At 49.2% G+C, this 141,838-nt stretch overlaps 3 protein-coding genes across 19 annotated transcripts; all 3 read right to left on the bottom strand.

Moving 5' to 3' along the window:
* Nucleotides 1-58,336: 58,336 nt before the first annotated feature.
* On the bottom strand, nucleotides 58,337-125,405 carry PLEC (plectin). Of its 17 annotated transcripts, none has more exons than XM_060197679.1 (33): nucleotides 125,276-125,405; nucleotides 124,593-124,800; nucleotides 83,546-83,607; nucleotides 83,036-83,125; nucleotides 82,689-82,724; nucleotides 82,101-82,178; nucleotides 81,915-82,007; nucleotides 80,987-81,153; nucleotides 80,360-80,475; nucleotides 80,181-80,287; nucleotides 79,978-80,097; nucleotides 79,801-79,896; nucleotides 79,588-79,715; nucleotides 79,227-79,320; nucleotides 78,659-78,813; nucleotides 78,245-78,572; nucleotides 78,087-78,164; nucleotides 77,840-78,001; nucleotides 77,618-77,722; nucleotides 77,418-77,513; nucleotides 77,178-77,303; nucleotides 76,003-76,310; nucleotides 75,795-75,921; nucleotides 75,511-75,694; nucleotides 75,257-75,418; nucleotides 74,996-75,170; nucleotides 71,020-71,158; nucleotides 70,577-70,933; nucleotides 70,404-70,487; nucleotides 70,181-70,285; nucleotides 69,966-70,064; nucleotides 65,766-69,146; nucleotides 58,337-65,673 (listed from the first exon to the last, which is right to left on the bottom strand). In XM_060197679.1, exons 2-33 carry the CDS (start codon nucleotides 124,792-124,794, stop codon nucleotides 59,446-59,448), a joined length of 13,788 nt encoding a protein of 4,595 aa, XP_060053662.1. In that variant the 5' UTR covers nucleotides 124,795-124,800; nucleotides 125,276-125,405; the 3' UTR covers nucleotides 58,337-59,445. The 17 variants fall into 17 exon arrangements, with proteins under 17 accessions (XP_060053662.1, XP_060053657.1, XP_060053670.1 ...); XM_060197674.1 differs by having other exon boundaries at nucleotides 125,175-125,310; XM_060197687.1 differs by lacking the exon at nucleotides 82,689-82,724 and having other exon boundaries at nucleotides 125,175-125,310.
* An 864-nt stretch (nucleotides 125,406-126,269) lies between these two features.
* On the bottom strand, nucleotides 126,270-138,665 carry PARP10 (poly(ADP-ribose) polymerase family member 10). The gene is made up of 9 exons (XM_016185159.2): nucleotides 138,369-138,665; nucleotides 138,025-138,279; nucleotides 137,265-137,504; nucleotides 136,669-137,165; nucleotides 136,346-136,567; nucleotides 135,340-135,409; nucleotides 134,330-135,138; nucleotides 126,926-127,100; nucleotides 126,270-126,848 (listed from the first exon to the last, which is right to left on the bottom strand). Exons 1-9 carry the CDS (start codon nucleotides 138,544-138,546, stop codon nucleotides 126,529-126,531), a joined length of 2,766 nt encoding a protein of 921 aa, XP_016040645.1. The 5' UTR covers nucleotides 138,547-138,665; the 3' UTR covers nucleotides 126,270-126,528.
* Nucleotides 129,387-134,323, bottom strand: LOC132540394 (large ribosomal subunit protein uL22-like). The gene has a single exon (XM_060197776.1). The coding sequence runs from the start codon at nucleotides 131,633-131,635 to the stop codon at nucleotides 131,111-131,113; it is 525 nt and encodes a 174-aa protein (XP_060053759.1). The 5' UTR covers nucleotides 131,636-134,323; the 3' UTR covers nucleotides 129,387-131,110.
* Nucleotides 138,666-141,838: the final 3,173 nt, after the last annotated feature.

Raw genomic sequence — 141,838 nt, 5'->3', positions numbered from 1 at the left:
TTATTATGGTTGTGTTGAGGATTGAACCTGGGGCCCCAGAGCTTCAGGTAGGAAAGTCTATTGTAGAAACCCCTGATCTAGCTCCCAGGGCCCCAGGGTTCTTTGAGCACCCCCAGGCTGCTGGTGGCCCTGTTATCCTAAGGCTGCCCCACAAGCCACCACAGGAAGTGATCATTCCCAGATCCTGGCTCCTCCATGGCCTGGCCCTGGGGATGGGCAAAGGGCTGGTTTTGGCCTATCCTGCCTCAGGGATACCTAGCACCCCTCAATCTAGGGGGCCAGGTGGGAGTGATGTCTGAGGTTTTCATAGGCCCTGTGCCCTGCCTGTGCTCAGCAAGTGGGAGGGGGCTGCCAGCTGATTTGATTCTGGGGCTTTCTGGCTGCAGTACCAACCACAGAGAACTTGGGGCCTCTGACACCCACATGCTTGGCATTTGGGGTCCATTTGGTCCATGATCAGAGATAGAGGAGCAGGGTAAGCTGGATGGTTGATCTGCCCCCCAGTCCTGGAATCTGCATGCCTAGACATGTGGGGAACCTCCAGTGCCCTTCCTGCTGCTACCCTAAGCTAGCTCCTCTCATCTCAGATTAGACCGTCTGAGGTACTTTGAACAAGGGCATGCCATGTGAGTCTTCCACATGCCACTTTCCCTGCACCCCAGTGCCAGAAGCACCTCCCCCTCCCCCGTGTGTCTCCTCTTCCATCTCTTGTCCTTAACCCAGGTGGCATCCAGGGTAACCACTCTTGTGTCATCCAGGAGTAATGGGGACCCTAGGCTATGCTTCCATGAAGACAGACCAGAGGACACTCCATGCAAGGCAGCAAGCAGAGCCCCAGAGGAGTCTGTGACCAAGCTCCAGAGAAGCCCAGCACTCTGGACAAGCCCCAAGGCAAACAGTCCTGAATAATAGCCAGAGCTGGGGTTGGTAGGGAGTGGGGAGGGATTGGGGGGGTGCAAGCAGTTAAGCAGTTCCAGAGGTAAGGACAGTGTCTTGAGAGCTCACAAGAGCAAGGGACACATCAGAGTGGCGAAGGTCAGTGCAGAGGAAAACACACACACACCAAGGTACTGGGTGGGAGGTGCCAGAGAATGGGAGAATTTGAAAAACCCCTAGAGGAGAGGACACCCTTGTAGGGGGTGGGGTGGAGCCAGGCTTTTCAGCAGCTCACAGCTGGGACAATAGACTGTTGTTTCCAGAACTGAAGGGAAAGAATTTTGACCTCAGACTTTCACCTCCAGCCACTCAGATATCATTCAAATGTGTTCATAAGAATAACAAATCCTCCCAGTGTCAAGTCCTCAGGTGGCAGGAAGAAGAACTTGAGAGAAGACATAGTGGTGACTGAAGCAGCCACAGACTGCTCTGGAGAGAAGCTGTGGGAGTGGGGTGCAAGAGAAAGCATGAGGCAGCCAGACGAAGACAAAAATGTTATATTCCCCCTTTACAGTAATTTTTTTTTTTGTCTCCAGGGTTATTGCTGGCTCCTGGAGGTTTTTTTTTTTTTTTTTTTTTTTGCCCTTGTTGTTTTAACAAGGTGGTTATTATTGTCATTATTTACCATTATTGTCATTATTTAACAAGGTGGTTATTTTGCCCTTGTTGTTTTAACAAGTGGTTACTATTGTCATTGTTATTGTTGTTGGATAGGACAGAGAGAAATGGAGAGAGGAGGGGAGACAAAGAGGGGGAGAGAAAGACAGACACCTGCAGACCTGCTTCACTGCCTGTGAAGCGACTCTCCTGCAGGTGGGGAGCCGGGGGCTTGAACCAGGATCCTTAAGCCAGTCCTTGCACTTTGCGCCATGTGCGCTTAACCTGCTGCGCTACCGCCCGACCCTCCCTTTACAGTATTTTAAAACTTTATTTATTTTATTTGATAGAACAGAGAGAAACTGAGAGAGAAGGAGAGAGAGACAGAGAAAGAAAAATGCCTGCAGCCCTACTTCACTGCTTGTGAAGATTTCCCCCTGCAGGTAGGGACCAGGGGCTTGAACATAGTAGCACGTGCACTTAGCCAGGAGCACTACTGCCTGGCCCCTATATTCCCTCTGCTCATTTACCTGTGAGTTGATTTAGCCAATGAGAGAGAGCAGAAAAGCACTTAAGCATATGTTCTGAGGATTGATTCTGGGGCCTCAGGCAATACAAGTCTTATACTCTACCCTTTGAGCTATCTTCCTGTCCTTTTTTGTTTTTAATATTTATTTATTTTGCCTCCAGTGTTATTGCTGGGGCTTGGTGCCTGCACTATGAATCCACTGCTCCGCGAGGCTATTTTTTCCCCTTTTTGTTGCCCTTGTTGTTAATCGTTGTTATTGTTATTATTGTTGTTGTTATTGCTGTCATTGCGATTGGACAGGACAAAGAGAAATCAAGAGAGGAGGGGAACACAGAGAGAAGGAGGGAAAGATAGACACCTGCAGACCTGCTTCACCATTTGTAAAGTGATTCCTCTGCAGGTGGGGACCTGGGGGCTTGAACCGGGATCCTTACACTGGTCCTTGTGCTTCGTGCCATATGCACCTAACCCACTGTGCTATTTATTGCCCACCCCCCTAGTTTTACTTTTCTTTTTTCTTTCCTTTTCTTTCTTTCCTTCCTTTTTTTTATTAATTTTTTTTTCTTTTTCTTTTTCTCTTTCTTTCTTTTTTTTTTTTTTTTCCTACAGGGTTATTGCTAGGGCTCGGTGCCAGGCCTACAAATCCACTGCTCCTGGAAGGCATTTTTCCCATTTTGTTGCCCTTGTTGTGGTTGTTATTGTTATTGTTGTTATAGCTGTTGTTGTTGAATAAGACAAAGAGAAATTGAGAGAGGAGGAAACAGAGAGGAGGAGAGAAATATAGACACCTGCAGACCTGCTTCACCACTTGTGAAGTGAACCCCCAGCAGGTAGGGAGCCGGGGGTTCGAACCGGGATCATTAAGCTGGTCCTTGCGCTTCGTAACTTTTCTTTTTTTTAAGACAGAAGATGATAAACAGAGAGGGAGAGAGACAAAGAGAGGAGAGCTATTGTAGCACCACTCCACTGCTCTTGAAGCCTCCCTGTGCAAGAGCTGCCATGTGATGGCCAGAAACCTGAACCTCGGTCCTCATGCATGGTAAAGTGCACACTGTCTCTCAGCTTCCAAGAACAAAAATTTGTATATTTCTTTTATCTGTTTATGGATTTACTTATACCATGTGCTTATCTAGTGAGAGAATGAGAGAGACCAGAGCACCATTCCAGTATATTTGGTTCCAGGATCTCAGGCATAGCAAGTCTTCTGTCACCTCCCTGTTTATTATTATTATTATTACTATTTACCAGAGCACTAATAAGCTCTGGCTTATGGTGGTGTGGGGGTTGAACCTGGGACCTTGGAGCTTCAGGCATGAGAGTCTTTTTGTATAACCATTATGCTATTTACCCCCACCACCCTCCCTGTTGTTTTAAAGTCAGCAAAAGATAGTTTTATTTATCCAGTAGAAAGCAAAAAGAGGGAGAGAGAGAGACAGAAAGAGAGAGAGAGAGAGAGAGAGAGAGAAAGGAAAGTAGAGGGACCAGGCGGTGGCGCCCCTGGTTAAGAGCACACATTACAGTGCACAAGGTCCCAGATTCAAGCTCCTGGTGGGAAGCTGCAGGTGGGAAGCTTCATGAGTGGTGAAGCAGGGCTGCAGGTGTCTGTCTCTCTCTATCTTCCCACTCCCTTTCAATTTCTAGCTGCCTCTATCCAGTAAGTAAATAAACATGATTTAAAATTTTAAAGAAAAAAGGAAAGTAGAATTTATGCAATAAGATGACAGAAATCAATCCAAATTTAAAAACAGATACTTAATGTGAAAGGGTGAAACTTGTTGTATAAAGAGATTCTTACAGAGTTAGAAAAGAGAAAAATGGGACCAGGCAGTGGTGCATGTAGTAGGCCCAGGTTGAAGCCTCACTCCCCACCTGCAGTGGGGGGAGGGAAGGACCTTCACAAACAGTGAAGCAGTATCACAGGTGTCTCTCCTCTCTCCCTCTTCCCCTTCCTTCTCAATTTCATTCTCTCTATACAAAAAAGAAAGAAAGAAGAAATGGCTACTGGGAGTGATGGATTTGTTGTGCAGGCAGAGCCCCAGCTATAATTCTTGTGGTAGAAGAGAGAGAGAAAGATAGAAAGAAAGAAAGAAAGGAAGAAAGAAAGAAAGGAAGGAAGGAAGAAAGAGAGGGAAGGAGGGAGGAAGGAAAGAGAGAAAAATCATGCAGCTTTGTCTGCAGGGGATAGTCTTGAAGCAAACAGCTTATGGGGCTCTGGAAACAGTACAGCTTCATCTCATAGGAAAAGGGGAGAGAGATGAGCCAGGGTAAGAGCTGGGGTCCTAACTGCCCTTCCTCCTGTTGTTGTTGTTGTTGTTGTTGTTGTTGTTGTTCTTCTTCTTCTTCTTCTTCTTCTTCTCTTATTCTCCTCCTCCTCCTCCTTCTTCTTTTAAAAATATTTTCATTTATTTATTACTGGCTAGAGAGACAGGGAGAAATTGAAAGGAGAGAGGGAGAAAGACACCTGAAGCCCTGCTTCACCATTCGTGAAGCTTTCCCCATGTACTGGGGACCAGGAGTTTGAACCTGGGTAGAAGACATATTCTTTTTTTTATTATTATTTATTTTTTGTTTATAAAAAGGAAACATTGACTAAGCCATAGGATAAGAGGGGTACAACTTCACATAATTCCCACCACCAGAACTCTGTATCCCATCCCCTCCCCTGATAGCTTTCCTATTCTTTAACCCTCTGGGAGTATGGACATAAGGTCATTGTGGGATGCAGAAGGTTGAAGGTCTCGCTTCTGAAGACATATTCTGTCTCCTAAATCATGGTAACCATTTCTCTGTGGCCTACAGGGACTTGACTGACCTTAGCTCCCAACACCAGAGTGACACTTACTAGAGAGGCCCCTTCTGAATGTGTTCAGGGAATCCTCCTTAACTCTTTACAGAGATACTGACCCACTCTCCAGTCCCAAACCATAGGACTCCTAGAAGAAAATGTAAGTGGTTAGTTTCTTGCTGTTGTTACTGGATTGCTGAATCTGATCCCCAAAGCCAAAGTGGCAAAACAAGTGGGACTGCTTCAACCTGCACAGCAAAGGAAGCTACTGTCACAATGAAAAGACATTTGCAGTGCATATGTTTGGTAAGAGGTCAGCATCTGAAATAAAGAAGGAAGTCACACAGCTTCATTGAAAGGGGCCAGAGAGAGAGCTTAGCAGGGAGGGCTTCTGGCTTGCCATACTTGGAGACCAAGCCCCATTGCCATATGTGAGTGCCATGGCTCTGGGGGAAGTGCCAATGCTGTGGTATTTCTCCCTCTTTCTGTCTCTATCTAAATGAAAATGTTGGCTTTCAGGGGCCAGGCAGTTGAGTGCACACATTAGCATGTTCAAAGATCAGGATTCAAGCCCCTACTTTCTACCTGCAAAAGGGAAGCTTCACGAGTGGTGAACATGTCTGCAGGTGTCTTTCTCTCTCACTCTCTGTCTCCCGCCCCCCAACCACAGCTCAATTTCTCTCTGTGCTATCAAATAAAATAGAGTTGGAGGAAGGAAAAAAAATGGCCGTGGGGCAGAGGAGAGGGAGGGAGAAGAAAAGAGAAAGTCAGCTTGGGAGCAATAAAAGCATACATTTGTGAGTTCCTAGTACTGTAAAACAACAATAGCAACAGCTTAACGACAAAAAAAAAATCAAGCTATCCAAAGAAAAATAATTTTTTTGTCATTTCTGGGGATTTACCACTCTGGGCCAACTTTTTCTGGTAGAGACAGGCAGAGCTAGATAGAGAGAAGGGAAAGGAGGGGGCCAGGCAGTGGCTCACCTGGTTAAGTACACATATTACAGTGTACAAAGACCCAGGTTCAAGCCACTGGTCTTCACCTGCAGGGGGAAAGCTTCACTAGTGGTGACACAGGGCTACAGGTGTCTCTCTGTTTCTCATTCTCTATCTTCTCCTCCCCTCTCAATTTCTCTGTCTCTATCTAATAATAGACAAACAGACAAATAAATAAATGTTAGAGAGAAAGAGAGAGAGAGAAGGGGAAAGAGACCATATCACCAATGCTTCCTTCAGTGCAGTGGAAATCAGCCTCAAACCTGGGCTGTGTACATGGCAAAGCAGTGTACTATCCAACTGAGCTATTTTGCTGGGCCATGATCCAATTTTTTTTTAAATGTAATTTTCTTTTTTTTTTTTGGTATTTATTTATTTATTTCCTTTTGTTGCCCTTGTTTATTTATTTATTTATTTATTTATTTTTTATTTAAGAAAGGATTAATTAACAAAACCATAGGGTAGGAGGGGTACAACTCCACACAATTCCCACCGCCCAATCTCCATATCCCACCCCCTCCCCCAATAGCTTTCCCATTCTCTATCCCTCTGGGAGCATGGACCCAGGGTCATTGAGGGTTGCAGAAGGTAGAAGGTCTGGCTTCTGTAATTGCTTCCTCGCTGAACATGGGCGTTGACTGGTCGGTCCATACTCCCAGTCTGCCTCTCTCTTTCCCTAGTAGGATGGGTCTCTGGGGAAGCTGAGCTCCAGGACACATTGGTGGTGTCTTCAATCCAGGGAAGTCTGGCCGGCATCCTGATGATACCTGGAACCTGGTGACTGAAAAGAGAGTTAACATACAAAGCCAAACAAATTGTTGAGCAATCATGGACCCAAAGCTTGGAAAAGTGGAGAGGAAGTATTAGGGAGGTACTCACTGCAAACTCTAGTTCTTACTTTGGTGCCATACTCCAAACTCAGTCAATTTCTGCTTTGCGTTTCTACTTCTTCTTTTTTTTTTTTTACATGCATAACATTCCCCAGATTCCCATTTAACAATACAACCCCCACTATTTCATTCATCATTTTTCATGGACCTGTATTCACCCCAACCACCCACCCACCCCAGAGTCTTTTGCTTTGGTGTAATACTCCAATTCCATTTCAGGTTCGACTTGTGTTTTCTTTTCTAATCTTGTTTTTCAGCTTCGGCCTGAGAGTGAGATCATCCCGTATTCATCCTTCTGTTTCTAACTTATTTCACTCAACATGATTTTTTCAAGGTCCATCCAAGATCGGCTGAAAACAGTGAAGTCACCATTTTTTACAGCTGAGTAGTATTCCATTGTGTATATATACCACAACTTGCTCTGAATGACTCTGAAAATGTCCAATAGTTCTAGGTTATCTATCTCTTCATTTAGCTCCCTTATGTCTTTACTGATTTTCTTCCTGGATGATCTGTCAAGTTGAGATAGTGGGGTGTTGAAGTCCCCTACTATGATTGTGTTACTGTTAATATATTGCTGTAGCTCTTTCAGTAGAAGTTTGATGTATTTAGATGGCTTCTCATTGGGTGCATAGATATTAATAATTGTTAAGTCCTCTTGATTGACTGATCCTCTGAGCATTAAGTAGTGTCCATTCCTATCTTTTTTAATCTTATGTATTTTAAAGTCTATCATGTCAGATATGAGAATAGCTGTTCCTGCCCTTTTTTGTGGGCCATTGGCTTGAATGATAGTTTTCCATCCTTTCACTTTAAGTCTGTGTTTGTCTTGTTACGTTAGGTGAGTTTCCTGTAGACAACATATTGTTGGGTTGTGTTTTCTGATCCATCTTCCTACTCTGTGTCTTTTAATAGGTGAATTCAGGCCATTCACATTTATTGATATCAAAGATTGAAGATATTTTAACGCCATTCTTGTAGAGTTTTAGAGTGTTTTGATATATGTTCTATTTGTGGTGGTCTGGTTGTTTATAGGAAACCTTTCAGAACTTCTTTCAAGGCAGGCTTGGTGATGGTTGATTCCTTCAACTGTTGCTTGTCTGAGAAGGTTTTGATGCTTCCATCTAGTCTGAATGACAATTTAGCAGGATATAGTATTCTTGGCTGAAAGCCTTTCTCATTGAGCACTCGATAGATATCTTGCCATTCTCTTCTGGCCTGTAGTGTTTGTATGGAGAAGTCTGCTGCTAATCTTATGGGTTTTCCTTTGTAGGTGACTCTTTGTTTTTCTCTTGCAGCCTTGAGGATCCTTTCTTTATCCTTATTCCTTTCCAATCTAAGTATGACATGTCTTGGTGTCTTTAGGTCTGGGTTAATTCTGTTTGGGACCCTCTGGGCTTCTTGAATCTTTATGTCTTTGGTGTTGTCTAGACTAGAGAAATTTTCAGCTAGTATGGCCTGGAGAATGCTTTATTCCTCCCCTTCTCTTTCTTCCTCTGGTAAGCCAATAATGCGTATATTGTTTCTTTTGAAGTCATCCCATAGGACTCTGTTGTTGTTTTCAGCATCTCTTAATCTCTTTTTGAGATCTCTTACTTCTTTTTTAGTTGTCTCTAATTCATCCTCAATCTTGCTAATTCTGTCTTCAGCCTCATAGATTCTATTCTCTCTGCCCTCTACTGCTTTCTGGAGTTCATCTATTTTGTTGCCCTGCTCTGATACTGTTTTAGCTTGTTCAGCTAGTTGCCTTCTTAGCTCAGCGATTTCAGCTTTCAGCTCTCTAATAACCATGAGATTATTAGAATTTTCTTCCATATTCTCATTTGTTGTTCCTGCATTTCTGATTACAATTTTTTCAAATTCTTTACTCACTCCTGTTATTATTTCCTTGGCTAATGTTTGGATGTTGAACTCGTTGTTTTGTGCTTCACCCTCTGGAGGACTTTTAGCTGGACTCTTGTCCTGGTTCGAGTCTCCAATATTTTTTCTTGTTGTTTTAACCATTTTATATAAGTTAACAGTTTTTTCAATCCCTGAGTTGGAGTTCAGTGGTGTAAAAGCCTTTTTTTTTTTCCCCCTGTAGGCTATGGGAGCCTGAGGGCTTTTAAACTATCAATAGGCTTCTTTGTTTAATCACTGACCCCTGACCAAGAGATAAAGCAGGGTGTGGCAGAGATAATCCAGTGGTTATGCAAAGAGACTTTCACAGCCCCTCAGCTATGCCACAGAGGTATAGGTCTTCTCCTGAGTTTCCCGGTTAGATCTCTGTGCCCTGGTGTCCCTCCCTGTTGCTGCTCCAGATTCTGAGGGTAGTAGCAATGGAGACTCAGAGTTGCACTTGGTGAGTCTCTGGGGAGTCCTTTCCTCCCTTCAGCTGTCCCCTTGTTGGTGGAGCAGACTGGAGGTGGTGTCTCCACTGACAAACTGTTGAACTGTGAGCAGTCACTTAATCTCTCCTTAGGCCCCTCTCTCCTCTCTGTCACCAGCCACGCGTGTTTGTACTCACGGGTGATTTAGTGGGTTCCTGTGGTCATTCTAGTCCTGTCTTGTTTCGGTCCGGGTGGTCTCCTTTGGTATTCCTAGTTGATCCGGGAGAGGATAGGAGAGGAGAGAAAGCGATCTGCTGCTCGTAGCTCCGCCTCCGGAAGTCCGCCCTTGTTTTTTTTATTGTTGTAGTTATTACTATTGTTGTTACTGATGTCATTGTTGTTAGGTAGGACAGGGAGAGATGGAGAGAGGAGGGGAAGACAGAGAAGGGGAGAGAAAGATAGACACCTGCAGACCTACTTCACCACCTGTGAAGTGACTCCCCTGCAGGTGGGGAGTCGGGGGCTTGAACCAGGATTCTTATGCCGGTCCTTGCGCTTTGCACCACCTGCACTTAACCAGATGCGCTACTGCCCGACTCCCCATGATCCATTTTTTTAAATAGGCAGAGAACTGGATAAACACTGCTCCAAAGAAGGCAGAGAGATGATCTATAGGCACATGAAAAGATGTGTCTATAAAAAGACCAATATCACTAACCACAAGGGAAATGCAAATCAGAAACCCCAGTGACGGGCCAGGGAAATAGCACAGTGGTTATGCAAAAGACTTATAGTGACCCTGGAAGTAGGCAGTGGACTCTCAGGCATGAGGTTCATAGGTCAACCCTAGGTATAACATGTGCCAGAGTGGTGCTCTGATTCCCTTTCTCTCTCCTTATTTCACAAGTGAGTAAATCTTTAATAAAATAAAATAAAATAAAATAAAACAAAGACTTTCATGCCTAAGGCTTTGAGGCCCCATGTTCAGTCCCCAGCACTATCATAACTCAGAATTGAGCAGTGCTTTGGTTAAAACACACACACACACACACACACACACACACACACACACACACACAAACAATATCCACAGTGTGTTATAACCTCACATCTGCCAGAAAGGTCCACATCAAAACAAACAAACAAACAAAAACAAGAAACAGCTGGGGTTGAGAATGCAGAGAAGAGTCTATGGCCATACCACCCTGAATACAACTGATCTCATACAATCTTGGAAACTAAGCAGGGTTGGGTCTGGTTAGTACTTGGATGGGAGAATGCAGAGAAGAGAAAAGGACCCTCATGTACTGTTGATGGGAATGTATGGCCCAGGAGGTGGTGCAGTGAATAAAGCATTGTACTCTCAAGCATGAGGTCCTGAGTTCTATCCCTGTACCAGAATGTTGCTTAGCCTCTCAATCTCTATCTCATAAATCTTAAAAATAAGTAAGTTGGAAATGTATGGTGTGCCCTCCAAAAACTTTAAAATAGAGCTACTTGGGGCCTGGGCAGTGGTGCCTGGTCATGCTACCATCTCAAGGATCCCAGGTCAAGCCCCTGATCCCTACCTGCAGGGAAGAAGCTTTATGAGTGGTGAAACAGTGCTTCAGGTATCTTTATCTGCCCCTCTCTATCTCCCCATTCCCTCTCAATCTCTGTCTCTATCAAATAAATAAATAAAATATAAAAAATAAAAATAGAACTACTATATTAGCAACAATTGCATTTCCAGGTATTTATTTGAAGAAAAATAGAACATTCAAAAACGGATCTGCTCCCTGTGATTTAGTCTGCAGGATTAAACCCTCTTCTTTGTAGCTTTCATCAGGCTCTGGCTGAGTACCTGACACGTACAGCCTTGTGTGATTGCAATCTGTTCAGCTTGAGTGCCAGCACTACACCCTGGATCTTTTCCAGGCAGACTATGAAGACGCGATGTACTTGCTGCAGAAATCCACCTCTCCCTTCCAGAGCTGAATCCATAGTCTTTCTTCCCACCTAGGACCTGTAGTCTCTTCTCCAGCTGTTATATGATTTCAGAGGACTGGCCAGGTTCCCCCTTAATCCTTCAGGGGGTTACAGATGAGCCATAGCTATGCCAGGCAACCCTGGACATCACAGCTGATTCAAGGCTGAGACAGAGCCCACTCTGTCACTCAGGCTTCCCACTCAGGGCTGAGGAGCCGTCTCTTCCAATTTTCTATGCTCTACAATCAAGGACTGGCTTCCTTCCTCTCCACTCCTGCCTGCAAAATAGCCCACTCCCATCTGAACACCTCTCTTTCTCAAAGCTAGCTCTCATCAAAAAACTCAGCCCTTTAACCAACCGTGTGACTTGTTTTCAGTATCTCTTTCTCTCTCTGGTTCGGGGAAATTCTGCCCCACGCTCTGGGCGCCAGATTTCGGTATCTCTTTCTCTCTCTGGTTCGGGGAAATTCTGCCCCACGCTCTGGGCGCCAGATTTCGGTATCTCTTTCTCTCTCTGGTTCGGGGAAATTCTGCCCCACGCTCTGGGCGCCAGATTTCGGTATCTCTTTCTCTCTCTGGTTGGGGGGGTCTCCAGGGGAAAGGTAACGGGCTGGTTCTTTCTCGCTCACGACAAGGGTGACACAAAGTAAAAGACACCAGGGGACTCTTAGCATACCTAGAATCCTAGAATCCGTAGAATCCTAGAATCCTAGAGTCCGTTTATTTGCAAAGTGGACATGAAGCATAGGGGTTAAACCCGTAGGGTTAGACAGAAAGAAGATGGATATCAAAAGGCCATATAGTTTAGAATTTCTCTTGTCTGGGGTCTGAGGTGTGTGATGAAGTGTGTGATAAGGTGTGTTCTTCTGCGATCAGAAAGTGACTTTGAAAAAGTGAATCTGCAGCCATGTGGCCTGCAGTTAATGGAAGGAAGTACTGGGGTTTCTGTGGGCCTGAGAGTCAAGAAGGAAAGAACCAAGTCTGAGTTTCCCCCCTTATGCTCACCTCGGTTGAGAGAGACTTACCAAGAGGTTATCTTCTCAGACCTTCATCCAGGGACGGGGGTGGTTCTCCCTAAGCTCTATCAGGCTCACACATGGTCCCAACAACTTGTCATTTTTAGTATATAGCAAGGTTGAGTAACCATCAGCATCATCTAATCTCTTAGTAGCTTTCTCACCCTGCAAAGAAACCGAATACATTTTAACCACCTCTCTCAGGCTTTGGGGGCCATTAATCTGCTCTCTGCTCCTATGGATTTACTGGGACATTTCAGATTAGTGGGATCATAAAATATGTGTGTGGTATTTTTTTTTTTTTAACAGAGCACTGCTCAGTTCTGGTTTGGTGGTGGTGGGGTTGAGCATGAGAGTCTCTTTGTATAGCCACTATGCTATCTAACCCCACCCATATGTGCTCTTTTGTGTCTGGTTTCTTTCAGCTACCAAAATGTCTTCAAGTTCATCCTTATGGCCACATGTATTGCATTTCATTCCTTTCCATTCTTCTTTTGTTTTGTTTTGTTTTTGCTGATGGGGGTATACCACTCTGGGATGACTCTTTCAGGTAGGGAGAGACTAAGGGTGGAGAAGATGTCTATACAAAAAGATTTTCATGCCTGGGGCTCCAAAGTTCCAGGTTCAATCCCTAGAAACTTCATAAACCAAAGCTGAGCAGTGCTTTCTTAAAATAATAACATAAAATTTAAAAAATAATACAGGAGAGTGACAGAGCTAGAAAGAAAGACATATAGCTCCAAAGTTGTGCAGACCATGCTAAAACCTAGATTGTGCACTTGGCAAAGCAAGCACTCTATCCAGGTGAGCTATTTTGTCCACCTTCACTCCATTTATTTTATTTTTTTAAATTTCTTTGTTGGGGAACTAATGTTTTATATTTGACAGTAAATACAATAGTTTGTACATGAATAACATTTTTCAGTTTTCCATATAACAATACAACCCCTACTAGGTCCTCTGAAGGACTTATATTCTCCCCCCAAACCCACCCCAGAGTCTTTTAGTTTGGTGCAATACACCAATTCCAGTTCAGGTTCTACTTGTGTTTTCTCTTCTGATCTTGTTTTTTAACTTCTGCCTGAGAGTGAGATCATCCTATCTTCATCCTTCTGTTTCTGACTTACTTCACTTAACATGAATTTTTCAAGGTCCATCCAAGATCAGCTGAAAATGGTGAAGTCACCGTTTTTTATAGCTGAGTAGTATTCCATTGTGTATATAGACCACAACTTGCTCAGCCACTCATCTGTTGTTGGACACCTGGGTTGCTTCCAGGTTCTGGCTATTACAAATTGTGCTGCCAAGAACTTATGTGTACACAGATCTTTTGGATGGGTGTGTTGGGTTCCTTAGGATATATCCCCAGGAGAGGAATTGCAGGGTCATAGGGTAGGTCCATTTCTAGCCTTCTGAGAGTTCTCCAGACTGTTCTCCACAGAGGTTGGACCAATTTACATTCCCACCAGCAGTGCAGGAGGGTTCCTTTGACCCCACAACCTCTCCAGCATTTGTTGCTGCTACCTTTTCTGATGTATGACATTCTCACAGGAGTGAAGTGATATCTCATTGTTGTCTTGATTTGCATTTCTCTGACAATCAGAGACTTGGAGCATTTTTTCAAGTGTTTCTCGGCCTTTTGGATCTCTTCTGTGGTGAATATTCTGTCCATGTACTCCACCCATTTTTGGATGTGGTTATTTGTTTTCTTGTTGTTGAGATTTGCAAGTTCTTTATATATTCTGGTTATTAGCCTTTTGTTTGATGTATGGCATGTAAAGATCTTCTCCCATTCTGTGAGGGGTCTCTTGGTTTGGGTAGTGGTTTCTTTTGCTGTGCAGAAGCCTTTTAATTTGATGTAGTTCCATAGGTTTATGCTTGCCTTAGTCTTCTTTGTAATTGGATTCATTTCATTGAAGATGTCTTTAAATTTTATGCGGAAAAGAGTTCAGCCAATATTTTCCTCTAAGTATTTGATAGTTTGTGGTCTAACATCCAAGTCCTTGATCCACTTGGAATTTACTTTTGTATTTGGTGAAATACAGTGGTTCAGTTTCAGTCTTCTGCATGTTTCAACTCATTGTTTCCAACACCATTTGTTGAAGAGACTCTGCTTTCCCCATGTAATAGTCTGGGCACCTTTGTCAAAGATTAGATGTCCATAGGTGTGGGGACTTACTTCTGCGCTCTCAATTCTATTCCACTGGTCAGTGTGTCTATTCATGTTCCAGTACCAAGCAGTTTTGATGACAAGGGCCCAATTTGATCTCAAATACAATTTGAGATCTGGGAGTGTGATGCTTCCAGTTCTATTCTTTCTTGTAAAGATTGTTTTGGCAATTCTAAGTCTTTTTTGGTTCCAGATAAACATTTGTAGCATTTGTTCTATTCTCCTAAAAATGTGCTTGTGATCTTGATGGGGATAGCATTAAATTTGTATATGGCACTGGAATTGGCGTATCACACTAAAGTAAAAGACTCTGGGGTGGGGGTGGGTGGGTGGGGAGAATACAGGTCCAAGAAGGATGACAGAGGACCCAGTGGGGGTTGTATTGTTATATGGGAAACTGGGTAATGTTATGCATGTACAAACTATTGTATTTACTATTGAATGTAAAACATTAATTCCCCAATAAAGAAAAAAATTTGTATGTGGCTCTGGGTAGTATATTCATTTTGATGATGTTAATTCTTCCAACTCATGAACATGGAATATCTTTCCGCTTCTTTGTGTCTTTTTCAATTTCCTTGAGTAGTGACTCATAATTTTCAGTACACAAGTCTTTCACTTCTTTGGTTAGGTTTATTCCTAGATATTTTATTGTTTTTGTTGCTATAGTAAAAGGAATTGATTTCTGGATTTCAACCTCTTCTAACTTAGTGTTTCCATAGAGGAATGCCACTGACTTTTGAATGTTAATTTTATAGTCTGACACCTTACTGTATTGCCTGATGATATCCAAAAGATAATTGCTGAATTCGTTAGGTTTTTCTATGTATGTTATCATGTTATCTGCAAATAGGGAGAGTTTGACTTCTCTTCCAATCTGTATCCCTTTAATTCCTTGCTCCTGCCTGATTGCTATGGCAAGAACTTCCAACACTATGTTGAATAGTAATGGTGATAGTGGGCAGCCCTATCTAGTACCTGATCTGAGTGGAAATGCTTCCAGTTTTTCAGCATTGAGTATGATGTTGGCTGTAGGTTTGCTATATATAGACTCCACTATCTTCAGGAATTTTCCATCTATTCCCATTTTTTGTAGTGTTTTGATCATAAAGGGATGTTGTATTTTGTCAAAGGCCTTCTCTGCATCTATTGATATGACCATGTGATTTTTGGTCTTGCTTTTGTTGATGTGGTGAATCACATTGATTGATTTATGTATATTAAACCAACCTTGCATGCCTGGGATAAACCCTACTTGGTCATGATGAACAATCTTTTTGATATACTGCTGTATCTGGTTGGCTAAAATTTTGTTCAATATTTTCGCATCTGTGTTCATCAGAGATATTGGTCTGTAGTTTTCTTTTTTGGTTGTGTCCCTGTCTGCTTTTGGTATCAGGGTGATGTTGGCTTCATAGAAGCTGGCAGGAAGTATTTCAGTGTCTTCATCTTCTGGAAGACTTTTAAAAGTAGAGGTATTAGTTCTTCTTTGAAGGTTTTGTAGAATTCATTTGTAAAACCATCTAGTCCAGGACTTTTATTCTTGGGAAGGTTTTTGATAACTGTTTCAATTTCATTAGCTGTGATGGGCCTGTTCATATTATCTAGTTCCTCTTTACTTAATTTTGGGAGTTCATAGGTATCTAAGAAATCGTCCACTTCTTCCAGGTTCTCTAGCTTGGTGGGATATAGTTGTTCATAGAAGTCTCGCATGATATGTTGAATTTCTGTGGTGTCTGTTGCGATATCTCCTCTTTCATTTATGATCTGATTTATTTGGGTCATCTCCCTTTTTTGTTTTGTGAGTCTGGCTAAAGGTTTGTCGATTTTATTTACTCTTTCGAAGAACCAACATTTGCTTATTTTGATCTTTTGTATGGTTTTCTTATTTTCAATGTTATTGATTTCTGCCCTAACTTTAGTGATTTCTTTCCTTCTGGTTGCTTTAGGGTTCCTTTGTTGTTCTTCTTCTAGGTCTTTAAGATGTGCAATCAGGCTGTTTATTTGTGCTTTTTCTTGTTTCCTAATGTGTGCTTGTATGCTATGAACTTCCCTCTCAGTACTGCCTTAGCTGTGTCCCAAATATTTTGATAGCTTGTGTCTTCATTTTCATTGAACTCTCAAAACATTTTGGTTTCTTCCTTTATTTCCTCTTTGACCCAGTAGTTGTTAAGTAGTGTACTGTTGAGCTTCCACATTTTGGGACTTTACTAACCTTTTGTTGATTGTTAAGTGTTAGTTTAATTCCAGTGTGGTCTGAGAAGACGCTAGGGATGATTTCAAAGCTCTTGAATTAGCTGATGCTGTCTTTGTGGCCTAACATATGGTCTGTCCTTGAGAATGACCCATGTGGACTTGAGTAAAATGTGTATTCCAGTTTCTTGGGATGAATGACTCTGAAAATGTCCAATAGTTCTAGTTTATCTATCTCCTCATTTTGCTCCCTTATGTCTTTATTGATTTTCTGCCTGGAAGATCTGTCAAGCTGAGAGTTTGGAGTGTTGAAGTCCCCTACTATGACTGTGTTGCTGTTAATATATTGATGTAGCTCTTTCAGTAGATGTTTGATTTATTTAAATGGTTTCTCATTGGGTGCATAGATGTTAATAATTGTTACGTCCTTTTGATTGATCCACTGAGCATAAGTAGTGTCCATCCCTATCTTTTAAAATTTTATTTATTTTAAAGTCTGTCATGTCAGATATGAGAATAGCTGTTCCTGCTCCTTTTTGTAGGCCAGTGGCTTGTATGATAGTTTTCCATCCTTTCACTTTAAGTCTGTGTTTGTCTTGTTGAGTTAGGTGGGTTTCTTGTAGACAGCATACTGTTGGGATGTGTTTTCTGATCCATCTTCCTACTCTGTGCCTTTTAATAGGTGAATTCAGGTGGGTCAGGTGGTAGTGCAGCGGGTTAAGCACAGGTGGCATGAAGTGCAAGGACCGACATAAGGATCCTGGTTTGAGCCCCCGGCTCCCCACCTACAGGGGAGTTGCTTCACAGGTGGTGAAGCAGGTCTGTAGGTGTCTGTCTTTCTCTCCCCCTCTCTATCTCCCCCTCCTCTCTCCATTTCTTTCTATCCTGTACAACAATGATGACAACAATAACTACAATGACAATAAGGGCAACAAAAGGGAAAATAAATAAATATTTTTTGAAAAGAGAGAATAAAAAATATGTGAATTCAGGCCATTGACATTTATTGATATCAAAGATTGAAGATATTTTAATGCTATTCTTGTAGAGTTTTAGAGTGTTCTGATAGATGGCCTATTTATGGTGGTCTAACTGTTTATGGGAGACCTTTCAGAACTTCTTTCAGGGCAGGCTTGGTGATAGTTGATTCTTTCAACTGTTGTTCGTCTGAGAAGGTTTTGATGCCTCCATCTAGTCTGAATGACAGTCTAGCAGGATATAGTAATCTTGGTTGAAAGCCTTTCTCATTAAGCACTCAATAGATATCTTGCCATTTCTCTTCTGGCCTCTAGTGTTTGTGTGTAGAAGTCTGCTGCTAATCTTACGAGTTTTCCTCTGTAGGTGACTCTTTGTTTTTCTCTTGAAGCCTTCAGGATCCTTTCTTTATCCTCGTTCCTTTCCATTTTAAATATGATGTGATTTGGTGTCTTTAAGTCTGGGTTAATTCTGTTTGGGACCCTTTGGGCTTCTTGAACCTTTATGTCTTTTATGTTGTCTAGAGTAGGGAAGTTCTCATCAATTATGTCCTGAAGAATGCTTTCTTCCCCTCCCTCTCTTTCTTCCTCTGGTAAGCCAATAATGCGTATATTGTTTCTTTTGAAGTCATCCCATAGGTCTCTGTTGTTGTTTTCAGTATCTCTTAATCTCTTTTTGAGATCTCTTACTTCTTTTTTAGTTGTCTCTAATTCATCCTCAGTCTTGCTAATTCTGTCTTCCGCCTCTTTTATTCTATTCTCTCTCCCCTCTACTATTTTCTGGAGTTCATCTATTTTGTTACCCTGTTCTGATACCGTTTTGGCTTGTTCAGCCAGTTGTGTTCTTAACTCAGCTATTTCAGCTTTTAGCTCTCTAATAACCTTCCAGGGTCTCATTTGTTATTTCTGCATTTCTGATGACAATTCTTTCAAACTCTTTACTCACTCCTGTGATTATTTTCTTAACTAGTGTTTGGATGTTGACCTCATTATTTTGTGCTTCACCCTTTGGGGGGCTTTAGCTGGACTCTTGTCCTGATTCATTTCTCCAATATTTCTTCTTGTTGATTTAACCCTCTCTCAGTACTTTTCAAATTATTGATCACTCTTGCCTGGATTGTGTCTAAGTAAGTTAATTAAAGTGTTCACAGTTGTGAAAATTGACAGTTGTTTTAATAGTAATTTAATCCCTGAGTTGGATCTCAGTGGCTTAAAAGCCTCTTTTGTTTTTTTCTTCCCTGTAGGCTATGGGAGCCTGAGGACTTTTAAACTATAAGTAGGCTTCTTAGCTTAATCACTGACTCCTGACCAAGAGATAAAGCAGGGTGGGGCAGAGATAATCCAGTGATTATGCAAAGAGACTTTCACAGCCCTACCTCTAGGCCACTGAGGTATAGATCGGCTCCTGAGTGTCCTCATTAGTTCTCTGTCCCCTGCTGTCAGCACAGGGCCTCCCTACCGCTGCTCCAGATTCTGAGGGCAGTAGCAATGGAGACTCACAGTTGCATTTGGTGAGTCTCAGGGTTGTCCTCTCCTCCCTTCAGTCGTCTTTTTGCTGGTGAAACAGACTGGAGGTGGTGTCTCAACTGATAAACTGCCGGACTATTACCAGCCACTTAATCTCTCCCTACACTCCTCATTGTCCACGAGCCACATGTGTTTGCAGTCACAGCCACATGTGTTTGCATGTGATTTGGTGGGCTCCTGAAGTCAATCTAGTCCTGTCTTGTTGCGGTCCCAGGTGGTCTCCCTTGGCATTCCTAGTTGACCGAGGATAGGAGAGGAGAGAAACACAGCTGCTCCACTCCATTTATTTTTATGGATGAATCATGTTCTACTGTATGTATACCACACACTGCCCCCACCATTACCATTGTTGGGCTTTTGGTCTGATTTTCTTTTCTACAACTTTTGTTTCTTTTATTAGTGATATAATATTGATTTATAAAATTAAGAGATAACAGAGGTATAATTCCACACTGTTCCCACCACCAGAGTTCTGTGTCTCCATTCTCTCCACTGGAAACTGCAGTAGTTCTCCCAAGGTCATAGATATAGGTTCTCTAATATATATGTATATATTTGCCCTTTTTTTTTTAATGGTCCTGCTCCTTTTTCCTCTTCTTTCTCTGGGTCTTGATGGAATTGTAGTTCAGAGTCCTCTGGTCATCTTCCCTTAACATTTCTCCCCCTGAGGGGGTATGGACCAGTATTTCTAGAGCTTTTTATTATATGATTATATTACTCTATTTTTTTCACTTTTTATTATGAATCAGTTGCCATGAACTTTAGTGTATAGGTGGTATTGAATGTATGTTTTCTCTTTTTAATATTTTATTGTAATTAGAGAGATATAGAGAGAAAGATACAGAAAGAGTCCAGAGAATGGCTGAGCTCTGCTTCTGGTGGTGCTGGGGATTGAACCTAGGAGCTTGAAACCTCAGGCATTAGTATTTTTTGCATAGTCATTATACTGTCTCTCAGGTCTTGAAGGTATATTTTCAGTTTTATTTAAATTCCCATTGTGGCCCAGGAGGTGGCACTATGTTTGAAGTGCTGGACTCTCTCAAATATGAGATTCTGAGTTCAATCCCCAGCCCTGTATGTGCCAAAGTGATGTTCTGGTTCTCTCTCCCCCTCTGTCATAATAAATAAAGATATTTTAAAAACAAAATAAATACCCACCTGCAGGGGAGTTGCTTCACAAGCAGTGAAGCAGGTCTGCAGGTGTCTATCTTTCTCCCTCTCTATCTTCCCCTCTTCTCTCCATTTCTCTCTATCCTATCCAACAACAATGACATCAATAACAACAACAACAACAATAAAACAACAAGGGCAACAAAATGGAATAAATAAATAAATAATGAATAAAATAAAATAAATAGCCTGCTTCTCAATATCTTAGAATTGCTGTAACATTTTTAAAAATTTATTTCTTTATTGGGGAATTAATGTTTTACATTCAACAGTAAATACAATGGTTTGTACATGCATAACACTCCCCAGTTTCCCATTGAACAATACAACCTCCACTATGTCATTTATCATACTTCATGGACCTGTATTCTCCCCACCCACCTACCCCAGAGTCTTTTACTTTGGTGCAATACGCCAATTCCATTTCAGGTTCTACATGTGTTTTCTTTTCTGATCTTGTTTTTCAACTTCTGCCTGAGAGTGAGATCATCCCATATTCATCCTTCTGTTTCTTTCTTTTTTTTTTAATCTTTCTTTTTTTTATTTAAGAAAGGATTAATTAACAAAACCATAGGGTAGGAAGGGTACAACTCCACACAATTCCCACCGCCCAATCTCCATATCCCACCCCTCCCCCGATAGCTTTTCCATTCTCTATCCCTCTGGGAGCATGGACCCAGGGTCATTGTGGGTTGCAGAAGGTAGAAGGTCTGGCTTCTGTAATTGCTTCCCCGCTGAACATGGGCGTTGACTGGTCGGTCCATACTCCCAGTCTGCCTCTCTCTTTCCCTAGTAGGGTGGGTCTCTGGGGAAGCTGAGCTCCAGGACATATTGGTGGGGTCTTCAATCCAGGGAAATCTGGCCGGCATCCTGATGACACCTGGAACCTGGTGACTGAAAAGAGAGTTAACATACAAAGCCAAACAAATTGTTGAGCAATCATGGACCCAAAGGTTGGAAAAGTGGAGAGGAAGTATTAGGGAGGTACTCACTGCAAACTCTAGTGTACTTCTGCTTTCTTACTTTGGTGCCATACTCCAAACTCAGTCAATTTCTGCTTTGCGTTTCTACTTCTTTTTTTTTTTTTTTACATGCATAACATTCCCCAGATTCCCATTTAACAATACAACTCCCACTATTTCATTCATCATTTTTCATGGACCTGTATTCTCCCCACACACCCACCCACCCCAGAGTCTTTTACTTTGGTGTAATACTCCAATTCCATTTCAGGTTCGACTTGTGTTTTCTTTTCTAATCTTGTTTTTCAACTTCGGCCTGAGAGTGAGATCATCCCGTATTCATCCTTCTATTTCTAACTTATTTCACTCAACATGATTTTTTCAAGTTCCATCCAAGATCGGTGAAGTCACCATTTTTTACAGCTGAGTAGTATTCCATTGTGTATATAGACCACAACTTGCTCAACCACTCATCTGTTGTTGGACACCTGGGTTGCTTCCAGGTTTTGGCTATTACAAATTGTGCTGCCAAGAACATATGTGTACACAGATCTTTTTGGATAGATATGTTGGGTTCCTTAGGATATATCCCCAGGAGAGGAATTGCAGGGTCATAGGGTAGGTCCATTTCTAGCCTTCTGAGAGTTCTCCAGACTGTTCTCCACAGAAGTTGGACCAATTTACATTCCCACCAGCAGTGCAGGAGGGTTCCTTTGACCCCACAACCTCTCCAGCATTTGTTGCTGCTACCTTTTCTGATGTATGACATTCTCACAGGAGTGAAGTGATATCTCATTGTTGTCTTGATTTGCATTTCTCTGACAATCAGAGACTTGGAGAATTTTTTCAAGTGTTTCTCGGCCTTTTGGATCTCTTCTGTGGTGAATATTCTGTCCAAGTCCTCCCCCCATTTTTGGATGGGGTTATTTGTTTTCTTGTTGTTGAGATTTGTAAGCTCTTTATATATGTTGGTTATTAAACTCTTATGGCATGTAAAGATCTTCTCCCATTCTGTGAGGGGTCTCTTGGTTTGGGTAGTGGTTTCTTTTGCTGTGAAGAAGCTTTTTAATTTGATGTAGTTCCATAGGTTTATGCTTGCCTTAGTCTTCTTTGTAATTGGATTCATTTCATTGAAAATGTCTTTAAAATTTATGCAGAAAAGAGTTATGCCAATATTTTCCTCTAAGTATCTGATAGTTTCTGGTCTAACATCCAAGTCCTTGATCCACTTGGAATTTACTTTTGTATTTGGTGAAATACAGTGATTCAATTTCATTCTTCTGCATGTTTCAACCCATTGTTTCCAACACCATTTGTTGAAGAGACTCTGCTTTCCCCATGTAATAGTCTGGGCCCCTTTGTCAAAGATTAGATGTCCATGGGTGTGGGGCCTCATTTCTGGGCTCTCAATTCTATTCCACTGGTCAGTGTGTCTATTCATGTTCCAGTACCAAGCAGTTTTGATGACAAGGGCCCTATAATGCAGTTTGAGATCTGGGAGTGTGATGCCTCTGGTTCTGTTCTTTTTTCTCAAGATTGTTTTGGCAATTCTAGGTCTTTTCTGGTTCCAGATAAACATTTGTAGCATTTGTTCTGTTCTCCTAAAAAATGTGCCTGTGATCTTGATGGGGATAGCATTAAATTTGTAGATGGCTCTGGGTAATATATTCATTTTGATGATGTTAATTCTTCCAGCCCATGAACATAGAATATCTTTCCACTTCTTTGTGTCTTTTTCAATTTCTTTGAGTAGTGACTCATAATTTTCAGTATACAAGTCTTTCACTTCCTTGGTTAGATTTACTCCTAGATATTTTATTGTTTTTGTTGCTATAGTAAAAGGAATTGATTTCTGGATTTCAATGTCTTCTAGCTTAGTGTTTGCACAGAGGAATGCCACTGACTTTTGAATGTTAATTTTATAGCCTGACACATTACTGTATTGCCTGATGATTTCCAAAATCTTCTTGCTGGATTCCTTATATTTTTTCATGTATACTATCATGTCATCTGCAAATAAGGAGAGTTTGACTTCTTCTCTTCCAATCTGTATCCCTTTAATTCCTTGCTCCTGCCTGATTGCTATGGCAAGAACCTCCAACAGTATGTTGAATAGTAATGGTGATAGTGGGCAGCCCTGTCTAGTACCTGATCTGAGTAGAAATGCTTCCAGTTTTTCAGCATTGAGTATGATGTTGGCTGTAGGTTTGCTATATATAGACTCCACTATCTTCAGGAATTTTCCATCTATTCCTATTTTTTGTAGTGTTTTGATTATAAAGGGAGGTTGTATTTTGTCAAAGGCCTTCTCTGCATCTATTGATATGACCATGTGGTTTTTGGTCTTGCTTTTGTTGATGTGGTGGATCACATTGATTGATTTACATATATTAAACCAACCTTGCATGCCTGGGATAAACCTCACTTGGTCATGATGAACAATCTTTTTGATATACTGCTGTATCTGGTTGGCTAAAATTTTGTTCAATATTTTCACATCTGTGTTCATCAGATATTGGTCTGTAGTTTTCTTTTTTGGTTGTGTCCCTGTCTGCTTTTGGTATCAGGGTGATGTTGGCTTCATAGAAGCTGGCAGGAAGTATTCCAGTGTCTTCATTTTTGGGGAAGACTTTTAAAAGTAGAGGTATTAGTTCTTCTTTGAAGGTTTTGTAGAATTCATTTGTAAAACCATCTCGTCCAGGACTTTTATTTTTGGGGAGATTTTTGATAACTGTTTCAATTTCATTAGCTGTGGTTGGCCTGTTCATGTTATCCACTTCCTCTTTACTTAGTTTTGGAAGTTGGTAGGTATCTAGGAAATCGTCCATTTCTTCCAGGTTCTCTAGCTTGGTGGGATATAGTTGTTCATAGAAACCTCGCATGATATGCTGAATTTCTGTGGTGTCTGTTGTGATATCTCCTCTTTCATTTACTATCCTATTTATTTGGGTCTTCTCCCTTTTTTGTTTTGTGAGTCTGGCTAAAGGTTTGTCGATTTTGTTTACTCTTTCGAAGAACCAACATTTACTTTCATTGATCTTTTTTCCTATTCTCAATGTTATTTATTTCTGCCCTAACTTTAGTAATTTCTGTCCTTCTGGTTGCTTTAGGGTTCCTTTGTTGTTCTTCTTCTAGGTCTTTAAGATGTGCAATCAGGCTGTTTATTTGTGCTTTTTCTTGTTTCCTAATGTATGCTTGCATGGCTATGAACTTCCCTCTTAGGACTGCTTTAGCTGTGTCCCAAATATTTTGATAGCTTGTGTCTTCATTTTCATTGAACTCTCAAAACATTTTGGTTTCTTCCTTTATTTCCTCTTTGACCCAGAAGTTGTTAAGAAGTGTACTGTTGAGCTTCCACATTTTGGGACTGTTACTAATCTTTTGTTGATTGTTAAGTGTTAGTTTAATTCCAGTGTCGTCTGAGAAGATGCTTGGGATGATTTCAATGCTCTTGAATTGGCTGATGCTGTCTTTGTGGCCTAACATATGGTCTATCCTTGAGAATGACCCATGTGGATATGAGTAAAATGTGTATTCCAGTTTCTTGGGATGAATGACTCTGAAAATGTCCAATAGTTCTAGTTTATCTATCTATTCATTTAGCTCCCTTATGTCTTTACTGATTTTCTGCCTGGAAGATCTGTCAAGTTGAGAGAGTGGGGTGTTGAAGTCCCCTACTATGATTGTGTTACTGTTAATACATTGTTATAGCTCTTTAAGTAGAAGTTTGATGTATTTAGATGGCTTCTCATTGGGTGCATAGATGTTAATAATTGTTAAGTCCTCTTGATTGACCGATCCTCTGAGCATTAAGTAGTGGCCATTCCTATCTTTTTTAATCTTATCTATTTTAAAGTCTATCGTGTCAGATATGAGAATAGCTGTTCCTGCCCTTTTTTGTGGGCCATTGGTTTGTATGATAGTTTTCCATCCTTTCACTTTAAGTCTGTGTTTGTCTTGTTGAGTTAGGTGGGTTTCCTGTAGACAGCATACTGCTGGGATGTGTTTTCTGATCATTCTTCCTACTCTGTGTCTTTTAATAGGTGAATTCAGGCCATTGACATTTATTGATATCAAAGATTGAAGATATTTTAATGCCATTCTTGTAGAGTTTTAGAGTGTTTTGATATATGTCCTATTTGTGGTGGTCTGGTTGTTTATAGGAGACCTTTCAGAACTTCTTTCAGGGCAGTCTTGGTGATGGTTGATTCCTTCAACTGTTGCTTGTCTGAGAAGGTTTTGATGCCTCCATCTAGTCTGAATGACAGTCTAGCAGGATATAGTATTCTTGGCTGAAAGCCTTTCTCATTGAGCACTCGATAGATATCTTGCCATTCTCTTCTGGCCTGTAGTGTTTGTATGGAGAAGTCTGCTGCTCATCTTATGGGTTTTCCTCTGTAGGTGACTCTTTGTTTTTCTCTTGAAGCCTTCAGGATCCTTTCTTTATCCTTATTCCTTTCCATTCTAAGTATGATATGTCTTGGTGTCTTTAGGTCTGGGTTAATTCTGTTTGGGACCCTCTGGGCTTCTTGAATCTTTATGTCTTTGGTGTTGTCTAGACTAGAGAAGTTTTCAGCTATTATGGCCTGTAAAATGCTTTCTTCTTCTCCTTCTCTTTCTTCCTCTGTTAAGCCAATAATGCATATATTGTTTCTTTTGAAGTCATCCCATAGGACTCTGTTGTTGTTTTCAGCATCTCTTAATCTCTTTTTGAGATCTCTTACTTCTTTTTTAGTTGTCTCTAATTCATCCTCAATCTTGCTAATTCTGTCTTCAGCCTCATAGATTCTATTCTCTCTGCCCTCTACTGCTTTCTGGAGTTCATCTATTTTGTTGCCCTGCTCTGATACTGTTTTAGCTTGTTCAGCTAGTTGCCTTCTTAGCTCAGCGATTTCAGCTTTCAGCTCTCTAATAACCATGAGATAATTAGTATTTTCTTCCATATTCTCATTTGTTATTCCTGTATTTCTGATTACAATTTTTTCAAATTCTTTACTCACTCCTGTGATTATTTCCTTAGCTAATGTTTGGATGTCAAACTCATTATTTTGTGCTTCACCCTCTGGAGGACTTTTACCTGGACTCTTGTCCTGGTTCGATTCTCCAATATTTTTTCTTGTTGTTTTAACCATTTTATATATTATGTTATGAGTTCCCTTTATCAGTACTTTTCAAATTATTGATCACTATTGCCTGGATTAACTTGTGTCTAAGTAAGTTAATTAAAGGGTTCACAGTGGTGGAAGTTAACAGTTGTTTCAATCCTTGAGTTGGAGCTCAGTGGTTTAAAAGCCTCTTTTTTTTTCTTCCCTGTAGGCTATGGGAGCCTGAGGGCTTTTAAACTATCAATAGACTTCTTAGCTTAATCACTGACTCCTGACCAAGAGATAAAGCAGGGTGTGGCAGAGATAATCCAGTGGTTATGCAAAGAGACTTTCACAGCCCCTCAGATATGCCACCGAGGTATAGGTCTTCTCCTGAGTTTCCCAGTTAGATCTCTGTCCCCTGGTGCCCCTCCCTGTCGATGCTCCAGATTCTGAGGGTAGTAGCAATGGAGACTCAGAGTTGCACTTGGTGAGTCTCTGGGAAGTCCTCTCCTCCCTTAAGCTGTCCCCTTGTTGGTGGAGCAGACTGGAGGTGGTGTCTCAACTGATAAACTGCTGAACTGTTAGCAGTCACTTAATCTCTCCCTAGGCTCCTCTCTCTTCTCTGTCACCAGTCACACGTGTTTGTACTCACCGGTGATTTAGTGGGTTCATGTGGTCATTCTAGTCCTGTCTTGTTTCGGTCCCGGGTGGTCTCCTTTGGTATTCCTAGTTGATCCAGGAGAGGAGAGGAGAGGAGAGGAGAGGAGAGGAGAGGAGAGGAGAGGAGAGAAAGCAATATGCTGCTTGTAGCTCCGCCTCTGGAGCTCCTCTCCAGAATTGCTGTAACATATACTCTGTCCTATCCAACAACAACAATATCAATGGCAAAAAATAGCAATAATAACAACAACAACAAGGGAAACAAAATGGGAAAAACATGGCCTCCAGGAGCAGTGGATTCGTAGTGTAGACACTGAGCCCCAGTAATAACCCTGGAGGCAAAAAGAAAAGCAACTTTTTGAAGAACTGCCAGACTGAGAGGCCAGGCGGTAGCACAGCAGGTTAGGCGCATATGACTTGAAGCTTAAGAACCTGCTTTAGGAACCCAGTTTGAGCCCCCAGCTCACCACCTACAGGGGTCACTTCACAAACAGTGAAGCAGATCTGCAGGTGCCTATCTTTCTCTCCCCCTCTCCATCTCCCCTCCTCTCTCACTTTCTCTCTGTCCTATCCAACAACAACAGTAATAACCACAACAATGATAAAACAACAAAGGCAACAAAAAGGGGAAAAAATAGCCTCCAGGAGCAGTAGATTCATGGTGCAAGCACCAAGCCCCAGAAATAACCCTGGAGGAAAACAAACAAACAAAAAAACAACTACCAGACTGTTCCTTAAAGAAGCTGCAGCATTCCCACTCTTGCTGCAGTGTAGGAGGGTTCTAATTCTTTCAGTTCCTCGCCAAAGCTCCTTACATTCTGTTCTTAATTGTGGCTGTTCTAGTGAGTATCAAGTGCCTTCTCACTTCGGTTTTGATTTGCATTTTCCAAGTGACTAATAACCCTGAATGCCTTTTCTTATGCTTATGAGCCATTTGTATATCTAGATCCTCTGGAAAAATATCTGCTCAGAGACTCTGCAGTTATCTTTTTATCATCACATTCTAAGTGTTCTTAATGGGCACACGATGCATAAATCCGTTATCAGAAGAGATTATCTGAACTTTCTTTTTGTAGGTTGATTTTTTCACTTTGTAGATAGTGTCCTTTTATATATATTTAAATTAATTTTACTTTTTGTACAAGAGCATTTATGAAGATTGAGTCTGGGACCTTGTATATGGTGTCCTTTAAAACATAATTTAAACACACCCAAAAAGATAAGTGTACACCTAGGTTCATAGCAGCACATTTTGTAGTAGCCAAAGCCTGGAAACAACCCAGGTGTCCAATAACAGATGAGTGGCTGAGAAAGTTGTGGTCAATATGCACTATGAAATATTACTCAGCTATTAAGGACAACGAGCCCACCTTCTCCGGCCCACCCTGGATGGAGTTAGAAGGAATTATATTAAGTGAGATAAGCCAGAAAGAGAAAGAGCAAGAAGAGTATGGGATGATCCCACTCATAGACAGAAGTTGAGAAAGAAGAACAGAAAGGGAAATGCAAAGCAGAATTTGACTGAGTTTGGAAGATTTTACCAAAGTAAAAAAAAACCTTGAGAGGAGAGGAGGGGAGATTTTCAACTCCACTGTAGGAGGTTAGAGAGAGGGACACAGACCTTGGGTGGCGAGAATGGTGTTAATACACACTCCTATTAACTTATAGTTTTATAAATAACCATCTAATCATTACAAGGGAAAATAGATTGTATGTCTTGAGCTATTCAATGCATAGATTTCAGTGCTGAGTATATATTCCTTCACTCTAAGCACTTAAGTGTTTCAAATTAGTAAACTGAATTTTAACACTGGGTTTAAATTGTTGATACATTTCTAATACTAACTTTTTTAAAAATGTTAAATCACCTATAGTCTTAGACCAAGGAGACCAGAAGCAACCAGTCTTGTCAGTATATAAGATATAGTTATTTCTTTTTTTATTTTTTAATTTTATTATCTTTATTTATTTACTGGATAGAGACAGCCAGAAATTGAGAGGAAGGAGAAGATAGATACAGAGAGACACCTGCAAGTGGGGACTGAGGGCTTGAACCTGAGTCCTTGTGCATTGTAATGTGTTCACTTAACCAGGTGCACCACCACCTGGCCCCCGATATAGTTATTTCTAAATAGCATTAAATGACAAGTCATGGTAAGGTCTTGTATGGTACAGCAAGTCCTAACCATGTGTTTTTTCAAAGTAAATGAAGTTCCCAAATAACTTGGTTATAATAATAATTATATATTGCCTTCTTAAACTCTTAGACATCAGGAAACCTTTTCATTCTCTATAAATACCATATTTCTCCCAGTCCTGAAACCTCTGGGGCTTTGCTCATTTTCCTTCATGCTTCTCTTTGATCCATACCATTTGATACTGCATCTGCTGGTTGTAGCTAAGTCAGTGCAATCAGTGCCACCTTGACATGTTTCACTTCGGACTGTGTCCAGAGATGCCAGGCCTGGGAAGCCAAGTCCCTATCTTTAATATTGCCACCAAGTTGCATAACACCAACCTGACTTCCATGGGCAGATGACCTCACCAATGTGTCCTTTGGAAAAATATCTACCCAGAGACTCTGCGGTTATCTTTTTATTTTTATTTATAAAATGGAAATATTGACAAGACTATAGGATAAGAGGGGTATATTTTCACACAATTCCCACCCCCAGGACTCCATATCCAATCCCCTTCCTTGATAGCTTCCCTATTCTTTATCAGAGATAACATAATGGACCCCTTTGTGGGCCCCTATAGGACCTTGCCTATAAGCAGGTCTTCAGGTGTCTATCTTTTTCTTCCCCTCTCTGTCTTCCCATCCTCTCTCGATTTCTCTGTCCTATCCAACAACGAACAACATCAACAACAACAACAATAAGTGCAACAAGGCTACAACAAAAAGGGCAACAAAGGGGGGAAAATGGCCTCCAGGAACTGGCTTCATGGGCGGGTAACAGATGACCAGAAACACACGGCTGAGCTGAGAATGCAGTTTAATCTTTATTCACGAGCGGGCAAACAGTCCAACACCTAATCACCACACAATGTGCTCCTCCATCTTTTTCCTCCAGCGGCAGCATCAGGAACTCAGGAAGTACAGAGGATAGGGGGCAGGGAGAAGGTAGAAGCACGAAAAGGCAAAGACTAAACCACAATCTCCCGGAGGTGGGGGGAGTGAGACCAAACCAATGTGAAGCATACCAACAATTCCCCCTTTTCTTTTTAACTAATTGACCATAGTATCAGCAGTGTGGGGTGAACAGAAACCTATATCGTACAGGCTTTTTTTTTTTTTTTAAAGAAACTGGCACAAACATGGAGGAACAAGTAAGCAAGCAACAAGAACCAGTGTGCTGCCAAGGGAAGGCCTAAGGGGGGGCGTTTCTTGCCTCTGTGGGCAAGGCTTTATCAGCTAAAGAATATTTTCTTGCCTCTGTGGGCTTCTCTTGCCTCGACGGGCATTTCCTACCTCTGTGGGCATTTCCTACCTCTGTGGGCATTACCTAGCATGGGCAGAAATATGGTCTATAGAGTCCCACGGCAGCTGGCTGCAGTCAGTCTTTGAGAAACCCAGCAGCATAAAGGGAAGCTACGGTAGTGTTGTGTACCAGTAAGTCCGATAGAAGTGCCAGTTCAAAGCAGATGTCCACTGAAGAATTGCCGGGGGGGGGGGTGAATTGTTGCATGAGGGAGGTCAGCCGTTGGAATTCCGCTTTTCTGTAGAGAACTTGACAGCTGCAATTCACTTACTTATGAAACAAAACTTGTAGCAGGTTAGAAGTTTACCACAATAGATAACTTGATGATTATAATTGGTTTAAGTGTCTTTATAAATTTGGAAGGTCTTTTTTGTTTCATTTTAAGGCTCCTAACCAATCTAGGTGCAATAAAATGTGGCAAGTCAAAGAACCACTGCTAGAGCCTCAGGCATGAGAATCATTAGCATAACCATTGTGCAATCCACCATTTCTAATTGACAAGGTATTTGAGAGCTTCACATATCAACAACGTCTTATTTGACCTTTTGTTACACCCATTCAAGATGGAGACACACCCTAGGTGTGCGCAGGTTTTTTAGACCAACTTAGTTAAAATATATTGATTTTTAACTAATTTTTGCCTCAGACTTTAAATGTAAGTTAATTTTACCTTTATGAGAATTATGTTGAAAACATTTTTCATTTAACTTTGTCTGGTAAGAATGTAGCCTTAAAGTTACATTTCTAACCTTGAAGTTAATGTTTACCAAACTTTAAACACACACATAAACATGGTCTTCAATACACAAGGAGAAAAACTTTTGTTACGAAGACATGTCATTTTAAACACGAGTTTAGATCTATACTGTCTTAGCCATTCAGTGGGTGCGCCATCTGGAGGTGGCCTCCCGTGCAGCTCCACTTCTAGGAATTGTAGGTTGCCATCACTGCATGAATCTCTGCATATTCTAGCTCCTCTGCCATCAGAGCTGAGCTGGGGATCTTGGCCAGGGGGCCCAGTCCCGGCAGTCTCCAGGTGGTCCAGGATCTGCCCAGACTTCATAGCAGGAGGGCGGGCGGGCCGGCCATGCAGAAAGCGCAGCCCTGCCCGCCATGTCTGCCGCCCTGCTCCCAGCGGCCGAGCAGTGTGGAGGGAGCCCATGCTGAATGTCCCGCGCCACGCGGCAGTGAGCTGGCTCCTGCAGACGGGCAGCGGGTGGAAACCAGAGGGTGGCCCAGAGCAAAATGTTCCAGAAACTGAGAAAAAGTCTCATGAAGAAAGGGCAGAGGCCTTTGGAAACCTCTTCACAAGTAGAAAAGCAGCCCATAGTGGATAGGTAGCCAAAGTCTTCACTTATCTGGGGGATGGGCAGGTCAGGTCCCACATTGGTGCGCCATATGTTGTTTTCGCCAGGCTGGTTTCATGGGCGGGTAACAGATGACCAGAAACACACGGCTGAGCTGAGAATGCAGTTTAATCTTTATTCACGAGTGGGCAAACAGTGCAGCACCTAATCACCACACAATGTGCTCCTCCATCTTTTTCCTCCAGCGGCAGCATCAGGAACTCAGGAAGTACGTAGGATAGGGGGCAGGGAGAAGGGAGAAGCGCAAAAAGGCAAAGACTAAACCACAATCTCCCGGAGGCGGGGGAGTGAGACCAAACTAATATGAAGCATACCAACAGGTTATGCAAAAAGACTCTCATGCCTGAGGCTCCAAAGTCCCAGATTCAGTCGCCTGCACCACCATAAAGCAGGGCTGAGCAGTGCTCTGGTAAAAAAAAAAAAAAAAAAAAAGTAAAGAAAAAAAAACACCGATTTTTCAAAAAAAATTATTTATTATTAGGTAGAAACAGAAATTGAGAGGTGAGGATAGAGAGGGAAAGAGACAGAGAGACCCCTGCAGACCTGCTTCACCACTCATGAAGCTTCCCCCCTGCAGGTGGGGACCAGGGGCTTGAACCTGGGTCCTTGCACATTGTGATGTGTGCACTTAACCAGGTGCACTAACCACCTGGCCCCAAAACACCATATTTTTGAAAGTCTATGTTGTCTATAGCTAGTATCTACTTGGATCTCTCCTTTTTTATTTTAATTTTTAAAAAATGAGGAAGAGAGAGACCAGGGCACTGCTCAGCTTTGACTTATGGTGATGCTGAGGATTGAACCTGAGACCTCAGAGCCTCAAGCATGAAAGCCTTTTCATAACCATCATGCTGTCTCCCCAGCCCTCTCCTTTTTTATTTTTATTTTATTTATTTATTTTTCCCACTCTCCATCTACAGTGAGGACCCATTAATGAGCAGTGAAGCAGGTCTGCAGGTGTCTGTCTACCTTTCTCTCTCTCTTTCTAGCTCTCCCTCCTCTCTCAATTTCTCTTTCCTATCCAATAAATCAGGATAGGAAATAAAAAAGGAAGGAAAGAAGGAAGGAAGCAAGGAAGGAAGGAAGCAAGGAAGGAAGGAAGGAAGGAAGGAAAGAAAAAATGGCTGCTGGGAGTGGTGGGTTCCTAGCACTAGCCCTGAGCCTCAGTGATAACCCTGGTGGAAAAAAAAAAAAAAAGGAAAAGAAAAAGCACACAGAATAAGATTTATAATCATAACCATTTTAACTAAATGCACATTATTGAGCAACAGATTTCTAGAAATTTTTTATCTTGCGAAATGAAAACCCAGGACCAATTCCAGGCACTGCATATGAAAGACTAGTGCCATGGTGTGTGTGTGTGTGTGTGTGTGTGTGTGTGTGTGTTTAGAAAAAGAAATGAATAAAGAGCTGGGTGGTGGTGCACCTTGGTTAAGCACACATAGTACAATGCAGCAAGGTTCTACCCCTCCAGTCCCCACCTGCAGGGGGAAAACTTTGCAAGTGGTGAAGCAGTGTTGCAGGTGTCTCTCTGTCTCTCTCCCTCTCTGTCACTCTCTTCCCTTTCTATTTCTAACTGCCTCTATCCAAAATAATCATAAATAAATAAATATAATACAAAACTTTTTTAAAAAAAGAAAAATAAATAAGTGACTGACTACATTAAACTTTAAAAATTAAAAGCATTGTGGTTGGGTGGTAGAGCACACATGTTACCATGTGCAAGGACCCCACCTGCAGTATTGCAGGTACCTCTCTTTCTCTTTTATTTTTATTTATTTTTCCCCTATTTCAATGGGGCCTCTTACCTGCACAATTCCATTTCTCCCTATGAAGTCTTTTTTTTTTTATGTAGGGTGAGATAGAGAGGGAGAAAAACAGAGGAGAGACACCACAGCACAACTCCACCATTCATGAAGCTTTCCTTTGTGTGGCACTCCCATGTGGTGGCCAGGAGCTTGTAAGTATTCTACCAGATAAGTTATCTCCATGCCCCCAGATCTCTCCTCTTGAAAATAATATTTTCTTGGTGATTACCCTAGGATTACTGTCTCCCATTATGAATATTTTTGGCAGAGTTAATGGTCCCTCACAGGTATCTGAAGCTCTTCAGGCTTCTTAAATTATCATTTGCACCTTACTTATCCTGTTTCTCAGATTTCAGTCTTTCCTCTACTTGCTAAAACCTAGTATTCAGTGCTCTTAAGAGAACTTTGCATTTTTTTTCTTTTTTTTTAATTTCTTTATTGGGGAATTAATGTTTTACATTCGACAGTAAATACAATAGTTTGTACATGCATAACATTTCTCAGTTTTCCATATAACAATACAACCCCCCCCCAAGTCCTTTATCATCCGTTTTGGACCAGTGTTCTCCCACACACACACAAACCCCAGAGTATTTTACTTTGGTAAAAGTTCAGGTTCTGCTTGTGTTTTCTCTTCTGATCTTGTTTTTCAACTTCTACCTGAGAGTAAGGTTATCCCATATTCATCCTTCTGTTTCTGACTTACTTCACTTAACATGAACTTTTCAAGGTCCATCCAAGATCGGTAAAGTCACCATTTTTTATAGCTGAGTAGTATTCCATTGTGTTGAATTTTCTTTACAGATAGAATATTGTACCAAAATAAAACCCTAGACCCCTTCACTCTATGTGCTCTAACTCTAACTAAAGCCTCTGGGAACTTCTTTTTCTACAATATTTTATTATGAGTATTTTCTCTCGCTCTTTTTTTTTTCTTTCTTTCTTTCTGCCTTCTCTGTCACCAGGCTTATCAGTGAGGTTCAATGTTTGCACTGCTCTAAAATTTCCTCCCTGCAGATAACAGACTGGGGACTTGAATCCAGATCTTCAAGCAAGGTAATGTGTGTGCTCTACCAAGTGAGCCACCACCTGCCTCTACCCCACACACCCTTTATCATGGATGTTTTCCAAATTACAGAAAATTTGGGCCAGTGAGCCATCTCTCTGGGAGGGCACCTGCTTTGCTGGTAAATGGTCAGAGGAATAGTTAAATGGAAAGCAAACACAGGACTTGTTTAATGGTGTCATCTAGATGATTGGCACATACTCCATAAATCTTTTAGCTTTTATATATGCTTTAAAAATTACTAAACAAAAATTCAAATTCCTGGCTCCCACCTGCAGCAATGAATCTTCTTGCAAAGTGGAACAGTGCTGCTGGTATATCTCTCTCTCTCTCTGTTTCTCATCCTTTATCAAAACAAGAAACAAACAAACAAACAAAAAAGACTTAACACTGCTGAGGCTTTACCATTCCAGGTCATTTTTTTTCAGAGAGAAAGAGTATGGGGAGTTTTATACAGAAGCTGTAATACTCCCTTATGGTACACTTGAGACTCAAGCCTGGGTTGTGTCCATGGCAAAGCAGAACTTTGTATTTTTAATGATTGTACTTTTCAGCTCCAGAATGTCTGGTTCCTTGAAATGTTCCACCTGTTTCACATAAATTTTGCCATTTTAATGACCTTTAAGTTCAGTGGCAAGTACTTCATTTTCACTAGTGTGCAACCATTGCAAATATCCATCTCTAGGACTACTTTTTATCATCTCACACTGAAGCCACATTGATTATGTGCCAGCAGAATAACTCTCCTGGATAGTACACTGCTTTGCCATGAGCACAACCCAGGTTCAAGCTTGGCTACCAGTGCACTGGGGGAAGGTTTGGTGCTGTGGTGTCATTTCCTCTCTCTGTCTCTAAAAGTCAACCCGAATCAGTGAAGCCCTGGTAGCAACAACAAAAGAGGTAGATAGATAGATACATAGATAGATAAAAAGAAAAAGAGAAGAAAAGAAACGATATAGATTAAATAATAACTTCCCTTAGCTCTGGTAACCACTAGTCTGCATTCTATCGTGATGTCTTTGGTGACTCTCATATGGACTCCCACAGCATCTATTCACTCGTGTCTGACTTACTTCACAAGTATAATGACTTTCAGGTTCATCAATGTTGAATCATGTATCAGAATTTCATTCTTCTAAAAAAAAATCATAAAAAGTAAAATAAAATTAAAAAAAGAATTTCATTCTTCTTTTATAGCCCACTGCACACATACACCAGTTCCTGTGTGTGTCTGCCTGCTTCTCTGTTGGTGTTTCCCATTTCTTTTGTGTAATTTCATCTTCCTCGTTGAAATTCCCTATTTGGTGATACATGGTCTTCCACTGCCCTTTATATCTTTAAATATGGCTCCTTCAGTATTTTTTGAACATATATACAAATAGATAATCTAAAGTATTTGTCTAGTAAATTTAATGTCTGGGCTTACAGCCTCTATGTACTGCTTTTTCTCCCGTGTTTGAGAATTCTGCAATTGCTTCTTCCTGTGTCTAGTAATTTTTTTTTGTTGAAAGTGAGACATTTGAAATGATGGAGTGTGACAACCTCCTGTGTTGATAGCTACAGCTTGTTGTGGTGGGGTCAGTCTCCTCAGAAGGGTCAGGTAAAGGCTTCTCAGAGAGCCCAGCCTTCCCCAGTGTTATTCTGGGCTGGGGAAATAAGTTTCTGTGGGCCTCCGAAACTTTCACCATGACTTAGGAATGCAGACTATTGTCAGATAAGATCAGTAAAGTCCATGGAAGCTAAATAGAAACTCTTTCCCCATTTCAGTCCCTGGCCCTTTTTCATCATCGAAACATGTAATCACAGCTCCCCTATGTTTATGACCTGGAAGAACGTAGACCAGGAGCAGGTGTTCATTTATCAAATGTTCTCTCTGCCTGAGACACCATCCTTTCACTCTCAGTGTAGAGAGAAAGTATCCCCCTCCTAGTAGAGTGAATCCCCACCCTTGACACCCTAGATCCCGTAACACAGGATAAACACCCAGGGTCTGCTTTATCTTTCTAGAGCACTTATTGTAGGCAATTGCTCCATTCATACACTGTCAAATCAACTTTTTCTGGGTTCACTTGTCTGATGCTATGTTAGTGGCTCACCCAGCTGGAGAAGAACCTGGATGGGTGTGTACCCTTCCCTTGTGTTCTGGCACTGTCATTGCCGATAAGTCACATATGTTGTCAGTACGGCCACAGTAACCTGTATCTTTCACCCACAGTAACCCGTATTTCCACCTTCTTTGCCTATGGCACAGCTTGATTAAACACACAGCTGTTTCCTAGCAACAAGGCAATTGTTCTTTTTAAAATTTATTTATCTATCTATCTGATAGGACAGAAAGATACTGGGAGGTGAAGGGACAAAGGAAGAAGGAGAGAGGGAGACAGAGGGAGAGAGAGAGAGAGACCTGCATACTTGCTTTACTGCTTATGAAGTTTCCCCTTGAAAGTGGGATCTGGGCACTTGAACCCGGGTCATTGCACATGGTAATATGACAAGGCAATTGTTCTGCTAATGCTTCAGAGAGTCAACCCCCACCCTTCCAGCTTTTGATAACTGCTGCCTACATCAATGCTGGGGTGGGGGTTGTAGTAGCACCTGCCACCAGCATTACCCAGCTCCCTGAGGAGCCCTGGTTAAAGGATAATCACAGATAAATTTGGGGTCTCAGGAATGCAAAATCACAAATTTATTTTCACTCATCTTACTTTACAGGTCAAGGCTCTGCAGTCTTTACTCCAAGACCTGGGCTGATGGAATGACCATCATCTGAAATGTTACTGGACTTCCTGGTCAAAAGAAAGAGAATGGTGGTGACTATTACACTGGCAGCTAGATGTGTTGATACAAGGGAGCCAACACAGTAAGGTGACAGACTACAAAACTAATGTATGGGAATCAGTTGCAGTCCTTTATGCAAGCAATGAATCACAGGAAGAAGAAATTTTAATAAATCAGTACTATTTATAATAGCACAAAAAAGAATCAGATGGGCTGGGGAGATAGCATAATGGTTATGAAAAAAGGCTCTCCTGTTTGAGGTTCCAAGATCCCAGGTTCAGTCCCCAGCACCACCATAAGCCAGAGCTGAGCAGTGCTCCGGTAAAAAAAAAAAAAAAAAAAAAAACTCATAAAACCTGTCAAAAAAATTATCCCAACCAAACCAAAAATAGCAAGAATATCTGAACAGATACTGCACTAAAGAAGAGATCCAGATGGCAAACAGGCATGTGAAAAAATGCCCATAGTCACTGATTGTCATGGAAATGCAAGTCCAAACAAGTGAGATATCATTTCACACCTGTAAGAATGACCTACCTCAAAAAGGACAGGGACTGTAAGTGCTGCTGAAGATGTGGAGGAGAATGAACATTTTTACACTGTTGGTAGGAATGTAAGTTGGTCTACCCCCTATGAAAAATATCAATAGTATTCAGATTCCTCAAAACATTAAGAATAGACCTATTATAAGATCCAGCAATTCTTCTCACAGCTATCTATCCAAAGAACACAAAAACTCTTACCCAAAGAGATATGTGACCCATATATTCATTTTATTTTTCTTCTCTTTTCTTTCTCTTTGAGAGAGGGAGAGAGACCATACCACCAAAGAGTAAAGACTTGAACCTACATCACACACATGACAAAGAAGTACACAATCCAACTGAACTATTACACTGACCTACATACACATCTATGTTCATTTAATGCTACATGAACAGTCAAGATGTGGCAACAACTGAAGTGCTCACCAGACGTGTGGATACAGAAGATGTGGTGTTCTTCCCCTGAAACAACAACCATATTGCAAAACAACACTTTTTTTTTTCAATAAAAATCTACGAAAGCCCATACTGAGCTGATTTTGTTTGTGGAGAACATATACTTCTTTTATTTTTATACTTAATTTTTTATTTATAAAAAGGAAACATTGACTAAACCATAGGATAAGAGGGGTACAACTTCACACAATTCCCACCACCAGAACTCTGTATCCCATCTCCTCCCCTGATAGCTTTCCTATTCTTTTTAAAAGTATTTATTTATTCCCTTTTGTTGCCCTTGTTGTTTTATTGTTGTAGTTATTATTGATGTTATTGTTGTTGAATAGGACAGAGAGAAATGGAGAGAGGAGGGGAAGACAGAGAAGGGGAGAGATAGACACCTGCAGACCTGCTTCACCGCTTGTGAAGCGGCTCCCCCTGCAGGTGGGGAGCAGGGGGCTCAAACTGGGATCCTTACACCACCAGTCTTTGTGCTTTGCGCCACTTGCACTTAACCCGCTGTGCTACCGCTGACTCTCAGGTTTCCCATTCTCTAACCCTCTGGGAGTATGGACTCATGGTCATTGTGGGATGCAGAAGGTTGAAGGTCTGGCTTCTGTAATTGTTTCCTGCTGAGCATGGGTGTTGACAGGTCTGTCCATACTCCCAGCCTGTCTTTCTCTTTCCCTAGTGGGGAAGGGCTCTGGGGAAGCAGAGCTCCAGGACACATTTGTGGGGTTGTCTGTCCAGGGAAGTCTGGTTGGCATCATGGTAGCATCTGGAACCTGGTGGTGGTTGAAAAGAGAGTTAACATACAAAGCCAAACAAATTGTTGACCAATCATGAACCTAAAGGCTGGAATAATGCGGATGAAGAGTTGGGAGGGTCTCCGTTTCGTAGATAGCTAGTAGGTGTATTTTAGTTATATTCCAAAGGGCCTGTGGCTATACTAGTGTTTTTTTTTTGTTGTTGTTGTTTTTTTCCTGAGCTTGAAATCAGATACGCCGGTGGATCCTAATTATTGTCTGGGGAGATGATGTCATGGCTGGAAAAGGACCAGAAAGCTGGATCAGGGAAGAGAGTAGCTCCCAAATATGGGAAAGGTGTATAAATATTGTTGATTGCAAACCCCATCGATTAGATATGATCTGGGGCCCATATTCAGCTTAGAAGCCTATGTGACCTCTGCATCCCTGTAGATCGAGAACATATGCTTCTTAGAAATAGATGGACACTGGGTTGCTGGACAGTAGCACACCTGGTTGAACACATGAAATATCATGAACAAGAACCCAGGTTCATGTCCCTGATCCCGACCTGCAGGTAGGATACTTCATGAGTGCTGTAAGTGTCTCTCTTTCTACTTTTCTATCTCATCTTCTCCCTCAATTTCTCTCAGATGTATCAAATTAAAAAACAGTAACTATTAAAAAATAGATTTGAATGGAAGAAGTCTGTGTATAGGTAGTCAATAGCAGTGCTGCCTATACTTTTCCATCTAGTGTCTCTTCTGTAGTATAAGCTATCATTTCCCCATACTATTCAGAAAAAAGAGACTTCTCACACTATCATTGCATATATAGAAGTCACACCTTTGAGCTTCCTAAAAGTGCATATAAATGCTTTGAACCCAGCTTCATTCATCAGTTGATTTTTCCCCCATGTCCAAAAGGTTGGAATGAAAATAAAAACATAATATTTTGAGTACTATGTAATCAGGATCTTTTGTTTTTGCTATTTCATTGCTTGGAAGAATGCCTGTTTAGGAAGAGTCCCACAACTTCCCATCTGTGGATGCTCATTTGGGTCTGTTTGTTTATGTACATGATTGTTTTATTCCACCTTTCATTTCAGATAGAGACAGAGACCATAGACCCAGAGCACCCACACCCACCCCCCAGCACTCTCAAACCGCGGTCACATGCATGGCAAGGCACATACCCTACCCAGTGAGTCCCTGTAAGTGCTCATTTAGAGACTTGAAATCTCTACCCATTTTAGGGCCACTATCTCCTATCTGATGTCCTAGGAGGTGTGGGGGATGCTTCTCCTGTCAATCACCCATCAGGTGAGCACCTGTGTGTTGAGACAGAAGGGTTGTTGGTGAGAACTTCAGCCAAGCAGGTGTTCAATCCTGCCTGCAGTTAGGAAGAACCTCTCAAACCCAACAGAAGTGGAATAGGCTTTATGGGAACTAGCACTCTGCTGCCACCTGCTGGACCACTAGGATCTAATGGCTTTCCTTGTTCAGCGTTCAGAGAGGTTGAGGTCATCTTTATTTGGGGAGGTCTTTCTTCCCTTTTTCTCCATTTCTTTTATTTTTTTTCCTATTTCTTTTTTTTTAATTTTTAAAAATAACTTTTACTTATAAAAAGGAAACAATGGGGCGTTGGGCGGTAGCGCAGCGAGTTAAGCGCATGTGGCGCAAAGCGCACCGACCAGCATAAGGATCCCAGTTCAAGCCCCCCCCCCCACCTGCAGGGGAGTCGCTTCACAGGTGAAGTAGGTCTGCAGGGTCTATCTTTCTCTCCCCCTCTCTGTCTTCCCCTCCTCTCTCCATTTCTTTCTGTCCTATCCAACAACAATGACATCAATAACAACAATAACTACAATAATTTAAAAAAGGGCAACAAAAGGGAAAATAAATAAACATTAAAGAAAAAAAAGGAAACACTGACCAAAACCATAGGATAAGAGGGGTACAGCTCCACACAATTCCCACCACCAGAACTCCATATCCCATCCCCTCCCCTGATAGCTTTCCTATTCTTTATCTCTTTGGAAGCTTGGATCAAGGGACATTATGGGGTGCAGAAGGTGGAAGGTCTGGCTTCTGTAATTGCTTCTCCACTGAACATGGGTATTGACAGGTAGATCTATACTCCCAACCTGTCTCTTTCTTTCCCTAGTGGGGTGGGGCTCTGGGGAAGCTGGGCTCCAGGACACATTTGTGGGGTTGTCTGTCCAGGGAAGTCTGGTTGGCATCATGGTAGCATCTGGAACCTGGTGGTGGTTGAAAAGAGAGTTAACATACAAAGCCAAACAAATTGTTGACCAATCATGGACCTAAAGGCTGGAATAATGCAGATGAAGAGTTGGGAGGGTCTCCGTTTTGTAGATAGCTAGTAGGTGTATTTTAGTTATATTTCAAAGGGCCTGTGGCTATACTAGTGTTTTTTTTTTGTTGTTGTTGTTGTTGTTGTTTTTCCTGAGCTTGAAATCAGATACGCCGGTGGATCCTAATTATTGTCTGGGGAGATGATGTCATGGCTGGAAAAGGACCAGAAAGCTGGATCAGGGAAGAGAGTAGCTCCCAAACATGGGAAAGGTGTATAAATATTGTTGACTGTAAACCCCATCGATTAGATATGATCTGGGGCCCATATTCAGTTAGGAGCCAGTGGAAACTGGTGAAATGGCTTACGCAGTGCACTGCTTTGCCATGTGCACAACGCCAGGTTTGTGGTCTGTTTCACTCTCTCTTGCTCTATGTCAAAACAAACAAACAAATGAATATTTTAGGAGGATAATTGTTTATTTTTACTTTAAGTATTTATTTTTGATAGGCCAGAGAGAAATTGAGAGGTAGAAAGAGAGTGGGAGAGAGAGATGATTGTAGCACTTCTTCACAACTTGTGAAGCTTCCCCTCTGCATGTAGGGACTGGGGGTTTGAAACCCGGTCCTTGTGCATGGTAATTTGTGTGCTCAACCAGGTGCACCACCAACTGGCCCGTTTGCTTATTTTCATGAGAGAGACTAAAGCATCATTTAACCACTCAGCTCTGGCATATGGTGGTGCTAGGGCCTGGGTCATACAAGTGCTGTGCTCCACCAGTGATATATCAACCCAGCTTCAATTTTCCTCTCTTGAAAAAAAAAAAAAAGTGGAGGTTTGCTCTACCTCCACTAGGAAATTCAAGTTCCAGTTTTGCTGTCTACCACTGGGGTAGCAAGAGGTTTAGGTTAAAAGCCTCCATGCCAAGATTTGGGTTAAAGGATTTGGTGAGTCTTTTTTAAATTTTTTGTTTGTTTTGTTTTTTTACTTCCGCCCCCTTGGTGAGTCTTTTGAGGTTCCACCTGCACCAAACAGTGGGAGGCTCAGAGTTAAGAAACTTGCAGCTTTACTCAGAGATTGGGAGTGGTACCCCACCCTACCAGTCACACTTGCAGGCTTTGTTGTTAATACTCGGGAATCCACTTGAAAATTCCTTTCCAGATGGGCTCAGTTGACCTAAGATAATTTGAGACTCGCTTGTCCAAAAGAAGGAAACCTATGAAGTCCACAAGCTATCAATAGTTTGCTTGAGTACATAGCACATGGAGAAATTACAGAACTGCCCAAAGCAATTCCTGAATAAAAGGTATAAATGAAGGGAGTCGGGCGGTAGCGCAGTGGGTTAAGCACACGTGGCACAAAGCACAAGGATCGGCGGAAGGATCCCGGTTGGAGCCCCAGATTCCCACCTGCAGGGGAGTTGTTTCATATACGGTGAAGCAGGTCTGCAGGTGTCTATCTTTCTCTCCCCCTCTTTGTCTTCCCCTCCTCTCTCCATTTCTCTCTGTCTTATCCAACAACGATGACAGTAATAATTACTACAATAATAAAATAACAAGGGCAACAAAAGGGAATAAATAAATATTTTTTAAAAAGTATAAATGAAAACCAAGAGAGATAGCATAGTGGTGGTTTTGTAAAAGACGGTTATGCCTGAGGCTTTGAAGTCCCATATTCAACCTCTGGCACCATGATAAGCCAGAGCTGAGCAGTGTGCTGGTCTCTCTCTGTATCTTTTCCTTTGTATAAACTTCACTATAATAAATAAAATTAAATTTGAAAAGAAAAACAATGCGAGATCTTTGTCTGTTTTATGTATTTTCTTGTACATTATGTGTGTGTCCTCTTAGTTATTATATGTTATAATTACTGAACTCCAGATGACTTAGATGTGTTTAACATGAATTAAATATTCTTAAAGCTTTCACATTTTTTATGAAAATGAACCAAAGCATTTTTTAAATTGTGATTTAGAGTAATTATAGGTAAATGAAAACTACTTTAGGTCTGTTGGCTTATTAAAATAAACCTGTCTTATTCAACAATTTGTTTAGCTTTTTATTTTAACTCTCTTCAGCCACCAGGTTTCAGAGGCCAGCAGGATGCTGACCAGACTTCCCTGGACTGACGACCCCACCAATGTGTCCTGGAGCTCCGCTTCCTCAGAGACCTACCTTACCAGGGAAAGAGAGAGGCAGACTGGGAGTATGGATCAACCAGTCAACGCCCATGTTCAGCGGGGAAGCAATTACAGAAGCCAGACCTTCCACCTTCTGCAACCCACAAAGACCCTGGGTCCATACTCCCAGAGGGAGAGAGAATGGGAAAGCTATCAGGGGAGGGGATGGGATATGGAGACCAGGTGGTGGGAATTGTGTGGAGTTGTACCCCTCCTATCCTATGGTTTTATTAATGTCTTCTTCCTTAAGATAAATAAATAAATAAATAAATAAACCTGTCTTCAGAGTTAACAGATAAAAATACAGTATTAGGTGAGTTGGGTGGTAGCGCAGCGTGTTAAGCACATGTGGCGCAAAGCAAAAGGACTGGTGTAAGGATCCTAATTCTCCTGGCTTCAAAGCTCCTGGCTCCCCATCTCCAGAGGAATCACTTCACAAGTGGTGAAGCAAGTTTGCAGGTATCTATCTTTCTCTCCCCCTCTCTGTCTTCCCCTCCTCTCTCCATTTCTCTCTGTCCTATCCAACAACGACGACATCAGTAACGATGACAAGAATAACTACAACAACAATTAAAAAAACAACGGCAACAAAAGGAAAAAGAGATAAATATATATAAAATACAATATTACATGGATTTATTAATTGGATAAGCTATAACCTTTATTACAAACTTTGCTAACAAGATAAACAGCTTGTAGATACAAGTTGTTTTTTGTTTTGTTTTGTTTTTAAGAATAAGAGGAGTACAATTCTACACAATTCCCACCAGAGTTCTCCATCTCACACCCTCCATTGGAAGCTTTATCCCTCCGGGATCATTACGGAGTGCAGAAGGTGGAAGGCCTGGCTTCTGTAATTGCTTCTCCACTGGACATGGGCATTGGCAGGCTGATCCATACTCCCAGCCTGTTTCTGTCTTTCCCTAGAGGGGGCAAGGCTCTGGAGAGGTGGGGTCATCTATTCAGTGAAGTCAGCCAGAGCTGAGCAGTGCTCTGGTCTCTCTTTCATTAAAAAATAAATAAATAGGGCCTGAGCAGTGGAATACCCTACTACGCACACATGTTAGTATGCACAAGGACCTAAGTTCAAGCCCCTGGTCCCCACTTGCAGGGGTGAAGCTTCATGAACAGTGAATAAGGGCTGCAAGCGTCTTTCTCCCCCCTGGGAGCAGTGGATTCATGGTGCAGGCACCACACCCCAGTGATAACCCTGGTGACAACATAAATAAATAAAATATTTTTTTAATAACAGAAGACATAAGATAAAAATTGGAAGTAAAATTGTAAAAGGCTTGTGAGAAAGGAATCTTGGAGCCAGGACTGAAGGGGAACCCTGGATACTCCTGCTGCTGATGGTGCCTGAGGCCTTGGGGCCACTCCAGGTGCTGCCATCTCACCTCCTGCCCAGGGTAGAGACAGAACTCAGCCTGTGACCCCTCAGTGCAGCAGATGTGGTGTGAGTCTGGGAAGGGAGGGGACAAGTACAGAGCCTGGTCTGAACTCAACAAGCTCCACCTGCGGCTTCCTATACTCTTCTCCTTCCACCTGGCACCTGGCCCTTCGTTTGCTCGGCACCTGTTGTGCCCACACCCAGCCATCACTGGGGCTGTACCTGCTTCTGTGCTTCCTGCATCTGGTCAGGGCCAGGAGCACCTGGTTTAAAAGCAGCTTGTAAGGAAGTCAGTTGTATATTAACAAGTCTGATAGGTACAGGTGCGGGTACAGGAGTTTCATAAATACAGCAGCAGAAACTACTGTATCCCAGGCTGGGGTTATAGCCTAAAGAATTTCCTTTCTAAAAAATCAACTAATTTATTTTATTTTATATTATCTTATTGGGTAGTTAATGGTTTACACTATAAGTATAGTCTTTAACACATAGGCACAGTCTCTCAGCTCCTCTTGATTGGTGTCTAGGAGACACAATATCCTCTCATCCTGTCCCTTTCCCTCCTTCCCCAGAGTTCTTTGCTTAGGTGCAATACCAATACACCACACCCAGTCCAAATTTCACCTTATCCTTTCCCTACTGTTCTTTGTTCTTAAGTTCCACCCATAAGTGAGATCATTTAGTATTGGTCTTTTCTTTCTGGCTCGTCTCACTCAACATGATACTTTGTTTTGATCATGATATTGCAAAGGAGATTACCGCATCATTTTTATCAGTTGCATGGTACTCCATTGTGTGTATGTACCACAACTTCCTTAGCCATTAACCTGTCATTGGACATCTGGTTGCTCCTAAGTTTGGGCTATTACAAACTGCACTGTTATGAACACTGGTGTGCATAGGTCTTTTCAGATAGGTGTTTTAATGTGTTTTCCTTGGGTAAATCATAGGGATTGCTGGGTCAAAAGGCAGGTTTATTTCTAGAGTCCTAATGAATCTCCAGACTGTTTTCCATAGGGGGTGGTCCAATTTACATTCTCACCAGCAACATGAGAGAGACCCTTTCTCCTCACAACCTCTCCAGCAGTCTGTCTTTTCTAATGTGGTATCATTATGATTCTTATTTGCATTTCTCTGATCATCAGTAACTTTGAGCATTTTTTCATATCTGTTGGCCTGTTGGATGCCTTCTTTGGAGAAAAGTCTGCCCATATCTTCTCCCCATTTTCTCAGTGGGCTTGAGTTTGGTGAGTTTATTGTGTATTTTGGTTATCATTCCTCTGTCTGATGTATAACACATAGAGATTTTCTCCCATTCCATTGCGGGGGAGGGTTCTCTTTACTATGGTATTGACTCCTTTTGCCATGCACAAGCTTTTCTGTTTCATGTAGTGCCATGGGTCTGTTTTTGCTTTTATTCTCCTTGAAATTGTATTCAAATTGGTGATTATGTTGCAAAAACTTATATGGGAAAGAGTTCTACCCATGTTTTTTCTAAGTATTTGATAGCTTCTAGTCTAACATCTAAATATTTGGTCTTTTGTAGTTAGCTTTTGTATATGATGGGATTTGCTGGTCCAGTTTCATTCTTTCTTTAAATATTTATTTATTCCCTTTTGTTGCCCTTGTTTGATTGTTGTAGTTATTATTGTGATTGATGTTGTTGTTGGACAGGAGAGAGAAATGGAGAGAGGAGGGAAAGACAGAGAGGGAGAGAGGAAGAGAGACACCTGCAGACCTGCTTCACCGCTTGTGAAGCGACTCCCCTGCAGCTGAGGAACTGGGGGTTTGAACTGGGATCCACCTTACACCGGTCCTTGTGCTTTGCACCACGTGCACTTAACCCGCTGTGTTACCACCTGACTCCCCTCCAGTTTCATTCTTTCGCTTGTGTCAATCCAATTTCCCCAACATCATTTGTTGAGCAGTCCCTCCTTTTTCCATCTGATGTTTTGGGTGCCCTTGTCAAAAATTAGTTGGCTGTAGGTGTGGAGGATGATTTCTAGTTTCTCAATTCTCCTTCTTCTTCTCCTCCTCCTCTTTTTTTTTTTTTTTTTTTTTTTTTTCCTCCAGGGTTATTGCTGGGGCTGCACTACAAATCCACTGCTTCTGAAGGCCATTGTTTCCATTTTGTTGCCCTGGTTGTTATTGTTGATGCTGTTATTGGATAGGACAGTGAGAAATAGAGAGAGGAGGGGAAGACAGAGGGGGGAAGAGAAAGATAGACACCTCAGACCTGCTTCACCACTTGTGAAACGACCTTACACTGGCCCTTGCTCTTCGTGCCATGTGTGCTTAACCAGCTGGGCTACTGCCATGGGCTCTCAATTCTATTCCATTGGTGTATGTGTCTATTTTGGTTCCAGTACCAGGCCATTTTGATGACAGTGGCTCTGTAGTGTGTTTTGAGGTCAGGAAACATAATGCTTCCATTATAGCTCTTTTCCCTCAGGATTGCTTTGGCTATCCTTGGTATTTTCTTTTTCTTTTTTGACTTTTTAAAATATTTTATTTATTTATTAATGAGAAAGATAGGAAGAGAGAGAGAAGGAAGCAGACATCACTCTGGTACATGTGCTGCTGGGGATTGAACTCAGGATCTCATGCTTGAGAGTACAGAGCTTTATCCACTGCGCCACTTCCCAGACCACTCCTTGGTATTTTCTATCTCCAGATAAACTTTTGTATCTTTTGTTCTGCTCTCTTGAAGAAATTTGGTGGGACCTTGACAGGGATTACATGAAATCTGTATATGACTCTGAGTAGAAAAGTCATTTTGATTATGTTAATTCCTGGAAATTATCAAGCAATATAGTAAGGCTATATATAGTAAGGCAGGCTATAAAATCAGGATGCAAAAATCAATGGCAGGGGCTGGGGAAGATATAATGGTTATACAAAAGACTTTCATGCCTAAAGCTCTGAGGTCCAGATTCAATCCTCAGCACCACCATAGCCAGAGTTGAACAATGCTCTGCTTACTCTCTCTCTCTCTCTCTCTCTCTCTCTCTCTCTCTCTCTCTCTTTCTTCCCTTCTTCTCCTTCTCCGACTCTCCTCTCCCCTTGTATCTTTCTCTCATTGCGATAAAATAATAAATAAAATATGGTTTAAATCAGTGGCATTCCTCTATACAAACACCACATCAGAAGAAGAAGAAATCAATTCTATTCACCATATAGCAGCAAAAACAAATATCTGTTGTAGAAATTATCCCCAAACACAAACCTTAAACCAATTTTGGTGAAAAGAGAGTAGTTATATATTTCACTAGTGGACAAAAGAGAACTGAATCCATTCAGAAAGTTTCTCTGCCCGGAACAAAGGAATAGCACAGGTTTAAATAGCATTTTTCAACATGGTTACATCATGCTTACATTTTCATTTCAAAGGAGCAGGACAAGATGCCTTAGTTTTCACAGGAATGCAGTCAAGATCAATGTGTTACTTTGACACAAAGCAACTTGGCTCTGAGAGGAGCATGGAACATGGAACTTATCTCAGGCCGGAATTGCCCCACCCCCCACCATCTTCTTAACAGTTCTTATCTCACAGGATGCCCCCTGATGCTGTTCTGTTCAGGAAGTGGGGGTTCAGGCAGCAGCAGCCACCCCATTTGCCATTAGGCAACAGGGAAATATGAGTGCAGATTATGTTAAAGGAATATGCATCTATTATCTACATCATATCTAGTGATAAACCTAACAAAGGAAGATTTTCCTTCTTAACACCTGAGTAGCATTCCACTATGTGGAATACAATGCTTCCCTCATTCATCTAGCAATGAAAACTTGGGTGGATTTCATGTTATAGTGACAATGCTGACATGAATGGCCAGTTTTGTGGTCATTTTATTAAAACCAACTTTTGGTTTCATTGATTTTTTTCCTCCTGTTTTTTTTTTTTTTTAATCTCTGTTCCTTGGCAAATTTGAAGTTTATCCTCTTTCTAGTTTAGTAAGTTATAAAGTGAATTTTTTATTAGAGACCTTATCTTTTAATGTGTTCATAACAATAAATTGCCCAAATCTCACTTGATTCTGTTTACTTTCCAGGGTCCCAGGACATCCCTGGTCCTAGACTCAGCATAAATGGACACCTTTGTTTTCCTAATTCCAGCTGACTTCTGTACCCAGACCCTTCCAGTGTCTACCCGAAGTTCCTACCTTGTCACCAGATGCACTATGGGTACAGCACTGATAGGAGGGGTGAATGAGGGAGCAGATGGGGGGGGTCTTCCCTGCTATTCAGAGAAGCCAGCAGCTCATAGAATCCAGCTGACACATACGGAAAGCTTACAACTTCCAAGGGCAGCCTCAATGGAGAATAGCAGTGAGTTTAGGTGAATTTCAGTGCTTGGTACAATGACACCTACTCACCTCCACCAAATGGTGGGCAGCTGTGGGAGTCAGCGTAGGTCAAAGGACTCCTGGAAAAGGATGACAGAGGACGTAGTGGGGGTTGTATTGTTATGTGGAAAACTGAGAAATGTTATGCATGTACAAACTATTATATTTACTGTCCACTGTAAAACATTAATCCTCCAATAAATAATTTTTTTAAAAAGGACTCCCTCCCCCAAATAGTGGGTCTCTGTTCTGATCACAAGTATGCAGGCAAAGAGTCACTGGTGCCCCGCCTCATCCAAGAGATCTAAAGAGCTGGTGCCCACTCCTACTCCCTCCTTTTCTATTTCCCCTTCTGGGAGTCAAATAATAAAGATTAAAGATATGCAAAATCAGCTTCACATATTGGGAAAATGAAAAGGCACCCAGGAAAAGGCTCAGAAAAGACCAGAGAAGACCTTCCACTTACACCTCACACTGATCCTTGGCACAGAGATAAGTAAGTCTTAAATAAGTACGTAAATAAATAATAAAATAGCAATCCCTGGGGGGTGAGGGAGGGCTGGTTTCCAGAGATACCTCATAATTAGATGCAAATGTCTTATTTCAAGCAAAACTCAAGTTATGCAAAGAAATGGGGAAAATATGGCAAGTTCAAGGGAAGAACTAGCTTAACAGAAACTCCCTGGAGGTTTATGGGGGGGGGGGTTTGGGGGAAGCCACCATCTAATGTACTAGACAAAAACTTTAAATCTGTATAAATGATGTTCAGAGAACTAAAGGAAGATATAAAGTGTCTCAAGAAAATGATGAGGCCTGGGTCTGCCTGGCATGAATAAAGGACATGCTACTGCGGATGCTAAGGCCTCCCGTAGGCTCCATGGCTATTCCCACAAGGTCGTGCAAGCAGGTGTGTAAAGCTGCCTGGACCCCACCCCCTTGTCAGATCTGCTGCTTTACCTCCCTACAGGCCCTCAACCCAAGACTCTAGGCCCAGCTCCTGGCCAGGGGACTGTCCTGTCCACATACCCCTCGCCAAGCAGTGCCAACAGCAGTCAGAGTAATGCTGCTTGGTCTTCCAGAACATTCTCCAAAGGGGACCAGCTGTTCTGCCAATAAAGTTTGGCAAATGGGGTGCTGGGGAGATGGCATAATGGTTCTGCTAATAGACTTTCATGACTGAGGTGCCAAGATCCCAAGTTCAATCCCCAGCACCACCATAAAACAGAGATACGCTGTGCTCTAACCTTCCTCTGCCCCCACCCCCGCCCTGTGAGTGTGTGTGTGTGTGTGTGTTTCTCTCTCTTGCAAGTAAAAAAAAAAAAAAATATATATATATATATATATATATATATATATGCAGATGGTAAGTTTTCACTTGGGTGCTTCATGGAATCAGAGCAGTAACCAGCAGAGACCCTTGGGTACAGTGAAAGGAAAAACCTGTCCTGCCCCCCCCCCCCCCCCCCCCCCCCGAGGAATGGCAGAGCTCACCCAGAATTCCCTTCGGGGCTGGCCTGGTGTGACAACTGCAGGCTGCCTGGCCACACCCTCCTCAATGGCCCCTTTGTTAAACCCTGCAGATATCCGGCCCTGGCAAGACTCCCATGGGCAGACACACTGCATTCCAGTTCTTTAAAGGTTACATTTTCAGTATGAATATTTAACCAAAGCCATGACCAGTAAGTCTCTTACCCTTTCCCTAGGAAGCACAAGGTGGTAAATGTTCTTGGGGAAAGCTGGCCTGCTGTTTTACATGGTACTGATGTTGATGTTTTAACTCACTTAAAATTGTTTCCCTTTTTTTAAAATTTAATTATTTCAGAAAGGAGACATTTAACAAAACTGTAGGATAGGAGGGGTACAACTCCACACAATTCCCACCACCCGATCTCCATGTCCCATCCCCTCCCCTGATAGCTTTCCTATTCTCTATCCCTCTGGGAGTATGGACCCAGGGTCTTTATGGGTTGCAGAAGGTGGGAGGTCTGGCTTCTGTAATTGCTTCCCTGCTGAACATGGGAGTTGACTGGTCGATCCATACTCCCAGCCTGCCTCTCTCTTTCCCTAGTAGGGCGGGTCTCTGGGGAAGCGGAGCTCCAGGACACATTGGTGGGGTCTTCAGTCCAGGGAAGTCTGGTCGGCATCCTGCTGGCCTCTGGAACCTGGTGGCTGAAAAGAGAGTTAACATACAAAGCCAAACAAATTGTTAAACAACCATGGACCTAAAGACTGGAATAGTGCAGATGAAGTGTTGGGGGGCACTCACTGCAGACTCTTTTGTACTTCTGCTTTCAGGTATATATTTTGCCCTAGTTTATGGACACATGTGAGCATATGCTCTATCTCAGGGGACCTGGTCTATATCTAGGTTTGGGGACTTTATTAGGAAGTGGACCACCTTGAATGGAATTAGAGAATACTATGAAAGGAAAGGTCTCACCCGAGTGATGAAGCTGAAGGGTTGTCATTCCACACCTGAAGTCTCTGGACACAGTCTGAAGTGAAGCATGCTGGGGTGGCACTCATTGTGTTGATTAGGTTGCGATCGGCAGGTGCATATTATTTGATTTGAATTGAGACAAGCATGCAGGCAAGTGGGCCCCACCCTAAGGTTCCAGGACTGGGGGAAATATAGGCTCTATAGTGGAAATGTGAAGTTCCTGCTGTCTTAGGGCTCAAGAAGACAATGGATAGTTACCGTTATCATCACATTACTTGGTAATTGGGTTAACTTTTGAAAAGTCCCCTTGTAAAATTGATTGTATGTCTCTAACTTTTTAAAATACAGACTGAGTCTTTGATATATTGACTCTCTCAAAAGTCTACACCAGGTAGAACAGAAGCAACCGGTGGCACAGCTATATACAAGATGCTGGGTATTATACAGCAAACCCAAACAATGGGACTTTTCAAAGTTAACCCACCTCAACATGCTTCAGCTCAGACTGTGTCCAGAGACTTCAGGTGTGGAATGACAACCCTTCAGCTTCATCACTCGGGTGAGACCTTTCCTTTCATAGTATTCTCTAATTCCATTCAAGGTGGTCTACTTCCTAATAAAGTCCCCTAACCTAGATATCATTCAGGTCCCCTGAGATAGAGTATATGTTCATATGTGTCCATAAACTAGGGCAAAATATATGCCTGAAAGCAGAAGTACAAAAGAGTCTGCAGTGAGTACCCCCCAACACTTCATCTGCACTATTCCAGTCTTTAGGTCCATGGTTGTTTAACAATTCGTTTGGCTTTGTATGTTAACTCTCTTTTCAGCCACCAGGTTCCAGAGGCCAGCAGGATGCCGACCAGACTTCCCTGGACTGAAGACCCCACCAATGTGTCCTGGAGCTCCGCTTCCCCAGAGACCCACCCTACTAGGGAAAGAGAGAGGCAGACTGGGGGTATGGATCGACCAGTCAACTCCCATGTTCAGCAGGGAAGCAATTACAGAAGCCAGACCTTCCACCTTCTGCAACCCACAAAGACCCTGGGTCCATACTCCCAGAGGGACAGAGAATGGGAAAGCTATCAGGGGAGGGGATGGGACATGGAGATCGGTGGTAGGAATTGTGTGGAGTTGTACCCCTCCTATCCTACAGTTTTGTTAAATGTCTCCTTTCTGAAATAAATAAATAAATAAAACTCAAAAAAAAAAAAAAAAAGAAAGAAAGAAAAGTCCCTTTGTTAGGGTTTGCTGTACAATACCCAGCATCTTGTATATAGCTGTGCCACCAGTTGCTTCTGTTCTACCTGGTCTAGGCTTTTGAGAGAGTCAGCATATCAAAGACTCAGCCTATGTATTAAAAAGACTCAGTCTGTATTTTAAAATTTTCAAGACATACTATCAATTTTCCCCCTCATATTAATTAAATAGTGATTTATATGACTACACTTTAATAGACGTGTACATAAACACCATTCTCACTACCAAAAGACTGTGTCCCATCCCACCCCCCCACCCCCCGCTGCCCTGGGAAGCCGAATGTCCCCCCTTTTCTTTTTAATCATTGTTTTAGCAGTGTATAAGCCTCCTCTGTAAGAGGTACTTGCAGTGAGGAGCCTGGGGCACTGAGGAGAGGAGAGAACTTTCACATGACAAGGATGCCATGACCTCCTTATGAGGAAGGGTGAGATTCTCAGGCTGTGACAACATGTTTGTGGGGAAACCGACACCTGAGTGATTAGCTCCCCCCTCCACCCCCAAATTGCATTTCTCTAAGTTATTAAGGGGAGCTGCTTCTTCCAGCAGCCAAGAGTCTATCCATAGCTTGGGGGAATTACATTCTCTCCCTGATTAAGGAAAGGGCAAAAGAACTATAGCAAAAACATTCCCAGTGCACTGCACTGGGAGAGGCCAGTTCTGAGAATCTTGGTTCAGGCACCTTCTTTCTCAAACAAGTTTTGACTTGTGTTTGTGAAACCATCAGACACTCAGGTTTCCCTAACTCCTCTGTAATATCCCCACCTCCACCTGCAGCTCCAGGCAGCCCTGACCTGCTTTTTGAGAGCATGTTTTTCCTTTTGATTCCTTTGACCCAAGAATATTTTAAACAGCTATTTCATTCTCAAATATTTGGGTATTTTCTTTTTAAAAAAAATATTTTATTTATTTATTTATTTATTTATGAGAAAGATGGGAAGAGGAGAGAAAGAACTAGCTCTTCCTTCCCACTCAATTTCTGTCTCTATCCAATAAATGCATAAATAAATATTTTAAAAGCAAACTATAGGTCTGTGGCTTGCAAAGTGGCACAGTGGCTAGAGCACTAGATCTAAGAGTGTGAGGTCCTTTGTTCAATTCACAGCACTGCACATACCAGAATGATGCTCTGGTCCTCTTTCTCACATAGATAAATAAATAAATAGTTCTGAAAACCAAATTCTTAGGGAAACCCACACGTATGCCAGTTTACTCTCTCATTTTCCTTTTCTCTTCTCCTTGGAGATCACTGAGAGGACACGACTACCAGTTGACCAGTTGGCCTCCTTTTCTCCTCCATCCATAGCATACATGTCCCTCTTGCCTTCTCAAAGCTGTCCCAAGGACACACCTTAAAATAAGAATGTGTTGCTAGGAATCGGGCGGTAGCGCAATGGGTTAAGCGCACGTGATGTAAAGCGCAAGGAGCAGCGTAAGATTAAATTGTCCAGTTCTACAAAGAACTAGCTGGGATTGAACAACTAGGTCAATTTGGAAATTACCACTATCTGAGCAATACTGACATCTAATCCCTAAAACATGCATATATTTTCATTTAATTTCTTTCAACAATCTTCATTATTTTTGCACCTCTTTTACTAAATTCCTAAGTTTTTCTCCTTTTTTTTTTTCCCTTTGGTGATACTTGCTGTTTTTTCTCTGGCCTGTACCTGGGGGCTTTGTGTTGGAAAAGTGTTAGGAGAGTTCTGTCACCTGCTAGTACTGAAGGACTGTCCTCGTAAATGTGGCAATGGAGATCTGCTAGGGTCCCATTTGGGGATATGGTGTCCCCACCCCAGTTGCAACCTGCACTGGATAGCTGTCTCTCAGTTGTCTAGGAACTTCTTGTCTTACCCAGAGGAGTCTCACCCATGACTTCCAGGGGAAGGGCCAACTCTGATCCCTGGAAGACAAACCCCAGGAGTACAGATTCTGAGGTTCCCATGGCATTGGGTGATGCTGGACTTCAATGCACTGACACTTAGCTGCTCAACTTCCTTCCCCCCTTTTTTTGTTAACTTGGTTGTTTTACCATTGTTGTGGTTATTATTATCGTTCTTATTGATGTCATTGTTGTTGGATAGGACAGAGAGAAATGGCGAGAGGGGAAGACAGAGAAGGGAGAGAAAGATAGACACCTGCAGACCTGCTTCACCACCTGTGAAGCAACTCCCCTGCAGATGAGGAGCCAGGGGCTCGAACTGGGTCCTTGCGCTTTGTGCCGTGTACGCTTAACCCACTGCACTACCACCCAACCTCCCCCCCGCCCCCGCTGCTCAACTTCCTAACAGCACACCTCCCATAATCCAGGCTCTCTCTCTCCCTCTCTCTCCCCCCACCCCTCTCTTTCATTTTACCAGAGCACTGCCCAGTTCTGGCTAATGGTGCTACTGGGGATTGAATATGGGACTTTAGAGCTTCAGGCATGAAACTCTTTACTATAACCATTATGCTAACTCCCCTACCCCAAAACCCAGCTCTTTTGAATGGCTACCTCAGGCTCTGCTTCTAGGGGGAGCCAGGGGAAAGGCTGGAAAGTGTCCTCTGCAAAAGAGATTTGGAGCCAGAATGCCCACTGGTCTAGTGGTCAAAGCCCTCATCCCTGGTGACAGAAGGACATAATTGGTTAGTCCTGGAGTGTGATATGTAGCAGACATGGGCAGCAGAGAAGCAAAGGGTATTCTTACCAAGGAGTGCCCTTCCAGAAAATGCTCAGTCATGACCCCCTGGACCTGATAATGGGACTGTGTCTGTGTCTGGGGGTAAGGTCTTTTTACAGAGGTAAGCAAAGTAAAAGATCATGTGGTGGATTTTTTTTTTTCCAACTAGGATTATTGCTGGGGCTCAGTGCATACATGTTCCAGGTGGTCATTTTCCCTGATTTTTTTCCCCTTGTATGTGATAGGGCAAAGAGAAACAGGGGTTTTGGAGAGGAGAGAAAGACACCTGTAGCACAGCTCCATTACTCATGAAACTTCCCCCTTGAAGGTGGGGATCCTGAACCTGAACAATTGCACAGGGTGTCCCGAACGGGGTGTGCCACTGCCCAGCCCCCACCCATTGTGACTTATGTCCCTTTAAGAAGAAATTAGAGAAGAAATTAGGGCTGGGTGGTATTGCAACTAGCTGAGCATACATTTTACAGTGCTTAAGGACCCAAGTTCAAGCCCCTAGTCCCCACCTGCAGGGAGAAAGCTTCAGAAGTGATAGAGCAGGAATAGGCGTCTCTCTGCCTCTCTCCCTATCTTCCCCTTCCTCTCAATTTCTGGCTGTCTCTACCCAACAAATAAAAATAATAAATTAAATTAAAAAGGAGGAGGAATCAGAACAGAGAACAGGTGATAGCTCGCTTAGCAGAGCACACACTTCACCATGAAAAAAGGCCCAGGTTCCAACCCGCCTGGCCATCACACAAGGGAGCCCATGCACATGGGGAAGCTTTACAAGTAGTGGAGCAGTGCTGTGGCGTCTCTAATTTTCTCTTAACCTCTATTAAACAAACAAAAAAAGGAGATGTGGAGAGGTGGAGTCATGAAAGCAGAAAGTCCCAGTGATAACCCTAGTTGCAAAAAGGAAGAAAAGAAGGAAAGAAAGAAGGAAGAAAGGAAGAAAAGAAGGGAGGAAGGGAGGAAGAAAGGAAGGATCAAAGAGACACACAATGGGAAGAGCAAACGAGGACAAGAAGTCAGCATCTTCACACCCTAGAGAGACGGCTTGGGGAGCCAGGCCAGGCCTCCAGCTCCCAGGACCGAGAGCAAGAGTGTGTTTAAGTGTGTCTGCAGCATTGGCTGAGGGGTGAGGGGTAAGGTGAGGCAGGAGGCACCATGATGGCTGTCCAAAGAGTCAGACAGCTCCCTGCTCAGGCAGCTACTGCCACACTATGGCCTCAGGAGGATCTCCATGACCCAGTGATGCAAGAGAACAAAGGCCAGCCTGGCTGGGGTGGTGGTGGTGTCATGCGCTAGGCCAGTCAGAAACACCCACATCTACCTGTGGTATAGTGGCACTGAGGGGCAGACAAGAGTCTGGGGCAGGGCCAGCCAGGTAGGGCTGAGATGGGCAAATGTGCAAAGCCCGCCAGAGGACTCAGCAGAGGACACAAGAAGTATGTTTGCGTCAAGAGCAGTGGTACCACCTGGCCGAGGGGGCACAGAGCTAGCCTGATGCAGGCCACAGACATGGGTTTACCTGAGTCCAGGTGTAGCTGAACCAGGAACAAGGCTGACAAGGCAGTTCCCAGTTTTCAGCTGGCCAGCTCTCCATGATCACAGCCTCCCCAGGAAAGGATTCCCTCTCCAGGCAACAACCACCAGTGATGCAGGACACTGGCCCATCAGCCTTGCCTGGCCAGGACTCTATTCCAACCCAGTGCCGGCTCCTACCAGACGTCACCCCGAACTGTGTCTCCTGGCTTAAGTGTCATGCCACAAAGCAGTCTCTGGGATGCAGAACACTGGACAGCTTTGTTGTTTGTTTTTTACAGTTTATTTTATTTGATAGAACAGAGAAATTGAAAGGGAGAAACAGACACCTGCAGTCCTGCTTCACCACTTGTGAAGCTTCCCTCCTACAGGTGGGGACGAGAAGCTTGAACCTGGGTCCTTGTGCATAATATGTGCACTTAATAAGGTGTGCCACCATGTGGCCCCCACTTGACAGTTCTGTACCAATGCAGCTGGCTCTGGCTGGACATGGGCCTGGAGGTGGACCCCCCAACTCACTCTCTTTCAGTGCCTCGGGGGCATTTTGCAGAAAGGATATAGAGGTCCTGGTGTCCAGAGGAAACTGTGCCACCTGGGATACAGTGAGGTATCCAGTGCAATTTATCTGTGCCTGCCACCAGGCCCAAGGGCCCCTAGTTCCAGTGGCCAGCAGGAACACATAGGTGGCCTCCAAGCAGGCTTATAGATCACCTGCTTAACCCATCCCCTTTTAAGTTTGACCTGAAGAATGCTGGGAAAGCTGAACTAAGATGTGCATGGGGAATGCCAGAGGCTACTGCTCTGATCTGCCTCATTGGGTGGCAAGGACCAACTCAGCCAGGGGAGCATACTGCTCCCTCCTACAAGTGGTGGGGCACAAATGGTCACCAATAGCTGGCAGATAAACCCCCTTCAGAGAAAGTGCCCCTCACACAGCCAGCCCAAGGACCAGACAGTGACTGGCCATCATCCAAGGTAATACTGGATAGAGACATCTGGAGCAGCCCTGGGGGGCCTTGGCCCCACCCTACTTTCCCTCTGCCTTTCTTACTTCTGGGGTGTCTGGCAGCTTTGCTGAGGCTATGCCCACCCCCCCCCACCACCACCACCCCAGCCAACACACAATGGTCTGGCCAAGGGCCTGAGGCTGTCACGACCACCCCAACCCCCCACAGCTAACCCTGGGAAAAGAAAGCCAGACAGGACTCTCAGGAAGGTTGGAATCGCTTTTATTGGGGTGAGCGCCACGGGCCCACCCGTGGTCGGGTTAGTGTTCTGCCCTCCAGGAGGCAGCAGACAACATAGCGCCTCCACCCACCACCTGCCGGGTTAGTGGAACATGCAAAGCTCAGACTGAGGGCGGAGGCCACCAGCACAGGAAAGGAGGGAGAAGGAGCAGACTGCCCCTGCACCATCCCCGGGCCAGATAAGGGGCTTGTGGCTGTCAGGGTCCACCCAGAAAGGGTTCCACAGGCTGAGGAGCCATGGAAGCCCTGGGGAGAACAGCCCCTCAGAAACCTGGGCAGCACCCATTGGTGGGGCAGTGGGTGCATGTTGATTTGGGCTGGTGGTGGGCCTTTTCAAATGATCTCCCCCCAGATCCGGGGCCCTCAGCCGTGAGGGGAACACAGAAGGCACTTACTGGGGAACTGAGGCTAATAGACTAAAGCCAGAGCCTGGGGTCTTGGGAGTAAGAAGAGGGAAGTTCTTTGAAGCAAGGCTGGGACAGGGGGCAGTGAGATCAGGACAGGCTGGGGGCTGCAGAGTGGATCCTCATCTCCCCATGGGGCAGGGACTTCTCGGGGCAGGTGGATGAGATGCTGGGCCTATGATCCACCCCTGCCCTCCCCTAGCAGGGCCAGGCCTGGAAACAGACAGAAGGAAAAACTGGTCTGCAGGCCCTGCTGGGGAGGGACTGACTGCCTGCTTTCCTCCGCTCCCCTGAGCAGCTGGGACTGGTGCTGGGTTTCTGGTGGGGCTGGAGGTACCCTCCCTAGGGAGATACAAGGGACAGGGGGGGCCAACCATGGCCCCTCCAAGGCACCTGACTGTGGTGAGTAGCAGGTAGAGGAAGAGGGAGACCTGAGGGGAGAAGTGGCTGGTGGGGCTGGGCCCATCCCCCTTCACCCCGATACAGGCTGTCTGGACAGCAGAGAGATATATGTATACATATATATATATATATATATTAATATAGTAGTCTGGTCTGTTTTTGGTAAAACGTTAGGCACCACTTGGGAAGAAAATGCTTATCAGAGTTAAGAGCAAGACCCCAATGCCTGGCCACATGCAGAGCAAGGAGGGCAGGTTGCAGGCAGGGGCTCAGGCCACTGTAGACTCAGGGCCCCCCAGGGAGGAGGATGAGGACCCTGAGGCATAGCGGCGACCATAGCCAGAGGAGGAGTAAGAGGAGGAAGAGAAGGTCATAGAGAAGCCAGAGCCAGTGGCATCAAAGCTGCCGCGGCGGGAGCCAGCCCGTGAGCCCGTGCGTGAGCCTGTACGTGAGCCAGCAGTGGAACCGGAGCCACTGACGCTGTACGGACTGTAGTAGCCCTTGCTGGACTGGGCAGCTGCTTCCAGCAGCCGCAGCCCTGTGCCCTCCTCCACCATGCTGCGGTCCAGTGCATCCTTGTAGGAGATCTTGAGCTTGGTCTTAGGGCAGGTCAGGTACTTGGAGTAGGCACTGACATCCCGGAGCTTCTGAGCCGTTCGGGCATCCACAGTGCCACGCTGTAGGGCCTCATCCAGGGACACTCGGCCTGGAGTATCAGGCTCGATCAGGCCACCTGTCAGGTACTGCACCTCCAAAAAGCGTTGGCCGGCCTCATAGTAGAGCCAGCCCTTCTTGAGGGCCTGGGCGGCTGACATGCGGGTCTTGGTGCGGGGGTCTTCAAAGCCACAGAAGGCCTTCTGGGCTAGGTTAATGCGATCTACCATGATGCGGTCTACCAGTCCCTTGTTGACAGCGTCCGTCACAGGGAAGCGTTCCCCAGTGCTGGGGTCGATGATGCCGCCTGTGCAGGCCTGTGCCTCCAGTAGCCGCTGCCCTGTGATGTTGTCCACCAAGTTGCGGTGCATGGCCTCCGTGATGGATACCTTCTCCAGTGTCTCTGTGTCCAGGATGCCAGCCACAGGGCCTGTCTCCTCAGTGGGATCAGACCAGGAGCTCAGCTGGGTCCTGGAGACAGCTGGGCTGATAGGGTAGGAAGACGAGGAACCCACAGAGGAGGAGCGCGAGCGGAAGCCGCTGGCATTGCCCGACAGCATGTCAGCAAACTCAGTGATGGACAGCGTGCCGGCACGGTACTGGTCCAGTGCCGAGCGGTCGATGAGGTTCTTGGTGATGGCCTCGTCAATATCATACTGGCGGCCTGAGCGGCGGTCAATGATCATGGATTTGACCACACCGTCCGAGGAGGAGATGGTGATCTCCTCCCACTCACACTCCTGCTCTGACAGCTCCAGGTAGGTCTGGTGGTCGATAAGGCCCTTGCGGTAGGCCTCATACACCGACATCTCCTTGCCTGTCTCAGGGTCCACGATCACCACACGCCGCTTACGCACAGAAGACTTGGAGGACGTCTTACGCTCACGCTTCTTCTCCTTCAGTGGCAGGAGGCACAGGCCTGTCTGCGGGTCGGTGATGCAACGCTCCATCAGCTGCAGGTATGTCAGGTTCTCCTCTGTGTTGGGGTCAAAGAAGCCCTTGGTGTCATCACTAGGGTCAGTCAGGATCTCATTCATCTCTTCATCAAAGAGGCCACGCTTGTAGGCCACGTCTACTGGGAGCCGGTGGCTCTCCTCAGGGTCAATGACACCACCCGTGGCAATCTGGGCCTCCAGTAGGCGGATGCCGTGGTCCTTTAGGATCAGGCCCTTCTTCATGGCCTGGAAGAGGGAGATGAGCTTCCCAGAGTAGGGATCCCGGTAGCCGGTGACGGCACGCTCAGCCGACAGCAGCTTGTCCTTAAACTCAGGGCCCACGATGCCCATGCGCACAGCCTCCTCCACGGTCAGCTTGAGGCCCTTGATGGGGTCAATGACATAGCCTGTGGCTGCCTGTGCCTCCAGGAGCTCGAAGGCTGTGCCGGGCCGGATGATGCCCTTCTTCATGGCCTGGTACACCGATAGCCGCTCCTTGGTGGCATCCACAAAGACGCCAGCGATACAGCTGGTGCCCTCAAGGAACTTCTGCAGGTTCTTGGTCACCTCCTCCACTGAGGTCAGGCCTTCCTTCAGCTGCAGGGCCGTGGCCTCATCCAGTACCTGTGAACGCACCAGCTCCTCCACCGTGATCTGCTTACGCAGCCCGCGGAAGGTGAGCCGGCGGCTGTCAGCGAGCGGCAGGAGCAGCTGGCCGCTCTTCTCATCGCGCCGGCACCGCTTAAGCAGCTGTGTGTAGCTCAGGCGCTCATCAGTTGAAGGGTCCAAGTAGCTGCGCACCTCGCTGGGCTCTGACAGCTGGTCATATGTGTCCTTGTTGAGATAGCCCCGCTGATAGGCCACCTCCAGTGGGAGGTGGAAGCCCAGGCGAGGGTCCACAATGCCACCTGTGGCCAGCTGGGCATCCAGGAGACGCAAGGCCTCCTCAGATGGAATCAGCTCCTTCTTCATGGCCTGGAAGAGGGAGATGGTTTGCTCTGTGTAGGGGTCTCGGTAACCAGTCACAGCCCTCTCAGCTGACAGCAGCCTGTCGTGCAGCTCCGGACCCACCAGGCCTTTGCGTACGGCCTCGTCCACTGTAAGCCGCTCACCCTTGACTGGGTCCAGCAGGAAGCCCGTGGCCGCCTGTGCCTCCAGCAGCACACGGGCCACCTCAGCACTCAGCAACCCCTTCTTCAGGGCCTGGTAGATGGTCAGAGTCTGCTTGGAGCCAGGCAGGTATACACCGGCCACGCAGCCCGTGCCATAGAGGTAGCGCCAGGCAGACTCGGCCTCCAGCACCTCACGGAGGCTCTTGGTGCCCCCACGGAGCAGCTCATAGGTCTCCCGGGAGATGATCCGGGCCTCATACAAGTCCTCAGCTGTCAGACGACGACGCACATAGTCGTAGGAGCTCAGGTTCTGCTGGCGGATGATCTCAGTCTTCTCGATAATCTCGATGATGATGATGATCATGCGCTCCTTGGTCACTCGGCCTGCCTGGAAGTCGGCCATCAGCCGTGCCCGCTGTTCCTTGGGGATCATGTCCGACTGCATCACCTCCCAGAGGGACATAGTGGAGGTACCCTGGCCCCCATCACCGCCACCAGGGATGTCAATCTGTGTCTCCTCAAAGGCCCGCCGTGTCTCCTCCTCTGTGTACACCTGGGTGGTCTCTACCACCTCGGCCTGCTCTGCCCCCCGCAGTGGTAGGAGGCGCAGCCCCGTCTCGGGGTCCTCCACACAGCGCTCCAGCAGCTGCATGTAGGTGAGGTTCTCGTGCGTGTTGGGGTCGAAGAAGCCCTTGGTGTCATCACTGGGGTCGGCCAGCATGCGGTTCATGTCCTCGTCAAAGTAGCCGCGCTTGTAGGCCACGTCTACAGGTACACGGTGGCTGTGCACGGGGTCGATGATGCCCCCTGTGGCAATTTGGGCCTCCAGCAGACGGATGCCGTGGTCCCTGAGTACCAAGCCCTTCTTCATGGCCTGGAAGAGAGAGATGGTATTGCCCGAGTAGGGGTCCTTATAGCCTGTGACAGCCTTCTCGGCCGAAAGCAGCTTCTCATGCATCTCAGGGCCCACAACACCTGCCTTCACGGCTTCGTGGACGTAGAGGCGCTGGTTGCGCACGGGGTCTACCAGGAAGCCAGTGGCTGCCTGGGCCTCCAGCAGGAGGGTGGCTGTGCTGGGTCTGAGCAGGCCACGCCGCATGGCCTCATAGATGGTCACTTTCTCCTTGGAGTCCTCCAAGTAGATGCCAGCCAGACAGCCACTGCCCTGGAGGAGCCTCCGCACTGAGTCCACCTCTGAGAGGTCCTTAACTGTGGTCTTGCCATCCTGGAGCTGCTCAAACTGGACACGGCTGAGGATGCCGGCCTCTAGGAGCTCACTGGCGGGCACAGGTGCTCGGAGGCCACTGAAGGACAGCCGCTCTCGGCGCACACTCTCCACCTCCTCCACAATGGTGATAAGGATCTTAATGATCTTTTCCACTGTCACTTTGCCCGTGCGGAACTGACGCAGCAGCTCCTGCCGCTGCTCTGCTGTGAAGTACTCAGAGCTGATCAGCTCCCACACTGTCACCGTCCTGCCCTGGAAGGTGCCCGTGGGGACCTCCACTGTGGCCTTTTGGAAGGTTTCCCGGGCCTGGAGCTCAGAGTACAGCTCTTCCTGCCTGGCCCGAGCAGCCTTCTCTGAGATGGGCAGCAGGCTCAAGCCAGTCAGCTGGTCAGGCCGACAGCGCTGCTGGAGCTGGCTGTAGGTAACTGGCTCCTGTGTGATGGGGTCACGGTAGGTCTTGGTATCATCCTTGGGTGCCAACAGGGACTTGCTAGTGTCCTTATCCAGGTATCCCCGTGAACAGGCCACATCCACGGACACACGGTGGCTCCTGCTGGGGTCCACAATGCCACCCGTGGACAGCTGAGCATCCAGCAGACGCAGGCCCGGCTCCTTGGGGATGAGGCCCTTCTTCAGTGCCTGGAAGAGGGAGACGCTCTGTCCTGAGTATGGGTCCTTGTAGCCTGTCACAGCCTTCTCGGCTGACAGCAACTTGGCGTGCAGCTCAGGGCCCACCAGGCCAGCACGCACTGCTTCATCCACTGTAACCCGGGTGCTGGTAAGGGGGTCAATGATGTGCCCAGTGCCGGCCTGGGCCTCTAGCAGGGCCACTGCTACCTCCTGAGGCAATAGCTCTCTCTTCAGGGCCTCGTAGATACTTAGCTTCTGCCCAGTCTCTTCTAGCCACACACCAGCAATGACATTGGTGCCCCGTAGGGCCTGGCGCACAGCTTCCACTTCTGAGACCTCCTGCACTGAGCGCTCACCTTGCTGCAGCTGTCGATGGAGCTCAGCGTCAATGACCCCGCTCTCAAGCAGCTGGGTGGCAGGCACTAGGGCGCGCAGGCCTTGGAAGCAGAGCTGGCTCTTCTGCTCGTGCTCCTCCACCACTGTGATGATGATCTTGATAATCTTCTCCACCGTCACCTTGCCAGAGCGGAACTGCCGCAATAGGTCCCGCCGCTGCTCTGCTGTGAAATATTCAGAGTTGATGAGCTCCCAGATGGTCACAGTCTTACCCTGGAACCTGCCGAATGGTGTGGAGACAGTGGCCTTCTTGAATACATCACGAGCCTCTGAGTCTGTGTAGACCAGCTCACGCCCCCGGGCAGCCTGGTCTGTGAGTGGCAGGAGGCGAAGCCCCGTCTCGGGGTCTTCCACACAGCGTTCTAGCAGCTGCATGTAGGTGAGGTTCTCATGTGTGTTGGGGTCAAAGAAGCCCTTGGTGTCATCGCTGGGGTCGGCCAGCACGCGGTTCATGTCCTCATCGAAGTAGCCATGCTTGTATGCCACATCCACGGGCACTCGGTGGCTGTGCACGGGGTCGATGACGCCCCCTGTGGCAATCTGGGCCTCCAGCAGGCGGATGCCATGGTCATGTACAATCAGGTCCTTCTTCATAGCCTGGAAGAGGGAGATCTGCTCCCCAGAGTAGGGGTCCTTGTAGCCAGTGACGGCACGCTCGGCTGACAGCAGCTTCTGGTGCAGTTCAGGGCCCACCAGACCCTCCTTCACGGCCTCATTGACCGTCAGCCTCCGGTTCCGCACGGGGTCCAGGAGGAAGCCTGAGGCTGCCTGGGCCTCCAGCAGGATGATGGCAGTGCCGGGGCTCAAAAGCTGTCTCTGCAGGGCAGTGTAGATGCTCAGCTTCTCATTGCTGGGCTTCAGGAGCAGCCCAGCAATGCTGCTGTGGCCCTGCAGGTAGCGACGCACATCCTCCCGCCTCGCCAGCTCAGCCACTGTGGTGCGGCCCTGCCTCAGTCGCTGCAGCTCCTCAGTGCTCAGAACACCTGCCTCCTGCAGCTGTTGGGCAGGCACCTTGCGCCGCAGGCCCTCAAAGGCATGCTCAGGTTCAGCCTCCATGGTGGGGCCATCAGGGGCATCCTGGCCATTGGGCAGGGCTTTGGTGGCTGCCGCCTGCATGGCTGCAACCTCTTCTGAGTGTGCCAGGGCAGCCCGGTGCTCCTCCTCCAGCTGCTGCAGCCTCTCCCGCAGCCGCTTATTCTCCTCTGCCAGCAGCTGCTCCTGCTGTTGGCGCTGCTGCTCCAACTGCTGGAGCTGCTCCTGCTTGTGCCGCACGCCCTCCTCCGCCTCCCGCTGCCGTCGCCGAGCCTCCTCCATACTGGCCACCAGCTGCTGCTTCTCCTGTTCCATCTGCTGCTGCTGCCGTTGCTGCTCCTCACGCAACTGCTTAGCCTTTGTCACCTCTTCATGAAATAGCCGCTCCAGCTTGGCCTTCTCCTCCTCAATGAAGCGCTCCCGTTGCAACAGGCTGTCCTTCTCGGACAGGAAGCTCTGCTGCAGGGCCTGAGTCTCCTGCAGCAGCTGCTCCTGCTTCTCTGCCTGGGTCTGCAAAAGAAGAGAGGGACAGGGCTGTTAGGGGAGTATCTGGACCCCCACCCAGGCCACCCACCAGCTTGTGGTCTCCCAGGGACCAGTACCTCCTCTGACTTGAGCTGCCATAGCTTAGTCTCCTGCTGTAGCTTGGCCTTCTCCCGCTCCAGCTCTGCAATGGCTTCACGCAGACGGTCTGCATCATGGTCGCTTTGTTGGCGCTGCATCTCCAGTGTCTGCACAAGCGTCACCTTCTCTTGCGTGGCCAGCTCTGTACGGTGCAACTTCTCACCGATCTCCTCTGCCTGCTTCCGGAAGCGCTGGGCATCCTCCTCCGCACGGGCCTGGGCCCGGCTCATCTCGGCCACTCGCAGTTTAAGGCGCTCGGCTTCAGCGCTCATCTCTAGTTGCCGCTGCCGCTCAGCCTCCAGTGTCCGCTGGAAGCCCTGTGTCTCTTGCTCCAGCTGCTGTGCCATCTGCTCCTTGTCCTCCTGGAGCCGTCGGGCCTGCTCTTGTGCCAGCTCCTTCTGCTGCTGCAGCAGCTCTGCCTCAGCCTTAAGCCGTGTGGCCTCCTGCACGGCCTGCATCTTCTCCTTGAGCATCTTCTCAGCCAGGGCACGCTGCTGTGCCAGGTCCTCTTCGGCCAGCTGACGCAGCCGGGCTGCCTCCTGGGCTGCCACACTCAGCCGGGCTGCCTCCTCCGCCACGTGTTTCATCTTCTCTGCCTCCTCCTGCAGGAAGCGCTGCGTATTGTCTTTGTCACGCAGGATGAGCTCCCGGTTCTCCGCCTCAATGCGTGCCTTGAGCTTGCCCAGCTCCTCCATCTGCACACGCACTGAGAACAGCTCCTCCTCCACCTGGCTGCGCTGGCGGGCCGCCTCAGTCACTTCTGCCTTCAGTCGCTGCAGCTCTTCATCCAGGATGCTCTTCTGGTGGTCGGTCTCCTCCAGCTGTAGCCGCAGTGTGGTCAGCTCCTGCTCCACCTGTGCCTTCTGCCGCAGAGTCTGCTCTGCGAACTTCTTGTGCTTCTCCATCTCTGCGTCAGCAGCCTGTTTCTGACGCAGGGCGGCCTGCTCAGCCTGGGCCCGCCGCACTGCCTCCTGCTCTGCTTCCTTTCGCAACTTCTCAGCAGCCGCCTGTGCCTGTGCTCGGGCCTGCGCCTGTTCCTCCGCTGATTTCTTCAGCCTCTCGGCCTCCTCCACCTGCCGCCGTGACTGTGCAGCTTCCTGCTCAGCCTGTTCCCGGGCCTCCTCAGCCTCCTCCGCAGCCTTGCGTGCTGCCTCGGCCTCACTGCGCAGGCGCTCCAGCATGTTCTGCTCCTGCTGCAGTGTTTGCTGCAGCTCCTGCTCTTTCTGCTGCACAGCAAAGGCATGGGCCTTCTCCTCGGCCTGCAGCCGCTTCTGTGCTGCCTCCTGTGCCAGCTGCAGCTGCCTTGAGGACTCTTGTTCCGCCCGCTCACGCAGCCGCCTCGCCTCCTCCACCTTGGCCTTGAGCCGCTCCACCTCCTCCAGGGCGGCCTTGCGCTGCCTCGCTGCCTCTTCCTCAGCCACCAGGCTCTTCTGCACACGCTCCTCAGCTTCTCGGCGCCGCTGTTCCTCCTCGGCCGCAAGCTGCCGCTGCCTCAGAGCCTCCTGCTCGGCTTGTTCTTTGCTGCGCATTGTGTCCTCGGCGCTGCTGCGGATGCGGCTCAGCTCCAGCTCCAGCTCAGCCTTGCCGGCAGCCGCCTTCTCAAAACTGGCCTTGAGAGCCAGGATCTCTTCCTCCACCTGCCGCCTCTGCCGTAGCGTGTCCTCCACCAACCCCTTCTGCCTCTCCAGCTCAGTGTCCGAGGCCTTGCGCAGCAGGGCCAGCCGCTCCTCAATGTCAGCCTTGTGTTGAGCGGCCTGCTCCTCTAGCCGCCTCCGCTGGAAGGCCTCATCTTCTGCCAGTCGGCGTAGCCTCTCATTCTCTGCCTCCTTCTCCTTGAGTGCAATCTCTGCCTCTGTCTTGAGCCGGGTGGCCTCGCTGATGGCTGCCAGCTTCTCAGCCAGCACACGCTCCGCCTCTGCCCGCTGCTTGGAGGCATCCTCCTCAGCCAGCTGCCGCTGCCGCTTGGCCTCCTCTGCCAGGGCACGAAGGCGAGCTGCCTCCTCTGCAAGCTCTCGGAACTTGCCAGCTTCAGCCTCCAACCGCTGCTTGGACTTCTCACTGGTGGAGCGAGACTCCGCCTCTGCCCGAGCTTTGCTGCTCAACAGCACCTCCATCTCCGCACGTACCTTGGCCAGCTCTGCCTCCAGCTCCTGCCGCTTCTGCTTGGCTGCAGCCGCCTCCTGCTGCAGCCTGGCCAGTTCCTCCTCCAGCAGCTGCCTCTGCTGCTCTCCCTGCTCTGTCTCAGCCCTTAAGCGGATCAGCTCCTGTTCAGCCACCAGGCGCTGCTGCGCGGTGCCCTCAGCCAACTGCCGCTGCTTCTCCAGCTCCTGCTCAGCTAGCTCCCGCTGCCGCACCGCCTGCTCTTCTGCTTTGCCGCGCCGCCGGGCCTCACGCTCTGCCTCCTCCTTCTGCTTCTCCGCCTCAGCCTGGGCCAGGCTCTTTTGCTGCGCCACCTCCTCTGCCTGCAGCCGCAGCCTCAGCGCCTCATTGGCCTTGAGCTGCCAGCGCTCTAGCTCCCGCTCGGCCTCCTCCCGGGCACGGTCGGCCTCGGCCTGCTGCTGTGCACGCCGCTCGGCCTCCTCTCGCAGCTGCACCACTGTCACATGCTCCTCCTGCAGGGTGCGCTCCAGCTGCGCTGTCTTCTCCACGAAGGAGGCGCGCTTGGCCTGCAGCTCCACCTCGGCGCTGCGCTGGGCTGTCTCCAAAGCCACCTGCACCTGGCGTGTACGCTCGGCCTCGGCCTGCCGCATGCGGCGCTCGGCCTCCTCTGCCTGCAGCCGCACCTCCTCCAGAGCCTGCAGGGCCCGCTGTTTCTCCCGTGCGGCCTCGGCCTCTGCCTTCACTCGCAGGGCCAGCTCAGCCTCTGCCTGCCTCTTGCGCTGACTCTCATCCTGCACCTGCCTACGCAAGCGCTCCGCCTCCTCCTGTGCCTGCCGCTTCTGAGCCTCAGCCTCCTCGGCCCGTGCCCGCAGTGCCTGCAGCTCTCCCTCAGCCCCGCCGCGCTGGCGCTCAGTGGCCTCCAGCTGCAGGCGCACCACGCGGATCTCCTCCTCGATGCGGAGGCGGCTGCGTTCAGCTGCCTCTGCCTGTCGGGCTTTGGCCTGGATCTCAGCCTCTGAGCTCTGCCGCAGGTGCTGGAGCTCCTGCTGGACACTGAGCTTCTGCTGCTGCGCATCCACAGCTGCCTCCTCGCGCCGCGTCACCTCCTCCTGCATGCGCTGCTGCAGCTCCTGTGCCTCACGCTCTGCCTGTGCCTTGGCCTGGGCGTGCGCCTCGGCCAGCTGACGCTGCTTCTCCAGGGCAGCTTCCACCTCAGCCAGCCGCTCCCGCTCCTCTGCCCGCTGCTGCTCGGCCAGTCTCTGTGGCCACGGCGAAGAGGAAAGAACCAGAAAGAGCTGTGAGCAGCAGTTGGCACCAGGCTCCCATGTGACACTGCACCAGCAGTTTATTGTGGCAACATGGGGCGGGAGTGGAAGGCAGCAGAGGGGTCACAGCCCTGCAAGGGAGACAGCGTGCACCTGCCCCAGCACTCAGGTTCCCCACTGTGTTCGCGAGCGTGGGGGAGGAGGTCCAAGCATCTTCCCCACACACACCGTGCAGACAGGTGACGGAGAAAGACGGATGGGGGAGAGAGCAAAGCAGGTGGGTCGGCAGGCCCTCCACCTAGCATCCTGGCCCAAGCATGACTGGACACCATGGTTCAGCTCTGGACAAGGCCATCACTGACCCAAAACCATGCAGATCCACACCCGCCTGCAGAGGGGCTTGCCAACCACAGGCTGCAAGTGGAGAAAGGAGGCCACAGGGAGGCCAGACGGCGAAGGCCCAGGGGCAAAAGGAACAGGACAAGTGGGCACCCTGCCCAGCACCATAGAACGACACCCAGGTCATGACCAATGCCCCTCTCCCACAGCAAGTGACCATGTGGACCAGGCTGGGAGGGGAGCATGTGCCAGCAGAAGAGAAAAAGGAGGTGACAGTCCCCCAGGAAGAACAGTGCAGCACCAGGCCAGCATGGTGTGGGCCTTGGTGAGGGCCTGGAGGCAGCCATGCTGTGTGGAGAATTATGTGGGTGGCTGTGCTCAGGGACTCAGCCCAGCTTCTGTGTGTGTGTGTGTGTGTGTGTGTGTGTGTGTGTGTGTGTGTGTGTGTGTGTGGTAGTGTAGTGGTGACCATACCTCCTCCTCCTCCATGCGCCTCAGGGTCTCACTGATGAACTTGATGTACTGGCCTGTGAGCGTGGTCAGCTCACTATAGCGCATGCGCAGGTCCACATACTGGGGGCAGGAGCAAGAGGGGGCCATCAGAAGCCTGCTGGCTGAGAGGCCCCTCTAGACCCCCCCCCCAATGTCCAGCTAGGTCCACCCCCCTGCTGACCTCATACTGGCCTCACCTCCTGGATGACACTCTCTGAGCCTGATTGCACCTTAGGCTTCTTGGCTGGAGAGGCCACGGGCTCCAGCTGAGCCTTGTAGGTGACTAGCTGGAGCTCATAGTCCTGTAGGAAGACACCAGCAGGCTGTCAGCTCTGCCTTGCCCTCCCCAGCCCACTCGTGGGTACTCCAATGTATCAGGGCTTGGGGATCACCCAACAGGGTTCCAGATGGTGGCCTCACCTTGATGGCATTGATGTACTGCTTGGCAAACCTCTGACACTCCTCTACTTTCTCCCCATGACGCTCTATCTCCTCCAGCAGCGCCTGGGACATTAAGCAGGGTAGTAAGCACCCTCAGGCAACCCTCCCACCCACACTTGTGCCACCCAGGCAGCCGTGCCAGCCCCACCCACCTTCTCTTGTCGCAGCTGCTCCCTCACGGCATTGCTGTCAACCAGTGACATGGCCTGGATCTGCTCCTGCCGGCGCTTGGCATCCTGCAGCCAGGCACCCAGTGGATCGGCGCTCTCCCGGTAGTAGCGCAGCTGCCGGCCCAGCTGATCCAGCTCACGCTGCCGCAGGTCAGCCTGGGCCAGCACGGCCTGCCAGCGCTCTAGTAGTTGGGTCACCCGCTCGCGCCAGCGCTCCACCTCCACATCACGCTCGCCATGCCGCTGCTGCAACTGCTCGCCCACCTCCTGGGCACCCCGAAGCTCATCCCTCAGAGCATCGAACACTGGCTGCTTGGCCTCTGCCTGGGTCCGCAACTTCTGTGGGGGCCGAGGGGTACTGCTTTAGCCCCAGGCCCTCAGGACCCACCCAAAGCTCAGCGTAGAGAGCAACCAGGCAGCAGTACCTTGAGCATGGCCTTGGTGGCCTCCAGCTCTGGGAGGGTAGAGGGCACGGTCTGCGCCTCCTTCAGCTGCTCCTCATGGGCCTTGAGTATCTCCTCTGCCCCCTGTGTGCTGCGGATCACCAAGCTGATGGTCTTGAGCCTGGATGGAGAACAGAGTTCTGAGCCGAGGCTGGAGGAGCCAGGCCCAAAGCACGCAACTGACCCACTGCAATCATGGGTTTTAGGGAAAAGAACAGAGAAAAAGTATGGGAAATGGAGAAGTGGTTAAAAGGGAGAACTTGTGGGCATGAGGTCTCAAGTTTGATCCCCAATACTGCATTTTCCAGAGGGATATTCTGGTTCTCTTTCCCGGGGACTCTTACTGATTTAACAGTAAATATCTGAGCAAAGGAAAGAGCATAACATTATAAAAAACAAGACTTTTATGCTTGAGGCTCTGAGATCCCAAGTTCAATCCCTGGCACCACCATAAACTAAAGCTGAGATATGCTATGTTACATCTCTTTCTTTTAGAAAGATAAGTAAATACTGGATAAGCCAGAGCTCAATAGTGCTCTGGCAAGACAAGAAAAAAAAAAAAAAAAAAAAAGAATAAGGGCTGGGTAAACAGCACAACAATTATACAAAAGACTTTCATACATAAGGCTCTAAAGTCTCAGGTTCAATCCCCAGCACCACCATGAATCAGAGCTGAGTAGTGCTTTGGTGTCTTTTGCTAGTGCTCTCTTTCTCTCTACATTTCTCTCATTAAAAATAAATAAAGTGGTGAGTGGTGGTAAACCCAGTTGAGCATACACATCATCATGTGCAAGGACCCCAGTTTAAACCCCTAGTCCCCACCTGCAGGGGGGAAGCTTCACACATGGTAAGAGCAGTTCTGCCAACGTCTCTCTTTTCTCTCCCTCCCCTCTCATTTTCTCCCTTTCCTACCCAGTAAAAAGACAAAGATTGGGAGTTGGGCGGTAGCGCAGCGGGTTAAGCGCAGGTGGCGCAAAGTGCAAGGACCGGCGTAATAATCCCGGTTCGAGCCCCCGGCTCCCCACCTGCAGGGGAGTCGCTTCACAGGTGGTGAAGCAGGTCTGCAGGTGTCTGTTTTTCTCTCCCCTCTCTCTGTCTTCCCCTCCTCTCTCCATTTCTCTTTGTCCTAACAACAACGACATCAACAACAACAGCAACTACAACAATAAAACAACAAGGGCAACAAAAAGGGAGAATAAATATTTTTTAAAATTAAAAAAAAAAAGACAAAGATTAATCTTACAGGGGAGGTAGTATCAATAGATAACTGGCTAAAGGAGTTAGAGGGTTATCAACAAGTGTATTTACTATGAACCATTAATCCCCCCAGTGAAAAATAAATTAAAAAAAAAAGTTATGGTGTACATATTCCATGGAATCCCACGCTGCAATCAAAAAAGATGATATTGTGTCCTCTGGGGCAAAATGGATGCAACTGGAGATGATTATGCTTAACAAAATAAGAGATGAAAGACAACTACCAGATGGAATCTAGAGAACTGATACATACGACAAAACAGAAGTAAGCAAACTCTTTCTAGAACTTGTGAGAACTATGGTGGTTATCTTTGGGAGGTGGGAGGGTAAGATACAGAACTCTGGTGGTGTGTGTGGTGTGGAACTATACCCTGTACTCTTACAATCCTGTAACCTATTATTAGTCACAAATAAAAAAATGGAAAAATTGAGGGTCAGGCAGTAGCGCAGTGGGTTAAGTGCACATGGCGCGAAACACAAGGACCTGCGTAAGGATCCCGGTTTGAGCCCCCGGCTCCCCACCTGCAGGGGAGTCGCTTCACAGGCGGTGAAGCAAGTCTGCAGGTGTCTATCTTTCTCTCCTCCTCTCTGTCTCCCCATCTCTCTCGATTTCTCTCTGTCCTATCCAACAGCAACAACAGCAATGACAACAATAATAATGATAACTAGGGCAACAAAAAAATGGGGGGAAATGGCCTCCAGGAGCAGTGGATTCGTAGTGCTGAGCCCCAGCAATAACCCTGGTGGCAAAAAAAAAAAAAAAAAAGGAAGCAGCCAACTAAATCCCAGGGGCCAATAAAAAAAAAATGGAGAAAGGAGAAGAAGGGAGGGTGAATAGTGATGCGTCCAGTAGAGCACATACATTATCATGTGCTTGGATTGGGATTCAGGTCCATGGTCCCCACCTGCAGTGGGGAATCTTCACAAGTAGAGAAGCAACACCATACGTATCCCTTTCTCCTTTTTCCTCTCCCACCCCACCCCCTTCTGTCTCTATCAGAAAAGAAAAAATAAAAAGAGGCCACCAGGAGCAGTGAAGTCTGACAAAAAGCCTGGGGTGGGGCTAACAGGAGCTCTAGAACAAGGATCTTCTATAACTGTCTGTTTTGGAGGGAGCTGTGCAGCAGAGAGGGTTCAGTGAGAGTCAGGTCCCATATCAGGGGGCCTAGACCAGGTAATAAGGAGATCTGTGTGTGGATGTGGTTTGTAAAGTGGTGAACGGCCATCAAGGCAAAGGCAGGGTTTCAGGCTACCAGATATAAGAGGACTACAGGGAGAAGGGACAAAAGTATCTAACTATGCTTTAAAAAGCCAAAATCCTGGGTTCTAGAGAACTGGCTCAAGTGGGAGAACACTGGACTTTTATGCCCAAGGTTCCTAGTTCAATCTCCAGTGCTGCAAGTACCACCCTGTTACTCTTTGTCTTATGTGAAACTCTTACATGAATAACTATTTTAAGGCTTACTTATTAATGAAAGAAAGAAATGGTGAGTCAGAACACCACTCTGGTGCAATCTGTTGGCATTCTTCGTGTTGGTTTGGCCCCCTTCCCCCCACCTCTGAGAGAAATGGTTTGGTCCTTGCTAGTTTCACGCCCCTTTCTTCCCGCCCCGTATGCTAAGGACGTGCAGAGTCCCAGCAGCAGCTGAGAAAGAAACATGGGGAAGGACATGGTGTGGTGATTTGCCCGCTCGTGAATACAGCTTCTCTGCCCAGCCGCGTGTCTCTGGTCGTCTCTGTCTGCTGCCGCGAAGCTAGCCTGGCCAGCTGGCACCCCCAAAACTTTAACAACAGCAATCAATGCCAACAAACTTGGGACTTCACGTCTGAGAGTCTAATCCTTTTTTTTTTTTTTTTTAATTTACTGCACCAATTCCTGGACTACAAAAATATGTCTTTACAAAAAAAAAAAAAAAAAAAAACACCCTTGGAACTATGTGTGACCTTTATGCCTTGGAAATACAACAAATCAAAAATCAGTGGTCCAGGAGGTGATGCAGTGGATAAAGTATTGGACTCTCAAGCATGAGGTCCTGAGTTCAATCCCCGGCAGCACATGTAACAGAGTGATGTCTGGCTCTTTCTCTCTCCTCCTATGTTTCTCATTAGTCAATAAATAAAATATTTTTAAAAAATCAAAAATCAGCATTAAGGGTAGGAGAGATAGCATAATGGTTATGCAAACAATTTTTCATGCCTAAAACTCTTAAGCTCCCAGGTCCAATACCAAACCCCACCATAAACCAGAACTGAGCAGAGGTGTGTGTGTGTGTGTGTGTGTGTGTGTGTGTGTGTGTGTGTGTGTGTGTGTGTGTGTACACAAATCAAAGAAGACATGATTCCTGTCTGGGCCAGGAGTGGGCAAAGAAGAGGTTCAGGTAAGAATGGGAGAAATGACTGGGAGGGAGGGGGCATGGAGGTCCTCTAATATCTCAGCACTTTTCCCCCATGCCAGCTGTTGCTCTGCCCCCAGGCCCTCATCCCCTGACCTCTTAGATCATGTAGCACAGGGTCACAGCTGGAATTCTTCAAATCCTGCCTCCTGCAGCATAGGCCCCTGGGCTTCTCTCTCCCACCCTGTCCCATGAACATACCTACAGGGCACACCAGGATTTGAACCCTGTGGGTCACCACCTGCAGGCTAATACTTCCACATCCCTGCCCATACCACAGCACTCAGACTCCAAGCGCTGACACTCACTTCTCCAGATAGATGGCTGACAGGCTGCGGACCTGCTCCAGCTTGCCCAGGGTCAGCTCAAGCTCCGAGCGCAGCGTGGGGGCTGCAGGGGATGGCTCAGGCAGAGCCAGGATCTTCTCAGCTTCAGTCGAGAGCCGGGCCACCCCCTTGCCTAGCCCCTCCACCTCTGCCTGTGCTTTCTGAGAGAGAGAGGAGAAAGAGGAAGGCTAAGCACGGGAGCTCCTACAGCATCCTGGGGAGGCACAGGGATGGGGGGGGCACCTGCCTGCTGCTCAGCGATGCGCTGGGCACACTCTTGGGCCGGCTCCTTGTCTAGTGGCAGCCGCAGGCGGTGCACAGTACGTGTCTCACAGGCTTCCAGCTGCAGTCGGATGTCCTTGAGCTCTGAGATGCAGCGCTGGCAGTGGGACTCCTCCTGCTCACCTGGGGGACACGGCATGCTCATTCGCTGCCTGCCCCCTGGCCTATCCCTTGCCCGTTCCCCTGCCTTGCCCTCAGTGGGTGTACCCCCCTACCCTGCTCCAAACTCTGCAGCAGCTGCTGGTAGTGGCGGCTACAGGAGCCGTACTCGCGCTCGGCATGTAGCCGGTCCTCGGGTCCAAAACCTCCAGCATCCTGGCTGTCACGCAGGAAGGCCTGATAGTGTAGCTCCAGGCTACGCAGGGCTTGACGCTGTTCCTCAGGCTTCAGTGTGCGGAACTACAAACAGGCAGGCAGCACAAAGGATGACATAGTACCATGAAATGGAGCCACTTCCCTACCCAGCTCCCCGCAGACTTGGTCCCCAGGGCAGCCCTACCGTGACCAGCGACCAGGAGCGGATGAGCTGTACGTCACGGCTGAGATTCTGCCACGCCAGGAGGCTCTTCATGTCCACATGAAGCTGATGCCACAGCGCCACCAGGGCCTGGTGCTGGGCCTCCAGCCTGGAGGGTGGGAGGCTTGGTCAGGGACATCAGGACATTGACCTCCACTACCCCTGCCCATCCCTGGATGGACTCACCCACCTGTTGACAGCCTCCAGTGCCTCCTGGTTGGGTGGGGGCACAAGGAAGCACACGGAAGGCACAGCAGCCTCACTGCCAGAGCTGCTCAGCACCTTCCAGTGGGATGGCTGTGCAGGGCCCAGCAGCTGGCACTCATCGCCCTTGTGCACGGTCACCTCCACCTGTTTGTAGTCACACACAGCCTGCAAAGGCACTCGGCCCCGCATGGGCTGGGCAGGATTCCGGGGTTTCAGCTGCACAATGGCCTTGGCCCGCTTGCTCAGCCCAGAGAGGTGTCCCCGGTATTCCATCAGCTGCTCCTTCTCGTCCTGTGGGGGATCAAGGCTCAGTGGCCACTTACCCAGGGCCCATACACCACGCAGAGACCCTTACCCCCTGCCCTGGGCAGCCACACCCCTGGCACACACAACCTTCTATTATATGTTGTCCTGTCTATTCCCAGCAGTCGGGCTGGATGCCCCTAGAGGACCACTGACCCTTCTGTTAGGACTGAGTGCCCACCTTACCCCACAATACACACTGTCCTCAGCAGTGAGAGACACTAGCTGCAGGTTACCTCTACTTCCAAAGTATCTAGCCAGCTCCCTCCCTCCTCAGGACTGTCCAGGACTGGGGGAGGGGGTGGAGGAGGCAACAGAGTTCACAGAGAAGCTGTCTGTTCCTATTTTATCTCCTATTTTATCAGAACAAACCCGTGTTCTGACCCAGGGTCTCCCAGGCCCCCAACTTTCACTCACTCCAACTCCTGCCTCCAGCCAACTCTCTGCCAACAGCCACCAGGCCTCTTTTCTCCATCAGATACCAGTGAGGACCCCCAAAAGGCAACCCAGGAATATGCAGGCACTGTACCCAGGTGCTGAGAGCCTCAGCCTCAACCCCAACTACAGATACTGGACCCAGAGGCCCATCGTGGGGCCAACTTATAAAAACAGTGCTGGTCACAGAGCACTGAAGTGGGCCTCCTCCCTGGGGCTCTGGCCAGCCAGGTGCCACAGTGCCAGGAGTCTTCCCTGATTGCCAAGGTCACACTGGCCCACACTCCTGTACTCCATGTGAGCCACATCCCAGGTTCTCTACTGACCTTCTTGTTACCACCAAGTGCCTCCAGTGGGGCCTTCCAAAGACTCAGCTTGGACTAAGATTGGCTGCCCTGACCCTCACCACCTGTCACTCACCTGCGCGTCCTGCAGCAGGTCCTCCAGGCGGGTAACAGTGATGGCCCGGTCACAGGTATATTTCCTGCGCAGCGTCTCCTGCAGCTTCTGCAGCTGCTCCTCCGCCTCCCGCACATCTGAGAAGAACTGGGGGTATGCAAAGGCTCAGGAAGGGCTGGCCGGTCCAGGGCCCAGGCAGAGTCATTCCTGTAGGCACCTGAGGGGCACACCAGGGGCAGGGATAGCTCCCACCTATCTTACCTGGAAGTAGGCGGTGTTCTCTTTCAGGTGTGCCTCAATACAACAGCAAAGCTGCAGCATCCAGCTCCACTGTGTCTGCAGGGCTGCCTGAAAAGACTGCAGCCCACAGGCAACCATTAGTTCCCACTCGACAGCCCTGCAGCCCCCCTCCATCTTATCACGAGCCCCCCTGAATCCCTGAGCCTGCCATGAGTGCCCACCTCCACTGTGGGCCGAGCAGGGTGGTCCTCCCGCATCAGCCGGTCCCCAGTGTTCTGAATCTCCTTGATTTTCTTCTCCTTCAGCTCCAGCTCTCGCATCAGGGCCTGGCACAGAGCAGGGACAGGGAGCTCAAGCTCAGGGTTATGCCAGAGCCTACAGAGTCCCCTTAGATACCCCAAGAGACTTTGGGGTTCCCCAGGAAGGGACTGGGGGTCACTCACTGAGTAGCTCTCCTTCTTGGCCGCCATGTTGGCATTGCGCTCGCTCCAGTCAAAGCCCACCTCCTCCTCCTCCTTCTCATTCAGCCACATCAGCTCCTTGGTGGCAGCTGCCACAAAGCTATGCAGGCTCTCCAGAGCTCGAAGGCGGGCCTTGGAGGAGTTCTGTGGACAAGCAGGTGTCAGTGGGCAGAGCCTTGCCGAACTCCAACCCCAGGGCCCCCTCACCTGCTGAGGGTGTACCACCTACCAAGAGCTTGGCATATTGCAACTCCAGCCGGCCCACAGAGTCCCGATAGGTACCCCGGGCAGTGTGGGAGATCTGGCCCTGTGGAGACAAGGAAAGTGAGGTCTGCAGTGGCCAAGGCTGGGCCTGCCTCCTGCTGTCCACCCAAGGGTGCCACTTACCTCATCAGCTCGTGCCCGCTCAACCTTGGCACGGAACTCCTCGATGGACTGGTGCAGGCCACGGTGGCTGCCCAGCTGCGCCTCCACACTGGGCAGGTCCCCACCCCACTCGGCACCATCCACTCGTTGCTGGTTCTCCTCCACCCAGGCCAGCAGGTCCTGCAGGTAGCGCAATGTGGAGTCCTCCAGCTCAGGGCGCCGCTGCAAGGTGGCCTGGGTCATCTGGGTCACCTGGGTCACCTGGGTCATGGGGGCAGCCACTCCCGCCTTGAGCCGGAGGTTGTACTCAGTCCGGATGGCCACCAGGCGTTCATGTAGGCGGTATACCCTGGGGGCAGCACAAGGGGGCATCAGTCAGCCAGGTGGGGGCTGTGTAGTCTTGGGCTGCCCAGGGCTGCCAGGCGTAGGCCCTACCTGCGGTACATCTGCTCGCCCTGTGGGTGTCGCCCATCTTTCAGGGTCTGCACATCGTTGAAAAGTATCCGGATCATGCCATCCGCCTTGTCCAGGTCCCTCTCCACCTCACCTGCCCGCTGGGGGGCCTTCCCCGCCACTAGGAGGCGCACATCCTACAATGGAAGTGCCATGCCTCAGAGACCCTTCTTCTAGAGCCCTGCCTCCCGAGACATCTTCCCACATGCATTTCTGGTCAAATTGCTGGTATATGTTGGGGGATAGGTACGTAGGGGTAGTCAGGGAGGCCAGGCAAGTCCTTAGGTCCAAGCAGCCTTCCACCCAAAATGACCCTCCTCCACACACTCTTGCCAGGGTTTCCACACAGCAAGCAGCTTTGGGTGGGCTGGGCCAGAGTAGGAGGCCTCCCGGGTACCCTGCTAGGCGATCCAGCCAGCAGTCAGTGCTGGCCAGGCCCCAGGAGGGAGGAGCTGGGGCCTGTGCCCACTCGCCTGTGGCCCGCCTATAGGGTGTGACAGGTTTGGGGTGCCTCCTACCCGTCTCCTCCTTCCCTGCCCCTCCCCCTCACCGACTGCAGCAGGGCGTCGGCCTGGTTCAGCTGTTCCTCGCACATCCCGGCCTCCATCTGGAGCTTACTCACGATGCGCTGCAGACACTCCAGCCTGCAGCCCAAGCACCCCGGGGACCCACCGTGAGCACAGGGCCTACTGAGCTGCTGACCACAGAGCACAGAGCGCAGCTCCCCTGTTGCTCCCTGGCCCTCAACCCACTGCAGCTGGCCAGAGCTGAGATGGGTTTCCCAGCCCGGAGGGGGTGATTTCCTCCCCAGGCAGTGACTCACCCTCGGGTGGCTTCCCTGCAACCACAGGGCCCCGCCTGCCCACCACTGGGCCACACCCGTCCCACTGGCCAGCCCACCAGCTACCCACCTCTCAAACTCGCTGCGCAGCTGCTTTTCCCGCTCCAGGATGGCCACGTGCAGCTTGCCCCACTCCTTCTCCACATCCAGTGGGTGGTAGCCAGGGGGCACCTTGAGCTGACCAGCTTGCACAGCCCCCTATGGGTGCCCGAGACAAGTTTATCCCTTGGGCAGACTCCCAACTCTCCCTGCCAATGAGGCCAAGCCAAAAGGTCCCACTCACCTCTAGGGACTGGTAGATTCCCTTGGACCTGTTCTTATCTGCCTCTTTGGCTGGAAGCTCTGTCTCCTTAAACTTCAAGAACTGGCACCACAGAATCTGTACGGAGGAAGAGGTCAGTAGCCATGCCAGGGGTCCCCAAGGCAGGTCTAGTACCCCAGCCTGAGCCTGAAGGCCCACCTCAATCTCCTCGTAACTGGAGGGACACTTGCGTTCCTCAAAGGCAGCTGTGTGATGACGGATCCACTGCAGCAGCAACACCACCAGCTCCCGGTACTCCTGCCAGCGCAGTTGCAGTTCCTGGGTGCCGTGAAGAGCTGTCAGGGTGGCTGGGGGCTCCCACCATCCTGCCCATGGGGCAAGCGGGTCCCCTCTCCACTCACATTGGCCTTCACCCCGCCCTGTGTATCAGGCACCCGGGGCATGGCGTCGTACAAGGATGAGACATATGTGATGATGGACTTCTCGTCAGGCTGAGGGACATCCACATCTGTGAGGGAGTAGGGTTAGGGGCAGCCTAGAAGGTGGTAGGGGAGGTGGGGAGGCAGGGTGGGGCACATACCCTCAGGGTCCAGAAGCCGTGTTACTCCCAGGTCACGCTCGGCCACGGAGAAGGCCTGGTCCAAGTTTTCCAGGTTGGTCTGCCGGTACACCTTGTTCATGTCAATTAGCATCGGCCTGTGGGGATGCAGAACAGTGAGGCTGGCCCCTGAACACCTCACTGAATGCACATGTACCTCAAAACACACACACATACCACAGTGCCTGGTCCTGCCTCATGGGCACCATGTATTCAAATGCTGGGCACTCAGGCCTTGTCACTGAGTGCTAGGGTCCCCTGATGAGATGGGCACAGGGTGCGTTGCAGAGTGGGAGGGGCACTGCTCATCCTGGACTCCCCAGAGTTACCCTCTTCCCAGGTCCCAGCTGCTCAGGCCTCATGTGAGGCATTTAGGTGGGGAGAATCAGCAAGCCACTGGCAGTACCACCGCCAGGCACGAGGATGGTGAGGGTGGAGATGCTCAATAGCTCCCCCAGAGGGTACAGCTGGCATAGCAGGTACCCTGCAGGAACAGGTTCCCAACACTGACATCCTGCCTGGACTTGTCTGAAGTGGCCCAACTGAGGTACTCCAGGGGCACCAGGTTTCCCTCATCCCACTCCTATGCTAGACCCACAGGGCACGTACTTGTGGTGGTGGATGATGGCATTGAAAAGTCGGCCATCCCGCCAGCTGGTGGTGAAGTTGTCACAGCGCAGGCCCTGGTAGCCCTCTACCATGCGCTGTGACCACAGCAGCAGCTTCTCCTTGGCTGTCATGTCCTCTGACTGCCCGCTCACCTGGATGTCCGAGATCTGCCCCACACCACGGAAGGGAGGAAGCAGGACATGGCGCTCAGGTGCCACCAGGCTGGAGGTGGCAGAGCCATCTCCCAGCTCTGCACAAGCCCAGCCCACTAGAGCTAGCAGCTTCCAAAGAGCAGGCAGTGTCTCTAGCCTCCTGCCACTGCTTTATGGACAGCCCCCTGGATCTGACTCTCAGGACAGAAGCCCTGCCGTACCCAGAGGACACAGCTGGTGGAGAGTGGACCCAGGGCAAACAAGCAGGCACCAAAGGCCTAGGAAGAATGTCACAGTTGGGGCCTGGGGACAGTGAGACCACTGTGATTTCTGGTTGGGCCTGGGATGCCTGGCCACCCCACCTAGCACACCACTTAGCACCCCACTACTTTGGGTCTGTCTGTACCCCTCCATCCCCACCCCGCTTGTCTGCCTGTCTGCCACCCTGTGACTCAGCTGCGTGCCAGCTCTGAGATTTGCCGCTTCCTGTGCAGCCTGGGCAGGCAGCGAATGAGTCAGCTGGTTGAGCCCGCGCTTCTCCAGAACCTTCCCCTAGGCAGGCCAGGCTGCACTAACGCTGAGAAAGCATTCCTCTGCTGGGAGGTTCTGTAGCCCAACCCAGGGCCAGAGGGCATGGAACAGGCAGGCAGGCCGGAGAAAGACTGGGCCCTGGGGCCACCATGCTGGGCAGGGGTGGTACTGGCAGGAAGGCTTTGAGAATCCTAATTCTAGAGCCTTGCACCTGGGCCCAAGCCTCTTGGGGACAGTCACTCTACCTGGAAGTGCAGGATGATGGTCCAGATCAGGCCAAGGGTCAGCTTGGGGTTGCCGTCAGCAATGTCATCATTCCTGATGTTCACCAACTTCACCTGCAAGCCAGATGCCCTCAGTCACACCCACAGGCCAGGTCAGGGTGGGGGATGATGGGGCAGGCTGGAGTGCAGGGCAGTAGACAGCCTCACCTGACGGTGTCGGAGATAGTCCAGGGCGATCTGAACATTCTGCAGCTTGTGGAAGCGCATCCTCCCCTTTTCTCGGGGCTGCAAGAGGAGATGTGGTGTCAGTGTCCCTAGACCCCAGAGCAGATGTTACACCAGACCTCAAGAACCCCTCCCCATCTGCAGTGACATGGAGAGAGTCCTCCCCATCAGGGGGACAGCCCCTTCCACGTGCCCAGGTCACCCTCCCCAACCAGGCAGGAGCCACCAGCCCAGGGCCAGACCCAGCAGGGCTTGGGAAGTCCAGAGGCCAGGCCCAGGCTTTGGGAAGGAAGGAGGGGGTGGGGAGGAGACAATAGTCAGGAAGCAGCAGGCTGGAGGGCAAGGGCATTGGGGGAGGGGTCCTCCTGCCCAGCTAGGGCAATGGCAGTGGCATCCCCAGGGGGGTCTCAGACCAAGGCCCAGGCAGAGCAGGTGCTGGGCACATGGCCATCTGTCCATTCTAGTGCCTGGCAGAGGTGGAGCCAGGTGGGCCACCAGCCCCAGGTGAGTTGGGCCCCCCATTCTTGGGGAGCCCACGTGCCACTGTGGCCAGTGGACACCACCACTCACCAGCCTCGAGCTCCTGATTACGTCCCGCTCTCTTGGCTACCCCGCCAGAGCAGGGCAAAGGGTAAAGGGCAGAGGTCAAGGTTCAGAGTCCAAGCAGCAGAGAAACCAAAGCAGAGCAGAGCATAAGGTTACATATGGGGGGGGGGGGTGTCCTAGGCAGAGGGCAGCAGGGCCAGCGCATCTGGGCACCAGGGTTAGGCCACCTCTAGGCAAGCCACCACTCCAGGCCTAGGGGCACAAGGGATGGCAGGGTTGAGGGTAAGGCCAGGCTGGACATGAGTAGGCAGGTGGGAAAGGCCCAAGGAGGAGAGGCAGGGGTGTATAGGGGCAGGAGTGGGAGCACGTACCAGGCTGTCCCCAGAGAGCACCTCCAGCAAGGAGATGAGGTTGTGGCCATCTCGGAGGTCTTCATACAGGTCGCTGATGTGCCTCTGAGCCTACGGGTACAGGGGTACAGGGGGTACAGGTGGGTGTGATGCCCCAAAGCAGCCACAGGCCTGAGGAGCACAGAACCCAGAGGAAAAAAAAAAAAGGCAGAATCCCAAGAAATACCCAGCCACCACAGAGGCACCTACCTCTGCCCTCCAGTGCTACATACATGAAGCAGCCCAGGGAGACCAGGAGGAAGAAGAGGAGGAGGAAAAAGAGACCAGGGACAAGCCGAATGAGCGTGGGGAGAAGAGAAAATAACAGGTTTCAGTGAGGAAAGGTGAGCTTGGGTCCAGGACATGGCTGAGCACAGAATGGCCGGGGGGGGGCAGCCTGAGTTCTCCCTGAAAGGCCAGGGTACCCTCCTCCACCCCCACCTGCAGGTTCAACCCTGGGACCACGCACATCCACGTGCACATCCCACCAACCTTGATGAGGTGCTTGTTGACCCACTTGGTGAAGGTTTTCTTCTGCACACGGTCTCGCTCATCTAGGAGAGATGAGGCCAGGTCAGCCCCAGGAGGGAACCACAGACAAGTGCAGGGGTCTCCCACACACACACACCCCAACTCACATCCCTGGCCAGGCAGAGGTGTCCCTGAGTCAATCCCCCTATTGTCTCCCTGCAGATGGGAGGGCAGGAGCTGTAGCCACACCCAGAGCCCAGGACTCACAAGTCCCAGCCTGCCATACCCCCAAGGCACCCCCACACACACTGCCTCCCAGAGACTCAGGCAGGGGTTCCCAGACCCTGTTGGTCAGACTGTGGGGAGGGGAAAGTGGTCACCTGAGGAAACTGGCCTTCCCAAGGACAGTGAGCCCCCACCCACCCCACTTCAGCAACCAAGACCCGAGGCTGCTACATTGCCAGCAGGGGCCCTCTGCTGGCATAGGTGCCTTCCCGCCACTCTGCACCTGGCCAGGAAACAGCACCTGGCCTGAAATCCCAGTCAGTCTCAGCAGTTGCCCCACCCCCAACCCCCAATCCAGACCCTTGTAGGCCAGGCCCTGTGCCCCGTCAGAGCCCAGGCTTCCTTCCACAGGAAGCGCACCCTTCCTGCTCAGCCAGCAGGCAGTGCCCACTCTCTACCTTTCTTGCCCTCGGAGGCTCTGAGCACAGCCAGGTAGAGGTTGTCCTCCGAGCTGGTCCTTTTTTGACCCAAGCCCTCAGGCTCTGGCACCCGGAGCCGGTACTGAGACATGGTGCCAGCCCCCTGCGGTACTTGGTCAGTCCGTCTGTCTGTCTGTCCCTCTGGGGCCACTTGTGGTTCAAGGCAGCTCAGGTAGGCGGCCGTACAGGCTCTCGGACTTGCTCCACACTTGGGCTCAGCCCCAGCAGAGTTGGTGGAGCCGCTCCCAGCCCGTGCTACTCCCCAACAGTCTGTCCCCGCCCCCAAAAGCCCCACCCTCCGTCCCACCACCCAGAGAGGGAGTGTCCCTGAGGGAAAGGAAGGCAGCCCCTCCCCCTCAGCCACACCCAAGGCTCTGGCAGAAACAGGAAACAGGGGTTTCCTTACCTACCCAGTCCCTCTAGCAGAGGAGGGGCCAGGGTGCCAGGGGACTTGCCAACTCACCACATACTGACTAGTGCCAGGACCACAAAGGCCATGGGGCATTCCCAGTCACCCAGAGCATGTCCCTTCCATGGGGATGGTGCAGGGTCACTGGGCTCCAGGATGTCCCCCAGGCCACACCTCTCCCACAGCCACCTCTCAGCTTGCCAACCCTACCATTTGGGGTCCAGTCCCAAGAGGCACTCCCAAACTAAGTTTAGTTCCATGTGGAGTGGGAAGGGAGAAGGATGAAACACTTCTCTGTTTCATGCAGCACCCCCAAAGGTGGATGAAACACTTCTCTGTTTCATGCAACCCCCCCCCCCAAAAAAAAAGACACCTTGCAGAATTGACACTAAGGCTACACTCTGCATCCAGAGTCTCCCAGTAGTACGGGGGTCTCCCTGTCCAGGGCCCAACCTCTTTGCAAGCCTGTAGCCAAGCACCTTGGGCAGGAGCACATAGCTGAGCGCTGACTCACCAGGCAGGATGGACCAGCGCCTAGCCACAAGGCCTCTTTCCCACAGAGGGGGCAGGGGGCAGCAGGGAACACCCAGAGGGGCCCAGCCAATGAGTCAAGACTGGGGGATGGGGATGTGCCAAGGTACCCTGACTCACCGGGAAGGAAGCCACACCTGAGGCCAGTGGTGGCAGGATGGGTGGGCAGCTGTCTGCTTCTGGGTGAGGCTCCCAGATAACAAGGTGTAAAGGTGGAAGAGAGAGCAAAGGACAGGGGTGTCACCTGGCTCTCTTTGTGGGCCAGAGTGGACTGGGCAGCCTGCCTGCAGTGGCCTCTGGGGCTGCCCAGGCAGCCTGACCACCCTAGGAAAGAATGCAGCACCCCAACCACAAGAATTTTCCAGCGCTGCATCTGGCTTGATGCACTCCAGCTGTGAACAAACGCCCCTCCCCCCAGGCCTCCAGGCCCCAATTCCCGGAAAAGCACACCCCACCCCCCCACCCCGCTCCAAGGCCACAGGAGGGCGCCCAAACCCCACTGTAAAGGGAGGGCAGGATCCAGGCTGGCACACCCTGTTCTGCCTCACACCCCTGTGCCAGCACCTATATACACAGGTTGGGTGACCAGAGGATAACAAAGGGAAGGGGATGTCATTCCCTACCAGAGCCCCTGGGGATGGATCAGGAGGTAGAAGCAGTCACCCCAGAAACTGCAATCTAAAGCCAGGGCCTGCCCCTCAAGAAACGTGAGAGATAGGGGTCGGGCAGTAGTGCAGAAGTCAGCTAAGCACACATGGCACAAAGTGCAAGATCCCAGTTCAAGCCCCCGGCTCCTCACTTGCGCGGGGGGGGGGGGGGGGTCACTTCACAATCAGTGAAGCAGGTCTGCAAGTGTCTATCTTTCTCTCCCCCACTCTATCTTCCCTTCCTCTCTCGATTTCTATTAAAAAGGAAGGAAGGAAAGGAGGGAGGGAGGGAGGGAGGAAGGAAGGAAGGGAGGAAGGAAGGAAGGAAGGAAAAAAGAAAGAAAGGGAAAGAAAGGTGAGTGATCCTCTGTCCGCCCTGGGCTGGGACCCAAGGCCCTGGCCCAACCTCCCCTCTGGCACCAAGGAACCTCCATAGGGGTGGTGGTGAACGGACTAACTCCCCATGCCCAATTCCCTCCTCTATCTCCTTGCTTTGAGAAGCTCATCACCCCTCCCCAAGCCCTGCCTGCCAATTCCTAGCCTACCCACCTCTCCTATTCAAACCCTCAAACTGTCAGGACACCACCCCATGACACCCCCAGAAAACAGGGCGACACCAGCTCTTGCAGCAGCCCGAGCAGCGGGTGGGACAAGCCCGCAGACAGAGAATCAGATCCCTGGGCCGCTCCCCCGCACCCCCTACCCTGATACTGGTTCTCCTGCACACCCATCTGAGTGTAGACAGCCCCCTAGCTCTATCAGGGGCCCCTAGTGCTGTCCACCACCTTCAGAGAGGTCTCACTACCACTGTAGCTCATGGGCAAATTGAGGTCCTCCAGGTAATGCCGACACCCCTGGGAAGGGACCCCCACCTGCACAAAGCAGCCACCCCACATGGCAGAGGGCCTGGAGCCTCACCCGCAGGCCCCACCCCCTGCTGCCTGCCAGCTGCCCATACCCAGAAACCAAGGCCAGGACGGAGTGCATGGCAGCTCCTGCCAAGGTGGGCGGGCCAGTCCCGCCCCCACACCCCAGTCCCCACAGGGGGAACCTGAGAGAGGTCTGCCCACTCCTTCCTCCTAGTCAGGTATTTCCGGGAGCCCGCAGAGGGCGGCACCTGGCTGAACACCCCCACCCAACAAGACGCGGATCCCCTGAGCCTCACACACCATTCCCCGCCCCTCCAGAGGGCGCACCCACCTACGCAGCACAGCTGCTGGTAGAGGTAGCCCCTGCGGGCCTGCTCGCAGCCCCAGTCCAGCCAGCACGGCGGTTCCAGCACCACCTCCTGTGAGGCGAACATGCCTCCCGCCCTCCAGCGGCCGGCCGCCTCCATGAGCCAGGCGACCCGGGGTGGCCCACCAACGACAACACACCCGGCCTGGCGTCTCGCAGCCCACGCTGCAAGATCAGTTCCTAGCACCCCGCCCCGCAGCTCAGAACCTGCCCCTGGCGGGGGCCCCGCCCAACACAAGCCAGGAAGCCGCGCCCCTACTCTAGGGAGCTATCCTGCCGCTAGAGGACCAGGGCTGGGGGCCAGGGCCTGGGGGCCGAGGATGTCACTCCCCGTGAGCATAGAGGGTCCAAGTTCCCGCAGAGGGGAGTTCTGAGGGTACCCGGAAACCTCTACAGCGGCAGAGACATCCAGTAAGCAGTAAGAGGATGCTCCCTGAGAGTTGAGCGGTAGCGCAGCGGGTTAAGCGCATGTGGCGCAAAGCGCAAGGACTGGCATAAGAATCTCGGTTCGAGCCCCCGGCTCCCCACCCGCAGGGGAGTCGCTTCACAGGCGGTGAAGCAAGTCTGCAGGTGTATATCTTTCTCTCCCCCTCTCTGTCTTCCCCTCCTCTCTCCAGTCCTAACAATTCTCTCTGTCCTATCTAACAATGACGACATCAATAACAACCATAATAACTACAACACCAATAAAAAACAAAGGCAACAAAAAGGGAAAATAAATACATGTAAAAAAAAAATAGGATGCTCCCTGAAGGATGGGGGGTCGGGGAGGTAAGGGCGTGGGGAAGAGGAGTGCAGAGCTGAGGCCCCAAACCAGGCTTTGGATCCCACTCATGCCTTAGGGTAAAAGGGGGTGATGGGGGAGGGGGGAGCAGGCAGGGAAAGTGGTAGGGCCGCCCCAAGGGGCTGGAAGGCATGCCAAGTCCTGGGAGTGGGGGAACCCTGGGCCTGTGCTTTTGATTACTGACCATGAGAGCTGAGTCATCAGCCACACCCTAGCATCCCCCAAATCCTGACTCAGACTTCAAACCACAAATCTCCATCAAGACTGAGCCCTAGAAGACTGATCAGGGGGTGCAGCCCTGAGTTCAGACTCCGTGTCCCCAGTAGATCAGATGCCCAGCTCCCTTCACCACACCTGTCCAGTGCTGGGCACAGCATGGCTGTTTCTATGGCTGTGGCCCAAAGCTGGTGACTTTGAGCAAGGGAGGGCAAAGCTCAGCCTTTCCCTGCCCCCACCCAAGGTCCTGGTTGCTGAGGCACCTGCCTCAGGGTTTCAGGAGCTTCTGGCAGGAGGCCATCCTGAGCCACACCTGCCCAGGCCACCACCCTGCACCTGTCAGCTGAGGCTTGGGCTCACCCTGGCAGCAGGGGAAAGGCCTTCCTTGGATGGGGGTGCTCTTGCATTGCCCCTAGCCCTCAGTGCACAGATCATGGCTGGTTCTCCAAGTTCTGTTTATAGACACAAAGCTTCTCAGTCCCAGGACTTGGGCAGGGTCTTCACAGAGGGGTGGGGAGGCAGCCTGGACAGCAGGAGTTTCCGACCACGTGCTGGTGTTTAGCTCATGGACAGGAAGGGGAGGGCGCAGGGAAAGTCGGGGCGGGAAAGAGGCGGCCCATGGCCCCCAGCCCGCCCCTAGTCCCCTGGCAGGGGTGGTGGCTGGGCGGTAGCCTCCAAGCAGTGCTTACCTTGGTTGTCCTGTGCCTGCCGGCGCCCTCTGCGCCAGTGCCACACGGCAGCTAGGGTGACAACATGGCCCACGACCACCAGGGAGGGGAACAGGCTGCCTGAGGGCTCCATAGTGCTGGCGGCACAGCCAGGGCAGGGCTGGAGGAGCCACCCTTATAAGCAGCCCCTTCCCTTCCCTGCGTGGAAGGCAGGCAGGCGGGGTGGGGGGGCGCTCCAGATCTAGGGACCGCCCAGCCTGGGGGCCGGCCCTACCACTCAGCTACTCAGCTCTGCTCCGGGACAAGCCCGGCAGCTGTACCCACTGTAAGCCTGCTGCCAACCCTTTCCTGCCTCTCTGCCTGCCCGCCTACTGCGGCGCCCAGCTCAGCTGTCCCCGCGCAGAGCTGTCACGCTCAAGGTTAGCTGGAGCCTTAACCCCTGCTTACCCACAACCACACCCGCTGGGAGGAGGGGCCAGTTGCTGCCAAGCCGATCAGGACTCACACACCCCCTCCCCGCACGGTCCTTCCCCCCCTCCACCATCTCCACCCCAAGGGTGACCACAGTGCCCCAGCACCCCATTCGGCCACCAAGAGTGACAACCACCAGGTCCCCAGTCTTCCATGGCCACCAGCTTGTAGTTGACCCCATCTGGTTCAAAGACAAACACCCTCCCCACTCCCAAATCAAAAGGTCCCCCCAGTGAAACTGGAGTCATAGGAGGGAGTGGAAGGGCACAGCCTGTGCCCTCTGACAACTCGGACCCCATCCCAGGCCCTGGCCCCCAGGAGGGCTGTCCTGGGTCTCCGGAGGTGCCTCACCTACCCGGCACGATCTTCATGGGGGACAGCTGCAGGAGCCCACTGGGCAATGAGGGAGTGGGCGCAGGCGTGGGGAGGGTCAGGGCCCTCGCAGGCAGCAGTGCTTGCGTGGGGCAGTGGTGGCACGGTGGGAGGAGGGCACCGTGCTGCTGTCAGCAGAGCCACTGGAAGGGGAGGGGTGGGCAGGGGGCCCAAGAGATATTAATATCCAACAAGGGCACTCAGGGCCCGTCATCCAGCCAGACTTAGAACATGACGTGCAAGGCCAGGGCACCAGGGCCCAGGAACTTAGCTGGAGTTGGGGGTGGGGGGGGTAGAACCACCCTCTCTTCCAAGGCTTCCACCCGTGATTCTAATAATAAGAAGCTGCCTGGGAACAAGGCCTTGCACTAACTAGAAAAATGGGACTTTGTGTCCCCCATGGGGTTGGGGGGAGGGTATGCAGCTGCCCCCTCACCTCTCATGTGGGAGCATGGGGGTAAATTTGGGAAAGGTGGGGAGGGGCATGGGTCGTAGTCTCCTTCCCCCACATGGCCCATACAAATCACTCAGCACACCTGGCTCCAGAGGGGCCAGAAGGCCTTATCAAGGTCACTCTGCTGGCCAGGGATGCAGGCAGGCCCAAATTGGGCTAGCGCCCACCCCCAGCACTGAGTTGCACCATGCCACCCCAGATTCAGAGAAAAACACTGCCAGGGTCCATGCAGTAGTGTACCTGGATAAGCACACACATTACAACACTCAAGGACCTAAGTTCAAGCCCCTGGTCCCCACCTACAAAGAGGGTGAAAGCTTCACAAGTGGTGAAGTAGGGCTGTAAGTGTCTCTCTGTCTCTTTCCCTATGTCCCACTCCCTTCTCAATTTCTCTCTGTCTCTATCCAATAATAAATAAATAAATATTAAAAAGAGGGAGAAATACTCCCTCCCCCCAACTGGGACTGGGAGCAGGGAATAAAGCATTGGACTCTCAAGCATGAGGTCCCAAGTTCAACTCCTCCTGGCATCTCATGTGCCCGAATGACTTTTTTCTTTATCAATAAATAAACTTTTATTTAAATAATAATAAATCTTAAAAACAAAAATGGGAGATAGCATACTGGTTATGCAAAAGACTTTTATGCCTGAGGCTCTGAGTTCCCAGGTTCAATCCCCCCAGTAGTGCTCTGGTTAAGATAATAATAACAATAATAAAAATGAAATTTAAAAACATCCTGCCACTCACACAGGAGAAAAAACAGCCTGGGCCCCATAGCAGGAAGGCTGGGGCAAGAGGTCCCCTCACAGGCAGACCCTGCAATCCAGACACAGACCTGCAGGGAAGAAGGCCTGAGGGGTGTCACAATCTGGCCCCCATCCCCCAGGGCCCTGGATTTCTCTCATTTACCAGCAGTTCCTGTGTGCCTACTGGTTTTGCATGCTAGCCTTCAAGATCCACAGGGAGTGGGCCCTGCACTCCTTTTGGCATGGAACAGACAAGAAAACTGAGGCACAGTGGGGGAAGGGGAGAACTTGCCCACCCTTACAGGCTGAAGTGGTCTGTCTGGCATGGGTTGTATGTTGCACCCACCAGGTAGGTCCCCCAGAGTCTAGTCTGGGTAGGGAGAGGTGGCATGGAGGAGAGAAATCAGCTCCTCCACCCCATCCCCACCACCACACACACACACACACACACACACGCACACGCGCACACACACACACTGCAGAAACTATCTTCTGAATGAAATTCAGTCTGGATCTGCCACGACGAAGAACTGCAGAGAAGCCAGTGACAACAGCCAGGGGCAGCTAACCCTGGAGGCAGAGAGCCCCCCACCCTATCCCTGCCCATCCACAGAGACCAAGCAGGGGCCAGTGTCTCCAGACACTTGTCCCACATCGGACACCTCCCTGCAGTTCCCACAGGAAGCCAGACCTCAGCCCCTCCCTTGCACCCGCACACCAGTGTGCCCGCCCTGCCCTACCTTGGCCCAGCTGAATGAGCTCCTCCATACTGTAACTGTCCATGGCTACCCAGTGAGGGCCAGCCACCCCCAAAGCCCAGGGCCAGCAAGAAGAAAGGAAGGGAAGGCAGGAAGAAGGGAAGGGGTGGGAGGCAGAGGGAGGGCTTGCTCATGCCCTGGTCTCCCCACCCAGCTCTGGGAGGACCGACTCCTCCTCAAAGCACAGCCACCCCCTTCCTCAGTGTCCCTGTGACTAGGCACAGTCCCTGAGGCCTGCCTGCCTAGCCCCCTCCCTTCCCCTTCTCCCTGCAGGCCCTATCAGCCCAGCTCTCACCCCACATCCAAGATACCTTCATCCCAGAAACAGGTCCCTATCTCCACCCTCTGCCCCCCTACCATCCAGCTCAGTCCCAGGCACCCTGGATTCTAGCCCGGGACACAGCTCTAATTGTACCCAATCCTTGCCTGGCTCCTCTGCCCCACCATGCCACAGCTGGACCTGAAAATGCAAACTCAGTCTTGTCATAACCCTGCTTCATAAAACCCCTAGGCTTCCAGAGACATTTGGCAAACACACATACATGTAAGTGTGCACTTGCATGTACACACACATGGCAGACACAAAGCTAGCAATGAAATGAAAACCTGGGGGAGGGACTTCCAACCCTGCCCCAATGGCTGGGGCACTCATCAGGTAGAAAAGCCAGACAAATGCTTCTAGCTGGGCACTGCGCAGGCACACAGCGGGGGTGGGGGGCAAGGCTTCAGCTATAGAAAGGGAGCAGAAGCCACGTCCCAGAGGTCACCCATTCATAATTCATAAAGTGCCTCTGAAGCCAGTGGGTCCCTTCTCTCTGTAAACCCCATTCATACTGCATGTGAAGGCAGCAAGACTACTCCTGGACAGACATGAAAATCACACAAAGAAGCCCATTCCTCCCCTGCAGTCCCCCCACCCTACTCTCCTCTGCCCTGTCCCTCCCTCTACTGGGCTTCCCCAGGTTCAGCTGCATCTCTGCAGAGGGCCCCTTACTGATGGTTCCAAAGCCACTCAGACTGTCCCTCCAGTTTGTCAGTAAGCTGGGGCTCCCTGCAGGGCTATCTGGGTCTGCTGCCCACCAGGCCACAGAGAGGGGTGGGACCTCAGGTAGAGCCCTAGTTGGCTGCCCTGCAGTCTTTTATTTTATTTGGGGGGGGGGGGGTGGAACCCTGGCTGCACGTGCTATTTTGGAGAATGGTGTCTATGTGGAAGACAGGGTCTGTGTGCTCATGGCTTGCTAACTTTGGAGACAATCAGTTCCAGGTGTCATCAGAGCAAGCCAATAGCACCATCGCACAGGCACTGAGCCTCAAGCCACACCCGACAGTACTCAGGCACCCAGGGTGTCCTTCTCCAGTGAGAGTGGCCCTAGGCTCCCTGGAGACTTGGGGGGAAGGAGGAAAAAACCTTGCCTGCAGCCCTGACTCAGCCTGGAGCTGGAGCTCATTTCCTGTTGGAAACTCTGAGTGGCCACCGTTGGCTGTGGCTGGGAAGGGAAGACTGAGTCACCATGGGGCTCGGGTGCCCCCGGCTCTGCCCACCACAGCCACACCCAGTCCCCCTCCTGGCCACCCCCCAGCTGTCCAGCCAGGGCATACTGGGAAGGAGGGAGGTGCTCAGGCTCACCACGCCCTCCAAGGGGAGACAGAGAGTGTGGGACCAGGAGAAAAAGACCACAGAGGCCTGGCCACCCCATTGCCAGTCAACTCTGACCCTTCTAGGGAGACTGGCAGGACTGGAGAGTCCAGATGACTGGTCTTCTAGGAAGGAGACCAGAACCTACTGCTTAGCACTAGGGGCTAGCACCTGGGTCCCCATGCCCCCAGCCACTGGCAAACTCCTAACACCATGCCAGGCCTGCCCCAGGATCCTTCCCAGGCCCTTAGAGACCAAGGTGAAGATGAAGCGAAGGAAGGGGGAAGCAAGCTTGCCTGTGCAGAGTGGGGGTGAGGCAGCTGGCCAACCTCTTGGTGGTGAGCTCAGCTGCACAGGTGCCTAGGGTCAGGGAGATGTCACTGAGAAAGGACATAGCTCAAGGATCACAGGCAAGCCCTGGGTGCACAGGATCTATCTACTACCTTCGACCCAGAAAGAACCTACTCAGACTAGCTGGGCTCAGTGCTCACCATGCCCTGGCCTAGGGCCTGCTGGAAGATCCTCCAGCTGAGGGTGTGCTCTCTGCCAGGTACCCAGAACTGCCCTAGGCCATCACCAACACCAAGCCAGTTATTGTCACCATGACTGGGGCGGGGTAACATACAGTGGTGTAACATGCAGGTGTCACCCCCAGTGGACAGACTCAAGCCCCAAAGGTCAGATTACTGGCTCAGCCTCACCCAAAGGGGTACCGCTTACCCCTAGGCCCCAAGTCTACCCCAGCACCCCCATAGAGAAAAAGCCTTTTGGAGGAAGAAAAAAAAAAAAAAAAGGCCTAAAGAACAACCAAGCAGCGCTAACAGCTGTTGCTGCCAGTCCAGGCACTGCATATTCCACCCAGCCTCCCGTGTGTTTGCAGACAGACGGGCAACTGCCCTGGCTCCTCCATGGCCTTCCCACTCTAAGGCCCCTGGGAAGCAGGAGCTGCATGGTTCTGAGGAACAGAGCACCTAGCACCCTGGGGCGCAGAGAGTGACACCTGCTGGTGTAAGTATAGCTCCCCCTGCACATGGCCCAACCCAGCCCACCCAGCTGAGATCCACACACCCCTCCCCCAAAGCTAGGGCCAGGACACAGCTGACCTGTGATAGCAGAAGTGGGCTCCAGGCTGGGCCTCGCCAGGGTCCCTGGGGTGGTGGTGGGCACCACAGGGGGGTCAGGTGCCCGTTCCTCAGGCTCCTTCCGGCGGTAAGCCCGATGCTCCTGCCGAGCAGGATCCTCTGCTGGCAGCGGCCCCCTCTTGGGCGGGCAGCCCATAGGCCCCTGCACAGTTTGCACATGGGGGGCACGGCGTGCTGGCATCACCATGGCAACAGGCCGGCGCACACGCTGCAGGGAGGCGGGCACGATCTCAGGTGGCAGATGCAGGTACTGCCGCAGATGGGAGATGCCCTCATTAGTGAGGTACCAGTAAAAGTGGCGCCAGGCAAAGGTCTCCCGGACCAGGCCCCGGGCCCGCAAGGAAGCCATGGCACGCATGACCTGCAGGTTGGTGACGCCAGGCACATGAGGGTGCAGGCTGCGGGGTCGCCGGTCCTTCTTGGCCACCATCACACCCTCTCGGAAAAGCACCTCATAAATAGCCCGCAGCTGGTCCAGTGGCATGAGCATGCCGGCCACCATGGCTGCCGGGAGGTGAGGGCAATGGGTGGGGCCCAAGGAGGACAAAAAGGAGGCACAGGGAGCACAGGCCAGCGGGTGGGCAGGACAGGCGGACGGGCAAGCAGGCTGTGGAGACGCAGGGCGTGTGGCTTGCTCCGTTCAGATCCTGCCGGCACTGCTGTGCTCTGGCCAGCAGAACCTCCCGCCCTCCCACAGCCCGGCCCCCTCTGACTCAGCAGCAGTAAGGGTGGCCCCTCCCACCTCCAGCCAGCAGGGCCCCTCCAGAGTGGGGGGCACCTAGCAGGAACAGCTGCCCCCAGGGCACCACCTTCCCCTCCCAGGCCCCAAGCTCCAACATCAGTCAGAAATGACATCAGTTTCTAAACATTTCCTTTAATGTTGGGGGGGGGGGGCACAACCTGGGCACAGTAGCTAGGGACCAGGGCTGGCAGAACCAGCAGAAGGCAAGCTGGGAGCACAGAGACCAACTCGAGGCTTCATGGATTAACAAGGACCTGGAGTATGGTGCTAGGCTGGGTTGGAAGCAGGGACTAACAAGAAGTCCGGGTCTTAGGAGGAACAGGAAACAGGACTGGGGAGTGGGGGGGGGGGAGGAACTGGGGGGCACATGCTGGAGGAATGTCAGGGCAGCTGCTCCAGCACAGACAGGCAGCTGTGGGCACCTTTGGTTACTGTCTATCAAGTGGAGAAATGGGCAGTGCCCCCCGTCTCCCAGTGCCAGGCCTGGACAGTGCCACCCTCTCTTTAACACTTGCCATGCCAGGTCGGATCAAGGAGCAGGCGATCCGAAAGCATTCCCAGTCCAGCACAAGGTGTGTGTGTGGGGGGGGGGGGCTCTGAATCAGCGACCCCACCCACCCCCAGGGCAGCTGTCAGAGACAGCAACTCTCAGCTGCCACAGGGAATCAAAATCACCCAAGTCCCTGGCGCCCAAGCTGCCATGCAGACACCCCACCCTGGGCCGCAGGAGTGGCCGCCTGGGGGCCAACTGGACAGACTAGGCGGGGGAGGGGTGCGCACTGCAATAAAGAGGGTCAACAGTTCCCATGAATGGGGCGTACGGCAGAACACAGAAGGCCAGGAGCCTGGCTAGTTGCACCCATGAGCCAGCCACAGGCGCAGGCCCCCTCCAACCTCCAGTGTCTCTCAGGCCACGTGCGTCTGCCACCAGCACCAAACCCGCAACAGCCACCCCCCCGCCCCCCCCCCCGCTTCCCTCGAAGGGACACACCTATTCCCACCAAGCACAGCTCACTATAGAGCAGATTATAAATAGGCGGGGGTGGGGGATCCCGCGGTGGGAGGCGCCCGGCGGGCAGGCGGCCAAAAGGCTGAGCGTGGGGGCGGGTTTACAGCCCGTTGCCATGGCACCACCAAGCGGGTTCCAAACAGTCTCACCCGCAAGCACACACGGGCGCGCGCACACGGGGACGCGTGCACACACACACACCGAGCGGAGATGGGGAAGGAAATTCCGATGGCACAGCCAACAGTCCCTGCAACTCTTTTGCCCGTGTCCCCCTTCCCCCAAGTCTGTGCCCTACAGCCACTCAGCCAGACCCGGGCCAACCTCGCAGGGACCGGCTCCCAGCTCCCAGAAAGCAGGGAGAAGACATCGCTGGGGCTGGAAGGGTGTCCACGCCCCCACCACCAGGTCACACCCACAGACCCTCCCCGCTCGGGGCTGGGGCTCCAGGATGCACTACAGCCACCAACCCTACTCAGCCTTTTGCTCTTTCCCGGCCCTTCTCCTAGTCCCCCTCCCAGGCGTGCGCTCCCCCTGCTCACCTCCCAGCCGCGCCCCCTCCATCCCCCAGTTCTTGCTCACACCTCTACACTATCTTCCTGGCAGGATTTCAGGACCGTACTGTCCTAAAACGCAAGTCCTCCGCCAAACTAACTCATGCACGCCCCTCCACTATGCCAAAATGATTCCAAGTCACACCCGGAGGCCCCCGCCCTTCAACATGCGGAACTTAAGATCTGGTCCACAAAGGTCAGCACGGGTCTAAACTCAACCGGCTCAGCCCGACTGGAGAGAGGGGGCGGCGATTTGGGGCACTGATGAGAAGGGGCGGGGCGCACCAGGGGATAACCTCCTCCCACAGCCCCGGCGCCCGCGTGAGGGAGGACCCAGAGGAGCCTAGAGCGGACTTGTCTCTGCTCCTGCACACCTCCCGCGCAGAGATGGTCTCCTCCCTCCGCCGCCACCCCGCCCCAGGTCCTGGGGTTAGGAGGACGCCCCCTCTCGGCTCCCCTCCCCGCCCCCCATCGCGGGAGACTCAGCAGCCGCAGAAGCTGATTCAGCAGTGCTAACTACTGGGCGGGAGGGCAGGCGGGGTGGCCAGCACCACCCGGGCCCCTCCAGGTTTCCAGGACAACCAGTCGGGGACTGCGGGCAGCCTTTCCCCCCCCACCCCCCCCCCCCTAGAACAAAGAGCCGCAGTGTGAACTTGCTCGGGACCAGCCCGCCTGGCGCCTCCCTTCAGGGATCCCCAAGGCCCTGCCCTGTCCCCACCACGCTGAGCTACTGGGCGGGGCGGGCTGGGGACTCCGGTAAAGGCTGAGTCGGGAGTACTGGGCTGCACAGGCTGAGTCTCCCCACTCTGCCCAGCCCCCGCTGCCACAGCCGCCCCGCCTCCGACACTCGCTGCAGGGATGTGAGGCTGCGGAATTGCTGCTGGGGTACCCCCATCCATCCTGGGACAGACCCCTCGTCAGGGGAAGTCAGCAATGGGTCTAGGGTCTCCCGCAGCTGGTTATGCACCCCCCTAGCTCCGCCACCCCCATCCCTGGTCAGTCACCCCGCGGAAGACTACACCCGCCAGAGGTCACTGACTGGTCCGCATCCCCTGGCTGAGACTGTGTCCTCGATCCGCACCTTTGAGGGAGCTGATCTCGTGCTGGATGGCTCTAGAGGGGTCCATGACTCCGCAGGGACCGAGGGCCGAGAGGCCGATGCCCTCAGAGGCCAGCCCCGCACCGCACTGCCCCGGCCAGAGCCGCAGCCTGAGGGAGGAGCCGGCGACGAGGGCGGGGTTTGCCTGTCCGGGGCGGAGCTTCGCTGATCAATACTCTGGACTGGGTCTCTGGTTCCATGCCCAGACTGGGCACCTACCCCACGCCTGTCCCCCTCCAGCCCACACAGAACTCCAGCCAGGCAACCCGGTCAGCAATCCAGAGGCTGGTGCATTCAGCCTGTCCTCATTCTCCACAGTTCCCAGGCCTCAATGTCCCCTCAGTGTCCCCCAGGGTTCTGGTGCAAGTGACTTCCGAAAGCCTGGAAACCACACTTTTCAACCCCTGCAGAAAATAGCCTCAGGTATACTTCCTAGAGACTCACCCCTACCCAGCTCCCTGGAGGGCTCTCCCCTGGCTCCTCCCAGGCCCCAGGGACTCTGCTCTGCCCTCTGCCCTCAGGTCAAGGCTCCTCCACACAGGATCTTCTGGCCCACTATGTTCCAGCTCCCAAGACGAAAATGCCAATGAGATTCTGATACGTGACAACCCACTCCTCAGTAAATCCCCACCAGCTCCCCTGGGGATGCTCTGGCTCCTCAGTTGTAATGGTGCACCAAGCCACTGCCTAGGTCACTCCCACGTGTTCTGGTATGGGGTCCTAGGAGGCCCCACCTCCCAGTACCGTTGGCAACTTTGTACCGTTGCCACCACCACCATCACGTAAACACATTGGTGAACCTTGCCCACAATTGTGGACATGCCCCCTCTGTGACACAGGGACAGTCTGCCTCAGTCTACTGCTAGTTCTGCATCCAGATCCTTGTGGTTTTACCCAACACACCTGCTGTTTCTGGGGTCCGCACCCTGACAGCCAAACACCTTCAGGCTCCATCAGATGCAGCATGAGCACAAGCAGGCCACACGGGTGGGCATGACAATAACACAGGAGCCATGTTGCTGCCCCCACGGGCAGGCTGATGGGCTAGCAGCTGTATGACGCCCTTATGGTACAAAGCCTGGCAGTTCTGAGGTCCTTCTTCCATTCCCTACTCTCCCTTCTTGGAACTTGACCAGTTGCCAAGCTTGGGGTTTACATACAAGTGAGGATTCAAAGCAGGATTTTGTGAGTCTTTATCATGTAAATTCGTCTCTATTTATTTATTTATTGAATTTTTTAAAAAATATTTATTTACAACAACAATAATAACTACAACAATAAAACAACAAGGGCAACAAAGGGAATAAATATTTAAAAAAAAGAAAAAAAATTATTTATTCCCTTTTGTTGCCCTTGTTGTTTTATTGTTACTGTAGTTATTACTGTTCTTATTATTGATGTTGTTGTTGGATAGGACAGAGAGAAATGGAGACAGGAGGGGAAAACAGAGAGGGAGAGAAAGACACCTGCAGACCTGCTTCACCGCCTGTAAAGCGACTCCCCTGCAGGTGGGGAGCTGGGGGCTGGAATCCTTACACAGTCCTTGCACTTTGCGCCACCTGCACTTAACCCATTGCGCTACCGCTAGACTCCTCGTTTTTTATTAGCTGCTTCTGGATAAACCAAAATTCAGTCTGCAACAGGAAAGTATGCCTTACTACACCTCAAATGAAAGAGATAGTGGAGTTTTTGTTCCGTTTGCTGAGCTGAGGACTCACTGCTCCTAGGCCACTTTTTCACTCAGAGACAAGACAGAGACGGACTCCCACTGCCATGGCATGTCAAGGCATGTGGTGTCAAGGTGCACACTTGGGCAATGTGCATGGCAAGGCCCATACTCAACCTGGTGAGCTAGCTCTCTGTTCCATAGACAGATATCTTAACAAACACATCTAGGGGCCAGGCAGTGGCGCACCTGGTTAAGCTTGCACATTACAGTGCAAAAGGTCCCCTGGTCCCCACTTGCAGGGGGAAAGCTTCAGAAGTGGTGAAGCAAGGGCTCTCTCTCTCTCTGTCTTCCTCTCTATCTTCCCCTTCCCCTCCCCCTCAATTTCTCTCTGTATCTATCCAATAATAAATAAAATAAAACTATTTTTTAAAAATCTGACTGGTTTATCTTTAGAACAGCATATAACTGACAGGCTCTCACTGCACTAAAGGAAGTTTCAACACTGTTGTCTGTCTCTTCTCTCCCTTACTCTCTCTCTGTGTCTTATCTATCTATACCTAAAAAAAATAAATAAAATAAAACTATATAATTGAATATGTAAGATCATCCTTTTTTTTTTTTTTTGGTTGGAATTCTTTATTCCCAATCTCCTTGGGTTTCCCTAGGGTTTCATCTTACAATGATAGAGCAGAAGCCTTTTAAAGATTAAACTTTTGAGCTAAAGTGAATGGGAAAGCACAACACAAGCAAAGTGGTCAGGCACAACTGGGTGGTTTTAAAGTCTTTGTTAACTATTTTATTTTATTTTTGCCATAGGGCTTTCCTTTGGATGCAAGATTCTGCCACTCTGGGTGATTTTTTTTTTTTTTTTTCCCAGAGTATTGCTGAGCTCCGGCTTATGATGGTGCTAGGGGTTGAACCAGGGACCTCAGCGCCTCAGCCATGACAGTCTTTTTTGCATAACTACTATGTTATCTCCCCCTCTGAGGGACTCTTTTTCCCCCCTTGTCAAAATAAGAGAGTAAGAAACAGAGGAGAGATACCATAGTACCACTTCATCACGCTGAAGATCGCATGATGTTCCATGTGGCGGCCAAGGACCAAAACTCATGTCCTCACACAAAATAAAATCTCTGTTCCACCAGGTAAACCATCTCCCAACCCCCTTTACAAACATTTTTTTATGTTTTATTTTATTATATTTATTTATTTTCCCTTTTGTTACCTTGTTTTTTATTGTTGTAGTTATTGTTATTGATGTCATCATTATTGGATACGACAGAGAGAAATGGAGAGAGGAGGAGAAGACAGAGAGCGGGAGAGAAAGATAGACACCTACAGACCTGCTTCACTACTTATGAAGTGCCCCCCCATAGGTGGGGAGCCAGAGGCTCGAACCAGGATCCTTACGCTGGTCCTTGCGCTTCGCGCCACCTGCGCTTAACCCGCTGCGCTATTGCCCGACTCCCCACAAACATTTTTTTTAATTTTTTTTTTCTTTATTGGGGAATTAATGTTTTACATTCAACAGTAAATACAATAGTTTGTACATGCATAACATTCCTCAGATTCCCATTTAACAATACAACCCCCACTATGTCATTCATCATCTTTCATGGACCTGTATTCTCCCCACCCACCCACCCACCCCAGAGTCTTTTACTTTGGTGTAATCTCCAATTCCATTTCAGGTTCGACTTGTGTTTTCTTTTCTAATCTTGTTTTTCAACTTTGGCCTGAGAGTGAGATCATCCCATATTCATCCTTCTGTTTCTGACTTATTTCACTCAACATGATTTTTTCAAGGTCCATCCAAGATCGGCTGAAAACGATGAAGTCACCATTTTTTACAGCTGAGTAGTATTCCATTGTGTATATATACCACAACTTGCTCAGCCACTCATCTGTTGTTGGACACCTGGGTTGCTTCCAGGTTTTGGCTATTACAAATTGTGCTGCCAAGAATATATGTGTACACAGATCTTTTTGGATGGATGTGTTGGGTTCCTTAGGATATATCCCCAGGAGAGGAATTGCAGGGTCATACGGTAGGTCCATTTCTAGCCTTCTGAGAGTTCTCCAGACTGTTCTCCACAGAGGTTGGACCAATTTACATTCCCACCAGCAGTGCAGGAGGGTTCCTTTGACCCCACACCCTTTCCAGCATTTGCTGCTGTTACCTTTTCTGATGTATGACATTCTCACAGGAGTGAAGTGATATCTCATTGTTGTCTTTATTTGCATTTCTCTGACAATCAGAGACTTGGAGCATTTTTTCATGTGTTTCTCGGCCTTTTGGATCTCTTCTGTGGTGAATATTCTGTCCAAGTCCTCCCCCCATTTTTGGATGGGGTTATTTGTTGTCTTGTTGTTGAGTTTGGCAAGCTCTTTATATATATTGGTTATTAAACTCTTATCTGATGTATGGCATGTAAAGATCTTCTCCCATTCTGTGAGGGGTCTCTTGATTTGGGTAGTGGTTTCTTTTGCTGTGAAGAAGCTTTTTAATTTGATGTAGTCCCATAGGTTTATACTTGCCTTAGTCTTCCTTGTAATTGGATTCGTTTCATTGAAAATGTCTTTAAAATTTATGCGGAAAAAAGTTCTGCCAATATTTTCCTCTGAGTATCTGATAGTTTGTGGTCTAACATCCAAGTCCTTGATCCACTTGGAATTTACTTTTGTATTTGGTGAAATACAGTGATTCAGTTTCATCCTTCTGCATGTTTCAACCCATTGTTTCCAACACCATTTGTTGAAGAGACTCTGCTTTCCCCATGTAATAGTCTGGGCCCCTTTGTCAAAGATTAGATGTCCATGGGTGTGGGGCCTCATTTCTGGGCTCTCAATTCTATTCCACTGGTCAGTGTGTCTGTTCATGTTCCAGTACCAAGCAGTTTTGATGACAATGGCCCTATAATACAGTTTGAGATCTGGGAGTGTGATGCCTCCGGTTCTGTTCTTTTTTCTCAAGATTGTTTTGGCAATTCTAGGTCTTTTCTGGTTCCAGATAAACATTTGTAGCATTTTTTCTATTCTCCTAAAAATGTGCTTGGGATCTTGATGGGGATAGCATTAAATTTGTAGATGGCTCTGGGTAATATATTCATTTTGATGATGTTAATTCTTCCAACCCATGAACATGGAATATCTTTCCACTTCTTTGTGTCTTTTTCAATTTCTTTGAGTAGTGATTCATAATTTTCAGTATAAAAGTCTTTCACTACTTTGGTTAGGTTTACTCCTAGATATTTTATTGTTTTTGTTGCTATAGAAAAAGGAACTGATTTCTGGATTTCAATTTCTTCTAACTTAGTGTTTGCATAGAGGAATGCCACTGACTTTTGAATGTTAATTTTATAGCCTGACACATTACTGTATTGCCTGATGATTTCCAAAAGCTTCTTGCTGGATTCCTTAGGTTTTTCCATGTATACTATCATGTCATCTGCAAATAAGGAGAGTTTGACTTCTTCTCTTCCAATCTGTATGCCTTTAATTCCTTGCTCCTGCCTGATTGCTATGGCAAGAACTTCCAACACTATGTTGAATAGTAATGGTGATAGTGGGCAGCCCTGTCTAGTACCTGATCTGAGGGGAAATGCTTCCAGTTTTTCACCATTGAGTATGATGTTGGCTGTAGGTTTGCTATATATAGACTCCACTATCTTCAGGAATTTTCCATCTATTCCCATTTTTTGTAGTGTTTTGATCATAAAGGGATGTTGTATTTTGTCAAAGGCTTTCTCTGCATCTATTGATATGACCATGTGGTTTTTGGTCTTGCTTTTGTTGATGTGGTGGATCACATTGATTGATTTACGTATATTAAACCAACCTTGCATGCCTGGGATAAACCCCACTTGGTCATGATGAACAATCTTTTTGATATACTGCTGTATCTGGTTGGCTAGAATTTTGTTCAATATTTTCACATTTATGTTCATCAGAGATATTGGTCTGTAGTTTTCTTTTTTGGTTGTGTCCCTGTCTGCTTTTGGTATCAGGGTGATGTTGGCTTCATAGAAGCTGGCAGGGAGTATTCCAGTGTCTTCAATCTTCTGGAAGACTTTTAAAAGTAGAGGTATTAGTTCTTCTTTGAAAGTTTTGTAGAATTCATTTGTAAAACCATCTGGTCCAGGACTTTTATTTTTGGGGAGATTTTTGATAACTGTTTCAATTTCATTAGCTGTGATGGGCCTGTTCATGTTATCCACTTCCTCTTTACTTAGTTTTGGAAGTTGGTACGTATCTAGGAAATCATTCATTTCTTCCAGGTTCTCTAGCTTGGTGGCATATAGTTGTTCATAGAAGCCTCGCATGATATGTTGAATTTCTGCAGTGTCTGTTGTGATATCTCCTCTTTCATTTATTATCCGATTTATTTGGGTCTTCTCCCTTTTTTGTTTTGTGAGTCTGGCTAAAGGCTTGTCGATTTTGTTTACTCTTTCGAAGAACCAACATTTACTTTCATTGATCTTTTGTATGGTTTTCCTATTCTCAATGTTATTTATTTCTGCCCTAACTTTAGTAATTTCTGTCCTTCTGGTTGCTTTAGGATTCCTTTGTTGTTCTTCTTCTAGGTCTTTAAGATGTGCAATCAGGCTGTTTATTTGTGCCTTTTCTTGTTTCCTAATGTGTGCTTGTATAGCTATGAACTTCCCTCTTAGGACTGCTTTAGCTGTGTCCCAAATATTTTGATAGCTTGTGTCTTCATTTTCATTGAACTCTCGAAACATGTTGATTTCTTCCTTGATTTCCTCTTTGACCCAGAAGTTGTTAAGAAGTGTACTGTTGAGCTTCCACATTTTGGCACTGTTACTAATCTTTTGTTGATTGTTAAGTGTTAGTTTAATTCCACTGTGGTCTGAGAAGATGCTTGGGATGATTTCAGTGCTCTTGAATTGGCTGATGCTGTCTTTGTGGCCAAACATATGGTCTATCCTTGAGAATGATCCATGTGGATTTGAGTAAAATGTGTATTCCAGTTTCTTGGGATGAATGACTCTGAAAATGTCCAATAGTTCTAGTTTATCTATCTCTTCATTTAGCTCCGTTATGTCTTTACTGATTTTCTTCCTGGATGATCTGTCAAGTTGAGAGAGTGTGGTGTTGAAGTCCCCTACTATGATTGTGTTACTGTTAATATATTGCTGTAGCTCTTTCAGTAGAAGTTTGATGTATTTAGATGGCTTCTCATTGGGTGCATAGATATTAATAATTGTTAAGTCCTCTTGATTGACTGATCCTCTGAGCATTAAGTAGTGTCCATTCCTGTCTTTTTTAATCTTATCTATTTTAAAGTCTATCATGTCATTATATGAGAATAGCTGTTCCTGCTCTTTTTCCCCACAAACATTTTAAAACCACTTGGATGACCATTCAGAGAAAGAGTGCCCTTAAACACCCAGTGGCCACTGTGGTCACCTATAGCCATATTCAAAGCACCCAGGACAGTGGTGGCAGGAGGTGCAATAAAGAGCCCCCCCTCAGTGTTCCTGCTCTACTCAAAACCTGGGGCTTTGCCACAAAGCCCATGGGAGGGCTTAATAGAACACAGGAGAGGGTGTGGAGTCAAAGGAACCCTCCTACACTGCTGGTGGGAATGTCGATTGGTCCAACCTCTGTGGAGAACAGTCTGGAGAACTCTCAGAAGGCTACAAATGGACCTACCCTATGATCCTGCAATTCCTCTCCTGGGGATATATCCTAAGGAACCCAACATATCCATCCAAAAATATCTGTGTACACATATGCTCTTGGCAGCACAATTTGTAATAGCCAACACCTGGAAGCAACCCAGGTGTCCAACAACAGATGAGTGGCTGAGCAAGTTGTGGTAGATATACACAATGGAATACTACTCAGCTGTAAAAAATGGCGACTTCACCGTTTTCAGCCGATCTTGAATGGACCTTGAAAAAATCATGTTGAGTGAAATAAGTCAGAAACAGAAGGATGAATATGGGATGATCTCACTCTCAGGCAGAAGTTGAAAAACAAGATCAGAAAAGAAAACACAAGTCGAACAAGTAGAATGGAATTGGTGTATCGCACCAAAGTAAAAGACTCTGGGGTGACTCTGGGGTGGGTGGGTGGGTGGGTGGGGAGAATACAGGTCCAAGAAGGATTCAGAGGACCTAGTGGGGGTTGTATTGTTATATGGGAAACTGGGGAATGTTATGCATGTACAAATTATTGTACTTACTGTTGAATGTAAAACATTAATTCCCCAATAAAAAAAATCTGAATGAAAAAAAAAGAAACAGGGGACTTGGAGCCACAGGCAGGAATGTCTTTTGAAAAACCACTATGCCATCTCCCTAGCTAACAGAAAAAAAAAAAAAAAAAAAAAGAACACAGGACATCCTTGTCCTTGGCTCCTTCCCTTAGCAGGCTTCCCAGAGGAAGGGGTAGCTGAGACAGACCCCAGCTGGCCAGTACCTGCAATGACCCCAGAAATAAGAGAATAGCTGGAGAAGGATTCAGGCTGTGTCTGGGCTGTGCATGGGGGCTCCCCAGGCTGCCCACAGATGGGGATCAAGGTGCAGCTATAGGCTAGGCAGATTAGCCAGCACAGAGGGGAGAATGAGGTCTCGCTCCCCCCACCCCACCCTCAGCCTTCCATGCAGGCTCCCCAAGAGGCCAGGAAGTGGGGGTTCTGGCTCAGGTCACCTAAGGCAGGGACTGAAATCCTGGGCAAGGTCATGTGCCTTCAAAGCTTCCTGAAAGTTCCTGGAGGCAGCTCACATCCCAGCCGGAGTCCAGCCTCAGTTCTACCACCAGCACCCTCTCCTTTGTCCTTCATAGTCCCAGACTCTGAGACAAAACACCCCCAGGAACAAGTCACATGAAACTGTGGCTGGCCCTCACGTACTGTCACTCACACTTCAGGGGGGCCCCAGCTCCTCATCCCTGCCATCCCTCAGTTCAGTGCTTCCTGCTGAGCCCCAACTTCAAACATGTCCTCCATGCCCCAGGCTGCAGGCTCTGTAGCTCACAAATGATGCAGGTGATCCTATGGGGAGCTAAGGACAGCTGTAGCCCCAGCAGCAGACCCTTCTATATGAGGGCCCCATAATAATCTGGAAGAGATGGAGGCCCACTGAACCCCAAGATAGGCATGCCCCTGCAGGGGAAGCTCAGGGGTCACAGCCAGGGCTCCATCCAGAAACAAAGGCAGCTGGGGGAGACCTGGCTCCCTCTGGGAAGCCCCCTTCAACCCAGCATGAACTGGAGCAGAACAGCTACCTGGGGCTATGGTAGGGCCCAAGCTCCTTTCTCACTTCTGTCTGTCTGTCTGTCTGTCTGTCTTCTGGAAAGACACACACACACACACACACACACACACACACACACACACACACACACCAGTATGCCATTGTCACTCTCCCAGGCCAACTTACTCCCTGCAGCATGAAGGAAGGACCACAACCCAGGCCCTAAGCATAGAGATATCATTCCCTCCGGCTGAGGAAATAGGGCATGCAAGTGTCACACAGGAAAGGCGGGGAAAGGAGAGGCTGGAAGAATTCTTGCTATCCTGGGCATCCCAGGAGCTCTATGAAAACAGCTTTCCCCGCAGGAACCAACCTAAGGCAAAACTTTTCTCTAGATCTCAGAGCTCACCTGAAACCCTCCCCCCCAAGCATCCAGATGTCTGCCCCTCCACCTACCTCTCTCCCCTCCCACCACCACCATCCCTTTCCCTCACAATTTCTCTCTGCCTTATCAAATAAAATAAAGTTTAAGAAAATCTTTAAATAGGGCTGGAGAGACAATATAATGGCTATGCAAAAGAAAAAGTTATGCAAACAGACTCTCATGCCTGAGGCTCCAAGGTCTCAGGTTCAATCCCCTATACCAGCATAAACCAGAGTTGAGCAGTGCTCTGGAAAAAAAGAAAAGAAAAAACAAACAAAACAAAACAAAACAAAAAAAACTCATGCCTAAGGCTCTGAGGTTCCAGGTTCAGTCCCCAGCACTACCATAAGCTGTAGAACTGAGCGGTGCTCTGGTCTATCTTTTTTTTTTTTTTTTTTAATGGTGTCCAAGGGACTGATGCTGGGACCTCAGAGCCTCAGGAATGAGAGTCTCTTTGCATAACCATTATGCTATACACCCCAACCCTCTATCTATCTATCTATCTGTCTGTCTATCTATCTATCTATCTATCTATCTATCTATCTATCTATCTTTCTCTCTGTACCTTTCATTAAAATAAAATGAAGATTCTGGGGGCAGGTGGTGGCACCACGCACCTGGTTGAGCACACACATTATAGTGCACAAGGACCCAGGTTCAAGACCCTGGTCCCCATCTGTAGGGGGGAAGTTTCACAAGTGGTGAAGCAGGACTGCAGGTCTCTCTTTCTCTCTCTCTCCCTCCCTCCCTCCCTCTCAATCTCTATCTCTATCTGATAATAAACAAATAAAATATAAAAAATAAAATAAGAATAAAATGAAGATTTTTAAAAAGTTTTAATGTTCACTGCCAGATTGACTTTGAGCAAAAAAAAAATCTTTAAATAAGGGAGTCGGGCGGTAGCACAGCGGTTAAGCACAGGTGGTGTAAGGCACAAGGACCAGTATAAGGATCCAGGTTCAAGCCTCTGGCTGCCCACCTGCAAAGGAGTTGCTTCACAAGCAGTGAAGCAGGTCTTCAGGTGTCTGTCTTTTTCTCCCCCTCTCTGTCTTCTCCTCCTCTCTCCATTTCTCTGTCCTATCCAACAATGACAACATCAATAAAAACAACAATAATAATAATGACAACAATAAAACAAGGGCAACAAAAAAGGAAAAATGAATAAATATTTTTTTAAATTTTAAATCTTTAAATAAATAATAAGTAAATAAAAAGAAACCTAAGCTCAAAAAATGTCTTAGTGTAGAAAGCTCTGGTCCCCAGTTAGACGCATCTTCCCAGATTTGGAGGTCTCCCATCACAGACACAGAATTAACTGGTGTTGTGGTTGCCATGCAGATCTGACCCTGAGAAGGACTCTGTTAATCACTGCCCCTGTGAAGTCACCATTCAGTCAGACTGCTGTGGCTCACGGGCTAGCAATGAGCCCTCTCAAGCACTGCAATATGTAGCAAACAACTTCAAAACTGTCTTAAAATTAGATTTGAGGGGCCAGATAATGACTCAATGGGTACAGCACATTTTTACTATACACAAGGACCTAGGTTCAAGCCCCTGGTCTCCATCTGCAGGGAAGAAATTTCATTAGTAGTGGAGTAGGGCTGCAGATCTCTCTCTCTCTCTCTCTGTCTCTCCTTCCCTATCTCTCTCACTTTCTAAAAAAAAAAGTCACAGGAGGGAGTCTGGGTGGTAGCCAGCGGGTTAAGGGCATGTGGCTCGAAGTGCAAGGACTGGCATAAGGATCCCGGTTCACAGGTTTGCAGGTTTGCAGGTGTCTATCTTTCTCTTCCCCTCCTCCCTCCATTTCTCTCTGTCCTAACAACGATGATATCAATAACAACAACAATAATAACTACAACAGTAAAAAAACAACAAGGACAACAAAAGGGAAATAAATATTTTTTTTAAAAGGGCACAGGAACAGTGAGGAAAAAAGTTAGGTTTGAATAGAAAAGTTCTTCCTGGCCCAGGAGATAGCTCACCTGGTGGGTGAACCCCAAAACCACACTTGAGCTAGCTCTGTGGTGTCACATTTGAGCCCTGACAGCAACAGGAGCAATATGGCACTGGGAGAAGCTCCTCAGATGGTTGACAAGCATTGTGGTGCTCTTATAGTCTCTATCTCTGCCTCTCTACCTGAAGCAACCAGTAAAATGAAAAACTAGCCCAGGAGCAGTGGAATTATGCATGAATTAGATCCCAGTACCAGGAAATAAAAAAAGAGAGAAAATGTTTGCCTGGTTTGTTTGTTTGTTTGTTTAATAGAGGCAGAAAAAGATCACAGCACTAAAATGTCCTTCAGTGCAGTAGGGGGCTGGGCTTGAACCTGGATTGTGTGCATGGAGAAGTAGCTCACTATCCAAGCAGCCTATTTCACTGCCCTCTGATTGAAACTAAAGCTACAGGAAAACCTCTCTCTGCTCTGAGTTTGTCATCTCCCTACTGCCCCCCCACAACCCCCCCAGTTTGGAAATCACAGTGGTTTCCTGTTTATTCCTCCAAAATACCTTCATGGAAAATCAAATAAGGCTCTGGGTTTTCCTCCTTCCAATATGTAAAGTGACATCACACACATACACACACACACACACACACACACACACACACACCATTCTGACCCTTGAATGCCTAAGGCATACCCCCGTCTCAGGTATTTAATCAGCATTCACTTATCCCCAATATGATCTAGGAATCTGGGTGTGGGAATTTCTGCCAATCTGAGAAAAGAACAGTGGTATCTTAGAATTGGTAAATATGGATTTTTGCATGCTACTGATTTGACCCAGAAATTATTTTTTTAATATTTATTTACTTATTCCCTTTGTTTCCCTTGTTATTATATTGTTGTAGTTATTATTGTTGTCATTGTTGGATAGGACAGAGAGAAATGAAAAGAAGAGGGGAAGACAGAGAGGAGGAGAGAAAGATAGATACTTGCAGACCTGCTTCACCACTTGGGGAGCCAGGGGCTTGAACCGGGATCCTTATGCCAGTCCTTGCGCTTCACGCCACGTGGGCTTACCCTGCTGCACTACTGCCCAACTCCCCCAGAAATTATTTTTTAAAGAAATATTTTAGAGATGGAGAAGTGATTTACCAGGTAGACCACACATTACCACATACAAGGACTTAGGTTCAAACCCCCCTGTTCCTGCCTTCAGCAGGGAAGCTTCATGAGTGGTGAAGCAGTATTGTAAGTGTCTCTCCCTATTTCTTGCCCTCTAGCAAAAAAAGGGGGGAAATTAAGATTTTTTTAAAGATTTTTTTTGTTTTTTACATATGAGAGAAACAGAGTTTCATGAGAGGCAAAGAGAGAAGTCAGAGCACCACTCTGGTACGTGATGCCAGGGATTGAACCAGAAACTTCAGAAACTTCAGGCATGCTCTACCAGTTGAGCTGTTAACCCTAGTCTCAAAGTTAATAACCTTGGTTCTTTTTTTTTTTTTTCTTTTTTATGGTGGTGCTGGGGATTGAACCTGGAGCCTCATGCATGAAAATCTGTTGCACAAACCACTGTGATATATCTCCCTGGCCCTTCAGAATTTTATTTACTAAATGAGAAGGTGCGTGTGGTAGGGGAGGCATGCTAGCACCACTCCAGAAGAGACAGTTTCAGGAACCAAACCCAGGGCCTCCGACATGCCAAGTCCTGCTCTCTACTCACTGAGCCACAGAAAACCCATTTCTCACAATAGTTGTAACCTCACACAACAGTCAAGCTAATGAGCTCCTCATGAGTACAATTTCTGACATCAGAAAACAAGAAAAAAAATTAGCATTCTATGAGAGGAGATTAGTGTAAACATATGGCTTCCATAAAATGGAATACTGCATCATAAATTAACATCACAGAAAGATGTCTACACTGTAAGTAAAAAGTAGCTATGTGTGTCTAAAATGTTTCATAGCATTAAGTCTCAATATTATAAGAAATGGGAAGTAGGAGGAGCAAAATTGCTCATTTAGACAATGCACTGCTCAGGCCTGATAGTGGAGCAGTAGGTTGAGTGCACACATTGCCGTGCTCAAGGACCCAGGTTCAAACTCCTGTTCTGTAGGGGGTAAAGATTCATGGACAGAATAGCAGGTCTGGTCCGGGAGGTGGTGCAGTGGATAAAACGTTGGTCTCTCAAGCAGAACAGCAGGTCTGCAAGGTGTCTTCTCTCTGCTTCTCCCTTCATTCTCAATTTATTTTTGTCCTATCTAATAAAAAATGAAAGGGTCGGGGGAATGGCTGTTGGGATCAGTGGTTTCATAGTGCTGGCACTGAGACCCAGCAATAATCCTGGTGGCAATAAAAAGAAAAACAAATAAACAATAAAAGATAGTAAACTTCTCTGCCATATATATGACCCAGATTTGAGTTCAGCTCCTACCACACTGGGTGAAGCTTCAGTGCTGTGGTCTCTCTCACTGTCTCCCCCTGCCTCTTTGTCCCTATCTAAAAAAAGTCACCACATAGTGGTAAAGCCCTAGTATTGATGGGAGAGGTCTTACAATATTAAAAAAATCAAATTATACTATAAAATACTGTGCAGGAGGGACAGGGAGGTGGCTTGGGGGATAGAATTACCTTCCTTACAATATGTGAGGCCCTAGATTTGAGCCCCAGCACCACAGGAAAACACCATGGGAACACCAGGGGAAACTCCATGGATGGAAGAACAGTGTTTTGGTGTCTCTCCTTCTCTCAAAAAATTACAGAATTAAAGAAAAAAAAAAGGCTAGGGAGATGGTTCTATTGTCTTAGGTTGGCTGTTTATGTTCCTTTGTGATGACTAACACAAGCAACTACTACAGATTCTGTTACCAGCAGTAAAGAGCCACTGTAACAACTCAATCGTACTGTTGGCTCTGGAGAAAGGTCAATGACAAGAAGACTGTCAGAAAGGCTGCCTTAAAGAACTGTTGGTTACTGGTCCGGGAGGTGACACAGTGGATAAAGCATTGTACTCTCAAGCACAAGGTCCTGAGTTGGGTCCCCGGCAGCACATGTACCAGAGTGATGTCTGGTTCTTTCTCTCTCTCTTCTCCTATCTTTCTCATAAATAAATAAAAAATCTTAAAAAAAAAAAAGAAGTGTTGGTTAAAGCTTGGACATTAGTGATGCTCCTGGTGAGGACCTAGAAGAGAATGAGTGTCATGTCTCTGGACACTGGAGGAAAGTAAACCCTTATAAAAATGGCAAAGTGGGAGTTGGGCAGTAGCCAGAGGGTTAAGTGCATGTGGCACAAAGTGCAAGTACTGGTGTAAGGATCCCGGTTCAAGTCCCCGGTTTCCCACCTGCAGGAGTTGCTTCACAGGTGGTGAAGCAGGTCTCTCCCCCTCTGTCTTCCCCTCCTCTCTCCATTTCTCTCTGTTCTATCTAACAACGACAACAACAATAACTACAACAACAATAAAAAACAAGGGCAACAAAAGGGAAAATAAAGAAATAAATATTAAATGAAGAAATAAATAAAGGCAAAGTGTAGCCAGAGAGTGCAATGAATTAAGCATAGGATCCTCAAGCATGAAGTCCCAAGTACATTTCCTGACAGCACATATGCCAGAGTGATGGTGTGGTTCTCTCTATTCTTCTCTCTTTCATTAAAAAAAAAAAAAGTAAAGACATCTTGTTAAATATACTTTTTAAAAATTAAATAAAAATGGCAGAGAACTTTGTTGGACTGAGCTCTTCTGTGGTGGGGGGAGGGATGTGGGGGAGGGAGTAGGGTGGTCAAGGCAGAGCTTATAAGTGATAAACTTCAAAAGTTAACCAGAGACTTAATTCCAGAGTCCCAGGAAGACATCATAATGGCTATGCATAAAAGCTGCGCATGAGCCTGAGGCTCTGAGGTCCCAGATTCAATCTCTGGTACCACCATAAGCCAGAGCTGAGCAGTGGTCTGGTATAATAATAATAATAACTATAATTATTATTAATTATTATTATTATTCCTCTTACTCATAGAAATGCAACCATGGAAGAAACTGTTAAGTGAACAGGAACAGAACTGAAGAACTGGGACATCCACAGCCTGCTGGGCTTGCAGAAGAGCAGGCATGGAGAGAGGCATCTGGGGAGAAGTGAGGGAAGGGCTGGCTCACCTGCCGTCTCAGCAAGTACTGGAGACAGAGAGGGGGCTCCAGGGAAGGTTGGTGATGTAGCAGAGTTAGGAGCACAGGTCTCCCAGATGCTGCACCAGCAGGCAGCTGGGAAGGAACAGGAGGGACGAAGGGGCTTCCTGTCCAGACAGGAAGTAGAACTCAAGCAACTTGGCCCCAGACACATGCTCCCCTTTTAGTAAGGGGAAAGGTGTTCTCCAAGGGCACAGCCTGGGGCGAGGGGCAGAAGCCACTGAAGCCCATGATGAAAGGGGTGGGAGAGTTACCAAACCTGATGTGGTTTGCTTCAAACCTTATGTGGTTTGCTCTGCTGGGTTCCAACTTGCTTGGGCCTGAGTATCTCCCTTATTTAAAACAATGTCTTTCTTTCTGTGGGGATAAAGGTGTTGTTCTTTTATTATTAAGTTTTTAGACTTTATTTGTTTCTTATATTTGAGAGGACAGAAAGAAATTGAGACGGGAGGGGAAGATAGGGAGAAAGATGCCTGCAGCCCTGCTTCACCACTCCTGAGGCTTCCCCTTCAGGTGGGGATCAGAGGCTTGAACCTGGGTCCTTGCACATGGTAACATGTATACTCAACCAAGTGTGACACCAGTCTGCCCTATAGTATTATTCCATACTAGTTTGGTCTACACTGTATCTGAGAAGTAATCAACTTTCTTTTGGGTTTTGTTTGTTTGGGATGTTACTGCTCCAGCTGAACTTTTTTTTGGCCACCAGGGTTATTGCTGGGGCTCAGTGCCTGCACTACAAATCCACTGCTCCTGGAGGCTATTTTTTCCCCTTTTGTTGCCCTTATTGTTTTTTTCATCATTATTGTGGTTATTATTATTGTTGTTGTTGTTGATGTCCTTGTTATTGGATAGGACAGAGAGAAATGGAGAGAGGAGGGGACAACAGAGAGGTAGAGAAAGACACCTGCAGACCTGCTTCACTGCTTGTGGGGAGCCAGGGGCTTAAACTGGGATCCTTACGCCGGTCCTTACGCTTTGTGCCATGTGCGCTTAACCCACTGCACTACCGCCCAACCCCCACAGATGAACTTTTTCAGATAGAAGGGAAGACAGCAGCTCAGGAGATAGCATAAATTCATAAATAAATGAATCTTTAAAAATACTAAAGAAATAGGCAGATATACATGGTGGGACACACACACACACACACACACCGTAGCACAGAGGCTTCCTCCAGTGCAGGGGGCAGGTTCAAACCTGGATGGCACTTGTGGCAAAGCAGCACACTATCCACTTGAACTATCTGGTCAGCTTGAAACTTGTTTACTCATTTCAGGAGTCCCCAGATGGAAAGGAATTACCCCAGAATAGGCCATACCTGGAAGTTCACCCATGCCTGATATAGACTATCTGCATGAGGCTTGGAACTTCTGAACTGACAAGCTCCACTTCTTTAAGATTTACTTTATTTTAATGAAAGAGAGACACATGGGAGGGTGGGGTGGGGAGAGATAGCTTTAGCATAAAACAGTGCTGAAATTGAACCTGGGATCACTGGGGTCTCAAGCATGCAAGTCTTATATGTAAGCACTATGCTGTTTTCCAGAGCCCAAAGTTGATGAGATTTTGAAATCAGAGTTGGTGCTGTAGTAGGTTAAGACTTTGAAGATGTGGGGATGGAGAGAACGCATTTTGCACATGACACAAATTTTTAAGGGGCCAGAGGACAAACTAAAAAGAACTGAATGGCAACCCCCCCAAAGTTATGTTCACATCCAAATCCCCTGGACCCCAGGACCGCTAACTTGCTTGTGAAAAAAAAAAAGGAAAAAAAAGACTTTGTAGGTGTAATAAAGACTCTATAAATGAGATTTCAATAGACTACTGAGGGGCAAGCATCCTTACAAGAATCAAAAGAGACACAGGGAGAAGGCTGTGTCTGAGATAGAAGCAAATTGGAGCACTGTAGCCATGAGCCAAGACCTGCTGGCAGCCACCAGAAGGAGTGGCATAAATGGATGCAGCAGACATTCTCTGGGGCATTCTTGCCCAGTAGCTGCCCCATCCTAGGAGTCCCAGTGAGCAACAGAGCACCCTCCATCCCCTTCTTGGCACTAGGGGCCCTTTGTCTTGAGTCATTAGGGGGGTGTCCATGTCCAGAGCTGGCCACTCCACTAGGATGATTCTGCTACATCTAAATCATGATTCAAGCTCCCCAAGGAGAGGAGGGGGAGGGGCAGGTCCTGCAGTGGTCTGTCTGGAATGCCTGGAAGAGTCACAGTTGTCACCATCCTAGTCATCCCCATTGTTCTCCTCCTCTTCTTCCTCTTTCTTTCTTTAATTATTTATTTCTCTCTTTTTTTCCTTCTATCTTTCTTACCAGAGTATTGTTCAGCTTTAGATTATCATGATGTAGAGAACCTAATCTGGAACTCAAAGCCTCAGGCATGAAACTCATTTTCCATAATCACTATGCTATCTCTCCAACCCTGGAATCTTCTGAATGTGTACCTTCCAGACCAGGAGTCAGTAGGATAGGGCACATACCTTGCCATACTCAAAGCCCCAGGTTTGAGCCCTGTGACATGAGGAGAAGTTCCACATGATGGAGCAGTGTTATGGTGTATGTGTGTGTATCCATATACTTATAGACAAATATATACGAAAAACATTTATAAGTATTGGTCATATTTTAAATGAAAAAAATCATCTGGCAGTAATAGAATTATGCAAGCTCAAGGCCCTGGAGCCACAAAACAATCTTTTTAACAATACAGACTTGCAATAAAATGACTGATGTGCAGCTTCCTCATGTTAACTGAGACAGAGCTCCTGATCCTCGCCCCCCCCCCCCACTTGGCCCTTCACAGCCCACCACCAGGTGACCAAGCCCATACACTCTCCTCTCCTGGGTCCCCAGATTCACCAAAAGGGCCCAACCTGGCACCCACATTACTACTTTCTCAGCCCTTCACTGCCCTGTCTGCTGTGCACCTACTTCTGGGCACTTCCTTTGGCTGGACACCGAGGTGGATCTGGGTACCTGGCTCCACTGCATCTTCCCTACCCTCTAAGGCACCCCCAACCCAGTCTCCTGTTGCCCACTGTCCTCAGGCCTCGCTGAGGAAATGGAGTCTGGGGGCACCATTACCCTACTTTACTGGGGTCAGAAGGCTGTATATGGGGAAATCTCCCTACCTTCTGACCACAAGGTCCTTGAAAACAAGGGATCAATTCCACTGCCTTCCCTTTACCATCCCCAATGTGAGTGGTCACCCAGCACCCAGCAGTACCCGCAGATGGATGGACCCAGCCTCCCTTCAGATGATTTTCTGCCAAGGCGAGCCTCTGGGGACAGCTTGGCTTCTGTATCACTGCCCACACCCTCCTCACCCCCACACACCCTGCACCTCCCATCTGACTATATCCCAAACAGGTCCATGGATGGTAGAATGATGTTGTGGTCTCCCATTCCCTCCCTTACCCCGCCCCCCAGCCCCTAGAACAAAAATGCAGACTCAGGGGCTGGGTGATAGTGCACCTGATAGACATTACCATGCACAAGAAACCAGGTTTATGCCCCTGGTCCCCACCTGCAGAGGGAAGTTTCACAAGCAGTAAAGCAAGTCTACAGGTGTCTTTCTCTCTCCTTTTTGACCCCCCCCCCCATTTCTCTCTGTCTCTATGGGAAAAAGGAAGAGATGGAAAAAAATGGCCACATGGCAGTGGATTAATAGTGCAGGTACCAAATCCCACTGATAACCCCTCATGGCAATAAATAAATACACAGACCTGGGAGGCTACTGGGTTGACTTCCCGGATTCAACATGCATAAGTGAATGGACAGGGGGTCTGAGCAGACATGCCTACAGAGAAGGCACACACATGGACAAAAAGCCCACAGAAATGTGCTCAGCATCACCAGCCATTAGGGAATTCAAGTCAAACCCACACAGAGAGCCTACTTCACACCCTCTTGGATTGGTGTCTACAATTAGAAAGATAAGTGTTGCTGAGGATGCAAGGATGTGGGAGAGCCACTCACGGGGTGGAAGATGACCTGGCAGGTCTTCAAAGAGTTAAATCTAGACTTCAGAGAATCAGGCGGTAGTGCAGCAGTTTAAGCACACATGGCACAAAGCGCAATGACCAGCAAAAGGATCCTGGTTCAAGCCTCCGGCTCCCCAAGTGCAGGGGAGTCACTTCACAGGTGGTGAAGCAGGTCTACAGGTGTCTATCTTTCTCTCCCCCTCTCTGTCTTCCCCTCCTCTCTCCATTTCTCTGTCCTATCCAACAACGACAACATCAATAACAACAACAATAATAACTACAACAATAATAAAAAGACAACAAGGGCAACAACAGGAAAAATAAATAAATTTTTTTTTAAATCTAGACTTCATACACTGGCCAGCAATCCCACCCCTAGGTATCCACCCAAGACAAATGGAAATGTGTGCCACCGAGTCATGCCCAAGAGTGCATGGCAGCATTGCTTCCAACAGCTACGAAGGGGAAATAGTCCACAAACCCCAGCCAGTAACAGCTAACTAAGCCTGCTATGTCCTGGACCTGGAGCCTCCATCTGTCAGGAAGAGGAATGAGCTCCTGGCACCTGCTGGGATATGAATAAGCCTTCCAACACAAGGAGATGTGACAAAGCCAGACACACATGTGCCTGACTTTACTTAAACAAAATGTCCAGAACAGGCCAAGCCAGGGAGACTGGAAGGAGATCAGTGCTGGCCAAGGGCTGGGTGATGTAAAAGTGCTGGATAGCTTCACAACGTGCTCAAAGCCACTGGGTTCAGTGTCATGTACACAGACACACACGTACACACAGCACACTAGCCAGTAAATTAAGAGGCTTGAGATGTGACTTTAATCATTTTCTTCACTTAAAAATGTTTTTGATTGGGATGAGGTGGTAGTGCACTTGCCTGAGTGCACACATTACTGTGCGCAAGGACCCGGGTTCAACCCTCTGGTCCCCACCTGCAGAGGGAAAGCTTCACGAGTGGCGAAGCAGGACTGCAGGTGTCTTTCTGCCTCTCTCCCTCTCTACTTCCTCCTCCCCTCCTAATTTCTCTCTATCCAATAATAAACAAATAAATAAAGATATGAATAAAAAAATAAAACAAAAAATTTATTAAAACTTTTCTTTTTTGACATTTTATTTATTCACCCATTTATCTGAATAGAGACAGAAAGAAATCAATAGAGAAAGGGGGGCTATATGTATGTATATATAGAGATAGATCGAGAGATGTGGTCTGGGAGGTGGCACAATGGATAAAATGTTAGACTCTCAAGCATGAGGTCCTGAGTTCGATTCCCCAGTAGCACATGTACCAGACTCATGTCTAGTACTTTCTCTCTCCTCCTATCCCTCTCATTAATAAATAAAATATTAAAAGTGGTCCGGGAAGTGGCGCAGTGATAAAGCTTTGGACTCTCAAGCATGAAGTCCCAAGTTTGATCCCCAGCAGCATATGTGCCAGAGTGATGTCTGGTTCTTTCTCTCTCCTCCTGTCTTTCTCATAAATAAATAAAATCTTTAAATAAATAAATAAAAATAAAATATTAAAATAAATAGAGGGAGAGAAACAGAAAGACACCTCAGCACTGCTTTACTACTCATGAAGCTTCCTCCTTCCAGGGGAGGACTCGGGGATTGAACCCAGGTCTTCACACACAGTAACATGTGCACTCAACTGACTGTGCCACCACCTGGCCTCCATTTTTCTTCATTTTAATGAAGAAATTAATTATTTTGTGGTTCCTTTATTTTTTTAGATTTATCATTATTATTATTTGCCTCCAGGGTTATTGCTGGGGCTCGGTGTCTGCATCCACTGGAGAATCCACTGCTCCTGGAGGGTATTTTTTCCCTTTTGTTGTCCTTATTGCTTATTGTTGTTGTTAGATAAGACAGAGAGAAATCGAGAGAGGAAGGGAAAGCAGAGAGGGGGAGAGAAAGATAGACACCTGCAGACCTGCTTCACCGCCTGTGAAGCGACTCCCCTGCAGGTGGGGAGCATAAGAATCTTGGCTCAAACCAAGATTCTTATGCTAGTCCTTGAGCTTTGCACCATGTGCACTTAACCCACTGCACTACCTCCCAGCCCCCGATTCCTTTATTTTTATTTATTTTTACAGGACAAAGAGAAATTGAGAGGGGAGAGGGAGATAAAGAGGAAGATCTCTCTCTCACTGCAGCACTGCCTCACCACTCCTAAAGCTTCCCCCTACAAGTGTGGAACAGCGGTTCAGACCTCTGTCCTTGTGCATGGTACTGTGTGCTCAACTGGGTGTACCACTGTCTGGCCCCTTTAATTCATTTTATTTTTTAATTTCTTTATTGGGGGATTATTTTTTTACAGTTGACAATGAATACAATAGTTTGTACATGCAGAACATCTCTCAGTTTTCCACATAACAATACAACCCCCACTAGATCCTCTGTTTATTTTTTATTGGAGGGTGGGGGTAGGGGAAAATCTATAGCATCATTGTGGCACATGCAATGCCACGGGTCAAACTCAGGACCTCATGCTTAACAGTCCAAGACCTGGGTCAGTGAAATAATTCACTTGGGTAGTGTGCAGCTTTGCCCAATGTGCACTATACAGGTTCCAGCCCTGCCCCCACCTCACTTAAGGAAGCTTCAGTGCTGTGGTCTCTTCCACTCTCTCTCCCTCTTTGTCTCTGTTTGCCTATCTGAAAAAGTTATGCCACAGCAGTGAAGCCTTGATAGCATATATGACCAAGAAAATAAACCTTACCCATTGTGCCACCATTTTTCTGTCCCTCTGTCCATAATGACTGACTTAGCTTTTTGTGGTCCAGGATTTTTTTTGAGCACATTGAGCATTTTGTTGAGCACATTTGTCCAGTCAACATGAACGAAAGGTCTCTCCCAAAACTCTTGGTAATGGGAGTCAGCTGGCAGTCTGCCCACCATAGCGCACAGCATCGCCACTCACCCGCACATCCTACAAAGGCTGCCTGAGACCCAGATAACCAAGTGCAGAATCCACCACCAGAAAGGGGGCACATGAGGAGGGGGCCAGGCACAGTGACACAAGCTGGCTCCAGGGAGGTGTGAGGAGCCCTCCCACTGAGTCTTGAGGAGGGTGCAGGCCTTGGGAACACTCCTCAAGCCTCCCTCTTGCACCCTGCCTGGTAGCCACTGCAAGCTCCCACCCCACTCAGCACTCCCATCTCACACACATTACCCTCCACTGCCAGCAGCTCCTTCCCCCAAGCCCCACCCTGACCCATGTGGACAGTGACAGGACAACTTTGAAGTGTCTATCCCAGCTGTCCAGGCCTCAGGCTGGCTTTTTCCTTGCCCTACACTCCATGACCTGTTCCCACATGTAGACCTCTGGCCCTATGTACACGGCAAAATTTGGAGGGCTCAGGTGACTCCTTCTTCAACCCTAGAGTCTTGCTCATCCACCTTGCCTCACCTCTCCCCACATCCACACCTTTGTACCTACCCACCACAGGCTGTCCTAGGGTCCCCAGACATGGCAGAGGTCCAGCCTCTGTGAATGGCTGCAGACCAGGATCTGGGGGCCTGGGGCTGGGAACACTGCTACAATGGGGCTGAGCCCTCAGCCTCCAGCCCCACTATGGGGGCACCCAGAGCTTCCCCCACCACAGGTCCAGGCCTCAGCCCCCAAGAACTGCCTGGGTAGAGGCAGGAGGAGGGGGAAGGAAAGTGCAGCAGGATGGGGATTTCCAGGGGAAAGACTGGAATGAGGCGCAGGGCTTGAGGGGCGTGGCCTGGGAGGAAGGGTCACTAGTGAGTGCCTGAGAGGAAGAAGCAGGAAGCAGAAGCCAGCAACCTTCTAGGAGCCATGAGGGACCAGGACTGAATATGAGGGCTAGGCTGGGCCTAGGGGCAGAGCCCCTAGGTATGCCACTGGTACCACCAGGTGCCAGGATCTCTTTCAATGATGCCCTCCTCCAAGACTGGGATGGACCAGGGCTTCCAGTGTCCAACAGGTCCACGGAGCCTGGCTAAGCCTTGCCCACCTCCTCTAGGCCTGGGGCTTGCTGATAGTAACAGCTGAGTCACAGGTGCCAGGCAGGCCCCTCACTCATCCCATGAACTGAGGAGCTGGAGAAGCTTTCCCTCCTTGACTCTGGCCTGAACAGAGCGCCAAGCTCCAGCCCTCCAGCCAGTGTCCTTATGGGGTTCTGCACCAGGTCTGGCCCTTCATGCAGGTTCCTGGTCCCTCAGGCAGGAACCAAGTACGTAACTGCTGTCCTGACCTCATCACCAAGCCCACTGCCCCATGCCAAACCCAGCCTCCAGGGTCACCAAGAGGGAAAGAGACACTGGGACCCCCTAGGACCTGGCAGGAAGGTCCCACTCCAGGGAACCCAGGGAACACAGCATCCTAGTCAAGGATACCCCAGCCTGACCTGGGACAGGCCCTGGAACCAAGTGCAGCCTTACAACTCAGTAGGATGGTGGTAGACCCTGAAAGCAAGCACTCTGTGTTGGGAACTCTGCTTTAGACATAGTGCCCATGTCATGCTTCTTTCCTCAGCTCCAAAGAATACCTGTGACCTGGGTGTTGTACTTGCTGTGGGAGCCCACTCTTAGCGAACTGTCTGCCTTACCCAGGTGAATGGGTCACAGAGGCAAACAGAGGTCCACAGCACTAGCCAGGAGTGTGGCAACCCACAAGCCTGGAGAAAGACCTGAAGCTCCCTGCCTGACCAAGGCAGTGGCAGAGCAGCCCAACTCCAGGCACCTCTCCCTGAGCTGCCCTTGGGGGCTGAGCCAGGAAACTAGCTGGTGTGACTGGAACCAGCAGGTGACAGGTTTGCCTGGGGCCCCAAGAACCTCTACAAATCTCTGGGTGTTTCACTCTGAGGCTCACTTCATGGCCTCTGGCCTCTGGCCTCTGGCCTCTGGGGGGTGGAGTTTAGCTTGCCCAAACTCCAGGCCACAGGCAGCTGGACAACAGGTGGCTAACACAGCGGGGCCTCAGGGTATGAAGCCAGGTCTGGCCAGGGCTGGGCAGCAGAGTGGATGCCTCCTCAGGGTAAGGGGGGGAGGGTGACTGGGCTGCCCAGCCCCCACCCAAACCGGGAATCCCTGCCTGGGAGGGCCACTTCAGGAAGGTGAGGATAGTCTTTAAATATGCCACCAACTGCCAGGCAGCAGGCATCTCCGCCCCACCCCACGGGGGTGGCACACAGCGGAGGGACAGGGACAGCTCAGCCTTGCTCCATGTGTCTGCTGACCATGGGCTTGAGACATTGGCCCCAGCCCCCGCCTGCACGTGGCCACCCCACCCACTGGCGCAGAGATGTCCTATTAAGGACATGACTGCGGGGGCTCAGCTGGGCGCGCCCGCACCTCCCCCGCACCTCCCCCGCCGCTTGCGGTGGTCCAGGGAGGCTGCATGGCTAGGCCTGCCGCGGGAGAAGCAATGTCAGAGGCCAGAAGGCAAGGCCGGGCGGGTGACCTGCCAGACCTGCCTAACCGCAGGTTGGCGGCGGTGCATACCTTTGTACTTCTCCAGCACCTCTTCATAGGCCTGGATGAAGTCCTGCTCGTCCGGCTGCGGCGGGGCGGCCATACAGGCGGGCGTGAGGGCGGGCGCACGGGAGCCGGGCACTGCTATGCACAGCCGGCCTCCTGCCCCCTGCGGCCACTGTGTCCTCGCAGCCGCGCGCCACTTAAAGAACTACCCGTGCCCCGCCCCCGCACCCAGGATGCCCCACGGGCGGGGCGGAGGCGGGGCCCAACGAGGGGGCCGGGCGCCCCAGCGAGCTGTGACAGCCTGCTGCTCGCGCCAGTCCAGCTCCTCTCTGGTGACCTCACCTGGCCACCTCTCCCTCCCACCACAACTAGGAATCCTGACTCTGACATTGACCTAGGTTGGGATCTTCCATGGAAAAAGTGCTCTACAGCACACACGCTTAACTTGACACATAAGGACCGAAACAGACCATTTGCAGAAGAAAAGGTGCTTGGCTAAAAAAGAAAGACAGGCAAGCCCGGAAGTGGTGCAGTAGATAAAGTAGTGAACTCTGGAACACAAGGTCCTGCGTTTAAGTCCGGCCATCGTATATGCCAGAGTGATACTTTGGTTCTCTCTCCCTCCCTCTTTCCTCTCTCTCCATATTAAAAAAATAAATCTTTTCTATTATCTTTTATTTATTGGATAGAGACAGCAAGAAATTGAGAGGAAGAGGGACAGAGACCTGCAACAATGCTTCACCATTTTCAAAGCTTTCCCCCCTGCAGTTGGGGCTTGGGGGTTCCAACCCAGGTCCTTGCACATTGTAGCATGTGCACTCAACCAAGTGCACCACCACCTGGCCCCACAAAGCTCTTTTTTAAATGAAAAATAGATAAAGGAAAAAAAAAAAAAGACAGGAAGTGCTGGCAAGGTAGCTAACTTGGATAGTGCACTTGCTTTATTACAAGCAGGACCTATGGGGGGGTGCAGGGCACCACACTGAAGGAAGATTTGGTGCTGTGGTGTCTTTCTGTCTCTGTCCTTCTATCTGAAAAAAAGAAAGAAAAATGTAGGCTTGCAGCACTGAAGTCCTGGTAAGAACAAGAGGGAAAAAAAAGACAAAAATAAATCAGTTTTCCATTAACTGGAATATTAAAAATAAGTAGCTAGATAAATAGCTGTTTCTTCACTGTCAGATTGGAAATGCCCCCATTTCCCAGTGATGATGAACACCTCCTTTCAGGAACATGCTAACCCTAACTGCCACATGCCAGGTGATCAGAAAGATTGATAGCTCTGAGCAGAGACCTTCCCTTGGGGGTGGGGGTTACAGCTCAGCTTGGGGCAGCAGAATCAGAAGACCACTCCTCTGAGCCTGCTGAGACTCTGCCAGGCAGGTGCTGAATGCCTAGGTGTGGCTGTCCAGGGCCACTCTCACATGGGTAAAAGACAGCCTAGCTCCATATAGCCCTGTGTGACCAGCAGGTCACTGGTCCCCATGACTCGCTGGGGTGGGGCACCAGGAGACTGCTGGAGGCACTGCCCAGGCACCACCCAAAGCTCCTCTGGCCCCCAGCTCCACCCCCTTACCACTAGGATCCCCACCCACCATGATTCCAGCTGTAGCTGGTGCCCCCAACACGCTGAACAGAGGCCTTCCCCTGGACCCTTTCTTTCCTAGCTCACCGCCACAATGGCCAACTCTGGCTTCTGCTGACCAGGTGGCCTCTGTGTTCTGCTCCTACAGGCTGCCACACACCTTCCCAAGAGGGAGCCACAGAACTACCCACCCATGGCGGCCCTTGGCTGGAAACTGGGCCTCTGCTTTGTATGGCTGGGTAGGAGGGGCCAGCAGGTGGCGCTGTGCGGCGCGCACTCACCTGGGGCAGGAGAGGTCCTCCCAGACCACAGAGCACCTTCAGGCCACCCTTTCACCCCGAGGGCTGACACCTGCACAGGAGGTGCAGCAGGGGTCAACTCGATAGTCAGCTGGCGACAAAAATAAGGTGCCGAAGCCTCACCTGCGATGCGGATGACGGCCCGCTCGGCTGGGTCCAACACACTCCCGTTGCCTCCAGACCCGCTTCCACTCCTCCGGCTGCGCTGTGTCTTCCCCAAGTTCCAGGGCAAGGTGTCCCCGGGACTGGGTGAGCTACTGCCGCCGCTACCACCACTGGAGCCATCCTCAGCCAGGACCCGAGCCTCCTGCTCCTCACCGGACATGGCCTCCTGGGGGGGGGGGTGGAGGAGAGGGCAGAAGGGGGTCACACCTGAAGGAGGGGGTGACCCTGCACACTTGCCCCCACCTTCACCAGACATTGACCCCATGCCATCTCCCGGCTCCTGGACACGGATGCCCACACCCCATAATGTTCCAGGCCCCACCCGCACCCCTGCCTCCAGCTTGCCCCCCTTCCATCTGTCACCAAGACATTAACCCCTGCCCTCCCTCTTCCTGCACTCAGTCACCCAAACTCTGAGCCCCTCATGCTGTCAACCAGGGCCGTCAGAGGACTGATCCCACCCGCCACTCTATCAAAGGGGGCCACCACATCACTTAGACACTGGCCCCGCCTCCACCGTCCCACACTTGGACCCCCTACCTCCTGCCCGCGGGCTACCCGGGGCAATCGCAGGCCCTTCAGGCACTGGCCACCGCGCTCCCCACCACCACCAGGGCAGAACCCCCGGTCGCTCTGGATACCCCGGCGCTCCGCTTCCAGGTGCCTCAGCTCGCCCGCACCTCACCGTCCCACCTTGGGCTCCGCAGTGGAGGCCTATAAATAGCTGGAGCTGCAGCGGCGTGGGCCGCGGGAGCTGGGCTGCGCAAGGCTAGAGCGAGCGGGCGCTCGGCAGCCGCCCTCGGTGCGCAGCCCCGCCCGAGCGCACGCGCGCCCACCCCGCACCCCCACCCTGGCCTGGAGCGCAGTGTGCGGAGGTGAAAGGGGCTCTGTCCCGGCGGGGGCGGGGTGTCGGGACCACAATGTGCGCTCTGTGCCTCCGCCTTCAGGCGGGCACTGACCAAGGGGCTCCGCCCCCTCCCCAGCTCCTCCTCCGCCCAGCCCCCTGCCCAGCCCCCCTCCCCACGCCTTCCCGGCAGCCCGGACTGCCCACACCCGGGGCACCGCCCGTCCAATGCCGCAGTCCCCAGCGTGCCGAGAGGAAGCGTCCTCCGTGACCCGGAGGGCTGCCACACAGCCCCCAGTTTCCCGAACACCACCACCCCAGGCCGGCGAGTCCCCTCCCCACCCGGAGATCTGGCACCCGCGCCTCTGCATCCCAGGCCCGGTCTTACGTGCCTGGAGGCTTAGCGAGACTCGGCCCGGTATCCCAACTGCGAAGCGGAAGAGCGAGGAGGCGGGGCGAACCCCCGAGCCCCGCCCCGGCTCCCTGCCAAGCACCGCGCCCGAGCCCCTCAGAGCTAGTGGCGCCTCTGAACGGTGGACCAAGACCCGGCGGCCGGGGGGTAAGGGGATAAAGCTTCAGATGGTCTACCTCCCAGGCAGCACCCCTGCCCAGCAGGGTGCAACCAATCGTTCTGGGAGGGCCGTCCGCGCAGAGACACCGTTGGGGGAGTGACTTGGGGTCCCTGAAGTGCGCATTGGGTCGGGCCTCCGTGGGCTGCCCGCCGCAACCCTCCAAAAGGAGCAGACTCGGACCCAGAACCCGCCCCCACCAATAGAGATCGAGCCCCGAGCTTCAGCAAGCAAGTTTATTTAAACGGCTGAGTCTGAGGCAGGGGTGGGGGTGGGTGTCCTCCTCCTCCTGGGCTCTGCTGACCCCTGCTAATGGGGCCGGCCCAAGAGGGGACACTTCCGTTCCGTACCCCGAGTCTGCACCGCCTGTCCCCTCATTGTAGCAGGAGGCAGGGCAACACCAGGGGGCGGTAGACATGCGCCACGATATAGGAGGACTTGGGGACTCCAGGGTCAGGTGTCCGGAGGCTTGGCCCAAGCGCTACGAGGCATTGGCTTCGGTTGGCGAGGCCAGGCGCTCGCAGGTGATGAGGTGGGTGGGCAGCGCCTGGGTGTCGTGGAAGATGATAAAGATGCTGGGCTGGCGCAGGCAGTCCACCGCGCTGTCGTAGCGCAGCGGCGAGTCGCCAGAGGCGCGCACAGGAGGCGCACGCAGCCCGCGGTGGCCCTGCGCGTAGTCGCCGGTCAGCACCCGCGCCACGAACACCGCCTTGTGGCCGTGGGCGTCCGGGGGCGAGTAGCGGTCCTGCACCGACAGGGAAGCGCGTAGGGCGAAGTACACACCCTGCCCATACAAGGTGCCTGTGGTCCGGAGGGAGGGGTCAGGGTGGTTGCTGCGGGCGGAGCCCCCTTCCCCGCCCCCGCCGCGCCCAACTCACCGTTGCGGCCGCAGAAGCTGCGGTTGAAGCCGTGCAAGCAGATGTCCTGCACCGCAGGCCTAGAGGTGCCGTGGTACAGGACGCGCTCCACCGGCCGCCGCTCACAGCGCTGCTCCAGCTGTTCGCGATGCAGCTCATACTGGTGCTGCAGCAACGGGTGCCACACGCGCTCCACCTGCGGGTGGTGGGGCACAGGCTGTGGAGGTCCCCCCTGCCCGTCCGCCCCCAAATGGGGAGCCCTCTCCTTGGAGGACAGATTCCAACACCGACCATCCACCTTCAAGGCCTGCCTTTCTGTGGGGCCTGCAGGTGGGCAAAACCAGTCCCTCAGCAGAACCCAGCAGCCACCGCTAGACCTGTACAAAGAAAAGCGCGCTCCCTACCCCCTCCCCTAAAAGACCCCCACCACCACCCAGTGCGGGAAGACAGAGATAGCACCCACAGCTAGCAGATGCAGGGAGCTTCTGGAGAGTCTGGCCTTCTTGCGGGTTTGAATATATATATATTCCACAAAGCAAAACTGGCTGTTGTAGAAACAGTTGACAAATGAGAACTAAGAATGGAGCTGTCAAACCCCATCCAGCAAGAGGACCAGAAAACGCAATCCAATGATGAAAACTGAAGTTGAGCAACTGGGGAAGTAGCTCAATTGGCAGAACATTGAAGCTTAATGCCTAAGGCTCCCAGTTTAACACCCAAGACTGCAATAATTAATACAGCAATGCTCTGGCCTGCATCTCTCTCCCTATCTTTATTTTAAAGATTTATTTATTGACACTGAAGGAGGGAGAAGAGAGGGAGAATATCCTTATTTTAAAGATGTATTCATTTATTGACACAGGAGGGGGGAGAGAGAGAGAGGGAGTGTGAGTCAGAATATCACTCTGTCAGGGATCAAACTTTCTAGCCGCTGTGCCACTTCCTGGGCCATCCCCCCACCCCATCAATCTCTCCCTCTCTCTGGTATGTAATAAATACGATTTCATTATTTATTATGGGAAAGAGAACTAAAGCACATGTGATTCATAGATGGGACTTTGGACCTGATGCTAAAAAGTTTAACACTTTATGTACTATGCCATCTCCTAGGTCACTAAAATCTTTTATTATGGAGTTGAAGCATTGCCTCTAAGAAGAATGGGAGGAAAGAGGCAAGAGAAGGCAGAACAGGTGACAGGAGCTGTAGGGATGGCAGATGGAGGCTCACGGGCGTCAGCCAGGAAACACCAAGGGTAATGGGAGAGACACACACCAGCACCTACCTATAGAGAATTGTCACACTTCAAAGGAAAGAGAACTACAGATACACCCTCCCCCTCTGCTGATATGATAGTGGAGAAACTTCCACATTCTCACATGGGTTTTCTCACCACCCACACTAGAATGGACTACAGAGGATCATTCCCCCACCAACAACAACTTTCCAAGAACAAAAACTATTAAAGGTGGAATAAAAGGAGCACTGCTTTTCAAATATTTCCAGGAATGGGCCTGAGAGATGGCTCCATGCCTAGAACACACGCCTTAACGAGTGAGACACCAGAATCCATTCCCAGCACCACATGGTAGCACTGTGGACAGCATCAGGGGACTCCATGGATGATGGAGCAGTACTTTGGTGTCTCTCCCCTCTCTCACTTCCTCTTTCTCAATTAATTAATATTACTTTTTTATTGCTGGGTTATTGCTGGGAGTCCATGCCTGTAGTCCATGCCTCTACTCTCTGCAGACATCTTAAAAATCTTTTTTTTTTTTTTTTTTTAGATAGAGTGTGAGAGACAGGGTGAGGCGGAGGAGGAAAGATACCACAGCACCACTCATGACGCTTCCTCTGTGCAGATGCTCCCATGTAGTGGCTGGGGGATCAAACCTGGGTCCTCATGCATGGTAAAGTGGGCACTCTACTGGTTGAACCATCTCCTGGTCACATCACTTTAATTTATTTAATTGGAGATTTAATACTGATTTACAGATTTTAAAAGAATTTTGTATTATCAGGTCTTTACCATTCTGGGATGACTTTTTCAGAGGGAGGGAGAGAAAGAGCACAATACCCAAGTCTGGGTTCTAATCTGGGTTGTGAGCATAGCAGCACAGGTGCATTCCCAAGTGAGCTATCTTACTGTCCTCTTCTTGTGTTTAAGATTTATTTAATTAGAGAGAAAGCCAGAGCACTGCCCCAATGTCTACAGCGCTAGGGGTTGGGGTCTCATGCATACAAATCCTACACTCTATATATTGAGCCACCTCCTGGCCATTTTCCTCCTCCTCCTCCTCCTCCTCCTTCTCCTTCTTCTCTCTCTCTTTCTCTCTCTCTCTGAAAAATGCAAAATAAAAATTGGGCCAGGCAGGTGGCTCAGAGGTGTCACCCATGCATGAAGCCCTGGGCTTATTCCCTAGCACCCTACTAAAAAGGCAGGAGAGTAAACATATTTTTTAATTTATTTTTTATAAAGAATTTATTTATTTATTCATGAGAAAGATAAGAGGAGAGAAAGAACCAGCCATCACTCTGGTACATGTGCTGCCCAGGGATGGAACTCAGGATCTCATGCTTGAGAGTGTAATGCCTTAGCCACTGTGCCACCTTCCGGACCACAAGTAAACATATTTTAATGCAACAGCAGGAAGTAAACTCCTTGCATAGGTGCAAGAGTACTGATTGACCTCCCCAGCCCAATTTTCCATTCTTTCATTTTTTTAAAATATATATATATTTATGAGAGAGAGAGAGAACCAGAACCAAAGCATCACTCTGGCACACAGAGTGCTCAGAATTGAACTCAGGATCTCATGCATGTGAACCCAATGCTTTATCCACTGCATCACCTCCCAAGCTGCCCATTACTTTTTTTTTTAATTTCACTTATTCGGGCCAGGCAGTGATGTACCTGGTTAAGCACACGTTATTATGTGCAATGACCTAGGTTCAAGACCCCTGTCCCTACCTGTAGGCAGGAAGCTTCACAAGTGGTGAAGCAGTGCTGCAGGTCTCTCTCTCTCTATCTATCTATCTGTCTCCCCTTCCTCTCAATTTCTGGCCATATCTATCAAATAAGTAAATAAAAGATAAAATATATTTTTTAAGTTTTCATTTTCTTTTTCCCTTTTGTTTTATTGTTGCAGCTATTATTGTTGTTGTTATTTATGTCGTCCTTGTTAGGTAGGACAGAGAGAAATGGAGAGAGGAGGGGAAGACAGAGGGGGAAAGAGACACCTGCAGAACTGGCGACTCCCCTACAGGTGGGAAGCCGGGGACTCGAACCCGGATCCTTAAGCTAGTCATTGTGCTTTGCGCCACGTGCACTTAACCCACTGCACTACTGCCCAATTCCCTCTTCCTTCCTTTCTTTCCTACTTTATTTCATAGGACAGAGTGAAATTGACATGGGTTGGGGAGATAGGGAAAGAAATATAGACACCGGCAGACCTGCTTCACCACTCATGAAGCATGCCACCTTCAGGTGGGAAGCGGGGCTTGAACCATGGTTCTTGCACATGGTTAATAAGTGTGCTCAACAGGTGCACCACCAGCCAGCCTCCAGTAAAGATATTTTGACCTCACACACTCTATCCAGTCAAATTGTTAATGGTGGGGCCCAACAAAACAGCTCACTTGAACAGTGCTTTGCCATGTGCAAGACCCAGGTTTGAGAATGGTCCCCATCATATTGATAGAATCTTTTTCTTTCTTTCTTTCTTTCCTTTTTTTTTAACCAGAGCACTGCTCAGCTCTGGCTTATAGTGGTGTAGGGGATTGAACCTGGGACTTGAGAGCCTCAGGCATGAAAGTCTCTTTGCATAACCATTATGCTATATCCCCACTCTTGACAGAATCTTCAATGCCACAGACCCTCTCTCTCTCTCTGCCTCAATCATTAAAAAAAAAAAAAAAAAAAACACTGAGGACACATATCCTAACATATGCAAGAATATGGAAAAATTACATAGTAACATGATAGATTTGCAAATAGCCTGTCCTGTTAAAAGCAGAGTAAATGCAAAAGTCCATGAACTAACTGGATACTCAGGGCAATGTTACTACAAAACAGAAAAGAACTTACACAAGACGTTTTCAAGGGATGCAGAGAAACCCAGCAGCCAAGTGGGTCGCCGAAAAATAAATAAATAAATAAAAAACAGAGTGCCTAGAACATACTCCTTCATGCAACACAGGGTTAACAACTAGGGTTTGGTTTTCCTATTTCCTGTGTGGTTCAACGGTACATTTTTTTTTTTTTTAGTTTCAGTTACACTTATTTTATGTTCAATATATTCCCAGGCCATAAGTTTTTGTTTCTTTAGTTTCTTCTGGGATATCTTTTTCTTTTGTGCAACCTCCTCTGGTTTAGGGACAGTCTGCTCTTTTTCAGTGAGGATCATCTCAACGTGGCAGGGAGAGCTCATGTATGGGTTAATCCAACCATGAGCTCTGTAAGTTCGGCGCCTCATCTTCGGGGCTTTGTTTGCCTGGATATGTTCAATGACCAGAGAATCTACATCTAGGCCCTTAAGTGCAGCGTTGCTCTCTGCATTTTTAAGCACGTGCAGCAGAAACTCAGCACTCTTCTTGGGCCACCGACCTCGAGTCCAGCCCCATTGTTTAGTATGGACACATCTACCAACACCACCACTGTAATGACGGAATGGCACACGTTGCTTCTGTAGAGTGACATCCTTCAGATGCTTGGTGGCTTTTTGGATATGCATGCCTTTGATGGCCTGGGCAGTTTCTCGATTGTTCTTGAAATGCACACAGAGGTTTGAGCCTCTTGCCTTGCATGATTTCGTTGGGTTTTCTGGGTCAAGCTAGTAGCGGACCATTGTGGGGGGGGGGTGTCACCTAAGGCCACTTGCAGGAAGAGGAAGGGTCCATTGCTTTTCACTGTCCGACTATGTCATCACCAGAGCTTTACTGCTCTGAGTCAATGCTTTCAGATAGAATGACATAGGGACCAGATGGTGGCACATGTAGTTAAGTGCATGTGTTTCCATGTGCAAGAACCTAAGTTCAAGCCATCATGCCCCATCTGTGGGGGGCAGGGAGGGGCTTCATGAGTGGTGAGGCAGGGCCACAGGTGTCTTTCCCTCTCTATCGTCCTTCCCTCTCAATTTCCCTCTATTTTATTAAATAAAATTTAAAAAGCAAAAGCAAAATAAAGAAAAATAGAGAGAAAAAGAGACAGACTCCACAGCACCAAAGTTCCTCTCAGTGTGGTGGGATTCTGGCTCCAAGCCATACAAAGCATACATTTTTCTAGGTAAGTTATCTTATGGCCCTTCTGGGTTTTTTTGTTTGTTTTTAATCTATTTAAATAAATCAGTAAAAAGTCTGGTGCCAAGGGGCCAAGTGGTGGCTCACCCAGCAGGGCACACGCATCACCATGCACAAGGACTAGGGTTCATGTTCCTGTCCAGTCCTGCAGGGGGAGACACTATACATGTGGTGGAGCCATGCTGCAGGTGTCTCTCTTTCTGTCTCTCCTCTTCCCAACATCTCTCTGTCTCACCCTCTATCAAAAAGAAGAATGAAAGTAAAAGAAAAGTTACCAAAATAGTGGAGTCATGGTGCAGACACTAAGCCCTGTGATGCTTCTGGTGGAAATAAAAACAAAATAAGAATGACCTGGAAGTGGCGCTGTGGATAAAGTATCTATTGGTGTGTTTCTCTCTTACTTTCTTTCTCATAAATAAATAAATTTCTTTTTCAAAAGCCCAAGCATAGAGCTTCATGATTACTTCAGAACAGAAGACAATCTTTGTCAGCCTGATTTCATAATACAAATGATGTCATTAACCACACTGAGATGAAAGGGGGGAGGAGGCAAAGAGGGGCAGCCACTCCCTACATCCTTCACATGGGAATCAGAGACAGGCTTTAAAGTGGTCAAATGGGATAAAAAGTTGGTGTGCGGGGGTCAGGTGGTAGCGCAGCGGGTTAAGCACGAGGACTGGCATAAGGATCCCAGTTCGAGGCCCCGGCTCCCCACCTGCAGGGGAATCGCTTCACAGGCTGTGAAGCAGGCCTTCAGGTGTCTATCTTTCTCTCCCCTTCTCTATCTTCCCCTCCTCTCTCCATTTCTCTCTGTCCTATCCAACAACGACGACATCAGCAACAACAATGAAACAACAAGGGCAACAAAAGGGAAAATAAAAAATAATTTAAAAAAAAAGTTTGTGTGAACCATCGGAAGTCACTAAAAAACTTGCAGTGCACAGATATAAGTAGACAGGCCAAGAGGGTAAGTGACATGAGTATGTGTGTCCTTTCTTTCTCAAAGTGTAACTCTGACAGCTGCCAAGCCAAGTCCACACATGTAGAACTTTATCCAAAGTCACAGTGGTGGCTGTAGAGAGAGCACACTGGGTAGGACACAAACCTGGCCATGTATGGCATCCAGATTCAAGCCTCAGCACCACATAGAAGGTACCACGGCACTAGAGGAAGCTGTGGTATCTCTGTCTATCTGAATAAAGTGACCCAGGAGCAGTGAAATTGCACATGCATGAGGCTCTGACTCTAAAGAAAACAAACACAGATTGACAGCGGTCACCCCCAGGGTAGTGATTATGGGGAATGACTAGGATAGTCCTCTGGTCTAGGGAGGCTGGGGGCTCCTTTGGTTGAAGTCACTGGGCCATCCACAACTGCTTTGCCTTCCTCCACAACCAGCTTCCTTTTTTATGTTTTATTTTATTGAGACAGAGAGGGAGCTGATACAAGAGAGAGAGTGGAAGAGACCACAACACCAAAGCTTCTTCTGAAGCAGTGTGGGTTAGGCCCAAGTCTAGGTCATACACATGGCATAGCAACACACTATCCAAGTGAACTATTTCACCAGCCCACACAACCTGCTTCTCATGCTTGCCCCTGTCCTTGCCTCCACGCCTTCTCCCTTGGGAGCACTGCCCCCAAAGAGACCCTTCTCAGTCTTTCCACTGGCTATGTGGGTACTATGAACCCCACTACCCTCCATGCCTCCACCTACTCTTATTTTTGTCAGGCCCTACAGGTGGGATTCCAGGGGCTGCACCCTGGCTCCCCAACTGTTCCAGCTTTCTTTAGAAATACACCCACACCCCTAAGGATTCCAGATTTAGAAAGTGACAACTCATCAAGCTGCTGTGAGCTGCAGAGCTCCAACCCTTCTCTTGCAGGAGCTCCAACCCTTCTCAACCAGGTGGGAGGCAGAGGAGCCCCTGAAAGAGCAAAACTAGGCAGTTCTGTGGGTGAGCAGTTCCCACTTCAGCCAGCAGATGGCAGCATCATCCCTGCCCACGACAAGAAACTGGCTCCTGGAGAGCATCACCAGTCCCAGCTTTAACAGCCACCCACCTTTATGCCCCTGTGCACGCCACTCCGCAGTGCCCCTGAGACTAGGGGGACGGGGAATTGGGACTCACCTTGACCACTCGGATCCTGCTGTAGGCAGCATCCAGAGTATGGCAGAAGGCACGCACCACTTCCTGGAACTCACTGCTGCTCTCTGCTAGGCACTCCAACTTGCCCGCTGGGTCCTTCAGTCTCTGCGCCAGCCCAGAGTTCCACTGTGCCCCTCCTCCTCCATCCTGGGCTGCAGGCTCACCCATGGGGACTGGGACCAGGGAAGACACCCAGTCCTGGCCCTGGGGTGCAGCCAGTAGTGTGGCCAAGTGCCTGGCCGCCCGGGCGGGTTGGGCTCCAAAGCCCCTGAGAACAGCAGAGTCACCTTGCAGGGCCAGGCTCACACCATGGCATTGCTGTAGGCGGGTGCACAATTCTGAGGGCAGTAGGCAGCCCCTGAGCTCCACTGTCTCCTCCAGGAGGTGCTCCCCCAAGGCGGCGCCCAGCACCCGGTCCAACTCTTCCACATCCTGCTCGAAGGCCATGTGCACCAGCAGCTGGGCCTCGGCTGCTGATGCACCCTCAGCCTGGTCCATCTCCATCAGGGAAGGCTCCAGCAGGGAACGGGCCAGGGCTTGCTGCAGCGCAGCAGCCTCCTCCTGCTCTGCAGCCCAGACCGATGGCTCTAGGGAGCGATGGAGGGCCAGCTGTAGTGCAGCCTCTTCCTCCAGCTGCCCAAACACCCTGGTGCCGGGGGCCAAGGACTCCAAAGATCCTGCAGAGTCCTCTTCCTCAGGTTGCCCCTCAAGGTCCTCCTCCCTTGGCTCCAGGGGTTGCCAGTCCTCCCTTTCCAGGCCCTCCAGGCTGGCCAGCAGTTCTTGGACCTCCTCTGAGGGCAAGGAGAGGTCATGGGGTCAGGGTTAGGGGTCAAGCCCAGGCAGAGTAGGACTGTAGGCTAGGAGGAATCGGAGAATGAGGGTGGGCATGGTGGGGAGAGGGCATAGGGGGTACAGGATCACAAGTGGGGATCACAAACAGAACCGATGCAGGATGAAATCAGGGAGTGCATGGGGCCCCCAGGGAGCCCTACCCAGGTTCATGGTCTGCTGCTTCTTGTCCATGCTGGCAGGATGCTCCGGAAGGACCTCCATGGGGTCCACCTATGGGGAAAGAATATCAGACCCCCTGCCTCCCCAGGGCCTTCCAGATCTCTAAGAATCATGTAGAGGCACAGGGCTGAAGCATGAAAAAGGAGGGGCACAGGGTTACATCTTTTACTTTTTTTTTTTTTCAAAGAGACTCTCAAGCCTAAGGCTTGAAAGTCCCAGGGTTTTTTTTTTTTAATATTTATTTTCCCTTTTGTTGCCCTTATTGTTTTTTATTGTTGTTGTAGTTATTGTTGTTGTTATTACTGATGTCGTCATTGTTAGATAGGACAGAGAGAAACGGAGAGAGGAGGGGAAGACAGAGAGGGGGAGAGAAAGAGAGACACCTACAGACCTGCTTCACCGCCTGTGAAGTGACTCCCCTGCAGGTGAGGAGCTCCTTACGAAGCTCCTTGCGATCCTTACGAAGGTCCTTGCACTTGGCGCCACCGCGCTTAGCCTGCTGCGCTACCACCGACTCCCTTTTATTCATTTTTTTTAAATTTATTTATTTATAAAATGGAAACACTGACAAGACCATAGGATAAGAGGGGTACAATTCCCACCACCAAAGCTCGGTATCCCCTCCCCTCCCCTGACAGCTTTCCTATTCTTATTTATTTATTTATTCCCTTTTGTTGCCCTTGTTTTATTGTTGTAGTTGTTCTTGATGTCATCGTTGTTGGATAGGACAGAGAGAAATGGAGAGTGGAAGGGAAGACAGAGAGGGGGAGAGAAAGACAGACACCTGCAGACCTGCTTCACCGCCTGTGAAGCTACTCCCCTGCAGGTGGGGAGCCAGGGGCTTGAACTGGGATCTTTACGCCGGTCCTTGCGCTTTGCGCCATGTGCGCCTAACCCGCTGCACTACCGCCCGACTCCCCACTTTCCTATTCTTTAACCCCGTGGGAGTATGGACCCAGGGTCATTATGGGGTGCAGCATCTCTTACTTTTATGGCCTCTGTATCCAGTGCCAGCCTGGCCAAACGTTCCGTCCCAAACACGCACTGGAACTGAGACTCAAGCTTCTCCAGGAGGCGCTGCCCTTCCGGGCCCAGCAGGAAGCGAGCGCTGCCTGGGTGCTGGAGGCGCAGCACATGGCAGCTGATACTGCCCAGCAGACTCTGCAGGAACTCCTCAGCCGCCTGGCAAGGGGTTGGGGCTCCATAGAGCTGGAGGGGGGGTAACCAGGGAACATTTTACAGGTTTGGACCCAAGAAAAGGACCCTAAGTCCCCATGGGAGTGGACTCCTCCAGTTCTCCACTTGCTCACCCGAAAGCCTGTTGTCTCTGGTCCTCCTATTGGGAAGACAGCCACGTCGCTCAGGCTGGCCAGGAAGTCCCCATGAAATAGCTGCATGAAGCGCATGGCACCTGGCTCCATGCACAGCATCCTTTCCACCAGGCCTTCCTGTCCTGGTGGCTCCAGGCTGGCCTCCACTGAACCCACTGGGCCTGGAGACCCCATAGGCCCCGGGCTCAGTGGCCTCACCTGCTTTGGAGTCTGTGTTGACACGGCCTGCCCCAGAGATACTGTAGGCCCATCACACTGCCCCACAGACACACTGGAGTTTACCGTCTCAGTCCTCGAATCATCTATTGGTTTCCCTGGGGGCATATGGTCAGTGACCCTAGATTCTGGCTCAACCAGGTGATCCCCTTCACTGGTGAGCTTGGCCAGCTCCTCGGGTTCCAGGACATCATAGTGGGGAACCAGGCTGAGCTCCACACCCTGCAGGCAGTGCTCCCTCTGCAGAACCCGCTCAGCCACTGGGAAGGAGGAGGGATAGGCCATCAGGCTCAAGAATCTGGAGGGGATCTGGAGAGGATCTGGAGGGGATTGGGAAGGCTAGGCTGGGCATCACTCACCCTGCCACTGCTGGAAGGAGACCACAGTGCCCAGGTGTCCTGGCAGGCTGTGCCAGCCCTCCAGGGCACCCCCACCACTGCGGCGCTCATTCTCCATGTACAGCTCCAGCAGCAGAGGCTCCACTGCAGCGGAGCCCCCCAGCACACGCACTGCCCGGGTCTGGGGAATCTGGGCCAGGGACACAGGGACGCCCTCCTTCAGGCTCAAGACTCCAGCTTGCTCCTTCAGGGCACAGACTTCTGTGGGGATGTTGAAGGACAGCTTAGGGAAATACCCTGCCTGCCCCCACACCTATAGGAAGCTGGGAGAAGGGGCCAAGGCAGGGCCCAGAAACCCAGTGTGTCTGCATCCCGCTCCAGCTCTCCCTCCCTCCCTGACTGCAAAGGTCATAACATGTAGACGACGGCAGATGTGAGCACCTGAAGACAAAGGCTGAAGAAAGCCCCTGAGAGTCCAGCCCTTCCTCTGAAGGGACTAGAAAGATGGGAAGACCTGGAAGCTTCCAGCTATCCAGTCCCTCCCTCTCTCTGGGTCTACACCCCTACATGGCTTGTACTCTCTTCTCCTTTTCCGTCCTTACTTTCTCCCAATAAATGCTCATCTTCTCCCTGAAACATGACTGGCTCTCTTTGTGATCCTTCCATGTAGAATCAGTCTAGAACCCCACGGAAGGAACTGTGAGCGGCCTCATAGCTGCTCCGCCCCCTTCAAAACAGGGAGGTGGGTGTGTCAGCTGCAGGACGCCCCCAGCTCTCTCACCTGCCTGGGAGAGGGGCTGCTGCAGCTGGACCAGGGCCCGGTCGGGCCGGGGGCTGTCCAAGGCCTGGCAGGGCATCTCAGGAAGTCCTGCAGCACGCAGCAGGAGCTGGACGTGGCGTTCCAAGTTAGGGGGTGCAGTGCCGGGGGGCAGACCCTGGAGCAGCAGGCGGTCCGTGGCGAGTGGGGGTGAGGGCCGCAGGCTGAGCCGGGCGCCTTGCAGTGTATGCTCTTCCTGAGCCAAGACCCTTGCGGCGACTGCGGCGGGAAGGCCGGGGTGGAGGAGTAGTCAGGGCCGCCACTTGGGGGTGGGGGAAGTCCCAGACTCTGCCCCCATCAGCCCTCACCTGCAGGCTCCCGGAAGGTGAGCACGCCCCCGTGGCCCAGTCTCTGCCAACTCAGCACGGGGCCCCCGGCAGAGCGTCGATGATTCTCAAAGTAGAGGGTGAGGAACTCGTCGCTGACGTCGGGGGGCAGTCCACTGAGCTCCACGGCTGCCCCCGCCTTCGCTGTTGCCTCCTGCATGGTGGCTCTGAGCCCAGAGCAGAGTGGATGGGCGCCCCTGGGTCCACAGTCCCCCCTCCCCCACGGTCTCCCAGGTTCTGGGACAGCCTCCAGCCCCCAGGTTCACCTTTACCACCCTCCCGCACCTACAATTCCAGATGCTGCGTAGCCCCACCTCACTCCCGGGTTCCCCAGGCCGAAGGGCAGGAACAGAAAACAAAAGTGAAACTTAACTCTGTCTGTAGGAGGAGGGGCTGACAGCAGGTGCTTCCCAGCCTGCAAAAAGAAGGCAGTCCTGGGCAGAAATAGATAGCTTAATGGTTATGCAAAGAAACTCTCATGCCTGAGGCACTAAGTCCCAGGTTCAATCCCCTGCACCACCATAAACCAGAGGGAGGAGAAGGAGGAGTCCCTTTATCCCCCAGGAAGCCCACCAGGAAGTGTTTGGTTGGTCTCAGGCCTCAGGTCTTCTCTCCCATTGGTACAGCTTTCCCTATGACCCTACAAATGTCCACTCACCCCAGCCCCCTCCACTAAAGCCACCAAGGGTTTGGTCACTAAAGCCACAAGGGTTTGGTCACCCTCACACCTTCTTGTCACCCCGGAGCACGGTGTGAGCAGGGTGATTGGGAAGGGCGATTCCCCAAACCATGCTTTCTCCTTCACACCCGTCAGGCCCCAGGCTTACAAGGCAGGTGACAGCTCCCAGTCACAGCCTGCTCCAGTGCTCGCTATCCAGCTGTGCACCCTCTTCAGACCCTGAAGGGACACTGTCAGCAGGGCTGCCCACCCCACCCCCCACCAAATGGGAAGTGATGGAGGCGCCTCACATCCTGGTTACACTTTTACAACTGTTGTTTGCTTATCAAGTAGAGAGAAAGGGAGAGAGCTGGTGCATCACTCTGGCATATGCAGTTCTGAGGATTGAACCCGGGATTTCATGCTCTCAAGTCTGGTGCTCTGCCTACTGTGCACCTCCCAGGCCACACTTTGTTTATTGTTGTTGCCAGGGTTTCATTGCCATGGGCTCATTTTTTAAGTTAGAGAAACAAAGAGAGGACTATGGAAATAAAGTTTTTTTTTATTTTCCCTTTTGTTGCCCTTTTTGTTTTTTATTGTTGTTGTAGTTATTATTGTTGTTGTTATTGATGGCATTGTTGTTAGGACAGAGAGAAATGGAGAGAGGAGGGGAAGACAGAGAGGGGGAGAAAAATAGACACCTGCAGACCTGCTTCACCGCCTGTGAAGCCACTCCCCTCCTGCAGGTGGGGAGCTGGAGGCTCAAACTGCAGGTCCTTGTGCCTCGCACCATGTGTGCTTAACCTGCTGTGCTACCACCCAACTCCCTAAAGTTTGGTTTTTGCTTTGGTTTTTGTTTTTGTCTTACAAAAGAGCGCTGCTCAACTCACTGTGGTGCTGAGGCAGGGGTGGGGAATTGACCCTCAGATTTTGAATCCTCAGGCATGACAGTCACTTTGCATAACTATCGTGCATAGCATAAAGATTATGTTATCTCCCTGGGCCAAGTAACACAATGGTTATGCAAAGATTTTCATACCTGAGACACCAAAAGTCCTAGGTTCAGTCCTCTACAATACCACAAGCCAGAGCTGAGCAGTGCTTAAAAATAAAAGTGAAAATAAAAATAAGAAGAGATAAAGATGTGGTCTGGGAGGTGGCACGATGGATAAAGCATTGAACTCTCAAGCATGAGGTGGTGAGTTCAATCCCCAGCAGCACATGTACCAAAATGATGTCTGGTTCTTTCTCTCCTCCTATCTTTCTCATCAATAAATAAAATATTAAAAGAAGAAGAAGAGAGAGAGAGAGAGAAAACCCAACAACACAGTATACCAAAGCTTCCCCAAATGCAATGCAGTGGGGGGCTACACTTGAACCTGCATTTGAACCTGGGTCATCCACAGGGCAAAACAGGTGCACTATCTAGATGAGTTATGTTGCCAGCCATATTACATGTACTTAATTTGTTGTTGATTGGTTGGTTCGCTGCCAGCACTTTGCACCAGTGCAATTCCACAGCTCCCAGTGGGCTACTCCCTCCCCCACACTTCAATCAGATAGAAACAGAGACAGAGAGAGACTCAACAGTACCAATCCACCACTCATGGAGCTTCCCATTGTGTGTGGTATTCCCATGTGGTCCAGGGGTTCAAACCCAGATTCTCCAGCATGGGGAAGTGTATGCTCTGCCTGGTGAGCCATCTTGTGAGCCCACGTCACACTTTCATTGAAGTCCTGCTTCAAGACTCTGCTTTAGAGGACCAGGAGATAGCTCACTTGGAGGAGAGAACGTTTTACCATGTAAAAGGAGTCAGGTTCAAGCTCCTAGCCATCACATGGGAAAACCTGTACTGGGAAAACTACAGGCAGTGGAGTTTTGCTATGATTTATTTCTCTGTCTCCCTCTGTCTCTAATCCTCTTTTAAAAAATCCACCATGTGTAAAAGAATGCAGGTGGGAGCCAGATGGTGGTGCACCTCGTTGAGCACATATGTTACAAGGCAAGAGGACCCAGGTTTAAGACCCTGGTCCCCACCTGCAGGGGGAAAACTTTGTGAGTGGTGAAGCAGTGTTGTAAGTGTTTTTCTGTCTCTCTCCCTCTCTATATCCCCATTCCCTTTTGATTTCTGGCTGTTCCTATCCAATAAATAAAAAAAAGAATGAAAAAAATTTAAATGCAGGCATGCCCCAGTAATAACTCTGGTGGCACAATATAAATAATTAGAAAACTCTGATCCAAGGAGCAGTGTGCTTTAGCAGTTCATGTCTGACTTCACAAACTAATCTTCTTTATTGTTGTTGTTTTCCCCTTTTGTTGCCCTTGTTGTTTTATTGTTGTTGTGGTTATTATTGTTGTTATTATTGATGTTGTTGTTGTTGGATAGGACAGAGAGAAATGGAGAGAGGAGAGGAAGACAGAGAGGGGGAAAGAAAGACACCTGCAGACCGGCTTCACCGCCTGTGAAGCGACTCCCCTGCAGATGGGGAGCGGGGGGCTCAAACCAGGATCGTTACGCCAGTCCTTGCAATTTGTGCCAGGTGTTCTTAACCCACAGTGCTACCGTCCGACTCCCACAAACCAATCTTAAGACTGGTGTCAGCTTGAAAGTGAGCACAGTGATCTGGGAGGTGGCGCAGTGGTAAAGCTTTGAACTCTTAAGCATGAGGTCCTGAGTTTGATCCCTAGCAACACATTTGCCAGGGTGATGTCTGGTTCTTTCTCTCTCCTATCTTTCTCATAAATAAATAAAATCTTGGGGAAAAAAAAGAAAGTGAGCACAGTGGAAAGACT

Source organism: Erinaceus europaeus, chromosome 1, assembly GCF_950295315.1.
Source record: "Erinaceus europaeus chromosome 1, mEriEur2.1, whole genome shotgun sequence".
Lineage (NCBI taxonomy): Eukaryota > Metazoa > Chordata > Mammalia > Eulipotyphla > Erinaceidae > Erinaceus > Erinaceus europaeus.
The sequence above is the reverse complement of the archived record's forward strand: the minus strand, read 5'-3'. Positions and strand labels throughout refer to the sequence as shown.

What these genes read in the sequence shown, in the direction of transcription:
- PARP10 (XM_016185159.2), bottom strand. Translation starts at nt 138,546, where the DNA reads ATGCAGGAGGCAACAGCGAAGGCGGGGGCAGCCGTGGAGCTCAGTGGA. An exon ending in CACCTTCCGGGAGCCTGCAG is followed by an intron (nt 138,280 to 138,368) that starts GTGAGGGCTGAT and finishes TTCCCGCCGCAG; the next exon opens with TCGCCGCAAGGGTCTTGGCT. An exon ending in CAGCTTCTGCGGCCGCAACG is followed by an intron (nt 126,849 to 126,925) that starts GTGAGTTGGGCG and finishes TCCGGACCACAG; the next exon opens with GCACCTTGTATGGGCAGGGT.
- LOC132540394 (XM_060197776.1), bottom strand. Translation starts at nt 131,635, where the DNA reads ATGCATATCCAAAAAGCCACCAAGCATCTGAAGGATGTCACTCTACAG.
- PLEC (XM_060197660.1), bottom strand. Translation starts at nt 94,801, where the DNA reads ATGGTGGCCGGCATGCTCATGCCACTGGACCAGCTGCGGGCTATTTAT. An exon ending in GCCCACTTCTGCTATCACAG is followed by an intron (nt 83,608 to 94,260) that starts GTCAGCTGTGTC and finishes CATCTCTCCTAG; the next exon opens with ATGAGCGAGACCGTGTGCAG. An exon ending in CCAGTTACGAGGAGATTGAG is followed by an intron (nt 79,897 to 79,977) that starts GTGGGCCTTCAG and finishes TCCTCCGTACAG; the next exon opens with ATTCTGTGGTGCCAGTTCTT.